General features: G+C 38.2%; 1 pseudogene; it reads right to left on the bottom strand.

Annotated features, from left to right (window-relative positions):
- Positions 1 to 21534: 21534 nt before the first annotated feature.
- Positions 21535 to 90117, bottom strand: LOC116878775 (annotated as a pseudogene).
- Positions 90118 to 113685: the final 23568 nt, after the last annotated feature.

Raw genomic sequence — 113685 nt, 5'->3', positions numbered from 1 at the left:
AACAGCTAACTGTAGATTCTCTCCACTGTCTAACACCCCCCACATCTCAGAACTTTAGGCAGATTACATCCTAATCCTTAAATTCGAAAAAATAGGTATATATTTTTAAAAGTACAGGAACATGTGAAGAGGCACATACAACCACTTCAACAGTCGTTACTCAGTTAAACTCCGTACAGTAACATACTTTCTTAAATATTCTCCCATTCCCTCCATCCCACTCCATCCGCAAATACTCTTGGGTCTTCAAAATAAATTCTAAAACTCTGGCTCACCTCTAAAAGACATTTATAAATATGTTTTCAGTTTTGATCTGGCAGGACTGATGCTCATATTGTCCTCCTTTTCCTGCACATGTCTTTTCTGGCTGGCTCTCTTGGCTTTTTGTGTATTATTTTGCCATGCCTCGGGCATTGTTCATCTTCGTGCCCTGCATTCTACCTTCAAACCCTATTTTGTGGACTTTCTTCTGTAACTGGGAGACTTCCCAGTTTCTTTCTAGGCTATTCAGTTTCTTTGGCATTCCTCGCTCATTGATCATTTCTAACCACTTTTCCACTTGTCCTGCTTGGCCCAAAGTGGAATGTGAGGCTACTGAATGATTTTGAGGAAATTACTCTGGATGCTGCTGAGCAGCACGTCTTTTCAACTGTTTCTCATTGTCTCAGTGTCCTCACAGCCACAGGTGCCTCTCATTCATATTGAAATCCTACAGTTTTTGGGTTTGCCCTGAATTACCACTGCTTTGGATAAAAGGGAGGCTGCATATCACGTTGTGAGTTTTGTCCTGTCCTCCCTTTGGAGGGACTTCATACTTACACTAGAATCGCCCCTTCAGATGAACATTAAGATGAACATACTTTTTGCATTTACTGCCCAAAGTATGAAGTACACACAGAGAAGTTAATTCCCGGTAAAACTGCTTTAGGGCTGTGAACTCAGGCTCTCTGAACCAAATTTAGGTGTGTCAATCTCCTTCCTTTGAAGTGTCATTCCTCCGGCAAGAATTTGTCTCCTATAAAATGTAATAAGCATTTTAGGCAAATAAAAATTAAGCCCTAGAGTATTTGTTTCTTTCCTAGTCCCCCAGTTCTCTACTGAGTTTCAGGGCTTTGATTTATTTGGAAACTAGAGTAATATTACAAAGCTCCTGAAGTAAATATTGCTTGACAGTCAACCACTTAAATTGTGTGGTGTAATTCTCAAGTGACCCTCCTTATATCACTCAAACATCCGCTCTCTTTGTTTCAGGGTCATGCATACATTTCACACTCCCCATCATTCCATCTACACATCTCCCCCAGCCCTAATCCAACACCTCTGGTCCAGCTATCCTTTCTTCTTTTAGCCTAAGCATCAGTTGGTTCATAACCCTAGGAGCTTCCTGAGTGAAATATGAAACTGTCCCCTAGTACCCAGAGGGCAAGAACGGACCAGAGAAAGAGGCAGTCCACTCCAGATTGGACAGTGGTAGGTTGGCTATGCAAGGGAACTTACATATGAGGCTTCTCTTGGGTGGCCACAAGACCAGGACATCTCCACACCCACCAACTAATCTTAAAAGTTTATATAGAGGACTTAACTCAGTTCTATCATGTTATACCATCCAGATGGTCTCAACAACACATTGTTCTCTGAAGGCTATGTCCTTGAAAACATCTCCCACTATGGGAACAGTGGGGAGAGTGTACATGCCAAGCACAGGGGAGGGGGTGAGGAAACTCTGATTGCCCGTGTCCAGTGTCTAGTTCTTGGGTGAACTGGCAGTCATAATCTCTCAATTATCTCCCCCCCAAAACTCCACCAACTCATGACTGACTCTTACTAGTCTTATATACTCTCCTCTTCCATGATGTGCCCTGAATAGTCAGCAGGTTTCACCAACATGGAGGTAACTTTTTTGGTGGCTATCTTGTTGCACTGGAGGCAGATACCACAACATCAACAGAGGCACATATGAGAGAAAACACAGATTGTAATAAAGATTCTAAAATCTAGTAATAGTTTATTTTTTTTTCCCCACCAAGAGTCCCATGATCCAAACCATTGATTGCTAAACCCCCTAGGTTATGGGTTGGATCACTCAGGGAGTTCACTTGTGTCCTCATGTGATTTAATAAAGATAAAACATCAGCAGACTCATCAGATATGAACAGACAATACTCTGTTTGGACAGTGGCACATGTGCCTAATTGCAAGGTATTAATCATGTCCAAGGCCATTCTATTTTGGAAGACATCTTTTGTCATTAAAGACATTGCAGTGTTCAGTTAAGGACAGGCTTTGTTGGCTATCATTTAAGATTTGCTTGGAGAATTTGCTAAGGGCTTCTGTATGTGCTATAATGTCCTCCAGGCCAACGGAGGAAACAAAGATGGTGCCTAAATGATTGTATTGGTGGGAAACAGGAGTTCGTGGTTTGCTGGACTTTAGAAGTCCTATGTGGATTCACATGGTTTGTAGTTGTGGTAGCATCATTACTGAGTTAAGACAGTAGTTGATTTCTTGACATTTTTGGTATGTTATACTTTTGGAGTTAGTCTATCCATGACTAGCTGACTTTCAGATGCAGGTTGCTGATAATATTTGGATGACATGCAGAAGTGTATTCACAAGGGGAGTTATTGTGTATCTGCTGAACAGGATTAAAACCTATTCAGTTTTAATGGCTACTTGTTACCATGGTTACAGAGCAATCACTTTAGAAAAAGATTTTGGAAACTTTCTAAATTCTCCATTCTCCTTTTTGTTTCTCATTCAACCAGGGCTGTAGAGGAGATAATCAAAGATTTTTCCAGATCTTATCACAGATGTTGATTCTCTTTATAAATATGATTTGTAGAGGTCAGATTTTTAGATGGAGCCTCAGTTGGTGTGATATTATCCCGTGTTTATCTGGAAACATTTAGGTCATTTGTCAAGACAGTGATTATGCAGAAGTATTTAAGACTCTGGACAGCAGATATCAGATACTTGTGAGACAAGTAAATATAAATAGAAGTATTTAAGAAGTTATCAGAAGATTCTCTAGAACGAGGCCTGATTAAGTAAACAATTCCAAACAATTTTATATGATCGTCTTAAATAGCTAGACTGCCTTTTTTTTTCAAATGTCATTCCAGTAGAGTTGACATACAGTCTTTTATTAGTTTTAGGTATACAGTATAGTGATTCAACAATTCTATACATTACTTAGTGCTCATTATGGTAGGTGCACTCTTAATCTCCTTCACCTATTTCCCCCATCCCCCCACCTACCACCCCTCTGGTAACCATCAGTTTGTTCTCTATAGTTAAGAGTTTGTTTTTTTGGATTGTCTCCTTTTTTCCTTTGTTTTGTTTCTTAAATTCCGGATATGAGTGAAGTCATATGGTTTTTGTCTTTCTCTAAGTGGTTTATTTCACTTAGCTTTATATTCTCTAGATCCATCCACACTGTTGCAAATGGCAAGATTTCATTCTTTTTATAGCTGAGTAATATTCTAGGGGGTGTGTGTGAGAGAGAGAGAAAGAGAAAGAGAGACATAGAAGCACATCTTCTTTATCCACTCGTCTACTGATGGACACTTTGAGCTGCTTCCTTCATTTGGCTATTATAAATAATGCTGCCCTAAACAAAGGGGCTCATGTATCCCTTTGAATTAATGTTTTTGTATTCTTTGGGTATATACCTATTAGCGTGATTTGTGAATCATAAGGTAGTTCTATTTTTAACTTTTTGAAGAATCTTCATATTGTTTTCCATAATAACCTCATCAGTCTACATTCCTACCAAAAGGGCACAAGTGTTCCTTTTGGTGAGGATGTGTTCCACATCCTCACCAAAACCTGTTGTTTCTGGTGTTGTTGATTTTAGACATTCTGACAAGTGTGAGATAATCTATCATTGTAGTTCTGATTTTGTATTTCCTCATGATGAGTGATGTTCAGCATCTTTTCATGTGTCTTTTGGCCATCTCTATGTCTTCTTTGGAAAAATGCCTGATCATATCTTGTGCCTATTTTTAAATTGGATTTTTTTGTTGTTATTGAGTTAGTTCTTCCTTTGTTTTAGAAACTAACCCTCTTTATTGAATATATAGTTAGAAACTAACCCTCTTTATTGAATATATCATTTGCAAATATCTTTTCCCATTCAGTAGGTTGTCTTTTAGTGTTGTTGACTATCTCCTTTGCTATGCAGAACCTTTCTATTTTGTTGTGGTCCCTGTAATTTATTTTTGCTTTTGTTTCCCTTGCCTCAGGAGACATATCTAGAAAAAAAGTTGCTATAGCTGATGTTGAAGAATTTACTTCCTTTATTCTCATTTAGGATTTTTATGGATTCAGGTCTCACATTTAGATCTTTATTACATTTTGAATATATTTTTGTGTATGAGGTAAGAAAGTGGTCCAGTTTTTTTGTATGTTGTTGTCCAGTTTTTCCAACACCATTAGTTGAAGATACAGTTCTTTTCCCATTGTATATTCTTTCCTGCTTTATCAAAGATTAAGTGACCATATAGTGTGGGTTTATATCTAGTTTTTCTTTTCTGTTCCTTTGATCTATGTGTCCGTTTTTGTGCCAGTACTATTCTGTTTTGATGACTACACTTATGTAGTATAAATTGTGATGCCTCCAGCTTTGTTTTGCTTTTTCAGGATTGCTTTGGCTATTCAGGGTCTTTTGTGGTTCCATATAAATTTTAGGGTAGTTTGTTCTAGGTCTGTGAAAACTGCTGTTGGTATTTTGATAGGGATTATTTTAAATGTGTGGATGGATTATATAGTTTAGACATTTTGACAATATTTGTTCTTCCAATCCATGAACAAGGAATGTCTACTATTTCTTTATATCATCTTTATTTTCTTTCAAGAGTGTTTTATAGTTTTCAGAGTACAGATCTTTCACCTCTTTGGTTAGGTTTATTCCAAGGTATCTTATTTTTAGTGCAATTATATATGGGACTGTTTTCTTAATTTCTCCTTCTGCTTAATTGTTGGTACATGTAAATGCAACAGATTTCTGTACTTTGATTTTGTATTCTGCAACTTTACTGAATTCATTTATAAGTTATAGCAATTTTGGGGGGAGTCTTTGAGGTTTTTTATATGCAGTAACATGTCATCTGCAAATAGTGGAAGTTTACTACTTCTTTACTGATTTAGATGCCTTTATTTCTTTTTGTTGTCTGATTGTGGTTGCTAGGACTTCCAATGCTGTGTTGAATAACAGTGGTGAGAGTAGACATTCTTGCCCTGTTCCTGACCTTAAGGGAAAAGCTCTCGGTTTTTTTGTTCCCATTAAGGAAGATATTAGCTGTGGGTTTTTCACATATACCCTTTATAATGTTGAAGTATGCTCCCTTGAAACTTATTTTGTTGAGTATTTTTATCATAAATGGATGTTGTACTTTGTCAAATGCTTTTTCTGTATCTATTGAAGTGATCATATGGTTCTTATCTTTCTACTATATATGTGATGTATTGTGTTGATTGATTTGTGAATATAGAACCATGCTTGCATACTAGGAATAAATCCCATGTGATCATGTTGAATAATCTTATTAATATATTGTTGTGTGTAGTTGGCTAATATTTTCCTGAGGTTTTCTGCACCTATATTCAACAGAGATATTGGCCTGTAGTTCTCCTTTTTTGTGTCTTTACCGGGTTTTGTATCAGGGTTATGCTGGCCTCATAAAATGAATTTGGAAGTTTTCCCTCCTCTTCTATTTTTTGGAATAGTTTGAGAAGAATAGGTATCAATTCTTCTTTAAATGTTTGGTAGAATTCACCTGTTAAGCCATCTGGTCCTGAAGTTTTGTTTGTTGGGAGGTTTTTTTTTAAATTACTGATTCACTTTCCTTGGCAGTAATTGGTCTGTTTAAATTTTCTATTTCTTCCTGCTTCAGTTCTGGAAGGTTTTATGTTCCTAGGAATTAATCCATTTCTTCTAGCTTAACTAATTTGCTGGCATATAATTTTTCATAATATTCTCTCATTATCCTTTGTATTTCTGTGGTATTTGTTGTCATTTCTCCTCTTTTTATTGGTGTCTTTGTTTATCTGAGTTCTCTCCCTCTCTCTCTCTCCCTTTTTTTTTTTTTTCCTTCTTTCTGAGGAGTCTGTCTGAAGTTTTATCAGTTTTGTTGATCTTGTCGAAGAACCAGGTCCTGGTTTCATTGATCTGTACTGTTGGGTTTTTTTCTTCTTCTTTCTTTCTTTTTCTTTTTTCTTTTTTTTTTTAAGTTTCTATATCATTTATTTCTGCTCTAATCCTTATTATTTCCTTCCATCTACAGGTTTTGTATGTTGTTTGTTGGTCTTTTTCTAGCTCCTTTAGGTGTAAAGTTAGGTTGTTTGAGATTTTTCTTGCTTCTTGAAGTAGGCCTGTATTCCTATAAACATCCCTCTTAGAACCACTTCTGCTGTATCCCAACAATCTTGGACAAGTGTGTTTTCATTTTCACTTGTCTCCATGTATTTTTTTGCTTTCCTCTTTGATTTCTTGGTAGATGCATACATTATTTAGTAGCATGTTATTTCACCTCCATGTATTTGTGCTCTTTCCAGATTTTTTTCTTGTGATTGACTTCTAGTTTCATAGTGTGGTGTTCAGAAAAGATGCATGGTGTGACTTCAGTTTTTTTTAATTTGTTGAAACCTGTTTTGTGACTTAACTCATGATCCGTTCTGGAGAATGTTCTATGTGCACTAGAAAAGAATATATTCTGTTTTAGGTTGGAATGTTCTGAATGTATCTGTTAGATGCATTGGTCCAATGTGTCATTCAAAGCCATTGATTCCTTATCAATTTTCTGTTTGGATGATCTGTCTATTGATGTAAGTAGGGCATTAAAGTCCCTGATCATTATTGTATGATCAATTTGTTCCTTTATGTTTGTTATTAACTGTTTTACGCATTTGGATGCTCCCATGTTGGGTGCATGAATATTTACAATTGTTATATCTTCATGTTGATTGTCGCCCTTTGTGATTATATAGTATCCTTCTTTGTCTCTTGTTACAGTCTTTTTTATAAGGTCCATTTTGTCAGATACAAATGTTGCCACCCCAGCTTTATGTTCACATCCATTTGCAAGACAGATATATCTCCATCCCCTCACTTTTAATCTGCAGGTGTCTTAGGTCTGAAATGAGTCTCTTGTTGTTTTTATGGTTTTTTTGTGTGTGTGTTTCAAATTTTTATTTAAATTCTAATTAGTTAGTGTATGGTGTAATATTGATTTCAGGAGTGGAATTTAGTGATTCATCACGTACATACCACACCCAGTATTCGACAAACTAGTGCCCTCCTTAATGCCCATCACTCATTTAACCCACCCCCTGCTCACCCTCTCTCCATCAACCCTCAGTTTGTTCTCTGTAGGTAAGAGTCTCTTATGGTTTGCTTCCCTCTCTTTTATCCCTTCCCCCATGTTCTTCTGTTTTCTTTCTTAAAGTCCACATGAGTGAAATCTTATGGTTTTTGTGTTTCTCTGACTTACTTCACTTAGCATAATACATTCTAACTCCATCCATATCATTGCAAATGGCAAGATTTCATTTTTTTTGTTGTTGTGTAATATTCCATGTTTGTCCATTCATCAATTGATGGACATTTGGGCTTTTTCCATAATTTGGCTGTTGTTAATCATGCTGCTATAAACATTGGGGTGCCTTTGTCCTTCTGAATCAGTATTTTTGTATACTTTGGATAAATACCTAGTAGTGTAGTTGCTGGGTCATGGAGTAACTCTGTTTTTAACTTTTTGAGGAACCTCCATATTGTTTTCCAGAGTGGCTAAACCAGCTTGCATTCCCACCAACAGTGTAAGAGGGATCCCATTTCTTCACATCTCCACCAACATCTGTTTCTTCTTGTGTTGTTAATATTAGACATTCTGGTAGGTCTGAGGTGGTATCTCATCATGGTTTTGATTTGTATTTCCCTGATGATGACTGATGTTGAGCATCTTTTCATGTGTCTGTTGGGCATCTGGTTGTCTTCTTTGGAAAAATGTCTATTCATTTCTTCTGCCCATTTCTTAACTAGATTATTTGGTTTTGGGGTGTTCAGTTTGATAAGTTCTTTATAGATTTTGGATACTAACTCTTTATCAGATATATCATTTGCAAATATCTTCTCCCATTCTTTAGGCTGCCTTTTAGTTTTCTTGATTATTTCCTTTGATGTGCAGAAGTTTTTATCTTGGAAGTCCCAATAGTTCATTTTTGCTTTTGTTTCCTTTGCCTTTGGTGGTGCGTAGAAAGAAGTTGTTATGCCCAAGTTGAAAGAGGTTGCTGCCTGTTTTCTTCTCTAGAATTTTGGTGGGTTCCTGTTTCACATTTAGTTCTTTCATCCATTTTAAATTTATTTTTGCATATGGTTTAAGAAAGTAGTCCAGTTTCATTCTTCTGTATGTTACTGTCCTGTTTTCCCACTACCAATTGTTGAAGAGACTATCTTTTTTCCATTGGATATTCTTTCCTGCTTTGTCAAGGATTAGTTGTCCATAGAGTTATAGGTCCATTTCTGGGTTTTCTGTTCTATTCCATTCAATCATATGTCCATTTTTGTGCCAGTACCATACTTTCTTGTTGATTACAGCTTTGTAATATAGCTTGACATCTGGAATTGTGATGTCTCCAGGTTTGTTTTTCTTTTTCAAGATTGTTTTGGTTATTCAGGGTCTTTTGTGGTTCCACGAAAATTGTAGGATTGTTTGTTTTAGCTCTGTGAAAAAGCTCGTGGTATTTTTTTTTTTATAGTTTGTATTTATTTATTTGACAGTGAGAGAGAGAGAGAGAGGTCACAAGTAGGCAGAGAAGCAGAGGGGGAGAGTGGAAGCAGGCTATCAGGCTATCATTTGTCCCTCAACTGTTTTTGGAAGATTTTATTTATTTATTTGATAGAGAGCACAAGTAGGCAGAGAGGCAGGTGGGGGGTGGGGGGAAGCAGGCTCCCTGCTGAGCAGAGAGCCCAATGCGGGGCTCAATCCCAGAACCCTGGCATCATGACCTGAGCCAAAGACAGAGGCTCCACCCACTGAGCCACACAGGTGCCCCGGGTGGTATTTTGATAGGGATTGCTTTAAGTGTGTAGATTGCTTTGGGTAGTATAGACACTTTAACAGTATTTCTTTTTCTAATCCAATGGCATAGAATTTTTTTCCATTTCTTTGTGTCTTCTTCAGTTTCTTTCATAAGTGTTCTCTAGTTTTCAGAATACAGGTCTTTTACTTCATTGATTAGGTTTATTCCTAGGTATCTTATGGGGTTCTCCCCTTATGTAACTGTTATCTTTTGTTGCTTTTAAAATTCAATCTTTATCAGTACATTTTGCCAGTTAATTCCTGTGTGTCTTGGTGTGGACCTCCTTGGGTTGATTTTGTTGGGGTCTCTTTGTGCCTCCTGGATCTGATTCCTTCCCCAGATTTGGGGAGTTTTCAGCTATTATTTTTTCCAATAGATTTTCTGTCCCCTTTTCCCTATTTTCTCCTTCCAGGATCCTTGTAATGCAAATGTTATTATACTTGATGGAATTGCTGGGTTCCCTAAGTCTGTTCTCATTTTGCATATTTTTTTCTCTCTCTCCTGCTCAGCTTGATCACTTTCCATTACTTTGTCTTCCAGTTTGCTGGTGCATTCTTCTGCTGCCTCTAGTCTGCTATTTATTCCATCTGGTATGCTTTTAATTTCATTTATTATATTCTTCCTCTCTGACAGATTTTTTTTTATCTCTTTGTTAAGGGTCTCACTGATATCCCCCACTTTTTTTCAACCCCAGTGAGTGTATTTATGATCATTACTTAAATTCTCTATCATATCAGGTATATTACTTATCTTTGTTTCACTTAGGTCTCTTGCTGTGGTTTTATCCTATTCTTTCATTTGGGACACAGTCCTCTGTCTCCTCATTTTGTCTAACTCTGTCTCTTCATGTGTATTATGAAAGTCAGCCACTTCTGCTCTTGAAAGTAGTGGCCTTGTGAAGAAGAGGTCCTGTAGTGGCCTTGCAATGGAGTGTCTTCTATTAGAAGCCAACACTTAGGGGTATCTCCTGTGTGTGTTTTTGCACACAGCTTTTGTAGCTAATCCACTTTTTCCTTTAGTCTAGTCGTCTGTAATGGCTCTCTTATCCTGATCTGGGTATTGCTTGTTCCCTGTAGTGTTAGTAGACCAGTCTGGGGCCACCTTGGGCTTAAGCTGAGTCAGACCAGGCATTTGCCAGAGATGCGGTAGCCCAAAACTACAAGGTGCTTTCCCTGTGTTGTCCCCTGAAAAACTTTCATTGGTGGGCCTGGCCTATAATCAGATGAACTGTGTGTTCCCAGTACACTGCTGGGGCCACAGTCTGACTGATGTGTGTGGTTGTCTTTCCTTCTCCTTAGGATAGGAGTCACTTTGGAGTGACTGTCAAGAATGCTTGCATACTGCCAGGCTTGTGGCCCTGGTTTGAATGGGCTCTGGGCAAGACTGTATTGGAGGATGCCGATCTGCAAAGAACACAAGGATGGGGTGCATAGTTTTAGCAAGGTTTGTGTGCTGGTCCAACATGAGAGGGGATCTACCACTGCCAATGCCAGGACAAAGGTTCCACCAAGTGTGCTGGTCAGGAGACACTGTTGGCACAGTTTGTGCTGGTCTTCTGTGGGGAGGGGACCCACAGCACCAAGACTGAGTCAGGCCTGGCTAAAGGAGACAGATCTGCCAAAGCCAGATGGAGCAGGGGCTAAGCAAGTTAGGTGGTGAAGGTATGCACAATGCTAATTTGTTTAGACTGAGGGATGGGAGAGGGAAATGGTACCTACTAGCTCCTTTGTTTCAGGAGAAGTCTCCCAGAGATCTCTGTTCCTCCAGGACATATTCTGAGATTATTAAATAACTCTCCCTCCTTGTGCCTTTAGTTCTTTTTCAAACTGCTGCTTTTGTGCTCTATCTCCAGGGACTATTATTTGTTCTATCATTTTAATGGTGGGGACTCAGTTTCCTCTTGCCCTCCTGCTGAGATCCAACCATGCTGATTTTTTAAATTATAGGCCTTAAGTCCCACGGTTGTAGGAACTCATGGAATTTGGCCCTTCTGGTTTTCAAAGCCAAACGTTATGAGGATGTGTCTTCCCTGTGTGGGCTTCCCAGTGTGATAGTCTGTTTCTCTCCCTTCTCCACATCCAAAAGTCCCTCCCTCCCACTGATAGCCCCATGATCCATTTAGCCCTCGCCATTTTTTTGTCATTTCTGCCACTTGATGTGGTCTTCAACCATTTGATGTGGTCTTCTCTCTAATAATGAGGTTTATTCTGCCAGTTTTCAGGTCATTTTCTGTGTTATTTACATCGATCTGAATGTTATCTAGTTGTATCCTTGGGACAAGCTGAGCTTGGGGTACTCCTACTCCACCATCTTCCCAGCAATCCACCAGGTTGCCTTTTATTTTAGCTAAGATATTGATTGTTTTACCTTACCATAAAGTTAATTCAGTGAACTATGAAGTGTTAGCCATGGTCATGTTCTTCTCTGGCTGGCCAAAAGGAAGTGTGTGTGTGCGTGTATAAGCACACATGTGCACATGTGTGTGTAATCTCTGTTTTTATTTGCAAGGTTCTATACGTGTTCATTTCATTAAGCTGTTATATAAATCTTTTTAGCCTTGGAAATTGTTCATCTATTTGGATTTTCAATTACTGAAATTTATTAAAATCTACTATGTAGTTACCTCTTTTTTTGTATTTCATATATTCATGTGTAATTTGTATCTTCTTTCTCATAATGTTTCATCTTTAAAGTCTGTTTTGCCTAGTATTAATATAATTATGGCAGGATAGTTTTTATTATTACTTTCCTGTTCTATTTTTACATTCTTTTAATTTTAAATGCTTTATGTTTTTATATTTCTGATGGGTTTTAGGTATGGCTAGATTTTAAGTCTACTCTGAAAACCTCTGTCTTCTAATTAATGAATTTAACTCATTTATATTCAGTGTTATAGCTGATATTTTCAATTTTGGCCATTTTATTTTGTGCTGTCTACTTACCTTTTTTTTATTATGCTTTCTCTTTCTTACTTTCTTGATTGTTATTGAATTGAAAACATTTTGGTTATTCCTTTGTCCCTGCCTACTGGAACAAAAGACAAAATATACTCCATTACTGTTCCATTAATGGTGAATCTCAATGTTTTAACATTAGCCTAAATTTAATGAATATCTCTACTGTTGTCCCGAACAACTTAATTCTAAATACCACTCTACTAGTTTACATGCTTTTGTGAGGTAAGTTTCATCTTGTTTTATACTCTTAATATGATGATTGATTACTTACATATAGTCACCCAATTATAAATAGTTACTTTTCCTTCTGGAGCATCATTGGTATTTTTCCTATGTATATAGTCCATTTTTATGAAGTACCTCCTTTTTTCAGTGAGTGGTGATTCTTACTGAAAATATCTTCAGTTTTCTGTCATTCTTGAATGATGGTTTAGCTGTGTATAGGTTTTAGATTTACAGTGGTTTTCTATGGACTTTTGGAGATGTTATTTGGATTCTTTTGGTGGTGGTAGAAAGTCTGCTGTCAGTCTGCCATTCCTTTGTAGGTAATCTGTCTTTTCTTTCTTGGCTGTTTTTCCTTTTTAGCTATCTCAGTTTCATTAAGATAAATCTAGTGATTATTCTTCCTTTTTAAAAAAATTTTCCTCTGAACTTAAACTGCTTTCTGAATATGATGATTTCTATACTTGATCAATTCTAGAAAATTGTCAGCTATTATCTTTTTAAATATTACTTCTCTTTCATCCATTTTCTAGACTCTCCTAAAATCCTATTAGACCAATTCTACCAATTTTCAACCCTATATTTTCTTATGCAATTTTTAAAATCTTTTCATCACTTCAGTTGATTAGGTAATTAGGTAAATAATTTATCTCTGTATTCCAGACACTATTTCTCCCTTCAGCTGTTGAATTTGCTATTTAATATTAGCTAGTGAATTTTTAATTTAAATTATTATACTTTCAGGTTTAATTTTAGATGTTTTACTAGTTCTCTCTTCAAATTTTCCTAGCCATTTTTAATAAGATATTGATCTTTTCTCATATTTTAATTATTTAATTTTTAAAAATATTTCTAAGCAATTTAAGCATATTTTGTTAGTTCTATCAATAATTTCTTATCTGAAGATTATAAAGACCTATACCTCTTATTTTTTCTATCACATGAAATTTGCTTTTATATTGTTTTGTTATGTATTGCAATTTTGGGTTGTGAACTCATTTTTTATTTAGAGGCAGAGATAGAGAGCATGCAAGCATGGGGGGAGGTAGAGAGAGAGGGAAAAAGAGAATCTTAACCAACGTGGGGCTTGATTTTGTGAGATTATGGCCTGAGCCAAAATCAAGAGTGGGATGCTTAACCACCTGAGCCACCTAAGCATACCATGAAGTCATTTTTAATGCAATAGTGTCTTATAGAAATCTACTGTTATCTGACTTTCATGGGTCTCACTCTAGACATACTTTGTGGCTACTTCTGCCAGTTTTTCCAGCCCTGTCAAGATGAGGTCTTGGGAAGATGCATATTGAAGAATTCAAACTGAAACCCGAGATATACATTTTAAAAGAAAAATGCCATATTTTATGCTATAATTTTTGATTATTATGTAGGTTTTGTTTTTATTTTATAGGCATATCTCAGATGTATTGTGGCTTCAGTTCCAGATAACACAAAAAGGTAAATATTACAAGAAAGTGAGTCAAGTGAATTTTTGGTTTCCCAGTGAGTATGAAAGTTATGTTTACACTATACTGTGTCTATTATGTGTTCAATAATATTATGTCTCAAAAATGTCCATATCTTAATTTAAAAACACTTTATTGCTAAAAATGCTAACCATCATCTGAGCTTTTAGTGAATTGTCTTCTTTCTGGTGAAGGGTCTTACCTCAGTGTTAATGGTTGCTGACTAATCAAAGTGGTGGTTGCTGAAGGTTGGGGTGACCATGGCAGTTTCTTAAAATAAGACAACCTTGAAGTTTGCTGTGTCAATTGACTCTTCCTTTCATGAAAAATATCTCTGTAGCATGTAATGTTGTTTAATAAGATTTTATCCACAGTGAAGTTCTTTCAAATTTGGAAACCACTTTCTTTACACATCTATAAAAAGCAATTACTCATCCACTAAAGTTTTGTCATGATTGCAGGAATTTCAGTGACATCTTCAAGCTCCATTTCTAATTCCAGAATCTTTGCCATTTCTACCACCTCTGCAGTTATTCCTCTACTAAAGTCTTGAACTTTCAACTTGTTAAAAAAAAAAAAAAGGAATATATATTAAGTACAGTAAAATGAAGCTAAGTGAGGTGTGCCTGTATTTGGTTTTCCCATATCACCAAAAGTGGAAATACTTTATTTTTTTTACCAAGAGTCAAATTAATCTTTTCATGAAATATAAGTCTAGTCCTAGAAATCCCCAGCTTAAAACTCTACAGTGGTTTTATTTTTCTTTTCTAAGAATAGAATAAGATCTAAGATCATTAACATGTTCTTCAAGGCCCAAGTTAATTTGACCCATGACAATTTTGCCAGTCTTGTCTTAGTCGCTTTCCCCAACTTACTGCTCTTTGTCTGTTCCTCAAGAGTATCATGTTCCTTCCTAACTCTGAGCCTTTGCACATATTATTCCTTCTGCCAGAAAACCTCTTCTCTGTCTAAGCCTCATTTAGAAAATGCCCACTTGTCTTTTTGTCTCAGCTTGAATGTCTCTTCCTCAGAAAACTTTCTCTGAATGCCCTAGTCTCATAACCAGTGAAGGTTATACTCCCATATTACTTACTTTCAGAGTACTCTGAGGATTTTCTTTAAGTATAATTAAATAATTTCTTTTTAATTCAATGGCTGTCCTCTCCACCTGAATAAGCTTTGTGTACATGAGATTGAGTCAGTAAGTTGTTCTGTTCATTCCTAAAAGTTAGTACATTGCCTATGTTGCAGATGAAAATAAACAAAGCTTAGCATTGTGTTTTATGTTTTGAAACTGATAACCACATTTTCTATTTAATATAAATTTCTACAAAGAGCTGTATCAGGAAATCAAATTGATGTCCCAAATATATTGAATTGCAAAACTTTCAGCATGTGGAAAATAAAAAGTATAATTGTAGGCAGGAAAATAACTGTTTAAATTTTTTAAGTAATGTATGTTAAATTTCATTGTTTCTGAACCAGTAAGTCATAAATATAACAAACTATTACTGTTACAGTAGCTATTGTTACTGCTTTTTATTACTGTTCATGTTTCTCAAATCTTGATATCCATAAAGAAATAAGAAACACATTTTTTCAAAGACAAGCTGTAATAATGATAATACCATCTAATAAAATAAGTCCCCTTTTCTTTATTTTCAGTGGCAGGAAACTTAAAGAAGTATGTTGCTTATATGAAAGCACAGACTAGGGGTGCCTGGGTGGTTCAGTGGGTTAGGGCCTCTGTCTTTAGCTCAGGTTGTGATCCCGGGGTCCTGGGATCGAGCCCCTAATTGGGGTCTCTGCTCAGTAGGCAGCCTGCTTCCTCCTCTCTCTCTGCCTACTTGTGATCTCTGTGTGTCAAATAGATAAATAATATCTTTAAAAAAAAGAAAAAAAAAAAAAAAAAGAAAGCACAGACCAGTCAAATTTTGTTAACTAACCGAATTTAACCTCCTTAATACAGAGACATTTTTTAAAAAGGTATCTGAATTAAACAAATACTGTTTAGTTCAAATAATTATTTTCATTGTCCCACTTTTTTTTCTCATTGTCTTACTTTACTTAAAGTTGATTTGGTACTTAAAGGAAGATGAATGTTTCTGCTTTTGTATTTTTTTCTTTCTCAAAGAAGGAGCTTATATCATTCTCAGCATGTGCCACATTATAGGTAGCAATAAATATATGCTGAATAAAATGATCAGTTAACAACCTGAATGCCATTTAATAATGATTTATTGAACTTTATTTTTTTAATGTGAACTATTGACTTTATTTTTTTTATTCTGTTCATTTGGCCAACATATAGTATATCATTAGTTTTTGATATAGTGTTCAATGAATCATTAGTTCCAGGGCTTGGATATGGATAGAAGCAAGATGTCAGAGACAGACTTCAGGGTAGCAATTATGAAGTCAATAGCTAGGCTTGAGAAAAGCATTAGTGACAATATAGAATCTCTAAGAGCAGAAATGAGATCTAATCAGGATGAACTTAAAAATGCTATAAATGAGATGCAGTCTAAACTGGATACTCTAACAGCCAGGGTAAATGAGGTAGAAGAATGAATTAGTGATCTAGGAGAGTCATTGAACTTTAAACTTTTTAAAGATATATTTTATACTCACAAGAGGCCATTAAAATGATTCTTCTTGGATTTTCCTTCCAGCAAAAAAAAATTATATATATATATGTGTGTGTGTGTGTGTGTGTATACATATATATATATATATACATATATATACACACAATGTACAAATATATACATTGCTTCTCTCTCTCTCTCTGTGTATGTATATATCCTTCTTACAAAAAAAAAATTCCCAAGGCATTTTTTAACACTGATTTGTATCTCTGACCTGAATTATTGTGAGAGCATCCCAGCCATATTTCTTACTTATCTCTCTTTTCTTCAACCACACCACCATGCCAATGTATCATATACCTTTCCAACATTTCTTTATTCAGAATTAATTAAATGAGTATTTACTGAGCATCTGTATGCCTGGTATTGCTCTAGATTTTAAGGACTCAGGAGTAAACAAAACTAGTGCTTGCCTTTTCTCGTAGAACTTTCTTTCCCCAGGGTAGAGAGAAAACAAACGAACAATAAACACAAGTTCTATTGGTAGTTAGATAAACTGCTATAAAAACAAAGGAGAGTGAGAGAACAGAGTGTAATTTTATTTCGGCTGGGATTTTCCAAAAGACCTTTCTAAGGAGGCAGTGATATTTTGGCAAAAATTTAAATGAGGTGAGGGCATGAGGCATGAAAATATCTACAAAAGAGGGTTAGAAGCTGAGGATCAGCAAGTACAAGGACAGAGGTGAGTGCACACTTGCTTTTTAAGAATAGTAAAGAGGCCAGTGTGGATGGAACATGAAGAGCTTGGAGATACTGGAAATGATGTTGGGGAAATAGCCTAGAACCTGGTCATTTATAGCCTAATAGATCATCAGAGGACTTCCCGTTTTATTCTAAGTGTGAAATGCAGCCAATGGAAGGTCAAAACAGGAAAATTACATGATTTGGTTTATATGATAGAATTCTAGCCTCTAAGTAAGGGAGTTGAAAGAGAACTGAAGCTATCCAAATGAGGAATAACAGTGGCATGGACTAGGATTGAGATAATAGTGGCAATAGGAAATGGTCATCTTTGAGGACTACTTTGAATTTAGCTTCTACATCTACTGATGAACTAGGAGTCCAGGATTACTACTTTTAATTTTATTTAAGTGCCGTGAGGTGCTCTGAGGTGCTATGACATCACTTCGATGTGTTATTAGTTTGGGATGCCTATTAGACATTCAGGTAGGGATATTACTCAGGGCATTCAGTACAGGAGTTTGGAGTTCAGGGGAGAGTTAAAGCTCAATATATAAATTTGGAAATCAGCAACATAAGTAGTATTGAAAAGCATACAATTAAGTGAGATATTTCAGGATAGTGTTTTCCAACCTTTTTTCATGTCATTGCCCACCCCCCAAAATATAATATCTGTACACTTGAAAAGGCAGACAAAGCTGCCTGAAGCTAGAGGTGATGAGTAAGAACCTGAGGGATCACATCTTGGAAACATTTATAACCTGTGTGTTCACACTAGCTAGAACAATAATCAAAAAGGATGCCATGGTCACTCAAACATTTTTAGAGATCACAAAGTAGGAGAAGATTTAGCAAGAGACTAAGAAAAACTTGCTGGTGGAAAAACCAGAAGCAGGTGGCATCCCAGAGCCGAGAAAAGAAAGTGATTCAACAAGGAAGGAGAATCAACTACACAGCTGCTGCAGTAAGGTTGAATAAAATGAGGATCAAGAATTGTATATTACCTGTTTTAGAGATAAATGAACTAAGTCTCAGAGAGTTTTCTCAAGGTCAGGCATGGGCCCGAGAGTCTACATTTTAAATATGATTCCAGGAAATGCAGATCCTGATGGTTCATTGATCACATTGAGTATCAAGGCTCTACTGGTTTTTTTCATATAAATATTCTTTTCATTTTTAAATTTAATTCAATTAATTAGTATATAATATTGGTTTCTGAGGTAGAGGTCAGTGATTCTCAGTCTTATATAATACCAATCAGTGCTCATTATGTCACGTACCCTTCTTAATGTCTGTCACCCAGTTACCCCATCCCCCACCCACCTCCCCTCCAGCAACCCTGCTTGTTTCCTATGATTAAGGGTCTCTTATGGTTTATCTCCCTCTCTGATTTCATCTTGTTTCATTTTTTTCCTCTCTTTCCTATGGTTCTGTTTTGCTTTTTTAAATTCCACATATAAGTGAGATCATATGATAGTTGTCTTTTTCTGATTGGTTTATCTTCCTTAGCATAATACCACCTAGTCCCATCCGCATCATTGCAAACTGCAAGATTTCTTTCTTTTTTTTTTTTTTTTTGATGGCTGAGTAGTAATCCTGTGTGTGTGTGTGTGTGTGTGTGTGTATACACAACATCATCTTTATCCATTCATCTGTCAATGTACATCTGGGCTCTTTCCATAGTTTGGCTCTTGTGGACATTGCTGCTATAAACACTGGGGTGCAGGTGCCCTTTTGGGTCACTACATTTGTATCTTTGGGGTAAATACCCAGTAGTGCAGTTGCTGGGGCATACAGTAGCTCTCTTTTCAATTTTTTGAGGAACCTCCATACTGTTTTCCAGAGTGGTTGCACCAGCTTGCATTCCTACTAGCAGTGTAGGAGGGTTCCCCTTTTTCCACATCCTTGCCAAATGTGTTGTTTCCTGACTTGTAAAATTTTAACCATTCTGACTGGTGTGAGGTGGTATCTCATTGAGGTTTTGATTTCTATTTCCCTGATGCCAAATGAGGTTGAGCATTTTTTCATGTGCCTGTTGGTCATTTCTATGTTAGACATTTCTTTGGAAAAATGTCTGTTCATGTCTTCTGCCCATTTCTTGATTGGATTATTTGTTCTCTGGTTGTTGAGTTTTATCAATTCTTTATAGATTTTGGATAGTAGCTCCTTATCTGCTATGTCATTTGCAAATATCTTCTACTCTGTCAGTTGTCTTTTGGTTTTGTTAACTGTTTCCTTTGTTGTGCAAAAGGTTTCTATCTTGATGAAGTTACAATAATCATTTTTGTCTTTGTCTTCCTTGCCTTTATCAGATGTTGCTACAGCCGAGAAGAGAGAGGTTGTTGCCTGTGTCCTCTAGGATTTTGATGGATTCTTGTCTCACATTTAGGTCTTTCATCCATTTTTAGTCTATTTTGGTATATGGTTTAAGGAAATGGCCCAGTTTCATTCTTCTACATGTGGCTGTCCCAACACCATTTGTTGAAGAGACTGTCTTTTTTCCTTTGGATTGTCTTTCCTGCTTTGTCCAATATTAGTTGATCATAGAGTTGAGAGTCCATTTCTGGGTTCTCTGTTTCTATTCTTTTGATCCATGTGTCTGGTTTTGTGCCAGTACCATACTGCTCTTCCAGACCAAACTCCCCTGCCTAATTTTTTCTTTAATTTTTAAATAGTAAATATGTTTTTAAAATTAAATGGATTATTAGATTGGGCAAAATTGAGATTCATGGGAATATTAACAATTATTATTTTAGTCCAGTCATGAAAATGAAAACCTTATTGGAATGGGTTCAAAAGAATATAGAAGACGAAGAGAGAGCAACAGTGCATTTAAGGAAATCTCTTGAGGAGTTTTACTATAAAGGGGAGCAGAGTAATAGAATATTATCTGAACAGGGTTGTGTGAGGGTTTTTGTTTTCTAAAGAAGCTATTATAACATGCTCATAGACTGAAAAATAATCTATTAAAAGGAAAATGTGATATTTCAGGAGAAAGAAGGGATAATTGTTAGGAGGTAAGTCCCAGAGTAGGTGAGAAAATCTTCATCTGCACAATTGGGTTACTTGGGCCCATGTACAACCAGTTTACTCGGCTTTATATAGGGAAATGGAAAATTAATCTTTGAACAGGCAGAATGGCAAAGACTATGAGAACAGACATAAACTGGTTAGCAGATTTTTCAGCAGGAAAATATTAGGAGGATAAGGGACAATAAAGTATCCGCCAGACTGAAAAGGTACTTTAAGGCCAAAAAATGAAGAAAGCCACCTCATACCATTGATACAGAGTTTTATTCAGGGTAACTCACTGATGAGGGTTGGATGGATGATAGTCCATGTCACTCTGCAGCTATTCTCCACAGTCTGGACCTTAATCCTCAGCTTTCATAGAGTGAGGGACATTGTGGTGGGGTCAAAAGATAGTTACTTAAAGTAGCACCTTCTACAAATACACAACAACAAAAAAGAGAACTATAGGCCAATATCTCATGAACATAGATACAAACATCCTCGAATATTAGCAAAGTACATACAACAAAATATTAAAAAGATCATTCACCACAACCAGGTGGGATTTATTCCAGGGATGCAAGAATGGTTCAATATTTGCAAATCAATGTCATATATTACATCAACAAAACAAACAATAAGAATCATATGATCATTACAATAGATGCAGAAAACCCATTTAACAACATTCAACATTCAGTCATGATAAAAACTCTCAACAAAGTGGGGTTAGAGAGAACATTCTTTGACGTAATAAAGTCATATACGAAAAGTCCACAGCTAACATCAAACTCAGTAGTGAAAAACTGAGAGCTTTTCCCCTAAGGTCAAGGACAAGACAATGATGTCCACTCCCGCCACTTGCATTCAACAAAATACTGGAAGTTCTAGCTATAGCAGTTAGACAAGAAAAAGAAGTAACATGTGTCCATACTGATAAAAAGTTAAACTGCTACTATTTACAGATAGCATGATACTATACATTAAAAAATCCTGAAACTTTACCAAAAAACTACTAGAAATAATAAATTAAGTAGCAGGATACAAAATTGACACCCAGAAATTAGAAGGGTTTTTTGGTGTGTGTGTGTGCCTACGTGTGTGTTTTTTTATTACATAAACAACGGATTCATTAACAGAACACTCAGGAGACACAGAAAAGGATGAAAAAGAGATAAGAACCTAATAATGCCACCAGTCAGGTCCATCTGTGCTGATCCTACAATGCTTTTCTCTCATGGGAGCAATACACACTCGTCATAACCTAGAAACATATACATTCCTCCATTCCCTGACTTATTTGCTCAGTACCACACATTTCTTCCTGGATGATGAATTGTTCTTAACTCTGTTGTTAATGGGCCAGGGGTGGTCTAGAACCAGAACCAGCCTGGCCATCTCTTGGCTGAGAGACAGGCACTAAGTTGCGCCCAGTCCTTGGGGTCACAAACAATCATCTCCACAGCAAAGAGCTCACAGATCAACTGTTCCCTTTGCTTTGAATTTCTTGGCAGATCGCTAACTTGACAGAAGCTGGAATTTGCTCTATAAATGTTGGAAATGAAGCTATCGATGTCCATTGTGTACACACAGTTTAGCTTGGGAACAACCTTTAGGCGGTCTTTGGTGAGGATTTTGAAAACGTGCTTTGTTTCCTGTAGAAGGATTCCTGTAATACCCACATAGGAAGCGCATTTGGATTTTGTGACTGAAACAAGAGCCGGGTGAAGATCTGCCTTTAAGTGCTTGCCTGAATCATCTATGGCTGCATGTCTGGGTTGAGACCACTACACAGGTCCTGGTGGTACTGTTTCCAGAGTTCTCTTAGAGGGAGAGAAGACCATATCTCTGCTGCTCTGGCTCAATGTCAAAAAGGTGCAGCTCCCTCCTCTGCCTGGCAGAACGGTCTTTGGATTTTTTTTTCCCCCTTCTCTTTTCTCTTCCAGTGAGTGGAGTACTCCAAGACCACAGTCTTGCGTTGCAGTTAGTCCTCGCAGGTTTACTGGCTCATGTGGGGCATGCTGCGCTTCAGGAAGGTCCTCATGGAGGCCTCCGCCTGCTGAGCTCCCGGAAGATGAGCATCAAACTCTGGCCATTTTCTGAGAAAATGCATGATGGATCACACGCTTCAGTATCAGGCCGCTTCCAGTGCGTTCTGATGACGTTTCCTGGGGGCGACCCTCACTCTTTACCTTTCTTCACTTTTCTCTGCAGCCTTGGCCATCAAAACTTCTCTCATCAAAGTCCCGCATGGAAGGACATCTCATGCCTGAGCCCAGGGGGCTGCACCAAGTCGCCAGACTGAGATCCTCCAGCTCTCAGCTAGGGTCACAGATACGCGGGCCCCAGTAGTGTTTCAGTACACTAAGCAAAGTGACAAAAAGCTCCATTTACAATTGCGTCAAAAAGGTTAAAACACCTAGGAGTAAAGTTAATCAAAGAGGTAAAAGACTGTACTTCCAAAACTATAAAACACTGATGAAAGAAATTGAAGATGATACAAACAAATGGTGATACAGTTCATGCTTTTGGATTATTAAAGTTATTATTGTCAAAATGTCCTTATTAACCAAAACAATCTACAGACACTGCAGTTCTTATCATAACACAAACAGCATCTTTCACAAAACTAGAACAAATAATACTAAAATTTATATTGAACCACAGAAGACCCTGCATAGGCAAAGCAATTTTGAGAAAAAAGAACAAAGCTGGAAGTATCACAATACCAGATTTCAAGATATACTACAAAGCTTTAGTAATAAAAACAGTATGGTATTGGCACAAAAATGGGCACAGACCATCAATAAAACAGAATAGAGACCCTAGAAATAAACCCATGATTACATGGTTAATTAATTAATGACAAAAGAAGCAAAAATATACAATAGAGAAAAAACAGTGTTTTCAACAAATGATGCTGGGAAAACTGGAAAGCTACATGTGAAAAATGAAACTGGAGCACTACTGGGTATTTAACAAAAAAAAAAAAGAAGAAGAAGAAGAGGAGGGGGAGGAGGAGGAGGAAGAAGAAGAAAGAAGAAGAAGAAAACACTAAGAAAAGATACATGCACCCCTGTGTTTATTGCATTATTTACGATAACCAGGATATGGAAGCAACCTAAGTGTCCATCAGCAAATGAATAGATAAGGAAAATTTGATACATATATGTATGTATACACAATGGAATAGTATGCAGCCATAAGAAAGAAAGAGATTGTGCCATTAGAGACAATATGGATGGACCCAGAGGGTATTATGCTAAGGGAGATAGGTCAGACTGAAAAAGAAAAATACCATATGACTCCACATATAAATAGAATCTAAGAATGAATAAACAAAAAGCAGAACAAGAACTCTAAGTATAGAAAATAAACTCAATGTTGCCAGAAGGGAGGGTGTGGGATGTTAGGTAAAATGGATGAAGGGGAGAGGAAGATACAGGCCTCCACTTATGGATCAATGAATTCAAAACCCCCATGGAATCAAAGAATTGTTAAATTCAGAGTGTTTGAGGAACTGAGTTAAAATATAGGAGGTGTGGTACTCTATAGAGAGCTGCATGCTTGCTATTAGGGGTGTTATGGACTGAATGTGTCCTCTCCCCAAATTCATATGGGGTGATGTCAGGTGACGTGGCCTCTGAGAGGTAATCAGGTCTTAAGAGTGCTGTCCTCATGAATGGCATAAGTGTAACTGAAAAGAGACTCAAGAGAGATGGTTTTTCTCTCAGCCAGGTGTAATGACAGAATGTCTACAAACCAGGAAGTTGGGCAGGGAGCCTGACGTGGGGCTCCATCCCAGGATCCTGGGATCATGACTTGAGCTGAAGGTAGAAGCTTAACCAACTGAGTCTTCCAGGTGCCCTGAAACTTGCCCATATTCTTACCCAGTGAGGATTCATCTCTCCACATGCTTCTATAATTGCCTAATATAATCTGCCAGTTATCTATTTATTTATGTATAATTACTTCTCCCCCATAGATTATGAGCTCTTGAACTGCAAATATGGGGTGGCTCGTAATTTCCAGAGTACCTAGAACTGTTGTCAAAGTTAATTTCACAAAGTTACTTTGTTTACCAATTCTAAACACACACACACCCCCACACACACATGCTTATAAAAGCTAATTTTTGTTTATATAATTAAAACTACTTAAGGATATTTTAAATCAATTATATCTCCTTTTATTACAATAGGTGATAAATAGGTATTATTCTGTTATAATGTAATAGTATGCATATAATATTAAATGTACTATGAGTGAAAATATGATTTCACAGTTTTACAAGTTTTTCCCTACATAAGCATATTTTACTGTTTTAACTTTGCTGAAAAGATTTATTTTAAGATGTACCCATTTTATTTTTAAATGTGCCCTTGTATTTCATGTTTCTTTTTCTGCTTAGTGATACTTAATCTTCTTATTATAAACCTTTTATGTGATTTGTATGCATATTACTTCTTTTCAAAGTTGATGAGCTGTTCTCACATTCTTTCAAACAAACATAATAGATTGATTTTCAAATTCCCAAATGTTATAAATAATTATTTCTAAAGAATTCTATGTGAAATTAAGGTTTTTCTCTGGAAAACAGATGAATTTTAGCTTACTTACGGTTCTCAAAACTTGTCAACTAATTTCTGTGAATACTGTAATAGAGTATAACAAAGACTTTGAGGGTGGCACTAAGAGTCAGTGTACCCAGGTTATTTTATAGGTTCTGGGGTAAGAATTAAGTTACAGTTAAAATTCATTGCTTTTAAAGTCGTACACAAGTCGAGACTGTATGGCCATTCAGTGTGGTCTCTGGAGTCAGGCTGCCTGGGTTCAAATACTAGCTTTACCATTTAAAAGAAATGTGACCTTGAGTGAGTTATTTAAGCTGTCTATGGCAGAAACTATTGTTCCTTAAACAAAAACATTCTCTACCTATTCTCCTCTGCCTTTTTCTCTTGACAGGGCCTTCACACCCCTACAGAAGTCTAGAATACCAACTATTCTCCTGGCTACCCTTGAAGTTAGATATTGGCCTGTGATCCAATCCTGTCCAATGGGATGTGAAGAAAGTCTGCCAGAAATATTCTAGGACAGGTTTTCCTTCCTTTTAAATAGAGAATGGGAGGCAATGCAATTCTTTTTTGGCAAATATTGTTCTGTTTCTCTGTGGCAGCCAATTTGTGAACTATATGAAAAGACAAGCCCAAGAGCCAACCTGAGAGGGACAAAGCAGAAAGAGCTCGGGTCCTTGATGACAAGCCACTGGGAAAATCCAGGAAGTTTTTATCAGAGCTCCTGTTATGTTAGGAAAATTTCATTATTTAATCCATATCTAATTGTATATTCTGTTACTTGCTCATAAAAGTATCTTAATATACTCTCCAATTCAATGTGGGATAGATACAATGAAAGCAGATAACCTGCTCTTGTTTTTTATTTCAAGAGAAAGTTTTCAGCACTGCACCACTATGCATGATGACATTTATGTTTTTTAGAAACTTTTTATCAGTAAATCATTTCTAGTTTATTACTAGTGTTGTTTAAATTATCATGGAGGTTGAGTTTGTCTGCATTTACTGAAATTATCATATGATTTTTCTCCTTTATTTTGTTAATGTGACATAATTTATTTGCAAATTGTATCTAACCTAGAATTCCTAGGACCCCAACTTGTTTGTGATGTAATTAATCTGTTACCATTTTGGATATTGTTGAATTTGGCTTGCTATGTTCCCTCATGTTTTAAATAAGATTGACCTTTAATTTTCCTTTCTCAGATGCCCTTGTCAGATTTTGGACTGAAGATATGTGGGATTGTTAAAACGATTTTGCAAATGTCTTTTTCAATTTTCTGGAAGAGGTATGTTTGTAAGAGGAGGATTATTTCTTCTTTAAATATATTTTAGAACTTGATAGTTAAACCATGTGAGCCTGGAGATTTCTTTGTAAGAAAATATTTAATTACAAATTTTTTTAAATAACTGTAAGAATATTGAGATTTTCAATTTCTTTTTATATCAATATTGGACCAAATATGTTTTTCCAAGAATGTATTTCAATAATTTTTTTAATATATTGGTGTAAAATCACTTATAACCTTATTTTACTACCTTTTTTAGTATCTCCATGGTTTATAAAAATGCAATGTTTTTTATTCTTAATGTATTGTTTATGTCTTGCATATTTTTTCTCTTAATCTCTTTTTATTATATTAATTTCTGCTTTTATATTCATTATTTTCCACTATTTACTTTCTTAAGGTTAATTTTGCTATTCTTTTAACCTCTCGAGCTGCTTAGATATTTGATTTCAGTTTTTTTCCAAGTATTTGCATTTAAGGCTGCATATTTTCTAAGGTTCTTATATCTTTACATTTCTGTAATGTCTAAATTGTTATGTTGTGCTGTTTAAATCTTCTGTATCCTTGTGTTTTTTATGTTTGGTTTGCCTTTTCATAACAGTTACTCAGTATAATTGTGGCTTTGTATTTCTTTCCTTGTAGTTCTGTGAATTTCATTCTTTCTTAAGTAACATTATTAAATCTATACACAGTTAAAATTGTTTTATCTACCTGCAAAATGAGCCCTTTCCATCCTTTTACCTTCAGCTTTTCTGAATATGTAGCATACATGCTCTGTGTGTATCTCTTATAAACATATAAAGTTAGAGATTTTAATCCAGTCTGATACTCTGCTTTTTAATTGGAATAGTTAATCTATTAATATTTAATGTAAATATTGATTTACTTGATTTAAAATACATCATTTTAATCAGCTTTTTGTTTGTCTCATGTATTTTATGTTCCTTTTTTTCTCCTTTCTTCCCTTCTTTTAACTCACTGAACCACCCGGGTGCCCCTCTTCCCTTCTTTTAGATCAATTATTTTTCTATTTCATATTTTTCCTCAGTCAGCTTGGAAATTAGTTATATGCTCTTTTATTATTCTTTAGTGAGATTTCCATATGTAGACTTTAATTTATCAAAGTAATCTTAGTTGATGCTTTTACTCTCTTCTGAGGCAATGAAAAGACCTTGGAATACATTTATGCTGTTAACTCTCTTCCCAACTTATATGCTATTATTGTCATATATTTCAAGTCCTCGATATTTTTTAACTACGTAAGTCAGGGTGTCTGGGTAGCTCAGCTTGTTGGGCCTCTAACTCTTGATTTCCACTCAGGTCATGATCTCAGTGTTATAGGATTGGATCCCCACATCAGTCTCTGTACTCAGTAGGGAGTTGAGTTGGGATTCTCCTTCCACCTCATCCTCTGCCCCTTCCCCTGCTCATGTGCACACACACTCCTTCTCTCTAAAATAAATAAATCCTTTTTTAAAAAACCTGCATAAGTCATAATAATTATTGTTTTATTGATTTATATTTACCCAAATTTTTACTATTCATCTTTCCATTCTTATATTCTGAATCTCTATTTGGTATCATTTTCCTTCTTCCTAAAAAATATGTTTCAGGTTTCATTTACTTTGGATGTTCTGAAAATAAATTCTCTCCATTTTTGTTTATTCTGGAAGGATATTTCGATTAGGTAAAGAATTCTAGATTGGTGCACCTGATATTTCATACTATAGTCTTTGGCTTTCATTGTTTCTATTGACACAGCAGCTCTCAGACCTATTTCTTTAATGTAATCTCTTTTTTTCCTGAATGTTTTTCCTCTTCTTAGTTGTTGTTCTTCAGTTTTACTATGATGTATTCAGATGTGGATATCATATTAATCCTGAATCCATTTACATAGTTTCTTAAACTATGTAAACCTATGATTAAACCTATGATTTGTTGTCTTTCAGCAATTTTTGAAAAAAGGCATCCTTCATCTCTTTGAAAATTGATATCTTTCCATTTCTCTATTAAGTCTTCCTGGCATTCTAATTAAATGTAGGTTAGACTCTTACATTCTTTCCTCTGTGTTTTTCATCTTTCTCTTTCTTATCACATTTTGTGTTATATCTCCATCTGAATTTTAAATATTTTGTTCCAAGCTCTCTCAATTCACTAATTCTTTCTTCATTTGTATTTAATTTTCTGTTAATCCACCCACTAATTTCTTAACTTTTATTAAGATTATAAGATTTATACTCTGACAAGGATTTTTTTGGAGAAGTCAATTGCGTCATGTCATTTTCTGTAGTTTCTAGCTCTCAACTAAATTTACTTTATTTTTTATCTCCTTGAACTTGGCATCCAAGATATTTTAAACCAGCATTTTATTAATTTAATATCCAGTGGTCTTAGGGTTCTGTTTTTATAGTCTGTTGTTTCTACTGATTGTCTTTATACTAACTAGTCTCCTGATATGCTATGTTATTGACTGACCACATATTATATATAGAAATTCGTGAAATCATTTCAGCCCTAGGATAATGTTGTCTTTCTCTAGAGAGGATTTTTCATTTTATTTTGTCAGGTACCTGGGGATATTATGAATTCAGAATACCTTTATTTAATTTTAAGAATTGAGATTTTCTAGGGTACTTTGATATGTGAGCTAAATTATATGTAGTTCACCTTTAATAGTAAAATTTAGCCCTTCAGGGTCCCAAGCCAAAGTGTTTACTTGAGCTCCCAACTCCAAAAGGTCTTGGACTCCAACTTTTGTGGCCCTCACTCTATAAATCTAAAGTGCCCCACTCAGCCATCTTTTGAAAACCTTCAAGTTCCAGCAGAGAAAACGTTCCCATCTTCCTATGTACCCTTTCTTCAAATACTAAGCTCACATTTATTTATTTTTGTAATCTTCTGGTTTGAGGGCTACACTACCTCATCAGCAGTCCAGTACCTTCAAGCAAACTTTTTTGGGGGTTCCCCTTTGACTTTTCTAGTTGCCTATGATAAGTCTAAATTGTCTTATCTTCCATTTTCTAAAGCCACTGATATACTCTCTAAGCTTTGATCTCAACTGGAAAGTGAGAATAATAATTACATTTCTATCTTACAGGTGAAAGAATTAAATAAAACTAATATAAGTAAAGTATTTAGCAAAGTGCTCACATGTCATAAGTGCTTAGTAAGTGTTGGCAACAATAATAAATGATAATACCATTCTGATTATTATGATATTTGAGAAATATTTCTTTCTTAGCATGAATAGTTCATAACCAAACTATTAAGGCAAAGAAAACTTAAAAGAAATGCTTTGTACTAACCAAACCAGATATAAACACCAATCCGTAACATGTTTCCCTAATGTCCGGCAACATTTGGTTTAAAGTTTTGATGCTAATAATCCCATATATTTTCCAATCAAATCTATGATTTTATCATAGGCCATAGGGAGAATTTATCCAAATCATAAATATTTACAGATTAAAATAGATACTTAGCTATCAGAAACACATATCTAAAAAGAAAATTGCTGTGTGTAAAAATTCCAGTTGGGTTAAGCTGTCTCTCTTTTTTCTTCTTGTGATTTTTTTTTTTAATAGTTTAAGTTTCTGCTAATCATATCAAACTATCCTTTTTCCCTGCCTTAACTTTTCCCCATAATTGAGTCAGGGTATACCCATTACAATTATTTTAATTGTGTATAACAGAGAAATCTAACATGGCTCAGGACTAGAATGACATCTCCACAAAGTTACTGAAGACTCAGGATCCTTCCAGTTCATAGCTCTCCTACTTATAGGATGTAGTTCCAATCCCCAAAGTCCATATAGCTGCTAGAGCTCCAACATCATATCTGTATTCCAGGCAGATTTCCTGGAGGACCCACACAATACTTTTGTTTACAATTTATTGGTTAGACCACAGTCATATCAGCACACCAAACCCTGGGAAGGCTGAGAAATGTAGTCCATTATCTGTGCAAAATGTGTGTTCATTCATGAAAGAGAAACGGGTGAATCAATATTACTGAGGAGAGTACTGAGGAGTTCATGGATAGCCTCTACCTCAAAGGACTGTGGACTGAGAAATAGAGAATTGTAGTGAATTTATGAGAAAGACTAAATTAAATTGTGAAAATGTAATATTTTCCGGGTTATTTATCCCTAAGGCAACCAATAGCAAGGAGGGCATCATGAGGAAAGAAATCAAGGCTTGAGAAAAAAAAGTTTGGGCAATAAAAGGGATAAAAATCTATACGCAAAAATAGGTGAAGAGTGACTTTCTGGGCAGCTCAATACAGTTCAGAAAAGTTGTAAATTAAATGCCAAGCTCCTATTTTTCAGATGCGATATTTTTGTCCTGTGCAAGAATGAAAACCAGAACACCTTTAAAGGTATGCATGTCACCTTTTGAATGCTTTTAGAAAAGATGAGTGCTTTTAGAAAAGATCCTCAAACACCTGTATCTACCTCTTAATTAAACAAAATAATTTCTCACGCATGAAATATTTTCTCTGGGCCACGTGCAGAATAGCACCTTGGCTGGCCAGGTATGTGAGGAATTCTGCATGGCACCTGCCTATGCTGAATTCCAGGGGAGTCCGGAGGATTTTATACAGTGAAGTCAAAGGGTAACACAGGGTGTTGTGCAAAGCAGGTTAATATAAATCTTACCAAATAATTATTTGCTTTGGAGACTATCTACTCACTTAAAATATTTTCCAAAGATTCTCATATTTAGTAAACTCCTCCTGAGCCTCAAATCAGCATACATATTTATACTGTTAATTTTCCAGTGACTCCTCTAAAATATGTCACTCTTGATCGATGGATCTAAATTCTAAGTGCTGTCATGTTTTAAAATGCAAATCTGTATTGTACAATGTCCCTAGCCTTCTTTTTCTTTCAGGGCATCCTTACCTCTGGCCTGTGCTTTAAAAAATACTATAGCTTATAATAATCTGCCTTTGATGCTAGAAACCAAAGTTTAAAAAATCCTTTTAATTCAACAAGAACAACAAATTCTCGGAGGAAAAAGAACATACTTTTTTTCCTTGGTTTATTCAAAACCAAATGAAAGTTCAGCTTTAAGGAGGGAAGAGAGATAGGTCAGACTGTCTTTTGCCCGCTTGCCAGATGATGCTAACAAGTCATTGTCTTTCCTCACTCAGGCATGAATGCCTGGGAACTCCTTTTTTTTCTGCTTACCATTGCCTTAACTAGTAATACTCTTCTCAGACAGCAAGATACCTGAATGTCTAAACATTTATCTGCACTAATACAGGCTCATTCCATGTGAATGCCTGCCAGGCAGGAACTAGGCTGTCAGCTTCATCCCATCAAAAAGACTTTCAGTCCCAAGGACTGATGGCAGTTTCCAATTGTTAAGTCATTCTTGCTTGAACTGAATTTTAAAGTCAGGCTCCTACTGTTAAAGAATGGAGCTCAAAGAGGGTCTTTAGCCAGAAAGGTTGCAATTCTAAATAAAATACTCTTGGCTATGGATTTTGTTCTTGTTGTCATTATTTTTTAAATTTGGGTACTGAGTGAAACTTGAGGGCAGCAAATATTGTGTAAGGGCAACCAATACTGCATAATAGTTCTTGTTTTGGTACATTTGCTTTGTAGTGATTTATTAAGGGAGACTGAAAAAGCCTGATTAAAATGCATAAACAGTGCTGAACAGTAAACAACCATGTCTAAGGATGAAAAAATGGGACCCACATGCTGTGCATGGAAATTGCCCTTAACAACATAGCCTATTGTTGAACAGATAGGAAGCCAAAGGTTGCTTGTAATCAAATTTGAAGTTTCCCATCACTTATAAAAGCAACACTTCCTTGTGCAAACGTTTCAATTTGTTGTCGTTAAAAACTGCTTCCTGACTTAATCCTTACAGAAACCAGGAGTTCTTCTGATTGTCAGGTGGATAGAAAAATTTAGACAGAGAGCCCACTAGACTCAAAAAGACAAAATAAAACCAAGTTTATGTGTTGAGGAAAAAAATTACATCTAAAGAATTAGCAGCAGCAAATTAAAACAGCCATAGAGCTCAAGATTTTTTTTTTCTTTTTTAATATTTTATTTAAACAGGGATAAAAGGAGTTCAGTAGGTTGGCTAGGTACTCACATCGTTTCTTTTTTCTCATTCAAGAATAAATTTTAAAGAAAATAAAAAACAAAACAAAAATAAAACTGGCTCATTACAGCCTGAATCCAGTGTATGTGAAAAGACTCAAAGAAAAAAATCTTTGACGATATGACAAGACTGATCTGATGGGCTGAATTATATAAGTATCCATTATGGTATAATAATTCCTAAAATTTATGGTTTGAAGAATATTGATTGTTAATTAAAAAGACACTAAAACTGTGCTCGCTTCGGCAGCACATATACTAAAAAAGACACAAAAATTAACTGTAAACTTTTTTTTTTAAAGATTTTATTTGACAGACAGATATCACAAGTAGGCAGAGAGGCAAGCAGAGAGAGAGAGGAGGAAGCAGGCTCCCCACTGAGCAGAGAGCCCTATGCGGGGCTCCATCCCAGGACCCTGGGATCATGACCCGAGCTGAAGGCAGAGGCTTTAACCCACTGAGCTACCCAGGCACCCCTAACTGTAAACTTTTAAGCCATGTTTATTCTTCCACTGTATGGATAGTAGAGTATAAAGAAAAATAAGAAAGAAATTTTAAATAATTTCTTTTAAAATACTATTTGTATTATCATATAGTGTCTTAATAACATGGAGAACACTTTTAAACTGCTTTAATATCTTTCTCAAAGAAATTTAAAGAATGAACAAAAGTCATCTTCCATCCTCCTAACCAATTACCCTTGTAGCAGCAATTAAAGCATAATTCACAAATCTCTTATTCTTAAGTATTTAGGTCTTTTTCATTTTCCAATAATAATATTGTAGTGAACATACTTATACCATAATCTTTTATAACTTTCTAATTATTTATATGGCACAAATTTCCTCACATATAATTTCTGGATCATGGGGCATGGAAATTTCACTTACCGAAAATTGGTCTTCCAGAAAAGTCTTACCAGTTTTCATCCTAGTAGTAGTACATGAAACTATATTGAAACCAGCACTTGAAGTTATTTCTTCTTTTTTTTTTTAATTTTATTTTTTATAAACCTATATTTTTATCCCCAGGGGTACAGGTCTGTGAATCGCCAGGTTTACACACTTCACAGCACTCACCATAGCACATACCCTCCCCAGTGTCCATAACGCCACCCCCCTCCCATATTTCTTCTTAATATGTAGCAAGTTAATAAGTAAAAATGACATCTTTTAAAAATAATTTGCATGTCTTTGAGATACCTTTTAGAATTTTAATAATTCTCATGATATTTTCATTGTTCTTTCTATATGAATTATCTCTTAATAACATATTTATCCATTCACAGGATAGTGGGTAGGTTAAATGAGATAATTCATATAAATTAATGCAGTGACTAGAAAATATGTAGTGTTTAATAATAGTTAATGACTTTTAGTTACCATTATGGGTATTGATTTGTTTTATCTCTTATTACAGATATAAATAAAGGTGGTCAGTGGAGAAATTCAAACTAAGAGAATTAAGCATCTAAATGAAGATACATGCTTAACAGCAAAAATAAAATTATCTTTTCCATAAAGAACATGAAATTACAAATCTATGGAGGGAAGAAATTCTTGATAAGTAATTTAATTCATGCTCTTCCCAATCCCTATAAGCAGCATAAGCACTTCCCTTTATATTAGGATCAGAGTGGTGAGTCCAAGTTTTCAGTCCAGAGAAGTTTAGGGATATTTGTTATCCCAAGAATTGTTCTATGTACCACTTGGATATGCAGGGGGATACAAAACTGCTAACTATGGGGAGGAAAATGGCAGGTCTGGGCCCCATAGGATGTCAGAGGCCAAGATCAACAACGGAAGGGGCATTAAAGGGGCTCTTACTTCACTTCAACACAGAAAGTAGGCTTTTCAGTACATTAAAGAGAAAGTGGCTAATTTTTCCTAAAATCATGAGTATAATTCCCCCATTTGCCCATAATTGCCTTTATCCTCCTAAGCTAAAACTCCCTGTCTCTGAACTCTTGCCTCACCCATCCATCATTTTGTTGCTACAGATGTGTCATCCTAATCACAGGGTGGATTTATGCTCTTCTCATCTCAGAACAATTTAAGCTCGAAAAGAAAAGAAAAAAAACAAAACAACAGCAACAAAAAACCAGAACCCTTTCGGCTCTTCCTTCACCTCCATACCTTTGCCCATGAAAGTAAGTCTTAACAATTAGCATAACATCTGAGACTATCCTCCACTCAGCCCTAACCTAGCATTTTCAGCATCAACTCCACCTCATTTCTCTGTACATTCCGTGCCCCTGCTACTAGTCTACTCACTGCTTCTCAAACATGGACCTTGAGCATTTATCCCTCCCGTATTTTGCTCATGTTTACTGTTCCCTGAGCCTGGAACACCATTTCTCCATTCTCTGTTGACAGAGATGCTGCATATTCTTTGAAGTTCTATCCAGATTCTTTCCATCATACTTAATCACTCCTTCTGTAGTCTTTTTTTTTTTCCTTCTGTAGTCTTAATACACAATCTATTTGGCACATTTCCTTCTGCCTTGTATTATTGATGGTTATTTACACAAATGCTTTTCCCTTTAGGTCGTAAACGTGGAAGAAAGAGTGATGGTATTTTAATCATGTTTGATTTCCCCACAGCCTAGCACAATAGTTCACAAAATGGAAGTGCCTGCCCAGTAATTGTTTTGTGATTCAAACTGAATATTCAGTTCCCAGTTTTAGTTGCTTTCTATATAAATATGAAGAGTACATGTATGAAAAAGACACTTCTCATTAGTTCCAAAGTAGAGTTGCCAGATAAAATACAGAACATATAGTTAAATTTCAATTTGACTTTGAAATTCAAATTCAACTGGATGCCCCATATTTTTATTTGCTAAATCTGGCAACCTTAGTCTAAAGATACACCAATTTCACCACTATCAGGTTTAAAACTTCAGGGCAACAGTGAATTAGTGTGGGTGTACATCCGTCCCCATCCAGTTCTGCTGTAGTGAAGTGTACATAGCCACCACGAATCCTCTTCATGTAAGAGGAAGGTAATACTTTTCTTTAAAAAGGGCAGAAGAACAGAAGCAGTCATTTATTATAACTGATCCTTACTTTCTCACAAATATAGTGGATATTTGAGGAACTCAGGAGAATAGTTCCAGGTATTAATACAAATTCTTCAAATAGCTGCTTGTTCTGATCAACAAGAGAGCAAGGTAAACCTTTGAGGTCCCTGAGGCATTCTGTGTTTGTATCATCATCCAGGACATTTCTTCACACTGCCCTTGGTCTCTTTTATAATCTCTCTAGTATCCCAACCACAATGGGGTCATTGTGTTGGCTCTTCTTATGCCAACCTTCCATGTTCAGCTCTAAGGATCCATGTCTACCTCAGGTTATTTGATAACATCCTCTAACTTTACTGCTCACCTGCACTTACCTCTCACCCCCACCACTTTCCTGGTTTCCTAGGGAACAGTTTGTTGGTCTAATAATAAGCCAATGCTTGCCATTGTACAATGAGAGATCAATAGAACCCACAGGATTCTCCTTTGCTCCTAGATCCTAGATAACATCTGCAGTTTAACCTTCTGGGGACAATTCCTGGCTCTCCCTAAATTGTCTGATTAAGAAGGTTGGAATTTCCTGTAGGAGTGGGTGATATACTCTGTGAGGGAATTATTTTTTGGAAAGAGAAACCTTGCAGTAACCTTCAAATCAAATTATGTGAGCAGCTGTCTGTTGATGAGTTAAGCAGAATCTCTTACTTTAGGACACATAACTAGTACGTTCAGACCTCACCATTTTGACTGCAAAGTAATTTTCTGTTTATTCTAGTGACACCTAAGTTGAGCTCCTATTTGCCCATAAGGAACTTTGTAGCTCCTCAGAAGGGAACTCTCATTGTCTCCTCTGAGGCTGAGGCTGTTAAAGAAGACATCCCTTACAGTCTTTAAGCCTGGCCTCCTCATACTCTTCTACTTCTGCAGACAAAAGCTCCCAGGAGTCCATGGCTTCATTGGAAAAATACTCCCACAGAACCACAGACACACTTAAAGTAACAAAATGGATTAATTGCAGAAAATTCATTTCTGGCCATGCAACATATTGAAAAAACAACTGTCAGAAGGATAAAGCTAATGTCCTTGGCCACTTCAGCAACTGTAGTGGGTCAGCCACACAAACTACTAACATATGTGAAGGATCCTGTAGGGAAACTGCCTGCTGAATTAAGCAGAGCAGAGCTGTGCTTGGGTATTGAGAATGCCTTCTGATGGGAGAGTGAACAGCCTTCCATCTGCCAGCATATTGTTCCACACGCTGAAGTTGTGAAGGCCAATGTGTATGTAATATGTATGTTAGCTCTATGGCTCCTGGTATTTGAAACCAATTGCAGATAACTTTCAAAAAACAGAAGGAAAAATGTATCACAAGGACATAACGATTCAAGGAATTGCAGAGCAATTCAAGAGAATTCTCAGACTTCAAGGAAAGAAGACACTAATTGTTCCTGAAAATAAGAATGTCCAGAAAATTCATAATCCTTCCTCTCCACTCACCTTGTCTGTTTTTCTTTCCTTTTTTTACCTTCTGCCCTCAGTTTCCTCTGCTCCCAAATCTTCATGGAGATTTGACCCATCACATTGTGGTCAGTACCATAAGTACAATAAAAGTTGTCCTGGAAGTGTGGAGTTCTCTTTCCCAGATTTCTCAGGGGCCCAGCCTCAATAGGACAGGAGGGTTCCATCATGGGGTCATTGCAACCTGGGCAAACATTACAAAAGCTGTTGACTGCTAGCAGTCACATCTACCATTTCTCTAGTTTTTGCCCAACTAAGATACACCTGGAAGAGGAAATAGTGGAGATGCCAGATATCTGGTTATATGCTGATGTTAAAATTATGCAAAGCAAATAGTCATAAAGCATATTTTAAAAAGGGTAACTCAAAAATGGAATATATTACATATAATATAATTAATATAATATAATATAATATAATATAATATAATATATCAGAAACTCCTATCCCATGAACCCTAACAGTGCCTTTATCTGTCTTCCTTAATTGCTAAGCAGAACATCTCTTAGAAATAAAACTTAGTTTAACTGATTTAAAATAACATCATTCCATTTGGGCTCATAGCTTTTTTGTGTTTCTGTTTTGTTTTTCTTTTTAATCTAAAATTACTTCTAGTTTACCACTGGGAGAGGTTGGACCTCCTGCCTGAGTAAATTTCCTTAGTGCAATCAGATTTTATTCAAATACTCTCAAAAGAAGTGAAAACTCATCTTATAAAAAATAACTTTTGGATGCCATTCAGCTCTGTGATGGGGAGCTAATACATATGAATGAAACCTTACTCAGTGTTTCTCTTCATTTTTAGTCTTTTCTTTTGTGTCCCTTTCACGAACAGTTATACTTTCTAGTTATCTCTTACAGTCATTTCCAAGGCATTTTTGTGCACCCTTGCCATTAAAAAAAATCAGTATATTCCTCCAATTTATGTTTATTTGTTTACTAAGTGTATGTATTACAAAGTGAATAAATAATAAAAACTTTACAAGATTTATAATAAATATAATTAGAAGTTCTAATATTTTCTTTCTCTGCCCCAACAATCATGGCATGTGCTGGTCTGTTGTCACAGGACAGTCAGTCCATCTAAGCTGGGTTGTTGTCAGTATGTTACCTTTCACATCCTAATGGATAGTTGTGAACTTTAGGCACAATGTATTCTTGGTTCGGGTTCACCTTAAAATGAATCCTCCAAGGCTAAACTTTTCATTGTGTAAGTTCCATGAATATTTGTTGACAGTACCAAAACCACTGAATGGATGTAAAAGTCACTATCTTACCAGCAAAGTAAATTTTCTGAAAAAAAAAAAAATTGGGAAAATTAGACATGAGGGTATGGCTGGGTTTTGACAGCAATAATGATGCTCTCCAGTGACCCAAGTGCCCTTGCTTTTTTTTTTTTTTTTTTTTTTTTTTTTGCCCTTGCTTTTTCTTTACATTTTTTCCTTCTGTCCACTCCCAGACACTGAGACCCTGAGGTGATGCTGGCTCTGCCAGCATTTCAGACCAAAGGGAATTCACAAGAGATAGTAACACATAAACCAGCACTCCTTCTTTTAATAAAGCCCTTATCACAGAACGAATGACTAAAATTTAACAACAGACAAAAAATGATATTTATTAAATGAATGGCAGGCAAAGGATTAATATCTCTGATCTAAAATAAGTACATACAAATTAATGAGAACAATAAGTCTTGCTCCTAAGTAAATCAACAGAGACCAGTCACAAAAGAAATGATTGATTAGCAAATGTGTGGGAAAATGTTCAGTTTTCATTTTTTTTAAAAAGTCATAAGTTAAAACAAGATATTCTCTTTCCTCTATCAAATTAGCAAAGATTTTAGGCTGTCATAAAGGTAGTGGCCAGGGCAGTGAAATGAGCAGCTGAATTCATCACAGGTAGAAGCATATATTAACCTGATGCTTTGGAAATCAGTATTTCCATAGAGATTGACAGTGGTAAGATGTATATTTTCTTCCACATAATAACTCTTCTTGTACTAATTTATCTTAGAAAAATCAAAAAGATTTAGAGACCAATATGTTTACTGACACATTATGTATAAAGCACTTAAAAAAAGTTAATTGATTATTTTATGATATGAAAATAGGTAAACTATGATATAGCTACACAATACATCATCATTCAGCTTTTACAATTTATGTTTATTAGGAGATCTTGGTAGCATGATGGATGCTTCCATTAAAGTCATTACTGAAAAAAGTAAGATATGCAGTTGGCCTACAGTAATAACAACGAAGAAACAAAATATATAGAAGGCTCTAGGTAGAAGTAGCCAAAAATTTTGGGTAATTTTTCTTGGTTGGTGGATCTATGAATGATTTTAGTTTCTTCTTTCTATGTTGTAGTTTCTATTTTTTACAAGCCTTTTCAAATTTATATTCATGTAACATCTTTATTGAGGTTATATCTACCATGTTCCAGACACTATCCTAAGTGCTTAGAATAAAACAATGACAAAAACAAAATTTCCACTCTCAGTAGTGCTGCCAGATTTAGCATAAAAATATAGGCATCTAGTTAAATTAGAATTTCAGATAAACAATGAATAATTCTTTAGTATATGTATAGTATTTTACTTGGCACTCCTGTCAGAGAATTTAATTTAGTGGAATTTCTGTGATGAGCTTGATTAAATTTTTTAAATTTATTTTTTATTGGAGGAAAATACACCTAACATACAATTTACCATTTTAACCCTAATATGGTATACCAGGCAGTGGTATTAAGTCCGTTCATAATGCTGTCTAGTTCTGGAACTTGTTTGTCACGTTGAATGGAGAACTCTGTGTGTATTAGGCATTTACTCCTCATTTCCCATTCTCCCCCAGTGCCTGACAATCACTAGTTTGCTTTTCGTCACCACAGCTTTGCCCAAATGGAATCACACAAGATGTGGCCTGCTGTGCCTGGCATCTTTCAGCTGATGTTTTTAAGGTTGGTCCATGCTGTAGCATGTATCAGAATGCCGTTCGGTATTGTGGCTGGATAATCTTCTATTGTGTGTATATACCGCATCTTGTTTATCCATTTGTCTCTTGATGGACATTTGGATGGTTGCCACCATTTGGCTATTGTGAGGTATGTGTTAGTTTTATAATTAAAAAAATAGGTTGGAGTTAAACTATTAAAAGGCCCAAGGGACAATGAAAATCTTTCTCAGAGCCTCCTCTCTCTCAGTGTTATTTGTTTAAATAACTGAGTAAAGTAGAGGGCCAGGCAGTATTCAATCAAGACAAAATAATGTTTTCAGCAAAATAAAACGTGGCAGATAGGGGCGCCTGGGTGGCTCAGTGGGTTAAGCCGCTGCCTTTGGCTCAGGTCATGATCTCGGAGTCCTGGAATCGAGCCCCGCATCGGGCTCTCTGCTCGGCGGGGAGCCTGCTTCCTCCTCTCTCTCTGCCTGCCTCTCTTCCTGCTTGTGATCTCTCTATCAAATAAATAAATAAAATCTTTAAAAAAAAAAAACATGGCAGATATAAAGAAGTATAAAATACAGAGTTTGCCATCAAGAAGCTTATACCAAATTCTGGGAAAGTCAAAAGTCCAGCATGTAATCACAGTAAGGCTACCCTACCTTTGTGAAAAACAGCTGAATTTAGATGACCAGTTCAGGGCTGCCACTGGAACAGTAAGTAGGGCACATCACATCTTCAGGATTAAAAAGCTTACCAAAAAAATTGTGCTTAAAAAAAAAAGCAAGACCCTTATCCAAAGATAGGTCATATTTTCCAATCCTTAAAGCTACAAAAGTTCAGAAGTATTGGAGTCCCTCTTCTAGCACCTCCTCACAGCCCATGTGAGAGGACTTATTCCTGCCTTCCCATTTTTAGAGAATGTTCTTTTGTTTTAGGTCCTCTGAGGTTTTCAGACTTACATCAGTAAATTCTTTCTCCAACAGCTGGGGGAAGCTGGCTTGCAAAACCTTGTATTGGCATCATCTCAGAGCATTATGAAGCATAGGAGGTAGAAGCAACATGCGGGGCACCTTCACACTTCTTCCTTTGGCAGGAATCCAAACAACCAGCGCCCAACTCAAAGCCAAAGGAGACAAAAAAGGAGCAATGAGGAGTAAGTTGGGGTGCTGAAGAGTGGAATCAGAGACTCCAGAGTCCTCAAATGTCTTCTGTGGCTCAGTTGGCTCATTCCCTCTTCCAGAATTTGTCAAATTTCTCTTCCTTTGCCTTTGCTCAAGTTACCTGCCTTACCTTTCCTCCTCCTACTCACTGATGAGAATTTTATGCATTTTTTTCCTTCAGGTTTCTTTAGGGTTCAGTGTAAACCTTACCTTCTTCAAAGAGGCTTTGCCAGTCTTGTTCTTTTTTGGAAGTGTTTGGAAAGTCTTCCAAAGAGGTTTTGCTGATATCTATTCCTTCCTTCCAAAGAAGGAAGATGTGATTTCTTCCTTCTTTGGACTTTATCTCCCCATATGTATCATAATTGCTGAATATTCTACTTATTTATTTTTTTAAAGATTTTATTTATTTATTTGACAGAGATCACATGTAGGCAGAGAGGCAGGCAGATAGAGAGGGGAGGTAGGCTCCTTGCTTCTCTCTCCTATTAGAGAGCCCGATGAAGGGCTCCATCCCAGGACCCTGAGATCACGACCTGAGCCAAAGGCAGAGGCTTTAACCCACCTGATCCACACAGGTGCCCCATTCTGCTTATTTACATTTGTGTTTTTATGTTAGCACTTATTCCCACTTGCCCTACTGTCAATGGACAGACATAATACAGCCCCAAAACTTTGTCTCCTTGTGGTAGCAGCTACACTCCACTTGTTTCTAAAGCTTCCACATCCTTTCATTGATTCTGCCAACACCCATGACAGGTTGACCGGTGTCAGACACAGGTTTGATGTTCAGAAGAAAGCATTTAATGGATGAGTCATTGACTTTTTTAGAGTCAAGTTTCAGAGGCAAAGAAGTTTCTTCAAATACAAAATGCCTGAATAATAGGGTAGTGGTGTTTACATGCTTGGTGCAGGCTGGAAGCATTTGATTCTCTACATTATCTGATAGATGGGGCATCTCTTCTCTCCTTTTGTTCCTAAAAGAATTTGTCTTTGAGGGTGTAAAAGGGAGAATTTAGCTCTCTTCTTTGTGGATATATCCCAAAGAGTATCCTTCCTTCATTTTCATTTTTTTCTTTAACCATTATTTTTCTACACTTAATTTCTCAACTTTTTTTTTAAGATTTTATTTATTTATTCGACAGACAGAGATCACAAGCAGGCAGAGAAACAGGCAGAGAGAGAGAGAGGAGGAAGCAGGTACCCTGCTGAGCAGAGAGCCCAATTTGGGGCTCGATCCCAGGACTCTGGGATCATGACCTGAGCTGAAGGCAGAGGCTTTAACCCACTGAGCCACCCAGGTGCCCCAATTTCTTAACTTCTTACACCAAGTCATATAAATTTTTATCCTGTTACTGTTTTAAGAATTTTTTTCCAGGGGCGCCTGGGTGGCTCAGTGGGTTGGGCCTCTGCTTTCAGCTCAGGTCATGATCTCAGAGTCCTGGGATCGAGCCCCACCTCAGGCTCTCTGCTCAGCGGGGTGCCTGCTTCCCCCTCTCTCTCTGCCTGCCTTTCTGCCTACTTGTGGTCTCTGTCTGTCGAATAAATAACTAAAATCTTAAAAAAAAAAAAAGAATTTTTTCTGTAGTATTAACCCAAATGATCATACACTAGACTAATTGCCATATTTATGTGAAAAGTGTGAAAACAGCACTCTCAAATGGAGAAAATAACCAAAGAGTTAATGTCCTTAACCCAAAACACCTGGGGATATTGTTCTTGTAATGAATCATGCTGCTGACCTTCCATATCGTTCCAATTGCAGTATAGTTGTCAACATTTGGTTTTATTAACTTATCCATCCCTTCAACAAATACTTTTGACTATGATGTCTGAGATGCTGAACTAAGTACTACCATGTGACACACTGGTTCATGTTCCTCCTAACTCTGTTCTTGTTCTCTTTTACCTGCACAGACTTTCCCACTGTCCCTAAAGGACTGGTGTTCTCCAGGGGTTGGATCTTGAGTCCCTTTTTTTTCTTACTGGGAATGTCTAATGTCTGACACAGATGCAACCATTTCCTTCCCTGGAGCCAGTGGTGGATATAATCATGATTCACGTTGCTCTTTCCCACTCTGCCTGAAAGGGGCCTTAAATTCTTTCTCAACAGGACATCTCAGAAAGCTCGCTGTCATTGGGAGGTGATATGCAACAGGAAATCTGCTTCCCCTGAACCTCTCTCCTTGCGTGATTTCAGCTATGGTTTCCCTATTCATTTCTGGTAAGGTGATTCCCGAACTCTACCTGACATGTTCCCTGAGTTCTAGATTTGTATTTCCAATAACCTGAAGTACTTCCCCAGTGGGTGTCTCAGACTCAGTGTGTCCAGAACCAAACTTACCATGTTCTCCATGAACCTGCTCTTAGGAATTTCTATTTACAATCACCCAGTTTGGAGACTTTTTAGGCTTATCTCTTTCTCTTATCTCTCACTTCTTATCTACATATGCAGTTGGTCATTAAGTTATATTAATTCTTCATACATGTCTCCTAAATATATTATTTCTTATCCTTTTTGCGTGTCCTTAGTTTAGACCTTTCGGATTGCCTTCACGGATTCTTGTAATCACTTCTATCATTCTCTGCGAACAAATTACTCCCTCTCCTGACTAGCCTCCACCTGGCCATCAATTATCTTCCTAGAGCAATGATCTGACTGTATTAGTGGTTTCTTTCATTTCCTTCCATGGATCCTTGAAATCCTTCAGTGTCACCAAGAGAAATATCAAATTCCTTCTTGGCAGGATATCCAGAGCTAGCACTTCCTGACCTTCCCAAGCACATTTCTTATCACTTCCCCAACTCCTGGCTTCCTGCCTCAGGTGTGCAGTTAAAGCTACTCCCTAAATACACCAGGAATTTTTACACCTGTTTGTCTTTCCTCATGCTATGCAATCTGCATAGAATGTCTGTCCCCCATTAATGACCTAGGAAAGTTCTCCTCCTTCAAAGTGTATTCTTCCCCTCTTCTTCTTTCCCCTCACACTCCACTCCTGTCCCAGCCTCTGTTAATGGTACATGTTTCTATGTTGTATGGTGGTTAGTTGAATCTGCTCCACCAACCTGTTTATTCCTAGCATAGTCTTTTCCAATTTTGTATCTACCATATGAATAGCAGAGTTCCCAACACAGTAAAAGATGAGTGAATGTTCTTGGCATTTGTCCAGCTGAAGCATTTCCTATGTTCTAAATCTCTTTTCTCTTTAAAGAGTAGCTGGTTAGGTTAAGAAAAAAAAGGTTGGTAAATTTGGCTTATATTTGAGTCTTATCATGTGGTCTCAAGTTGGAAATTATTGAATTGCCAATATTTCCCCAAGCCGCCAATAAAATTTTTTAGAAAATTATGCAGTGAGGTGATTCATCCAGACTTTGTAAAACAAAATTTTCCCTTCGTTTTCTTGTTCTAGAAACAAAAATAAAACCATCAATGCTTGACTGGCATAAGCAGAAAAATCCTTTTGTTTTGTGTAATCCAGTGTTTTCATTAAGTAATTTGCAGAGTATGAAGACGAAAAGAGTCTTTGTAGGGGGTTCCAGAGGCATTCTTCCCCAAAAATATGATTAATTTGAATAGTAGAGTTGGAATCTCCAACTGTACCTCATAAAAGCCATCCCTAGGGAAAAGGACTTCACAGTAACAAACGGCTTCTACTTCTGGATAGAAATCCCATTATCCCACTTCATGCTGCCTACAAGCTCCTGGAAGAAAATGTTTCATGACACTCTCAGACTAAAATCTGTTTTAAAAAAGGAAACCTGCTTATGGTGGTGGTCGGGCATAGTAATACGATATGATCAAATTTTGGTCTATGTAATGAATGACATAACTCTTTATTATAAAATTTTAAATATGAGAAGTTGTATCAGAGAGTTAATGCACACTAGACTTTAAAATAAGGCTAAAATAACAGTGTTGGTGGCAGGTGCCCCAAGCCAATCTAATAATATTTACCTGCATTATAAAACTGTATTTAATAAAGTAAATAGGATTGGTGAATTATAGTGTAGTTTATGAGGGAATAAGGGCCTGCTGTCCAGATACTGCTCCCAGCACTTCCTATTGGAAGTGTTTCATGAACTGTGGAAATTGGTTTAAATTATGCAACCCAAATTTTAGGTGGAATCTTTAAGAAATGGGTCAAGACATAGAAAGGGAGAAAAAAAAAATCCCAGTAAGTCAGAATACCAGTAAGTGAATCTTTCCTACAAAGAAAAAGATGCCAGATTACAAATGAGCACTCTCTTTAGTTAGCGGGCTGAATCAGTGGCAGGCCTGGATAAAGGGAACAATGGACACCTTCTGACACCAGGCTGTGTGTCTGGTGAGCATCCCTCAGTGGAAATGTTAGTACTGTGTGAGTATTTATTGTGTTTCTATAAAGTCCTAATGAGCTCCTTGGGTGAGAGTGAAACCCTTTGCTTTTTCACACTGTGCTCAAGACCCCTAAACTTCATGGGGTCAAATCTAAAGAAAGGGTAATGGACCATGAGGTCCAGCTTAATAGACCTGATATTAACACAGCAGCAAGAATGTCACCAAATGCAAAGTTTAGGGCAAGCAATGAATGAAGTATTTGTTACACTTAAATAATATACAAAGGTTATAACAGAGTAGTGGCACTATATCAATGTCATCATTGCAGGACTTTGAAAATCTGCCATGTATGAAATAACCCTGTAACACACAACTTTAGGTTCCAATAGACAAATTTGCTTTTCAAATAATATATTAGAATAGAAAGTTATGCCACTACAGTGACTACCTATAGTTATTTTTAGATATTAAAAATATCTTGTCCATAGAAATAATCAGGATACTTTCAGCATCTATTATTCATGTAACAGAAAGACACTGCCCTCTACATTGATGATACAGTTCATATACTTAAGTGTACATTTTTTCTAAATGAAGTAGATTTTTCTCCTTGAGTGATCTGGTTTCTTTAGGTCAGGACACATGTCCCTTGACATAGCCACATCGAGTATGATGTCATGAAGCAGAACCATGTATATAAATACAGGACTTTTTTACTAGACTCCTTCGTCCAGGTACTTGTTGGCTCATCCCAATAAGCCTGGTCTGTTACAGCGAACTTCAGTTCAGATGATGCAACGTTCGCCTCGGACTTGGGATCTGAGAGCACTGCCCTCTGTGGTTTTGACACATCATCACTCTCTCACATGGGTAAGAATGGGACGATCTGAGGGTTTTGTGTGCTTGTTCACCTTCAGGTTTTTATTTTCTGCTGGGTTAAATACTTTTCTTTGGAATCAACTCAAGTCGGTTGTAAATTATTTGAGGACAAGGACTGTATTTCTACCTCTGCTGTTTTATGTTTCTATTCCCAACACCAAAGACAAAGCCATGGTATTGTCTACACACTCCACACCTCCTGCATATCTATAGAAAGAAATGTTCATCATTACTTACAACTACCTCTTTGTTTCCAAGACTTGATGATCACAAAAGTGGAAAATTGCATTTGTGCAGGAAATTCGGGCGGTATACTGTCAAATTAATTAACTAACATATGCTGTCAAGAACTTTCAGCAACTTACTATTTGCTAAGTCTCCATTTCATTTTGCATTAGCTTGATTTCAAGGAGTCAGCCCCATCTACCAATTGTCAGAGGTTACTAGAAAGTCACTTTCATATTTGTAAAATGAGACCAGGTTCAAAGAGATGAAACACCTCACAGGTTTCAGAAAAACTAGTTTCAGTGTTTCAGTACATAAAGCAAGGATATTTAGAAACAAACAAAAATGCTTCTGGATTCTTTAAATTCCTTGGTTAACTGTTGTCATTTCTCTTTGTTCTCTTAGGACTAATAGGGATGGAAAGAATGGCATGACCATTTTACTCTTACTTGTTCTTTTTAAAGGAAATACAGAGAAATTCAAAAGTGGAAACCAAATTAATTTTTATTAATAAAGGAAAAGACAAAAGCACTCATCTGTTGATGATGTTGACCCTAAAAGGGGGAGACTAGGAGCCAGCCGAATGTGTGTGATACATGAACATCAAAATTCTGACCTACCTCAAAATATCACTTCCACCAACCTGCCAGCACACCTAGAATTTCTGTCATTGGAGTCTTTACTGTGTATTAGAACATCATTTACAGATAGTCCATTAAAATGTAGACACAGTGTACTTACCCAATAATATCCATTCCCTCTGTGGTTCGTATTAGCCAAGGGCAGGCTATAGTCCAGAGCAGATGCCTGAACCAAAAGAGAGTAAAGACTTGAGTAAAATAGGATGTGAGGGGAATTCTGGAGACTCAGGGTGTCCCAAGCCACTGGACATGGGTATCAAGAAGGCCCCACCTGAGAGAGTGGGGTGATACTGAAGACTGCCCTATTCAAAAGTGGGCATGAAGCCTAGTTATGCTTCTTAGTGAACTGTTTCTAAAGGTTTCCCTAAGATTAAGAATTTAAAGATACAAAAGCATAATTTTTACAAAAAAAATAGTGTAGAATTCATTTCTTCTGATAAAATTTGATCAGTGAGTGCAACAAATACGTTAAAAACGAGGTACTTCTGCTTCCAGGAAGATAGAGTCAAACAGACAAGATTCATCTTTCCACTGTATTATATACATCCATAAATTAGAAAAAGTTATTTTTAAGACGGTGAACATTAGGGAGTGAAAGACAGTGATACCCAAATGATGATTTTTTTTAAATAAACTGTTTTTTAAGAGTAACTTTAGAGTCACACCAAAATTGAGCAGAAAGTATAGAGAGCTCCCACATATTCTCTTCTTCCCCTGACACACAGCCTTCCCAAGTATCAACATCCCACACCAGAGTCGTACACTCATTACAATTAATGAACCTACGTCGCTACAGCCTCATCTCCTGAAATTCATAGTTTACATAAGGCTCACTCTTGGTGTACATTTTGCAGGTTTTAACAAGTATAAAATGACATGTATCTACTATTATAGTATCATACAAAATAGTTTCACTACCCTTAAAATCAGAGGGGGGAGAGGAACCATGAGAGACTGTGGACTCTGGGAATCAAACAGGGTTTTAAAGGAGAGTGGGTTGGGGGACGTGGGTGGGCCTGGTGATGGGTATTAAGGAGGGCACGGATTGCATGGAGCACTGGGTGTTATATGCAAACAATGAGTCATGGAACACTACATTGAAAACTAATGATGTACTATACGGTGACTAACATAACATAATAAAAAAAATTTTTTTAAATAAAAATCTGATCTGTGGGGGGGAAAATCTACTATGTTCTGCCTATTTGTCCCTCCCTCCCCGTTAAACCCTGGAAACCACTGATCTTTTTACTGTCTTTACAGTTTGCATTTTCCAGAATGTCATGTAGTTAGAATCATACAGGATGTGGCCTTTTCAGATTGGCTTCTTTCACTTAGTGATGTACATTTGAGATTCCTCCATGTCTTTTCATAGCTTGATATTCATTACCTTTTAGCTTGTAATGATATTCTATCGTCAGGCCCTACTACATTTTATTTATCCGTTCACCTACTGAAGGACATCTTGGTTGCTTCCAAGTTTTGGCAATTATGAATAAAGCTGCTATAAACATCCATGTGCACATTTTTGTGTGGACATAAGCTTTCAGCTCTTTTGGGTAAATAACAAGGAATGTAATTTCTGGATCAGATGGTAAGAGTATTTTTAGTTTTGTCAGAAACTGCCAAACTGTCTTCCAAAGTGGCTGTATTATTTTGCATTCCTGCCAGCAATGAATGAGAGCTCCTGTTGCTCCACATCCTCTCCAGCATTTATTGTTGTTAGTGTTTTAGATTTTAGCCATTCTAATAGATATGTAGCATTACCTCATTGTTATTTTAATTTGTATTTTCCCTAATGACATATGATGTTGAGCATCTTTTCATGTGGTTGTTTGCCATCTTTTTATCTTCTTTGATGAAGTGTCTATTCAGATCTTTTGCCTATTTTTTAAATTGGGTTGTTTGTTATTGTTGAGTTTTAAGAGTTCTTTGTATATTTTGGATAACAATCCTTTATCTGATATGCCTTTCGCAAACATTTTCTCTCAGTTTGTGGATTGACTTCTCATTCTCTTGGCAGCGTTTTTCATAAAGCAGAAGATTTTAAATATAATCAAGTCCAGCTTATCAAGTGTTTCTTTCATGGATCATGCCTGTGGTGTTGTATCTAAAAAGCCATTAATTTGCCCCAGGTTATCTATATTTTCTATGTTATCTTCTAGGAGTTTCATTGTTTTGTGCTTTGTATTTAAGTCTATGATCAGTTTTGGTTTAGTATTTGTGAAGTGTGTCAGGTCTGTGTCTAGATTCATTTTATGTATGTGAGTGGATGTCCAATCATTTTAGTGTCATTTCTTGAAAAGACTTTTTCTCCATTGTATTGTTTTTGTTAAATATCAATCAACTATATGTATATGAGTCTATTTCTGAGTTCTTTATTCTCTTCCATTGATCTTTTTTGCCCATTATTTTGTCAATACCACACTCTCTTGATTATTGTGATTAATAGTAAATCTTGAAGTCTGGTAGCGTCAGTCCTCCAACTTTGTTATTCTCCTTCAATATTTTGTTGCTATTCTGGGTCTTTTGCTTCTGTATAAAGTTAAAATCAGTTTGTCAATATTCTCAAAATAACTTGCTGGGATTTTTATTGCTATTACATTGAATCTATAGATTAAGTTGGGAAGAACTAATCTCTTAACAATATTGAGTCTTCCTATCCATGAACATGGATACCTAAGGTGGTGGATTTTTTAAATATTTTGCTATAAATAGATAGATAAGAGATGTTTTAATTGGGAGAATTACTGATATGTTATTTAAAAACAATAATAAAGTCAGTGTTTTCTTTAAAAGAACACTTTTGAAGACTTTAATTATAAAAATTAAATATCCCCAAATTTCCTAACAAATGGTAAATAGTTCATTTATTCAAGAAGCCAAACCCTACACAAGATGATGAGAATACAAAAGCATAGAAGACTTCTACAAGCTCACAGTTTGGAAGGGAATGAGAAATAGGGGATTGCATCATTGTGCCATAAGGATTACTGATAGATGTAAAAACTACAGGGTTCTCTGGGGTCAACTAGGAGCATAACTTACCTTGAAGGGTCAGAGAAGGCTTACTGAAGAGGGTGATATTTAAACTGAGGTGACACCTTCTCTTCCCAACTTTTAAATATTGAAGGACTCCATCCTCTTCCCTATCTACCTTTAGTCCGTAGATGATTGCAACCATTTCAAGACTAAACAACTTTAGCTCTTGGGTCCCAGTACTGATTCAAGCATTCCTAACTTCTCTCTTGAACTCTGAGATATCTAAATGCCTCCTAGACATCTACATTTGGATGTCGAAGAAGTGCCTCAAATTTAATTTAAGACAATAGTCTTGACTTTCTTCTTCAAATTCAATTTCTCCCCAGTCTTCCCACCTTAGCAAACCTGTTGCATCATCTGAAGACCTTGGAGTCACCCATGACTTCCATCTTTCTCTCTCATTCCACAGTAGATTCATCTGCAAGTCCTGTTGGCTAATTTCAAAATAAATCCCAACTTCAGTGACCTCCCCTGCTGTCCCCCTAGCTCACACACATCATCTCCTGCCTGAAGGATTGTGATAAATTACTGGCTTTCCTAATTCCAGCATTGTTCTTCAGAGCAGTCTAAGTGATATATTTTTTTTAATATTTGTGGTATCAGCTCTCAGTTTTCAAAAGACTTCCAACAGCACTTAGACTAAAATCCAAATTTCATACAATGACATACCTAGATTGTTTGGCTCCTGCTTACCTCTCCTTGGTTTCCTACTGATCCACTCTTGGCTTACCTCCCTCTTGCTACAGCTGGCCTATGTGCTGATCCTCACAGGGGCCATTCTCATTTTCATATTAAAGCCTTTGTATTTGCTCTTCCCTCAGCCCAGAACTTTCTTTCCTCCAGTCTTGGCAGGGCTCTAGACCCATCTCTCACATTGCTAGAGCCCAGGGCAAAAGTAAAATTAGAGTTTCTGCATCTTGTGTTTACAATGATAAGACAACAAACTGCCAAGTAAAATAGATTATATTCTCTTGCCTTGACAAATAGACTTTCATGGTGACAATTTTATTTCAGTGTAAAACTATGGTTATTTTATGATAGAGTAGACAAAATATTAAAGATTACTAACTTTAATAATTTTTATAGTGGCAATCAAAATTTTAATTAAATTGATTAAGTAAAGATTAACTTGTACTTCTTTTTGGAAAAGGTACGTAGACTGTAATAAATATTTTTGTACATATGAAATGATCCACAAGTCTAGTGTTCAGTGTCCTGATAATTTCAATGTAAAAACTCAAATTAATTTCTATCTCCAAAACTACAAATCAGAGCATGAGGAGAAGGAAGGAGTGGACATTTAGCACACTAATGGGAAATAATTTGTCATTATGCAAGAATCCGTTCTTTCCTGAGAAGAATCTGACAAGTCAATTAACATGTCTTTTACCGTGCACTGCTGTTCCTCCTGCCCTCTCCAGTATGAACAGCAGTACAACTCAGCTACCCTTAACAGCACTGGGACGTTGTGGCATTTTCTTTTGAGGTCACGGCACAAGAGATTTTTTGACAAGAGTTTCTCTGGCGCCTGAGCGAGTTTATTCCCAAAAAGAGACATTTAGGGTCACTCATTGTGCTGTGCTAGCGCTCAGTGCCAAGCCCTGAGAAAGAGAAGCACGCGTGTATTCTTTGACAAATGTGTTTGTGTTTGTGATATGTGCGTCCCTCTAATGAGCAGAGCCTGGGGAAGCTGCCCTCTTGCCTGCATCTTGGGGGGGTATTACAAAGCTCATGCCTAGGATTCTTGCAGGCTTTGATTCAAACACCACCTAATTAGCTACTCCCAACACACATAAATGCAGACACACATGCGCGCGCGCCCTATAATTCTCTAGTCCCTCTTCCGGATTTCATTTTTTTCAGAGTACGTATTCCTACCTGACACCTGCTATGTGTTAATTTTTTTCTTGTTTATGTCCCCAACTCAAATATAAGCTCTGTAAATAAATACTCCCTTCCTCTTTCCTCTCTAGGTCACTGCTGGGCAGTGCATGTGTATGTTCAGGGGAGTGGGGACAGGAGCATCAGCTAGAAAGAAGGTAACACAAGGAATGCAGGACAGTTACCCAAGTCACTTGTGCTCAGGTATACTTCTGACAAATACCATAAGATACTACTGTTTTCCAGATTTCTGTGTTTACAATGGAAACTAAGGAAACCTTCTGCTAGAAGTTTAATTCGGGAGTTGAGAAATGAAGGTGACTTGCTGACATTCGTTCCCTTTCAGTTTTCTGCTGTGAGAACTTGAGGGCATCCTCTGAGTCCTTTCTCACACTCTGTGGCCCCCTTAGCTTGTGTCCTTGAATAAGGTCATAAACACATTACCAAAATCAGACCCTCCCTCTTACAAATATGTCTACATGATTGTATCGTTTATGAAGTAAAAAAATCTAAAGTGAGAAAGCTAAGGGTAGTGTCTTGCCCAATAAAACTAGTGGAAGAGCCATTGGCAAGACAAATGCAATCTAAATGCAAATAAAAAATAAAATATTCTTTTTTTTTTAAGATTTTATTTATTTGACAGATGGAGATCACAAGTAGGCAGAGAGAGAGGAGGAAGCAGACTCCTGCTGAGCAGAAAGCCTGATCTGGGGCTCGATCCCAGGACTCTGGGATCATGACCTGAGCTGAAAGCAGAGGCTTTAACCCACTGAGCCACCCAGGCGCCCCTAAAATATTCTTTTTTTAAAATATTTTATTTATTTGAGAGAGAGTGAGAGAGAGAGAGAGAAAGAGAGAGAGCACAAATAGGGGAAGAAGCAGAGGGAGAAGCAGGCTCCCTGCTGAGCAAGGAGACTGATTCGGGACTTGATTCCAGGACCCTGGGATCATGACCTGAGCCAAAGGCAGAGGCTTAACTGCCTGAGCCACACAGGTGCTCCCAAAATAACTATTCTCATAAATAGAAGACTGGTGTATTTCCTGAGCTTTTTCTTTTCTTTCTTTCCTTCTTTTTTATTTTTTTGTTTTTTTTTTTCCATTCTCTCAAACCATCAGTCCTAGATTATACCAGTAAAAAGTACATAAAGGAAATCATTGTAAAAATAAAGTTAATATATCATGACTGAAGCCAAAAATATATAGTTTCTTTATAATGGCAGTGAAGGAAAAAAATGTAGAACTCATCCCATTAAAAGGGTTATTAATAACACTTCACTAATAACATAGACTTCACTGGGTCCGCAGTTTAGCTGAAACAGTCCCAGACAGCAAGCAACCTCATCAGAGTTTGGTTCATTTTTTTCTTTTGAAACATTTCTTCATGAAATTGTTTCTGGTGTGCCTGTGTCAATGGCTTCAAAGCATTTCTTTTTTTTCTTTTCTTTTCTTTTTTTTTTTTTTATTTTAAGCTTTAAAATGTATGCTCTCCCCACAGAATTTTCACGTAGTCTTCTAAGCTGTTGGAAATTGAATCTTTTCATGGCAGTAATGATGATCAGTTAGCTGATGTAAACATTCGGGAGCTATCCAAAACGTCTGCATCAAATGCTAAGTGAAAATAGGAGACTTCATGTTTCATTCTAAAGACTTAGATAGACTCTTTTATAAATAGATGTCAAGAGTAAATAGTGATTTGTGCTTTCCTTGGAAAATTCTGCCACCTACAATTTATATATAAGAGTCTACAGTTAGAAAAATGAGGTAGGTCTCATAGTTTTAGGGAGAAGACATGCTGTACGATTCTATATACAGTTACCTGGGGGAAAAGGGAGAAAGAAGGAAAGGAGATCTTAGTTATAGATTCTCAGTGTTTTGGGACAAGAGTTCTCAAATTAACTCTACTTCAGGTGTGAGTAATTCTCCAGGTACAAATTGCATGTGGTTAGTAATCATGGCTCTAGACCTTCCTTAGATAAAACCTCCAGGTATCTGTCAAAGAGTATGTTTTATTAATGAGCCTTTATTAAATTACTATGTGCCAGGAAGTGTGCTATCCACTAAAAATGTGAGATTTAGTTCACATTCCAGTGAGGAAGAGCTACATACTAACACACACACACACACACACACACACACACACACACACACTCAATACCCAAAAGAATTGAAAGCAGGGTCTTGAAGAGACCATTGGACACCCCTGTTCACTGCAGCATTACACACAATAGCTAAAACTTGGAAGCAAACCAGATGTCCCTGGAGAGATGGATGGATAAACAAAATGTGATATATATGTACAATGGAATATCATTGAGCCTCAAAAAGGAAGGAAATTCTGGCACATGCTGCATCATGGATGACCCTCGAGGACATTATGCTAAATGAACTAAGGCAATGCATACAAACTAACACCGTGTGATTCCACTTATATGAGGTACCTATTATATTTAAAATCATAGGCACAGAAGTAAAACAGTGATTGCCAGGGACTGGGGGAAGGGACAATGGAGAGTTATTGTTTAATGGGTACATAGTTTTGGAGATGGATGGTGGTGATGGTTGTCTAACAATGTGAATGTAATTAATGCCACCAAACTGTACCAGTAAAAATGGTAAATTTAGGCTATGTGTATTTTATCACAACAAAAAATTTTAAAAAACACAGCCACATTTAAGAATGATAAGTATGCACTAGAAACATAGCATACTATAGGGTCACTGAAGAGGAGGCCCTTCCCTCTGTGTCAGGTGGAGACACAACTAGAGAAGGCTTGCAGTGGAGGGGATAGCCGAGGGCTCCGAGGACACAGAACACATTAGCACTTGCTCAGTCACCTTCATCTAACACCAGGTTACCCAACCCTCCTAACCCCTCTACACACCTACTGTCTGGAAACCATGGCTCCCGATTCCTGACTGGAGAACCTGCCCTCCGGGGTACCCCAGACTCCCCGTCTCGCTCATGACTTGTGTGCTTTTCAAGTCAGAGGTGTTGATTCCTCGGAGTCTATGCCAGTTGTATCAACTAGTGTCATTACTCAAACTAAATGTTATGTGAATCAATTCGGGTTCCGCGTGAAAACAGAGAATTCTGGGTCTATGAAAACAAATGCTTTGGAAGGACTCCCTAAATTGAAAAAATGAAAATCTGAAATAAAAATTGAAGATGTTTTTGCATTGGGGAGGTCAGACACCTAAAAATAACTGGAAGACAACGGTAGACGTCTCGATGGATCTTGCACTCATTACTTTGCGAGTGCATTTCAACTTCTCTCTTCAGTGAAATGAAAGCTAGAAATTATGGAACCATGCAAAAAGGACAAAAATAATTCAAGATCAATGTGGAGGAATTTCAATCAGCAGACTTCTTCTCAAAGAAAAAGCCTGGACCCTACCATTGATCTTTGACCGCTTAAATGAGACATTTGTATTTTAATTTTAAACAGTTCAATAAATACAGATAGATAATCTTTTATCAACTCCCTTTCTCTACCACAGTATCAATTACAGGTGTGAGTTCCTTGGGTATGAAGACATAGTGGTGTAGAGCATAGACTCTGAAACCAGATTGCCTGGGTTGGATTATGGCTGTACCGCTTAGGAGCTATCTGACTTGGAGCAAATTAATCTCTTTGCACTTTAATTTTATCATCTATTTAATGGGGCTAATAATAGTACCTATCTAAGACATTTAGTGTATGCAAAGCCTTAGAAAAGTGCCTGTCACAATTAATGCCATATAAGTGTTAGCTATTCCCAGTGCAAGTAACAGTACTGGTACTATTACTACTAACTGTATTCTGCCAGGGAGTGAAGGAAGCAGGGAAGCAAAGAGGAGTGGATATTTGGAAAAGGGAACTGTCTGCAAACTACAGAGTTGTGATCATGCCAACTGGAGATGTAGTACCTGTGGGAAAGATGAATGATGAGATCGTCCCCTGTCTAGACGGGGAAGGTGCTCTTCTGCCACCACACCGCTGACCCGCCCGGTATTTCTAATCCTCTCTGCTCTCTAGGTCACTGGTATGCCTGGTTGTGAGATCCTAATGAACATGGAGTTTGAGTGGTCTCAAACGCTAAGGAATTTATTGAGTGGTCTCAAACGCTAAGGAATTTACAATTTAGAAAAAGATTCTCACACATAAATAATACAAGAGAATACATGTTGTTAAGAATATCTTATATATTCTGTATTTTAAGTAAAAATGTGTTACAGCTGCAAAGAAGAAGGTACAACAAACTGACCTGAGAGAAAGTGATAGAAAGTGTGCATTGAGCTGGATGAATAAGCATTTATCCATAAATGGTCGCATAAAATAATAAGCATCCAAATGTATAATTGCTGTGGCTAGAATTAATAGAAGAGGTCATCAGAGTGCCCTTTGCAAGTTGAGCAACAAAGAAACCTTCTGCCCTACACTAAAGGATTTGGAAAATATAACATCTGTATCACAAGGTCATGGGTATTTTCAGTTCGACTTCTCTCTGATGAAACTCTGAAATATGTCACTGAGCCAAACCACCTATCTATGATTAAGTCATATGACTTCTGAAATATTTCTTTCTTCCATCTTCCTATTTTTTAACTCTCTAGCTTAGACAACTGGCAAGATAAAAATGAACATGAAATGTTGAGAACAACCAAGAAAAAGCTATAACCATTGTTCACTGTCTTTCCCTTCAATACAACACAATAAAAGGAGATTCCATAAAATCATTCCACTTTGGTGTCATACTTTATGGGCAGTGTCATTCTGGCATCATTATTCTGTGTCTTATCTTAACATTCTAGAAATGGAGATGGGAACATTTTCCTGAGTGCTCACTAAAGATTGGAAATGGACAATGAGGAGATCAAGTACTCAGCAATGGAATTTGCTACAGAAAAGCAGGTACTGATTCCTACCCTAAAATTTATTCACTGTGTGATAATGGAAAAGCTACAGAATGTCTGTAAAATGCAGGCACTAATTCTTATCCTCTTGCCATCCTTTTCCATTTCTGGAAAATTAAGAAAAATAATTAAGATAAACTACTTGGGGGACGCCTGGGTGGCTCAGTTGGTTAAGCGGCTGCCTTCGGCTCAGGTCATGATCTCAGCATCCTGGGATCGAGTCCCACATCAGGCTCCTTGCTCGGCAGGGAGCCTGCTTCTCCCTCTGCCTCTGCCTGCCTCTCTGTCTGCCTGTGCTCGCTCACTCTCTCTCCCTCTGTCTCTGACAAAAAAAAAAAAAAAAAAAGATAAACTACTTGGCACATTACAGATACTTGGTAAATGTTTCTTGAATGAATAAACTTACACAATGCAGTTCTTTTTATTCTTTACCTTTTTCAAAAATATTTTATTGGTTTTTAATTTCAAGAGTGATTGTATTTGTTTGCTAGGGCTGCCAACACAAAGGACTGGAAATCAGGAGGCTTACACAACAGAATTTTTTTGTCTCACAGTTCTGGAGGCTGGAAATCCAAGAGCAAAGTGTTGACAGCAAGGTGGGTTCCTTCCAGGGTCTGTGAGGGAAGGCAGTGGCTGCTCCAGGCCTCTCCCCTCAGCTGTAGATAGCCATCATTTGGTCTTCCCATTGTCTTCCCTGATTCTGTGTCTAAGTTTCCCCTTTATAAGGGCATATGGGTGGCTCAGTTAGTTAAGCGTCTATCTTTGTCTCAGGTCATGATCTCTAGGTCCTGGAATCAAGTCCCACATCAGGCTCCCTGCTAAGTGGGGAGTCTGCTTCTCTCTCTCACTCTGCTCCTCCCTGCCGCTCCTTCCCACTGTCTCTCAAGTAAATAAAATCTCATATCTATATCTATATCTATATATATATAAAGTTATATATATATATATTTCCCCTTTTTATAAGGACACCAGTCATAAGGACAACCACTCCAGTATGATCTCATTTTAGCTTAGCAAATTACACCTACAGCTAATTTCAAATAAGGTCACATTCTGAGGTACTGGGCGGTTAGGACTTCAATATATGAATTTGAGGGGGGACATAATTCAATTCGTAAGAGTAATGAAGGCTTTGTGCAGTAATTCAAGCAATAAAGAGATATAAAAATTAATGCTCTCCTCCTCCAATCTAGTCCCATTCTTCAGCTTCCAACATTTTGGAATGTATCCTTCCATAAGTCTGTCTATGACTGCCCCCCCCCCCACACCCCAGGTGTTACATAGTCTTAGACACGCAACCAGGTATATAGTCTTTTTGTAAAAAATAAAATGTATTACATCTATTTTTAGCACTTGCTTTTTTCACTTCACCATATATCACGGATATTTTTCTAAATCAGTGAGTGTAGACCTATGTAAATATTTGAATAATATTCAGTCTTATTGGTGGTAAATAATAATCAGTTTTATTGGTGAATGTTCAGGGTACATTCCAGGGCTTTGGAGAGTTCATTCCTTAAATGCAGCAATATGCAATTTCACTCAGCCTTTTCCTTAAAACTAGCACTTTTATTTATGTAAGTTAGATTCCTAGAAGTGGCATTTCTAGGTCAAAGATATGCACATTTAAATTTCATATCACCAGGTGACTTTCAAAAATGTTGTTAACAATTTACAATTCGCCAATAGTGCCTAAGAGGTATGTTTTCTCCACATTTTGCCAAAGTAAATTTGATCCATTTTTTAAAAATTCTCGTCTTTCTGATACATGAAAACTCTCTATTTCTTTAGGATACATATCTCTGACCAACACTGTAGTTTAGCATCTTTTTAAAATGTTTAATGGCTATTTGTATCCCTCATTAGATAATTGCTAGATCATCTTGTGTACTCATTTTTCTGTTATATGTTTTTTTTAAAGATTTTATTTATTTATCTGACAGACAGAGATCACAAGTAGGCAGAGAGGCAGGCAGAGAGAGAGGAGGAAGCAGGCTCCCCACTGAGCAGAGAGCCTGATGGGGCTCGATCCCAGGACCCTGGGATCATGAGCTGAGCCAAAGGCAGAGGCTTTAACCCACTGAGCCACCCAGGCACCCCATCCCTCAACTTTTTAATGGTGCCTTTGACATGAAGTTCGGTTTCTTTGTAGTCACGTCAATCCATTTTTAAAATTTTTTGTGGATTTTTCTCTTTTAAAGATTTTATTTGTGAGAGAGAGAGGAAGAGAGAGTGAATGCACCAGCTGGGGGAGGGAGAAACAGACTGCCCACTGAGCAGGGAGCCTGACATGGGGCTCAATCCCCAGACCCTGGGATCATACGTGAGCTGAAGGCAGATGCTTACTGGACGGAGCCACCCAGGCACCCCCAATTTGTGGATTTTTCTGTCTAACATATGAATGTCCCTTCCCTACCCTCAAGTTTCATAATCTTCATTATATCCTAATATTCTCTTTGTATTTACTCAAGTTACAAATCTATCTATCTTTCTTTCTTCCTTCCTTTCCTTTCAGGGGAATATTTCATTACTTTAATGCTCTATATGAGGTAATTGTTGCTTTTCTCAATAATTTGAAATATAAGCATCACCATATACAAAGTTCATATTTTAACGAAAACTTGAATCTGTTTCTGCGCTCTCTGTTCTGATCCATTGATCACTGTGTTCATTCCTGAGCTAATATTCATATTATTTTGGTTGTAGCAGCCATGCTGGAAAGTTTAATATCCGGTATGGCAAGTTCCCCTTCATTGTTTGTTTTCTTTCAAAACTTTCTTGACAATACTGACACACTTTTTCTTCCATGTATGAACTTCAGAATTATTTTGACCAGTATTAAAACCAACAATAATAACAATAGTGGGACTCTGACCCAAATTGCTTCAAATGTACGTATTTGAGAATATTAATGATTTTCCCTATACAGAAATCACACTTATCAACTATATGAGCTCAACAGGAAAGCTGTGGCTTAGAAAGGTCGTGTTCCTTGCCCAAGGCCACACAGCTGGCAAGAGACAGAAACTGCCTTGCCTTTCTCTCTGGCACAAACTCCACAATATTAATCACCTCCTTCATTCATATCAGAGAAGGAAAGTGATAAACTAATCTTCTGAGATTCTCCTAACTAAGCTACATAGCAGCTTAACTATTTACAAAGCTGTCAGAGGCAAGCAGAACGTTACCAAGCGTGGCACCAGTTTATAAGCAAATAGTTAGCTTTTATCCCAATACATTGCTTCTTATCCTTCAAGAGACCGAGATAGAATGAGAATAAACTTCCACTCATTAAGTACCTGGAAGATTCTGTTTCAAATACGTCCTTACTGATACAAAATTGGTCATCATCACTTTGCTTTTTTAGTTTAAGCACATATTCTTCCGAAATGTAAATATTCTTATACAAATTACAGCATATATTGGTATGAATTGGTTTAATTGCTACTCTTCTAACAACCAGCTAGTGGAATCTCTATTCATAAATGTTTGCTCTAGGGTGTGGGACATGGAAAGGGGAATGGATTTGGAAAGGGAGACATGACCTCAGAGCAGCCAGGGTTAGAATGCTGGAGGCTAGAAGAAGCCCGAGTAGGTAGACAGACAGACCAACAGACAGCGGTAAGGGGCCAAGGGGGTGCGGAGGTGGGGCCAGGTAGGAGGCAAGTTACTTCACACTTGCTTTGGAGCTCCTCCCTTCTGCCCAGCCACTAGGTGACAAATGAAGCAAATCCTCTCTAAGAAATGGAGGGCTGCCCTGCCTTCTTCCACTGACAAGACTGATAGCTCGCCTATTCCCAGAACAACTACATTTCTTCAAGGGAAGGTCTGGCCATGGTTTGCCATCTCTCCTGTTCAAAAATGAAGCCCTTTCCAAAACATTTCAGAAAATAAAATAACAGCAAGAAGGTCGGTGTCAAGCAAAGAGCCTAGCCTAAAGCTGGGAACTAATTATTAACAGATGGACCCATCAGGCAGCAAATAGGAAAACCAGCAAGGACTAAACCAGGCAAATCAAGAACTAACCAAAGTCAGTTAACTGACCTATCAGTACTATTGAGCACCAGCTATGTGCAAAGTGCTGGTTAAATCGAGTTTTTAAAAATTCGTCAGTGTAACAGACTGATGTGGGCTACCTGTCACCTCAGGGCTCACAGTTTTGCATGTCTCCACCCCCTTTTTGTTCTGGGCAGAACAAAATTAGATTCTGCCCCTCACATGGAATCAAAGTGGGGATGTCGGGCATAAATTTTCTACTCATGCTGCTTGTGCGCAATGCGTATTTCTTCAAATTACTGGGTCAGAGTCATGTTTATGATATTTCCTCAGAAAAAGCATTGTGTACAGCATAAAGTGATGAGCAAATAATTTTCAGTGTAGGGGGATATAATATCAAGTTATTATCCCAGAATGTAGGAAGAAGTATCTGTCAAATATTCGTTAACTTGGAAAAAGAGAGAGAGAAACCAAGAAATAGATTCTCAAGTGTAGAACAAACTGATGGTTACTACAGGGGAGGTGGGGGGGGTGAACTAGGTGATGGGGATTTGAGTCCACTTGTAATTAGTAGCAGGTCATGTATGGAAGTGTTGAATCTCTATATCGTACTAAGATTACACAGTATGTTAACTAACTGAAATTCAATAAGAACTTTAAAAAATATTAACTTAGTAAGAAAATGTGCATCTACCCTATGTTTGCCATATGTGGGTATAATAGGTTTGCTTATAACATTCTGAAATAGAAGGGAGGTTATTTTAAAATGTAATACAAAATGTCCATCATTTTTTAAAAGATTGATTTTATTTGACAGAGAGAGAACCCAAGCAGGAGGAGTGGGAGAGGGAGAAACAGGCTCCCCGCTGAGTAAGGAGCCCAATGTGGGACTCGATCCCAGGACTCTGGGATCATGACCTGAGCCGAAGGCTGATGCTTAACCAACTGAGCCACCCAGGCGCCCCCAAAATGTCCATCACTTAAGGGTTTAAAAGGTGTGTCTCAATTCTGTCCACTAAACCTCAGCAGTATTTTAATACAGACAGTGGCCAAACAAATACATGTTACCTGCAATAGACATATACCTCCACTAAAAAAAAAAAAAAAAAAAAAAAAAATCAAACCACACACAACAAACAAACAAACAAATGCCTTTGTAGGAATGGGGTGGGAGGAACTGGTGCTGGGTTAGAGGTCAAGGGCTCTCTACCAGGCTGTGTGGGTTCTGCGGGGGTGGGGGGGAGTAATGGTGTTTGCCCACAGCTGGGGGAATATGCAGATCAGAGGAGATCCATCAATGGGCTCCTTTGCAAAGTGCAAACACCTGCCAAATGCAAAACGTCCTACTTTCATGTGAAAACCAGGGTGCTTTACTCTGGTGTGCCAGAGTAAAAATTGTAATATTTGTAAATGCTGTAAAATTGTAAATGCGGATTTCAAAATTTGTATTCTGTAGCTCACTACTTGAAGAATTTTGCAGGTTTTTCATAATGTAAACCATACCATCCCTCAATCAATGTGTTTTTGTGAACTTAATATATTTGGTTTTCCTAAAATGAGGTTGCTTTACTGGACATCTATGACGGTTGCATGTTTGTTCATCTAATTGATTCCAATCATTCTGTACTCAAAGGTCCCCCGAAGTGTGCTGTTCGGTAGTGAACACTTTCATTTCCAACCACAGAGAGCAAAGGCAGTGCTGCCACCACCAGGAGCCCCAGCATCTCCACGGAAACTCAGTGCTCCAGGTTCCCTACTTAGAACTGTTGTTAAAGAAACCAAAGCATGGTATGGGCCACAGGGAAGAAATGGGAAGAGCTCCTTAGTTGCATGAAACTTAAATTTAAAACTGAAAATCCCGTCTTGTAACAGCAACAGTGACAACAAAAGGCATTGCAGAAAAATAGACTCAAAGGCAAAGGTTTTGGAGTAGGGTGCAGTACGGACCTCCTTGATAGTGATCCATCTCACTATCAACATATTCAACATTTAATAAGGAGTTCCCATGAAAATATTCTTCATGAAAATATTCTTCCTTATCTACATGACTAACATACAAAGAATAAAAGTCAAAGAAAATATTAGCATGCATTTAATAAGGAATGTGGTTGGCATAATGTGTTTTCATGACTGCACTTTTGTATGAGTATAGCTGTATAATTTACGCCCCACTTGCTGCAAACTTAGGCTTTTATTGCAAAAATAAAGGTTCATGCTATACAAGCATTATTTAAGGGACCAGAAAAAGTGAAATACTAACATTTAAAAAGTATACAAGATGATTTTTCTTAAAACCTAAATATTCATATAGTTATAATTTATAATTATTAACTTATTTATATTACGATAATATTTTATTATAGGATATAATTATTAACTTATAATTATTAATTTATTTTATTTATATTGATTTATATTATAAACTTGTGTATTAAAATTTGGACACAATTGGGGGCGCCTGGGTGGCTCAGTGGGTTGAGCCTCTGCCTTCGGCCCAGGTCATGATCTCAGGGTCCTGGGATCGAGCCCTGCATCGGGCTCTCTGCTCAGCGGGGAGCCTGTTTCCCCCTCTCTCTCTGCCTGCCTCTCTGCCTGCTTGTGATCTCGCTCTCTGTGTCGAATGAATAATAAAAATCTTTTTAAAAAATTTCAATAAAATTTGGACACAATTGAAAGTGAGATGTATATATCCATATAAGGCTTTCTAATTCTTACACTCAAAGGGTCTCAAGGTCCTTGATCTAGAAACATCTTTGTGAGCATTGTGGGAAATTAGAAAATGTTCTTTTTGTAGTCACAACCATGAGAAGAAAATTGTGGGTTGCCATTAAGCCCCAGCTCCTCCCATCCATTTTTAAACTACTCAACCCTTCTCATTTTAAACAGCTCAAAATTACAAAAGACCAAATTCCTCATTCAGTTTCACCCACACAATTCCCATTGCCTTTTTTTGCGAATTGTATTAAACACATCTGAAGCTACATTTATCCAAAATGAATATAGTATTTGTTTATTTGACTTCCAATTTATATTTGTTTGGTGTTAAGGAAATTTCTTAGAATTTTCATGAAAATCATCAGAGGTCTTAGAAAATCTATTTTAGTCCGTGTGTGTTTAATTCTTGACTTTCAACCACCTATTAAGCGCTGACGGTATGGTGGCCCCTGTCTCAGGTAGCAAGTGTGGGAAAATGAACAGAATATAGTCTTCTCAATTCTAAAACTAAAAATTAATAAAGGAATAATTTTATAAGTCTAACCAATGTATATATTTATTTGCAGATACTCCATTTGAATTCAAATAAAATAAATATGAGACGATAAAATTGCAATTATTGGTGAAATTTCACAGCTGATATTTTCCTACCTTGTTTCATCCATTTCTTAAGTACTCTCTGTTGGTATCAGCATTTCCGTGTAAATAATGTTGCTTTTTCCTTCTATCAAATGACATATTAGACTACACTACTATGAGTGTGTAATTCTTTAAAAATAAAGATGACTTATTTAACACTCCTTAAAAGGGCAGAGAGCACAGATGGGTTCCAAATTCTTCCACCCCCACTTCTTCTTTCCTAGCAACCTCTCTAGCCAGAGCAGACAGCTGTAGGATGTTGGTGATTCAAGCTGTGGCCCCGCATCTTTGCCTCCAGACTTACCACATGCCAATCCATTCTCTATACACTTGATCATTTTATGTCTACTTAAAACCCTTCAGTGTTGTTTTAAAACCATCAGTTTAAAATCCACGCTTCTTGGAATGGCATTTGAGAACTTTCATGATCTGGCCCCATCTTAGGTGCAGCTCTGTCAGCTGATTGCAGTCCCCAAAATATACCCTGCTCTACTTCAGCTCCTGACCTTTCTCTACTTTAGCCCCTAGAATTCCTATCTTCCCTCTGTTCCCTTCCCCCATTAAACCTTTATGTGTCCTTCAGTGCTCAGCTTAGCCATCTTCTTCCCCCAAACCTTCCCTGATGAGCAAAGAGATCAAGTGACTGTCATAGAGTAGGTGCCTGTCAAAATTGTCCTATAGAGGGGCACCTGGGGGGTTCAGTCGTTTAAGCGTCTACCTTCAGCTCAGGACATGATCCCAGGGTCCTGGGTTGGAGCCCTGTGTGCTCTCTTTCCCTGTGTCAAATAAATAAATAAAATCTTTAAGAAAAAATTGTCCCATAGAACCTTGTGCTTACCCCATTCTTAGTGCCTATCATCTTTTGGTGAATATCTGTTTAATTACCTATTTCCCCAATTATAAAAACAGTCAGCCTTATTCACCTTTGAATCTTCAATCCATGACATATAGTAGGTGCTCAATAAAAACACCCTGCAGCATTGAGTAGTAAATCTGCTTTCCCTAAAATGAAACCTATGAGTTTGCTCACCTTAATATGAGGTTCTAATCTGCCAAGCTAAGTACCCATGGAGGGTGAATAACTCACAGAAGATCCTCTCACTATAAGTTATGCAAATGAGAATCTATATGAGAATAACCATTCAAAACACATTCATTCGGCCGACATTAAGAATCGACTTACATCTAAGCTGGTGCAACCACGCTGGAAAACAGCATGGATGTTCCTTAAAAAGTTGAAAATAGAGCTACCCTATGATCCAGCAATCACACTACTGGGTATTTGCCCTAAAGATACAAACGTAGGGATCCGAAGGGGCACGTGCACCCGAATATTTATAGCAGCAATGTCCACAATAGCCAAACTATGTAAAGAACCTAGATGTCCATCAACAGATGAGTGGATAAAGAAGATGTGGTATATATACACAATGGAATACTATGCAGCCATCAAAAGAAATGAAATCTTACCATTTGCAATGACGTGGATGGAACTAGAGGGTATTATGCTTAGCGAAATAAGTCAATTGGAGAAAGACAACTATCATATGATCTCCTGATATGAGGAATTTGAGAGGCAACGTGGGGGGTTTAGGTGGTAGGGAAGGAAAAAAATGAAACAAGATGGGATCTGGAGGGAGACAAACCATAAGAGACTCTTAATGTCACAAAGCAAACTGAGGGTTGCTGGGTGGAAAGGGGGAGGGAGAGGGTGGTGGGGTTATGGACATTGGGGAGGGTGTGTGTTATGATGAGTGCTATGAAGTGTGTAAACCTGGCGATTCACAGACCTGTACCCCTGGAGCTAATAATACATTATATGTTTATAAAAAAAATTTAAAAATTAAAAAAATAAAAGAATCTACTTGCATCTAGTTTTTAATATGCTGATGAGCAAGACAATACATCACACGAGAAAAGGGATGGAGAGCTCAGTACGGATTGCGGAGTCAGTCATAAGCCACATCTATTTGTCCCAAAGAGCCGCTCACTGAAGGTTGATTAACAGGCAACAATCAGTCTAATCACCTTCACACTTTGTCAAATGGCCAGCTGTCCTGCCCAGATGACACATTTGTCACCTCCCAACTATAACACATGCCTACACATGAGTATCCAGAATTAGACTCATGACTCACAGAGTAAAAGACAGATCAATACAGGCTGACTGAAGACCCAGTCAGGAAAGTCAGCCTGGTCAACACCTACTACCATGGCTGCCCCCGACACCAGATTTTCTTCATCACCCAGATACCTGCCCTCAGACCATGTAATCCCCTCCCCCAGCACAGCAGTCTAGGATTTCATTCTCATTCTTGGCACTTCTGGGTTGTTATGAGTTAGTTTTTTTTTGTTGTTGTTGTTGGTTTTTTTTTTACCCCTCATATATGTGTTGCTATTGCTTTTAGTTAGTATAACTTCTTGAACTTTAAAAGGAAACCACATGCAGTGAATGTCAAGAATTACTTGGCACTGAAGATTACTAGCCAGGTGGAGAAAACCACTTCTGCTGCTGGTATCATGTCTCCTCTTCACTTGTGAGGGCAAATTCCTCTAGCGATCTAGGATTTTCACTTTAAATGCTGAAAATGAAGCTGGGGGGTGGGGGAGAGATGAAAATTTTAAAAAAAGAAGTGTTAAAGTAAACAGTACACAAAATTTCATACTAAGGGTAATGCTTACTACTCAAATAAGCAGTATAGATATCTTGGTAACATCTTTTTTGTTCTTAGGTCTAAGAAAAATGTCTATATAAAATAACTTTATCTTATTAGGTTACATGGTGTCACTGGTAAAAACAATATATTGGAGTTTACTACAGGGAGAGTCTTACTCTGCCAGCATCGGATTAACATTTTTTGACGGCTACTTCCCTTAGCTACAGGATGATAAATGGCATACATAAAAGTTAGCCTAAAGCATTGTAAGATTGTGTGACTTGTGATCATCAAACAGTAATTAAATAATGGTTAGTCCTGTTCTGAGATTTAAGTGTGTTTTATGGTATTTGGTAGCTGCAGAGAAATAAAAGGTACTGAGCTCTGAGTCTTAGTCTGACATGTGTGCCTCTAGGTTTGTGGTTTGGGGGTAGGTCCCTTCATCATCCCTGTCTGTCTTCCTTCCTTTACTCACTGGACAAGGCAGTGGAAATACAAAGACAATTTAGCCAAGGTCCTATGAGGAGTCTCTGATTCTCAGTTCTCTTCTCTATAAAATGGGGCTTCTTCATGAGGTTTAAGTGAAACAAAATATGTGGAAAGACTTTGTAAATGGTTCAGAGGCATGCATGTATTGAGTGTTATTTATTTAATAACTAAAAATAATGACGAGAATGTTTAATGCATAGAGGATCTCATTAAAATATTTGTTTCACTTCTTAAAAGTTTTGCTACTTGGAAATAAATTCGAATTTATGGAAAACTTGTACAAATAAGAATAGCGCAGGGGGCCCTGGCTGGCTCAGTCAGACTGGGGTGCAACTCTTGATCTCAGGGTTGTAAATTCAAGTCCCACGTTGGGTATAGAGATTACTTAAAATTAAAATTTAAAGGGACGCCTGGGTGGCTCAGTGGGTTAAGCCTCTGCCTTCGGCTCAGGTCATGATCTCGGGGTCCTGGGATCGAGTCCCGCATCGGGCTCTCTGCTCAGCGGGGAGCCTGCTTCCCTTCCTCTCTCTGCCTGCCTCTCTGCCTACTTGTGATCTCTGTCTGTCAAATAAATAAATAAAATCTTTAAAAAAAAAAAATTAAAATTTAAAAAAATAGCACAAGGAATACCTATTTACCTTTTGTCCAGATCATCTACTTATATCATTTTACCCTACCTGCTCACTTTCTCTTTGACTCTATCTCTCTCTTTATATATTTTTCCCTGAACCATTTAGAGATAAGTTACATGCATCATGGTCCACCACTCCTAAATAGGGGTATTTGCCTACAGAACCATAGTATAGTTTTCAACTCTAGTAAGCTTAGCATTGACATAGTACTTTTCCCTCATTTGCCATCCATATTCCAATTCTGTCTATTGACCAATAATGTTTTATGGCATTGTTTTGTCTCCTCTAGTAGGGGATGCAGCATAGATCAGAGATCACATATATTCATCCTATCCCTTTAGCCTCCTTTAATCTGGAACATTTCTGTAACCTTTCTTTGTCTTCTATGTTGACAATTTTAAAATATAGTCCTCCTCTTAAAGAAAAATAGAACATTTCTCATTCTTCAGTTGTTTCACTTTTTCAATGATGATTATTTTACATTCATCCATTGAAGATATTCCTGCCGCTGGGAACCCAGAAGCCATCCCTGCACGTAAAGATATCATGTACACATGGTGTCTGACTTGCCATGGGTGATAACGTGGCGTCAATCCCATGGTCATCCTCTCCTGCCCTATTTCTTCCCCCTCATTTTTCTACTGATCCTTGGACTGTCACATCCAACTTACTCACCCTTCCTGTTATCTGGGCAAAACGGATGGTGGACAGAAGATCATATCTGTTCCCATCATTCCCAAAAGGGGAAGAGGGGGACCAGGAAGAGCTGCTGGTTATGACTGCCCCCACAGAAGGCATCATCAGGTTTTGCTTCTGCTTCTAAATCATCCTTGATTCTTCTACCGTATCCCCTATCTTTCTAAGCTCTTTAGCTTCTTCCTATTAAATGATGGGTTCCCATCAGAGTTGCTCTTCCAAGTTTTCAGTATGTTACCTTGAATCTCATTTCACTTGAACCTTCAACCAAATGCATTCAGCAGAATAGGTTATCACTGTTTTACAGATAAGAAGACATAGGCTCAGACACATTAAGTGATTTTCCCTGCAATCATGTGCTTGGAGGATGAGAGGTTCAGGCTGAAATCCAAGGCTTCCCCACTGTATTTTTATGCCTTTTGATGTATTTTGATACAGTAAAATTACTGTAGGATCCTGTGCAATCCCCTGGCATGGCCCAAGGCACAGTACACTAGGGTTAATTTGCCTTTTCTTTTATGGAAAATGGCAGAGAGGTTTTTAGGTGGCATATTTAGGGCATATGGTGCTTAAACTCACTTAAACTTAAAATTTGGCAAAAATGAGAAATACACATGTAACGTACATTTAACAAATTTGAAAGAAACTTATAGCTCTGAGAAATTTTCCAAGAGTAGTCATCAAAATTAATCTGAGATCTTAAGAGTAATTGTTTTAAATGAAGAACTCATATTGCAAGGAAACTAATTTGCAAGTAAACAGAATGGCAAAAAAATATCAAACAAGGTACAAGGAAGGAATCTAAGAGATCCTACCCAAAGTCCTTATTAATAGTATAAACAGACTGATTAGAGAAAATGTAAGAATATATACAGTTCAAAAAGGGAGAGACACTAACTACCTGACAAATGTGGAAACTCAGAGAGATCAAATCTTGTCCTGTCCGTGGCCACACTGGTTTTTTGTAACAGACCTGGGATTGGACCTTCCATTTCCTGGCTGGTCTTCCAGTGCACTTGTCTACATCTTATGAGTTTTTTTAATGACCTATAAATTAAAAAAAGAAAATCCAATTCTTTCATACAGAACACAAGTATACACCGCCCTACGTTACATAGAACCAAGATATACTTTTAGAAAAATTAAACATCAAATTGAGCAAATACTTTTTTTAAAAGAAAGAAAATTCATCATATGCAGCCTCTCCTGAGAAAAATGCAGGTGAGGTATGTTTAGCCTCAGGGGAGTAGGAGAGAATAAGATGTCCTAGAGCCGTTTTGTTTCTCCAAGGAGGTCCTTAAACTGGCCATTCAGCTGAGACTTATGGGATTTGTGATAATGGCATCCATTTCCAGTTAATGTTCGTTTATGCTGTCAGCTAAGAGTTGAGGTTCATTTTTTGTATCTGGTTGTCCAATTGTCCCAGCACCATTCACTTGGTGTTCTGACTTAGTAAGATACGAGATTGACTCCTGAGGAACTACACATCAAGACTAGATATAGGTGACATATATATCATACTGCAGAGGCAAGCTCTCTTCCTTTTTAAGTAGACTGCCCCCAGAAATAGGATTAATATTTTAAAAGTTTCCTCAGAGGTAATGAGAAACTTGTTTTCTCTCGAGAGGTAGGAAGATGAGAAGCAAGCCTCCATGTTACTGTAGTTCATAAATGCTTTGCTTGGGAATTTTCTTAAATCACAAGTAGGAGTTAAAGAGAATATTTCGGGGTGCCTGGGTGGCTCAGTGGGTTAAGCCGCTGCCTTCGGCTCAGGTCATGATCTCAGAGTCCTGGGATCGAATCCCGCATCGGGCTCTCTGCTCAGCAGGGAGCCTGCTTCCCTCTCTCCCTCTCTCTGCCTGCCTCTCCATCTACTTGTGATCTCTCTCTGTCAAATAAATAAATAAAATCTTTAAAAAAAAAGAGAGAATAATATTTCAAGAAGCATAAGGGAAGCAGTTGTTAGAATTCATCAAACATCCTAGGTAGAAAATGCAGAGTGTGAAATCTGCCATTCCATAAACCAACTGACCACAAATGGTTTATGAGTTGGGTTGTTCAAAAACTGTCCACTTGGTGGCACCATAGCGCTGCGACAAGACTGAGCCCGTTGTTTTGGGTAAAAGTTCAGTTAAGGGACCGACTTCTTAATGTAGGGTTTCGTGATTCTTAAACATGTGGTCATACCACAATACGTGCCAACCACAGACAAATGCCCTAGTCATTTGCACAAGGAAAGAAAAAGAAAAAAAGCATTGTAGGTTGTTCAAGCAAAGACAGAAGGGGCAGGATTTAAGAGGACTTGTAGAGCAGGTTGAACTAGTGGATAGATGAAAGCCAACCCGACCTGTCTTTTATCCACATTCTTAGACAGAAATGCCTCTACTGGGTTTTTTTTCTTCCCCTTATAACTTGATTCTGAGCAGAAAAAGTGACACTAATGACATCAGCCCAAATGAAAGCTGCATTATAAATATTTATTGAGCACCTGCTGTGCCTTCATTCTTTGGCACCATAAGTCACACAGTAGAAGGCTAAACACACTTCTTACCCTTGATGTCCTCGCAGTCTACCAGAGAAGACAAGATATATGCGTGAAACTGTAATTGCTGAATTGTGTGCTGAAGAGAGCCAACTGGAAGCCATAATTAGGAAAGCTTTCCCGGAGCACGTGGGACTTTAGCTGGTCTTAAAGAACAGTTTCATTGTGGCACCCAGCCTGTTGCTACACAGCTGGGTGGAAACAGTGCAGGAGAGAGCAGGGCTCCCATGGGCAGTCTTCCTAGTGGCTGGCTAGGGAAGAGAGAGGTCAGAAACTTCAGCTCTGCAACAGTCAGTTAGAGAAGCAGCCATCCCAGCTGTATTTCCCTGCCTCTCCATCCAACTGATCCATTACTGAAAGGATCCATTGACTCTTTCACCAATTTTTGAAATTATGTGGACATTTTTCTTCCAGATGTTGGGATAAACAAAATCTATTGATTTATTTCATTTATATTTTATTTATTTGAGCTAGAAATCCAAACACCAAATGTGTGGGATGTCTATGAAATCATTTGGTAAGTAACAAACCTAGAGACTAAAGTCCATACTTCTTAGAAGAGCGTTGGCAACATTGAACAGCTTGCCCTCAGTCCATATTGAAATATGCAGGGGTGAAGTGATAAGAAGCTGGGGGTAGAACTTAACATATTTCAGCAAAGAAAAAAACAATACATATGGCAGTGCTGTATAATTTTTTTAAGATTTTATTTATTTATTTGAGAGAGAGAGAGCATAAGAGGGGAGAGGGTCAGAGGGAGAAGCTGACTCCCTGCCGAGCAGGGAGCCCAAGGTGGGACTCGATCCCGAGACTCCAGGATCATGATGCAAGCCAGGCACCCAGTGTTGTGTAATTTTGATAATTCTTGATTCTGGGTGATGGGTACATTGGGATTTATTGTGCTATTCTATTTTGTGGGTATGTGAAATGTTTCCTATAATACCTTTTCTCCTTAAAGATTAGTTGATAGTTTGAAAAGATAATTCTGGGAATGGGCAAGACTGAGCCGGGAGTTGAAGGAAGTAGATCCAGGTGAGGGGGGAGAGAATGAGAAAATGGAGAAGTTGGCAGGGAGACCTCCAGCTGGGAAAAGCACTAGTCACCATTTATTCCACCCAGGGCATGATGGAAATGATGTCTGTCTTCCCTGGGAGATTTCCCAGTTAAAAAAGAATGTTTAGGAAATGGAATGCTGCTTCTTGCTTCAACCCACTTGCCCACATGTGACAAGTGGGAGTTAAAGAGGTGATCAGTTGAATGTGGGTTATCAGGGACTAGGTACTGGGAAGACAATTGCACCTGTTAAGCAAGGAATGTGTATGCACTGAACTATTAAAGTACTTTTATACAAATTCTCTCAAACATAGATAAGAAGCCATTCTGTCCTCTGTTCTCCAGAGCTTCTCTGGCATTCTCCTCTCTCATCTGCAGGCTAAAGAGAAAGAGGCTAGCGAACCAAGAAACGTTGAAAAAGGCAAAGATTTTTAAACAAGCCATTGTGTTAAAACGAAAGAGCACGGGACTGAAAGGTGAGAAAACGTAGCTTAGAATTCTGGTTCTCCCACTTTGGAATTACAGGACTAAGGACAGCCATTTACCTTTTCAAAAACTCAGTTTATGCCTCTATGACACAGAGGGGCTGATAACTTCACAAGTCAGCTTGTAAGGAACAGACAGTATAACGAAGTGACTTTTGAAGAGTTTACTTGTGGCCATTATTTGCAAACACTCTCCTCTGCCTTCCCCTGTATTCACCGCACAAGTCTTCAAGTCTGCAGCAGATACGGAAAAATACACAAGATTACAAATTATAGGTTCAGTAGAGACTCAACCGGGTATGAGATGAAAGCCATCTGAGAATGACAGGAAAACAGGGAACCTGTTTAATCTCCCCCAAGAGGAAGACAAGCTATAAGAGCAAGCAAGAGGGTTAGAGAGGGAGTAAGGGAAGTGTGGGGGGCAGCCTTCAAACGGAGAACGTTACAGGGACACCCGGATGGCTCAGTCAGTTAAGTGTCTGCCTTTGGCTCAGGTCATGATCTTGGGGTCCTCGAATGGAGTCCTGCATCGGGCTCTTCACTCAACATGGAGCCTGCTGCTCCCCCTGCTTGTGTGCTTTCTTGATCTCTGTCTCTCTCTCTCTCTCTGACAAATAAATAAATAAAATCTTTTAAAAAGACAGAGAGAGAGAGAGAGAATGGTACAAGGAAAAGCACTTCTCACTCCCAGCATTTCTTTCCCTGTGGAGGGAATGTTTTTCCAAAGTGAGAGTCCTAGCCCTTCTTTTTTTTGCCTTCTCGCTTCACTCCCTGTGGAAGTGGAGGAGTGCATTGGACTGGTGAGTGTCGCATGAGACACAGGACAAACAGAAGCCAGCTCCTTGCTCCTCCTTCTGCTCACGGCATCTGCCTGCCTGTCTGAATTCTCAACTGCCTTCTCACTGAGAGAGCTGCTGTCACTATAGTGTGGTACGTGGCAAAAGGGGCTTTCTCATACTGAAATCCAGCGTTAGATGGAATTATCCACATATTCCATTGATGCTAGAAAATTGCCAGCCTACCCCACATAGGGCAAGTCCCCACTTACAGCTAAGGTTATCGGAGGGCCCACCCAACCCGCCATGAAGTATATTGAGAAGGGACAGATGGCGTCATGTATTGCATGTTTGTGTCCACTCCTACCCCCACTGATATACTGAAATTCTAACCCCCAATGTGATGCTATTAGGAAGGGGGGGGCATCAGGAAGGCCATCTGCCCTCATGAATGGGATTAGTGTCCTTAGAAAGGGACCCAGAGCCTCATCACTCTGTTCTCTGCCATGTGAGGACATGATGAGAAGCTGACCATCTCAAAACCAGGAAGTGGGTCCTCGCCAGACACCAGATTGGCTGGCACTTTGATCTCGTACTTTCCAGCTTCCAGAACCGTAACAAACACATTTTTTTTTTAAGATTTTATTTATTTATTTGACAGAGAGAGATCACAAGTAGGTGGAGAGGCAGGCAGAGAGAGAGAGAGAGGGAAGCAGGCTCCCCGCTGAGCAGAGAGCCCGATGTGGGACTCGATCCCAGGACCCTGAGATCATGACCTGAGCCGAAGGCAGCGGCTTAACCCACTGAGCCACCCAGGCGCCCCGACAAACACATTTCTGTCGGTTACGTTTAAGGTACTTTGTCATAGCAGTCCAAGCTAACTAAAACAGAGTGATCTTTAAAAAACACATCAGTTGTCATTCCTCTGCTTAAAACCTCCACGGCTTCCCACTTCTCCTGGAATAACAGACAAACTTTTTGCTGCGGTCTCCTAGGCCCTACGGGATCTCTCTGCCTCTGCTACCCTCCTGTCTCATCTAGGAGACTGTCCCCCCACCATGCTGGCCCTTTAACAGGTTCCTAAAAAGTGAAGACATTTGTACTCCTCTCTGTCCAGAACTTCCATCCTAGACCTTCACAGGACCACCTTCTGGTGCTGTAAACCTCCACTCCAGTATCACCTGCTCAGAAAGTCGTTACCTAATCACCTGTGTAACTTCCGAGTGCAACATCCCGGTTTGTTCCCCAACATCCATAATAAGGAATAATTACTTCAGATAGCTGTGTACCTACTTGATTATTTGTTTTCTTCCTTCTTTACTGAGATGTAATCCACAGGGTACATTGTGCAAGTGTAAGGCATACAATGTGTTTATTTAATACACTTATATGTTGTGGAAGGATTACCAAGGTAAGGTTAGTAAACATTTCCATCACCTGATATAATTATCATTTCCTTTTGCCATTAAAACACTGCAGATCTATTCCTCTAGCAGCTAGCCAGTGTCTAGTACAGTACTGTTGACCAAAATCACCATCCTCTACATTAGTTTCCAGAATGTAATCATCTTATAACTCTAAGTCTGTATCCTTTGACCAACGTCTTCTCATTTCCCCCTGCACTCCCCAACCCTATTTCCATCATTCTATTCTCTGTTTCTATGAATTTGGCTTTTTTAGATTCTACATATAAGTGACAGATTATTATAGGTTATTTGTTTTCCTCTTACTTATCTCACTGAGCATAATGTCCCCAAGGTCCATTCATATTGCTGCAAGAGGCAGGGTTTCCTTGTTTCTCATGCCTCAATAATATTCCATTGTATGTATGTTATACATATATACATATCTGTCTGTATATATATATTATATATGTGTGTATATATTATGTATTATCTATAATTATATGTGTTTATATGTGTATATATTTACATATAATTCTATTATATACATATATATTTGTGTGTATATATATCTTATATATGTAATTATATTATATTTAGTCATCTATCTTTGGTTTTCTTTGTGGTCATCTATGTGTTTTCTTTGGTACGTCCAGTGTCTAGCACAATGCCTAGCTTTATAAATACTTGTTGGTTGACAAAAGGAATGAAAGATTATTGAGTCAGAGTTTGTCTAAATTGTAAAGGGAAATTTACAGGGAATCTTGGGTTCAAGTGAACTCTTAAAGTTCTTTAAAGGGATAAGGGAACTCAAGGTTGGGAGAATGCTGGAGTTCTTGGTACCTCTAGCCTAGATAATGGTCTGTCCCTCCCAGTATGCTTCATTGGGATAGTAGAACGTCTGTTAATATTTATTTCTATTTTATCCTTTTCTGGCAAGGAACCTCCACCAGAGAGAATAAAGAAGTCACACATGGGACTTAAGGCTAGGAAAGCAGCAGGTATGTCCATGAGAATCTTATATGTTTGTAAGACATATAAGTCTTAACCTCTCTCTATAAGGAGTTTCGACTGTGTAATTTAGGCCATGAGAAGCTACTAAAAATTGGGATTTTTGCTTTTTTCTGAGAGAATGCCTACTCTTGATGTTAGTGACTTTTAAAAAATTCTCTTTTTTAAAAACTTAAATGAAATATTTTAAAGATATTATAAAAACAACTGTCTTTGCCATCCAAATGTAATAAACATTAACATTTTGCTGTATTTATAAGTCCTTTTTCAAAGAACTAAAACATGACAGATAACTGTAAAGCCTATGTCCTTTGCTTTCTAATTTAACTCCCTCTCTCCCTCAACAATGTACACATAAACAACATACTGCCTTTTTTCACTTATCTTTTCAATCTTTCTTTACTGATAACTGCTTCATAGTGTCCTGCTGTATGAATAAACCCTATTCCTTCTGAATTCCTCCACTAATGAACATTTGGATTGTTTCAAATTTTTTGCCATTACTAGTAGGGTTTTGGTATACATCCTTCATTGGATTTAAGAAGATTCCTTATATTTATAATCTGACAGGACTTTTTTTTAATAACAAATGAATCTTAAACTTTATCAGATATTTTTATTATGATTATCTGCTAAGATGCTTATGTAATTTTACTTTCTCAATTAATGTATTAAATTACTTGAGTAGATTTTCCAGTATTAAACTGTGCTAAATTTGTGAGTTAAAATCAATGTTGTTCAGAATTACAGTTTTAAAATAGTGCTATCTGAGTGCACCTGGGTGGCTCAGTGGGTTAAGCCTCTGCCTTTGGCTCCGGTCATGATCTCAGGGTCCTGGCATTGAGCCCCGCATCGGGCTCCCTGCTCAGCAGGGAGCCTGCTTCCTCCTGTCTCTCTGCCTGCCTCTCTGTCTACTTGTCATCTCTGTCTATCAAGTAAATAAATAAAATCTTCAAAAAATAAAATAAAATAAAATAGTGTTACCTGGATTTAATTTGCTAATAATTTATTTCATTATTTTGCATCTGTGACAATAAATGATATTTGTCAATAAGCTTATTGCTTAGTTTTAGCATACAGGGTATATGCTAGGCATGTACAAGTCAATTGTTTTGCTCTTTTTTCCTCTTGTTTGAAATGTTTATCTGTTTCTTGAAATTTCATGCAACTCATCTTTTGTTACCTAAAATATATTCTTTGGAAGAATAGATCTGAGAAAACTGGTCCAATTTAGCAATTATTCACTTATTTTGGCTTTTCTGTTTCTTCTGAGTTTGTTTTAGTATTTGTATTTTCCTAGGAAACCGTCCATATTATTTATATTTTTCAATGGTTAGTCTCTATAAATATACATATACTTTATATATATATATTTACAATATTTGTGGTTATGTCCCTATGTTCCTATTGTAATTCATTATTGATGCTTGCTTTTCATTTTTTAATTTTTTGATAAGTTTTCTTAAGGATATATATTTTTTATCAGCCTTTTCACAAAATCAATTTTGAGTTTGTTAATTATTACTATTGGTGATTTTTTGCTTGTTTTCTCTATTCATTTCTGCTCTCATTGTGATTAACTTCTTATATTGTTTTGTAAGTTTACTGCTTTATGTTTACAGTATCTTAAGTGATGAGATCGTTTACTGAAAATGATTTTTATTGTTTTTAAGTAAATACATTAAAATAGAAATTCCTTCTAAATATTATAACTGCATAATATAAATTTTGAAATGTAGTGGGGGTGTTTTTGTTGTTTGGCCTTAAATATTTTATCATTTCCTGTGTGGTTTTCTCTTTAGCCCATGAATTGTTTGAGAGTTTCAGGGTTTGTTTGTTTGTTTGTTTAAGATTTTATTTATTTATTTGATAGACAGAGATCACAAGTAGGCAGAGAGAGGAGGAAGCAGGCTCCCTACTGAGCAGAGAACCCAATGTGGGGCTCGATCCCAAGACCCTGAGACCATGACCTGAGCTGAAGGCAGAGGCTTTAACCCACTGAGCCACCCAGGCACCCCAAGAGAGAGTTTCAGGGTTTTTTAAAACTATCACATTACTATTGCTTTCTAACTTAATTACATTAAAGAATATGGTTTGTGTGACAGCACATCTTTGGAAACTGTTGGAACATTCTGTTACCTAATACATGTTCAATTTTTGTAAATGCTCTGTGCTTGAAAAGAATGTTTATGCTTTATATATTGGGCCAAATGTTTTGTGTGTACATGTTTATGTACAATAAACTCAATTTAGCAGACCAAATATTATTTATCCTTACTAATTTTATTTTGTCTCTTTTATCTCTGTTCTTGATCAAGGTTTTTAAAATTATTCAACCATGATTGTAGGTGTTTCCATTCCTTCCAAAACATTGTGTTTTGTAGTTTGAGGCTATGTTGTCAAGTTTATACATGCTCATGATTATTATGCTCTTCTTGTAGATTATTCTTTTATAGTTGTGTATGTCTGCCTCAATCCTATTAATGCATTTGACGTAAATTTTCTTCTGTTTGACTAACATTGCCACAGCAGGTTTTGTTTTGATTATGATACCAGTGTATTTTATTCTATGGTTTTATTTTATGGGTTTGTCTATAAGCCATAAATAGCTTGATTTTTATGAAATCTTTTATTGATATTTTAATAGTTAAGTTTAATCCATTTATACCTATTTTAATTATTGAAACATTTAGAGTTATTACATCATACTGTGTGTTTTATGTTTACCATGCTTTTTCTTTCCTACCCACCGTTTCTTTCCTTTAGTTGATTTGATAAAGTTATTGTAATAAAAATTTAAAGGTTTCAGTATCTCGTTCCTTATAATACAGCTATAATTCTTTATACATTGAGATTTTCTTTCTGATTTATAAGCATCACTTAATTAACTTAGAAATGTGTTCCCCAATTCGGCATCATACTTCCTCTCTACAGATTTTTTGTTGTTAGAGTAAATCTTTGTAAAAAAAAAACTCCTTAATCAAGGGCATCTGGACAGAAAACTATGTTTGTGTATCTGAATAATGTCTATATATATTTTTTTTTAAAGATTTTATTTATTAATTTGACAGAGATCATAAGCAGGCAGAGAGGCATGCAGGGAGGGGGGACAGGAGCAGACCCCCTGCCGAACAGAGAGCACGACACAGGGCTCCATCCCAGCACCCTGAGATCATGACCCGTAATGTCTATATTTTAAACTCAATTTTAAATAATAGTTTAGCTGGGAATAAAATTATATTTTGTGCTGCCAGCAAAACTCCAAGAAATTGGGGCAAACAAGTCCTTCTTCGAAGGAGAATCTGGGTAGTTCTTCACACTGTCCACCACAATTCTCCTTCTGTCCTGACATGATTTGAGGGACGTCACAAATTGAGTCCCCATGAAAGCAGCGTGGCTCACATTCTGTTGCTCAACTGTTTCATCCTCCCTTACCATCCCACATAGACTACTTTATGTAAATTATGAAGCTCTGGCAGGAGTCACAGCCCATTTTTAGCTTACCTTTACAGTCTGGGGGATCTACCATTGTCCCTGTTTCCTTTTACACAATTAGTCCGGCATAAGTTTCCAATGATATATGGAGCAAATGTTGTCAGATCTTGGTTGTTGTCGTTGTTGGTGGTTGTCATTTGATCTGAGAGGATCTGAACTTTTGTCAGTTCAACTCATTTATATTTATTTTGATTTGTGCTTGCTAGAACACACTTTTGCTGTCTAATTTTATATTTTCTACTTACTATATTTGATTCTGATTTTCTATCTTCCACTTGATAGATAAAATTTTGTCTGATGTGAAAGTTATACATTCTATTTTTCTTCTTGTGAGTATTCATCCTTATATTTATTTTTCTATATATTTCTTAACCATACGAATGTTCTATTTTTCCCTGAATAAGACAAATACTTATGCTCTCTTTCCTTTGATCTCCTCTTCTACCCTGCCTTAATCCTGAAGTGTGACAATATTACCATCTTGACTTTTCTACTTCATTAAGGGTTGTTAGACACATTTTAAAAATCTGGTTTTATAGGCAAAAGGTTTACTTTAATAAATTATTGAATCATTATTACTCAAATATTTCTGTATTAAGATAAATGAATGCGGTAAGAATTATATATCATGTGTTTGAATTTAAATTTGATACAGACTCTTTTGTAATTTGCTTGCCTGTCTTTAAGAACTGAACTAGGGATCTGGGGTATCAAAATTAGGGAAGATTTTATAGAAAGTTCTGAGCATGCAGGTTAAAAAGGCATACCACAAGCCAGACAAAATTAAACCATGAACTATTCTGGAAAATTTCTTGAACTTCAAGGGTAATGAAAAATTTCTATGACTTTTCAGGCAAAAAATTTTGTGCCTACAAAGAAGGAAAATTAGCCTTACCTCCAACTTTTCTTGTGTAACATTAATGCCAGAAGACCATGAAACAAAGATCACAAATTATAAAGGGGAAATTGTGAAACGCAAGCATGTGATAACCTGATGAATTGTTGACTGTTTACCTAAGCTACAGATAAGAACTTAAAATGCATTCTGTCCTGGAGATAAAATAATCAAAACTTAGAATGGGAAATATGGGATATAAAAAAGGGGGTTGAAAATATAAAAATTAAGCAGAATTTATTGTAAATAATCATTGGAAATACAGTTACAGGATCAAACATGTATAGTAAAATCAATTCAAAAGAGAAAATCTGAAAGATTATAATTTAATAAATGTAATCTGGACCCCAGATTATAGCAACAAATTGGGAACTAGCTACCTGGATACAGAGGGAGAGAGAGACCTATGCATATGGGACTGGTTCTTCCTTCCCTGGAGGTGAAATTTCAGGCCAGTTTCATGACTCCTCATTACCCTCTGGTAGTAATTAGTATGTCAAACGATAATCACAATTTAAACTCTATTCAAAGATTATCCCCTTTCCCAACTCAGGCCTTTTTACAAACAAATTCTCTGTGAGAAAAGTGTTATTTGTTGGCTTCTCTTTCCTGGCACTGTTATTGCTCCTACCCCTCTTCTAAGCTGGTTTTTGGACTCAATTATGTTGGAACCTAGAGACAGAGAAAAGTAAATCGGCAAGAGAAAGAGCTAACCTCATGAATAAATTTGGAGGAGTACCAGTAAATTAAAGTTGCCCAGTGATTACGTTCCATGGGTCATACTTGTTCAATATATGTAAGTCTCACAATTATATCCTTTGTTTTGTCTCCTGTCCTATCTCCAGCATCATGGATTGCCTGGCACATCACAGGAATTCAGCAAATATTTGTGATGAATGAGTGGATAAATAAGGAAGCGTATGATACACAGAAGAGATGCCCTAAAACAAAATGGCAAAGGTTTAAAAAACAAGAATGAGCCAAGGTTTTCCAGTCAAGTGTAAATTAAAATAAAATAGAGGAAGGAGGATAAGTTGTATAAAATAGAATCCAAGTCAGAAAGAAACAGTATAGGGGAGCCTGCGTGGCTCAGTCAGTTAAGTGTCTGCCTTCGGCTCAGTTCATGATCCCAGGGTCCTGGGATCAAGTCCTGCCTCGGGCTCCCTGCTCAGCGGGGAGTCTGCTTCTCACTCTGCCCCTCCCCCTGCTCATGCTCGCTATCTGTCTTTATCTCTCTCTCTTGCAAAAATAAATACATAAAATCTTTAAAAAAAGCATAAAAGGCATTAGTCCATAATAGGAACATATCAATGACCTTTAAGCACTAAATGAAATAGTTTTAAAATATAGAAAGTATGATTGTTAAAAATCAAAGCAGAAAGAAAAACATGTATATTCTAGAAGACTTTATAGACCATTTTTAGCCTTTGACAGGTCAAGTATACAAAAAATAACAATAACATAAGGAATTTGAAATTTAGGGGAAAAAGAACCCTATAAAAATATATAATTCCTATGTCTTGGGTATATTTACAAAAAGGGATACTGTGAGAGGTTCACTATGTTGGCCTGCCCAATATCATTCTAAACTTGATTCTCTATAAAATAGGTACATTTTCAGTTTTCTTTCTCTAACTGTAGGCTCTTTTGTGGCTGGGGGTGCCCATGGGCTTTAGTTCTGACCAAAGACACATCAGCGAGGAACAGTTAGTACTGCCTCTTGGCCTTCCTCCTCTTGCTGCCTACAATATCCACCAAATGCAGCCCCTCTCTGCATATCAGCAGGATAGGAAAAGGGAAACAACCCTGTTCCTTCATGGCAGTCCTGGACTTCTTACTGTGGACTCTTTGAGGACAAGAATTGGCCCCTTACTCACGCAAGCCCCTTACCAGGTCTTCTGGCACTACCTGTTAGGCCCAGTGCTAACTTACATGGTCACAAAATACATCAATAAGTACACTAACACAGAGCCTGTCTAAGCCACGTCCTCTAACCAACAATTCAACAAAACTGGAAATAAGTAATAAGAGTTTTAAAGTCAGTTATAAAATTTAAGGTGCTCTCAGTAAGTACTGGCAAAGAAGGAAATAAGAATGCAAACATAGGGGCACCTGGGTGGCTCAGTGGGTTAAAGCCTCTGCCTTCGGCTCAGGTCATGGTCCCAGAGTCCTGGGATCGAGCCCCGCATCAGGCTCTCTGCTCAGCGGGGAGCCTGCTTCCTCTCTCTCTGCCTACTTCTGATCTCTGTCAAATAAATAAATAAAATCTTTAAAAAAAAAAGAATGCAAATATATACTAGTTGGACAAAAATAAGGTGTTAAATTAAGAATTCTCAAGATATAATAACCTAATTGCGAATTCTATACATACCCCCTTAGGATTTTTTTAAGGATTGATTGATTGATTTGTCAGAGAGAGAGGAAGCACAAGTGAGTGAGAGAGAGTGAGAGCACGAGTGGAGAGTAGGGGACACAGAGGGAAAAGCAGGCTCCTCGCTGAGCAAGGAGCCTGATGTGGGGCTTGATCCCAGGACCCCAGGATCATGACCTGAGCTGAAGGCAGATGCTTAATGACTGAACCACCCAAGCGTAACCCCATTTAGGATTTCTTATCAACTGTTTCTCATTTATTTTTTTTTCCCTAAAATGTATCACTTTCTCATATACCACATAAACAACTTTATCCTTTTCACTTTCCTCTATCAGTGTGAGCTCTATGAAGTCAGGGATTTATGTTTGCTCTGTGCGCTGATCCTCAGTAGACATTCAATAAAATTGTGAAATGAGTGACTAATTCCACTGAAGGCAGAATACATAATCTTAATTTTTATTATTAAAACTAAATATGAAAATAAATAATCCAACTCAAGTTGAAAGAGATAAACATCAATCATCTAATAAATAAAATACCTAAGTAAAGCAGAGAGAAAAGTAATAAAGATAAACCGAAATGAATTTCGAAAAGTAAGGTTTTATATTAAATGAAACACTTCTTGATGAGAAAAATACAACAGATAAACCTTTGGTAAATCCAATCAAGAAAAGTGGAAAATCCGTAACAAAAATAGGGACAAAAAAAGCTATTATAACAGATAGAAAGGAGAATAATTAATGATGGTAGAGAACTATTTATAATTCCCTGCTTATAATATTTAGCCTTGGAAAATAGAGAGCTTTCTGTGAAAATAGGAATTTTATAAAATTGTCTTAAGATGGTCAACAAAATCGGGACAGATCAATAATCATCAGTAACCTAGAAATGGAAGGTTATTAAATCATCATTTAAGAAATAAAAGACTTTCAGGAGGATTTTTTTCCAGTGGTTCAAACTGTCGAGAAGATAAAACCTCTGTGCCATAGCAGCTGCTGAAGAGCACAGCAAAATGTGAAATTGGGGATGAAGTTTATCAAGTGGCTTTTCACTATCCATTGGTGGTATTTTCTTCCTGAGCCTATTGATCTGATTTATAGTCTTAATAAAAATCCTAGTAGTAAGTCGCTGCTGCATTGTCGTGTGGAGAACTCTTTTCCTGCACTATTGAATTCAGTCTGCTGGTCCAACCACACCACAGAATATTAAACAGCCAATTAAAGGGGAGGTTCTGAGGACGTTTTTATGACATGAGAAAACACTGATGAAATAATAGTGTTTTCTTTATTCCATTTTATTCCCTCTGGTGAGGTGAAAATTTTGCATCGCTCTTGCCTATGGCCTCTCTCAACTTTAAATTCCAGCTCGTCTGGAATTCCACTGCCTCCTTGGTTTTTGGGGTTTCTTCCAGTGTGCTGTATTGATAACCGGTGGTCTCCAGGGGGCCAGCAAATGGTCTGCCAGTCGTTTGATAATTTTAAAGGAAAAGGTAATGCATTTCCACAACTTGAAATATTAGATTAGTAATGATTTTCATAGAAATCCCATCCCCTGTGATTTCAAAGATTATCTATGAACTGAAAAGGCATGTCATTTCATCTCAAGGAATACTAAGTCAAGAGCATGAAGTTCTTCTCAGTTCACTTATTTTCACATGATTTGCATATTTGCACATTTCCATTAATTAAAGAACTATATTCAAAGGTGCTGGACAAGTTAGACCTCTTCTCTCCCCTACACTGAGTAGCTGGTAACGAGTCCATTTGCCTCCAGATTAAAGTTGTGACAACTTCTGCCTGTGTTCTACTTGTGGAAAATTAGCATTTTTTCACATTATTCACATATTTGCATTATTTGAATGTTGTTTACATTTGATATGTTTGCATTTTACCTTTTATGTTGTAACTCAAGTCAACAAAATGGATGGGTGGGTCGAAAGTGTTATATTAAACAGTAAGCAGAGTCATTGGCAAGCTGATTTGAAGATGTATATGGAAATCAAAAGGATCTAGAAGAGTCAAAACTATCTTTAAAAAGGATGGGATTTATTTTATGAATTTTAAAAACTATTTTTTATGACTTCGAATGGCTTATGTGGTGTACATATTAGCTTGGATAGCCTGAATCTGTCACTTAAGGACTGAAATGCATAAAATAATCAGAATATTTAATAAGACAAAGCAACTAGTACAATGGTAGAGCAGTTGACCCTTTCCCATTACTTGATCATTTTCTTCCCTTGTTTGAAAAGAGATTGACAATACTGGGCCTGTTTAAAAAAAAAAAAAAATTGGGCACCTGCCTGGCTCAGTCAGAAGAACATGTGACTCTTTTTTTTTTTTTTTTAAAGATTTTATTCATTTACTTGACACAGAGAGATCACAAGTAGGCAGAGAGGCAGGCAGAGAGAGAGGAGGAGGAAACAAGCTCCTCACCGAGCAGAGAGCCCGATGCGGGGCTCGATCCTGTGACCCTGGGATCATGACCTGAGCTGAAGGTAGAGGCTTTAACCCACTGAGCCACCCAGGCACCCCAAACATGTGACTCTTGATCTCAGGGTTGTAAGTTTGAGCCCCAAGTAGGGTGGAGAGATTAATTAAAAATAAAATCTTTAAAAATAATAATAAAATAAATAAATAAATCACATCCAAATGTTGGAACTCTCTGCATCCTCTGATTGGAAGAGGGGTCCAATTTCCAGCATGGCAGAGTGTACTGGTGGCTGGTCCATTGGAATTGGGAGGTCCCTGTCCTTTTTGGTTCTTGCATCTGACTGAGCATTACCCACGGCAGAACACCTGCTACTAACCTCTGTTAGGATTTATGCTAGAAAAATATGCCAAAGTCTCTTTTTCCGTTTCCTCTTTCCTGCCCTTACTTGTTAGAAAGTTCCAGATGACTCCTGACCCTTTCTCCAGATCCACAGTTCAGGCTAGACTAGCACCAAGAATTTCATACACTCTATTTAAGAAAGGTTGTCACAAGTTTAATTAGCTAGGTTGCTACCAGCTGTTCGGTATAGGGAGCGTAAAGGTGTCCAGATTCACCAGATATAATTAATTATCCTGATGATGACCCCAAACATCCAGCCCCTTCATGCTCTTTGTATCAGCTTATCTGAGCTGGAGCGTCTGAACTTCCTGGTAAAGGATCCTTCCCTGTGTGTGTTGTTCCATGGTTTTTATTCTTTGGTTTTCTGTCCCAGCAGAGAAGGAAACAGCAGAATGGAGGGGATTGACAATAATTGAGGGAAGAAATAATTGACAGAGTAAGTTTCCTGAGGGTCTGGAAAGACAGAATTGAGAACACAGGTAGAACAGAAACAGCAACGCTTTTTGTTAAATGGGGAGAAGACAGGAAAGCAGGTAAAAAGGATGGCCTTGGAGAAATTATCACGGTGTTTTGTGTGCAATAGTGACTCAAATACTTGCTGAATTCAATGGTATTAACTAGTGACACAAACTACCGGCTCTTAATGAATAAGAAAACGTGTCACTGAAATATTATACCCAGCTATCAGCCATGTGGAAATTTAACAGAGATATTTACAGCAAAGTCCTGGTCTGGGTTCACCATGTGGTTGACCTAACAGAGTAAATGGTAAATTCAGTAGTCACCTATTCTTCTAATTATAATGATTACCAAATGCACCTTGTTAGTCATACCAGGACTAACCTGCAGCAGCAGCAGAAATCCTCTCCCAGCTAACAAGGATTGAGCTCTTAAGTATCAGGCTCTGCGCCAAATGCCTAAATACATTGTAGTTTCATTTAATTTCCCACAACAACACAGCGAAAGAAAGTGACTCAGAGAAATTAAGTACTTTGCCAAAGGCAGAGGTCTAGAGAGCAGAGCTGAGATTCAAACTCAGATCTGCCTTGCTTGAAAGCCCACTCCACGTAATTAAAATGAATTAATTTTAAAGATCGACCTTCAGTAAACTAATTTCATGCTAGAAAGATACTGTTGAGTTACCTAACAGAGACAACGTCCCACAGAAAAACGCCACCAACTTAACCCGACTCTGTGGTATAGCTCTATAAAGTATCATAGATTTGTGGGTATTTTCAGGAAACTGACAACTAGTGGACAGAACATAACTGTGTGTTCATTTCTAGCCTTCCTGTATTCCGGTGAGAAAGCAATTTTAAAATGCCTCCTATTTCTCTCCCTCTGAATTTGAGGTCCTCTATTATTTTCTGTTGTCAAAACTCAGACAAACCTTATTATTTTATTAGGTCATTGGATATGATTTATTCGTCTCCCAGGAGGAGTGACTGTAGGAAGGGAGAGTGACAGGACTTATCAGGCCCCAAGTGGACTGAGCTCACCCATTAAGTTAGCCTGTCTGCCCTGTTCTTGACAGTTATTAATGCTTCTGTCTCCTGCTGCTTGCACTACCTCCTCTTCAGGAGTACCAATTCCAGATGTCATTGTTATGTTGTGACAGTACTCACAGTCCAAACAGGCCAGTGGTTTCCATGTCTTGGGCACAGTCCTTCTGTAACAGTGCCTTGGTTGGCCACCTTCCCATACATCCTCCTGGAAGCCCAAAACAACCACCCTGAGCCAGTCACAGCCTCTGAAACAACACCCACATCCTTGCTCAGGCCAGTTTCAAGTTGAAATTGTTTCTCAGCAAGGAAACATTGCCCGTGGCTAATTCCCCATTAACCTGGCACTCTCGATTTGATCTCCATCAGCCTTCATTGTGTTACCACCTTACATGGTTGGTGAGACCTACAAGCCTACTGTTTGGCCACAATAACAGCTGTTCCTCCCAGAGGTTGGGTGAATAGGAACAGTGAGAGATACAATTTCCTTGTATCAGTCAGATGTGCTAGGTTATGCTGTGGTAACAAATGACTCCAAAGTCTCAGTGGCAAACAGCAACAAAGGTCTATTTCTCATTCATATTCATTGTCCATTGTCGCTTGACCCTCAGCTCTGACTGACACCAGCTTTACTCCAGGATGAAACTAAAGAGCAAACCTCTCCGGGAGCATTAAGATTGTGGTAGAGGAAAATGAAGCACGATAAAACTCAAGCTCGTTCTTAAATCTCCTTTCCCCACTTCATCCACAGAGCAAGTCATATATATGGCCACTCCTGATACGAACAGAGAATGTGAAATCCTCCTTCAGGAGCAGCGCCGCATGGAGTGGCAAAACCATTTGAGCTGGAATATAATCTAACACCCTCACTTTGGACACCTGTCACAATGTCACCAAATTGTCTTAGAAGGAGCACCATCCGTGGACCTCAAGTCTCAAGAATTCACAAGATGCTGCCAGAGCAGCAGAGTCCTGATTGCTTTCTCAGCCATGCCGGCCATATTGAGTTGAGCTCCTCCAACACTGACAGATGGCACTGGTGTCCTAGAGACTTCCTGAGGTGAGTCAAGGTGTTGCTCCTGGTCTAATTCCTAGGCCCTGTGATCCTGACACCTTAAGAGGCAGACCTCAACCCTTGCCCAGCCCCTGGGGCTAAGTACATAGAGAAGTTCCTCCACCAGAGGCCACATTTGTGTCAGTGAGGGACGCTCTGCACTGAGCCACTTCTTTTTACCGCCTGTCAGAGACCAAATTAGATCACTTTGAAGGAATACATTATGACCCATCTGTCCATTCACATAAATCACTGACCTTCCTTTTTTTTGCCCTAGCAGAAGGGTGTTCAAAACAGTTGTCTCTGTGATAAATCTTGACCAGTTTAGTGGTATAAATGTTGTTGTGCTTGATGTTTTATGCTATGATTGTTGCTTTATTGAAATGTATAGGACTTAAATAAGATAATGCTGTCCTCAGCAACATGAGGTACATATGAAATAAAGATGATTTGAATTTTATTAATATACAGAAAAAAGAAAGTTCTTCTTCTAAATATAGTTATTCAAAGCCCAATTGAAAATCATTTCAAAAGTGTTAATAATATAATTTTAAATACACCATATTGGAGCTGCATACACACATACACATACACATACACACACACACACACTATATATATATATATATATATATACACACATATATATTATATACATATATAATATATATAATTGTGATTTATTATAAGAAATATATATAGTCTTCATCCCCATTTCTGGCTCACAGATCTCAAAAACCTTAGAATTTCCTAAGTATTGAAAGTGATAAAGGTACCTTCTGTTATGCTAATGAGGTGGTTGCCAGTGGAATCAACTACTTGTTTAGAGGGTTGGAACTTTCTGTCCCACCTCAGACCTCCAGAGAAGAGGGGCTGGAGGTTGAATAGTCAAGAATGCCCAGTGATTTAATCAGTCATGCCTATATAAAGAACGTCCACAAAAAGCCAAAAGGATGGGGTTTGGAGAGGTTCCAGGTTGATGCACACATGGAGATTTGGGGAGAATAACCTACTCTGAGAGAGCATGGAGGTGTTGAGCCCTTCCCACATATCATACCTTGCTCTATGCATCTATTCCCTCTGGCTGTTCCTGAGTTGTATCCTTTGGTAATAAACCAGTGATCTAGTAAGTAAAATGATTGAGTTCTGGGAGCTGCTAGCAAAGTAATTGAACCTGGGAGGAGGTCCTGGGAACCACTGAATTCTAACTAGATGGTCAGAAGCACAGATGACAACCTAGACTTAAAATTGGCACGGGGGAGTGAGGGTGCAGTCTTAAAGGACTGAACCCTTTTGAGTTGACCTGTAGGATACCCCACTAGTGTTTGAAAATTGCTTGGTATTATGTAGGAAAACCTCCCCAGCATACATATGCACATACACATGGAAATTGGGTCCAGGAACCTAAATATATATAATTCAAATAATTTTAATCAAGTATCAAGCATTTATACTCCTATAAATCAGGGAGACAAAGAGAACCAATGTAAAAGTATCTCTCATGGTAACATTTTATAAATAGCCTATAACTATTATTATAACTGTTATTCCGTTGTAGTCGAGCCTTTAAACTTATGTTAAAACAACTGGTATTTCTTCATCTAAGAAATATTTATTGAGCGGTGCCTGGGTGGCTCAGTGGGTTAAAGCCTCTGCCTTTCGCTTAGGTCATGACCCAGGGTCCTGGGATCAAACCCAGCATTGGGCTCTCTGCTCAGCGAGGAGCCTGCTTCCCTTCCTTTCTCTCTGCCTATTTCTCTGCCTACTTGTGATCTCTGTCTATCAAATAAATAAATAAAATCTTAAAAAAAAAGAAAGAAAGAAATATTTATTGAGCACCAACCATGAGCCAAGCACTGTTCTACGCACAGACAAAAATCTACGCAGGCAAAAATCCCAGTCCTCTTGGAACTTGGGTTCCAGCTGAGGAGAAAGACAGGAGATAAAATATAGTGGTGATCCTCTGTATGCTCTATGCTCTTCCTGACATACCTTCCAGCCTTCTCCACAGACTGCATCAACAAGCTCACTTGCCCTCTCCTCTCCAGTGGGATTTGGCCAGTTGGAGGGACTGGGAGCTCAAGAGGAGAAAGAAGTTGTGGACTTTGTTCATCATGGAAGGGCCATATCCTTCTTCCAATGGTGTCTTCCAAGTTGTTATCCTTTCTAGATTTTTCTCTCACCTCTAATAATTGCTCTTTCACTTTTCCCTTACAGGCCTGGAGGTGTCCATGGCCCCCCATCCCTACTGCCACTGTTGTCAGCCCCACAGCCTTACATGAGCCCTCACTGGTTTCCCTGAACCTGGCCCGCATCTTTGTCACTATTTCTTTGATTATACTGTGTTCCAATCACCCAGTTCAAGGATAATGTGTCTTGTTATAATCCTGACTGATACACAAAATAAGGAAATAAGTTATATAGTAACATAGATATTGGTAAGAGCTATTGAGAAACACAAAGCAGCGCAAAGGGTTAAAGCTGTCGGCTCGGGGCAGGTAGGTGCTTTCTAAACAGCCTGGTCAGTGAAGGCTTCTTCATAGAAGTATGCAATGCTACAAGTGTGCCTATCTCCCAGCAGAAGTTTCCTCTCAAAGGAAAGCAAAAGTGGGAAAGGAGCTCCAAAATTTAAAACCTGGAATTGAGGAACATCGCTGGTTGCAGTAGAGGCAAGAGTAGGGGTGAAGGCTCAGAGCACTTTCGTGTGGCCTTGTCCTCCTCACTGCCCCCACAGTGACAGCCTTCACCCGCCTCAGCCTTGGTTTCTGTGGCTCTCAGTTGATTGGCCCTGGACTCTGAGACCTTCAGAACCAAGGGGGATACAAAATACTCTGTTCTTAACACTCCCCAAGCTTTATACCACATCCCTCCAGAGAAACACGGAACCCCTCATCCTACCTTCAGGAATAGTTTTCATGGAATTGCGTCTTAACGTTCTGTCCTCATCTTTCACCCACAGCTGGAAAAAAAATGTTTCACGTGTATTTGTCTTTTCATCTCTATTTGTAAAATTGACGTTAAGTTTCTTGTTCTCATTTTTCTCAGTGTCTTCTTTACAAAGCTATCGGATAAATTACCTCAGATGTCAGGAGGAGGAGGGTGTTCTCTCTCTGGATGAACCTGGATGCTTCCTTCTCCTGGACAATGAGAAGTAGGTACCCCTTCGTGTTTTCCTCTTGGCATTGGCTGACAGGAAACTTAAAGCTAAGTGTCATGCTAGATTGCTATGACTTTTCTCAAAGACATTTTCTTAATGTAATGTTTTTTCTAGTTTCTTTTCTATGGTTTTTGTTTTATATGTTTTCTTTTATCGTATTTGATTTTCTTATAGAACTAGGTAGGCTATAAATAAATATTCTAATGCGATCTAATTAAAACATCTTATTTTGATTTGGTTGACAATTTTTCCTGGACCTTATCTACATCATAATAATCCATGAATTATGAATACGAAAACTTTAGCCAATTAAAATGACTGGTCTCTATGCTAACAAAAACAAGCAATTTGACTGATTTTTCCCACTCAAGAGACTGCGTTTCTTCATTCATGAAAAGAAAAAACAATAGTTCTAGGTAATTTATTATTGTCAGGATCGGTGCTCAGTACCGAGGGCTCAAAGCTGACTATGGCACAGACCTTATCCTCAAGGAATTTACTGTCTAGAATTAAGTTTATTTACTCTTTCAAACTTCTCATTCAGAACCAGTATTTATTTGTAGCTAAAAACTAATTTGCAGAAGGATACATTTTTTTAAAGCAAAATTAGCCTTCCCACTTAGTTCTGTTCTCTCATGCCAACAGAGATGAAAGAAAGAAAAATTCTAAACATTCTGCAGCAGTAGCTTGCTCCCAAATGAACACGAGGTTGGTTGTAAAATACTTCCCACCATAAGCACTTAAGAAGGCCCTACAGCTTCTGAAAAGCCGCCGGAGTCTGGGACACTTTTGCTCCCTCTCCACCCTGCTCCCTTAAAACATTTCAAATCAATTATCTGCCCTCGAAAGATTGAAATGTAGCCACCTAATAGGTCAAGCCATCTTTTCATATCAATCATAATTCCTAGAAAGTTTTGTAATTTTCCAGGTTTAATAAATCCCTGTGTGCCGTTGATCTAGGCTAAAACTAGCCACCGAAGTATTTTAAGACCTCCCAGTTCCAGTTTGCCTAGCCCCGGTGAATCTCCTACTTCTCTAACATTCATACCTTTGACACATATTCATTAAGCACCAGAGTGTTCCAGGCTCGATACTATGTGTGCGGGGATTTAAAAGGTGAACAAGACAGACATGTTCTCTGCCCCCGTGGAGCTGTGTCGAACAGAGAATGCAAGGAGGAAACATGTCACTGTGAGGAGGACAGAGAATCGTGTCTGTTGCCTTCACTGCTGTGTTTCTCAAGAGGGTAACGATGCCAGGCTCAGGAAGTATTTTCTGGAAGAGTAGTATGAAGGAGGGAAGCACAGAGTCTACAAGGGCGTTCACCGGGGGACCTCAGCAGGTCTGGGAAGCTGAAGGGGGTCAGCCTAAAGAAATGGCATTTCCTCTGCTACTTGAACGAAGAGTTGAAGAGGAGAGGCAAGAGGGACACACGTGGAAGGAAAACTTGGCTCAGAAGCCCAGGGGTAAAGGAACTGAAGTTTTATTTATGCAATCATACAGACAAACATACCCAGAATGGCTGGCATGGAGAGGATAGAGCAGAGTGATGACAAGAGATGGGACTGAAATTCTTGATATAAGCACCAGCTTAGACAATCTTACCAAGCAAGTAAGGATTTGATACTTTATCCTACAGGCAATGGGAAACCATTGATGTGTTTCAAGTGCATGGGGGATGTGATCAGATTTGTATTTTTAAAAGATTCTTCATGGGATAGAGAAAAGTCCTTGTAGCTAAATTAGTTAAAGGATGCCTTGATTCTCCTAATCTTCCTGTTGCTCTACACTTATTAGTCCCCTTTTGCCTGCTCTGTAGTGTTCTATTTATAAAGCATCTTTGTCAAAATCCCATATCCCTCCTGTGAGCCCAGGCTTTCCCCTGAGAGGGCAGCATCATTGTCTCTTATCAGAGACTTTGTTCCTTCATCCATGTTTTTTTAATCCCATGTACCCTTCCAATCATAAACACACCATACCTTGATTTGCAATACCATAGACATGTACTTATACCTCAAGATTCTTCTCTCCTCTGTAATGACTCAATGCACTTAATACCCCAAAAAACAAATTCAAACCCCTCTGCCTCAGGAAATGCAAAGCTCTGCACGATTCCAAGAATACCCAGACAATGTTCTCATTCCTCTGGTACGGTTTGCTCTCTCGTTCCAATCTGCTGCTCCCTAATCATTTCTGGGGAACTCATCATCACTTTTATATGCCGCCCCAACAGTCTGCAGGTGTACCTTGCCCCCAATCACAGACCTCCCTTCAGCCCCGAAGCACAATTGAGGGCTTAAGAACAGGGGAGAATTTCAGAGAAGAAAAACACAACCAAACCTATCAGCTCTCACTGTTATCACATCCTTTAAGTGGAGGTCCTGGGTTGGTCGGTAGTTTCCTCTAGAGCCCTCAGCCTGCTGCTCTGTTTTCAGAACCAGTGTCAGTTCAAATGAGAGTCTGGTTCTTGCTCAACCTCCCTCCCTGTGAGTAGAGCCCAAACATTCCTTTTCCCTTAACCCCAGCCAGAGGGGCTAAAACAGGCTGTCCCATAATAATCTGCAAGGGTTGTCAACCTGTGCAGAATGATGACAGCTGTTTACACTCCTCTGTGTTTCAACATTTCCCTTCCAGACTAGCTGTGGGATTTACTTAACTTGGAAAACCAAAAGGCCTGTTACAATGTCTTCTTCCACACTAAAAAGGAATCTTCCTTTGAAAAGCAATTCTGCAACATCTCCCTAGAACACAGACATGGAGCCGTTTTTTAAGTAACATTTTTTTATTCGCTTTATAGATGTACAGATATGTTTAATGGGGGGGAAATTATACACACACCCACACAGCGGTTCTCAAATTTTCCAAACTAATTACTCCTAGCAACTGAGAATTCCAAGAGGAGTGGAGCATGTTTTCTCAAAGCAGACATTGGCAAACATATTATTTCCTTGGAGTCTTGTATTTTATCTTCTAAATTTCACGTACATTTTTGCATCTGCAGCATAATATGTCCATTTATTTCAATACATAACAATAAAATGAAATACACTTAAACCCAGCCATAGTGCTCTAAGTGGGATCCACAAATTTCTATCATATAAAATACAGAATTGAATTATTCCAAGATTATTGAAATGACCTTGGCAAGCCTACAGAGGTGGGAGTTCTGGGAGGCCCCCAACTTATCTATATGTTTGCCATTATCCTAAGTCTCACTGATATTCTGATACTTTTTGAGAAGAACTATAGCATGTGACTTATACCAAAAAAGCTTGGTGAGGAATGAATATAGACTACTGAAGCTTCACCATAACACACTACTTTGGCACTTGTCAGGGTTCAGTCACTAGGTAAGTGACTTAATCCTACCCACCAACTTTGATGAGAAAATGTAACTCAACTTCTTGCCTCAAAGAAATTAGAAATTATCACGTAAAATGAAATCTTGATGCCACTTTCAAAGTGTTGAAACTTTAAATGTTTTCTTCACCATTGGCTCTTAGAAAAGAGCCTAAAGCAAGGATTAAGATGCCAACATTTTACCTGAGAAGAGGAAGGCTGGAGCAATCAAGGTGATGGGAAAAAGTGCAAAGCATTGTTTTCAGAGCAGTTTGCTTATCTCAGGATCAAGATGACAACCCTAAGGGAGGCTCCTTGAATTGATTCACTCAGTACATGCAAACGTTCTGGAAGAGTAATGTGGAGAAACCACGCTTTAGAGAAGCCCACGAGACAGAGAAAACAGGAAGAATTGATGTGCCTCCTGTTTTCCAGGCTTATTTCAAGAACATCGAATTCCCCCACACTCCATTCTCTGGAGCACCTGGTCACGATGGCAGAGTCCTCACTCTACAGTGAGGGGTTTCATAAGTCCAAAAGGGGAGACGACCCCATGCAGGTGGAGAGCTGAACAAGAACAAGAAGGAAGTTGTCAAGAGCCTCTGAGAAAGTTCACAAGGTTTGTGTCTCCCAAACAAGCAAGTTACACACAAAGGACAAAAAATTCTTTCCTATTCAATGCCTAGCAGATGTCCAACAAAAAAAGATGATCGTCTTAACCCAAAGATGAACAAACTTCACATAAAGTCTACAACATTGTCCCTCTGATTTGAAGTCTCCAATCTACAAAAATGTTGCAGCAGCTTCTAGTCTGTTATCCCCAAACTAGTATTTAAAATGCCTTCTTGTACAGTTTTCTAAGCATGTGTGTAATACTTGCCCCCTCCCATCATATTCTTGGTTGCTCTAAATCAGGAACAAAAATAATAGAGCATAATAGTTAAGAACATTGATGTTGGACAATTTACTAACCATTGGAATTCTATTTCTTAATAAACTCAATCTTTTATAAGAAATAAGCACTCTAATGCATAAGAAACACTTTGTAACTCCCTGGCACCTGGTACTTAAATATTTTACATTGCTACTATCATTATTATTATTATTCATACCACAAATCAATTAATAAAGTCTGGAACATACCATAAATGTTCAGTCAAATGTTTTGTTCCATGACTGATCCATGTAGGCTATGCTTTTTAAAATACCCCTCTATGTAGGAAGGAATAAAACGCTTTCCGGGTCCTTTCGATTTATTTGTCAAATGAGGGGATTTACCTAAATGATCTCCAAACGCCACCAATGTACTGGTTATTTCTTAAAGTTATTTTTCTTTCTTGAAACATCTACTTGCAATCTCTTCTAGTTACTATCCAAGGTAAGTCTAACAACAGATGCTATTATGGAGAAATTATGAAAATGAGCCCTGGCTGTGTGAGATATGATTCACAGTGATGATGCAGATGAGTTCCACTTGCATATCTCACTGATTTACCAAATATGAGCAGATACAAAACTAGACTCATCATCTCCTGCTGTAAAATTTCTCTTTTTCTCTCTGTCCCAATGAGTAGTTTGTCCATCCACACAAGAGCTCACGGCAAAGACTAAGGTAGCATTTCCTTTAAGCTCAACATGTCTTGTTATTTGCATCTACATCATATACATGTGAATCCTTCCAGGGCAACCCAGGAGCACCACCTCGTTCCAGCCACCATCATCTGTCTCTTCATTATAGCACAACAATTGCCTTGTTTTTCTACAGTTATTCCCGAATCCTCTAATCCATTCTCCACATCCCCAAATACGCCCATTTTAAAATCAAACCTATCTTCCTGGGTTATAATCCCTCTGTGTCTTCTGTGGTAGATTAGGTTATTATAGAAAAAAACACTCTCCCACCTGCCTCCTTCTGTGCCCCAGTGATGTTGTGCATGGCCATGCGACTTCCTCAGGCCAGTGGATTTTAGTCCATGTGACGCAAGCAGAAGCCATGCCTGTCATTTGCTGTCAGTCTTGTTTTTTTGAGCTTTTGCTGTGACCATGAGAAAGAGCTTCCTTTGGCAGCTACTGGCCGTTGGGCCAACGCCACAGAGTGATACGTGTGGAGTGGAGCCTCTTTCATTGACCCTCAGATATGTGGCCTCTTACAGGCAAGCTGACCCAGTCGACTTGTGTAAGCAAAAAACAAATGCCTACTCTCTTATGCCCCTCAGGGGCCATGGTCGTTTGTCCCGCAGCAATCACTAACTGCTACAGCTTCACATAAAATCCACTTAGAAGGTCCTGAGATCAAGACCTGCATCGGGCTCTCTGCTCAGCGGGGAGCCTGCTTCCCCCTCTCTCTCCCTACCTGCCTTTCTGCCTACTTGTGATCTCTCTCTATGTGTCAAATAAATAAATAAAATCTTTTAAAATAAAATAAGAAAGAAAGAAAGAAAGACTTCAGACAACCTAAAAGCACCATTATGGGTTTCTTCAGCCTCAGCCTGTAGCATGCTCCCTCTTCTTCCTCCCCACACTATACTCCGACCTCCCTCTCAGTCCTTCAGATGTGCCAAAGGCCTTGCCCAGCACGGAGTCTCTACATGGAGTCTGGGTGCTATTTCTCTGTCCTCTCGGTTAAGCCAAATTCCACTCACATTCACTCTATCTGTCCATGTTCCTGCCATGGAAAAACAGCTTTAAACCTCCTCCTCACCAAATACCAGGCTGGGAATCATCCCCCTGTTACATATTTCCTCCTCACTCTGTGCATTTCCTTCATTGCACTCAAAAGAATTGTGATTTATTGGCTTGGGGAAATCGTTAATGTCTCTTACACTAAATAGTGAGCTCTGTCATATCAAGGATGACGTCGGTCTTATTTACCTCTGTACCATCATGACTAGCTTGAATAAACAGTTTGATCACTCATACTTCCTTGTTTGGAGCCGATTGAAATAGTATTTATATACTGTTTATCTTATATCAAATGATGTCAATAAAACTAATATATGTTAGAGCCCTTCAAGTGTGGGTTGATTCAACTGAGCAGATAATTTTCTTGTCTTTCTAGGATCCGGTCTAGTTCTCATATTCTTGTCACTATGATACATCTAGGTATGTCACAGATCCAAAATGATAGCTAACAATCTGTCTTTTCTTGTTTTATGGCTAGCAATGTCTTTTGGCAAATTCAATGACGATACTCCATTTGTAAACAAAAATTGTAAAAGAAATTAGAACTTCTTGTTTAATGTTAAGGAAATTTTAAATTAAACTGTTGCCAAGGGAGAAGGGTGAAATGAAAATATCTTGAGTCCAGAAGTGTAATGGAGGAAGGGGCAAACCAGGTAACAGTGGGGGAAAAAAACAAACCTGTTAGCCCATATATGCAAGAAATTGTAATTGGCAAGAAAAGAAAAAGAGAGCGAGGGAGGGAGGTAGAGGGAAAGAAGAGAGGAAGAGAGGAGGGAGGGAAGGAGGAAGAGAAGAGAAGGGAGGAAAAAAGACTTTCTGTGTCAGCAACCCCAGTGTTTGAAACTGAATTGGAACATAAGCTCCTGTCTATGAAATCATATCCCTCCTCAGGCTTCACAAATAGCTGTGAAGGGGTTAACCCACAGTCTGAAGGCTGGAACTTTGCCTGGGCCACTCTCTGCCAAAGCAGCTGTGTAAGCAACAGACTCTGTAACCTTCAGAGCAGCTGTTAGGAGCAGCAGAGAATGAGGGTCAGCCCATATGGGAAAAATAGGTCAAATCAGCATTTTTACACAGAAAACCTCAAGGTAAACCTTCTTGCTGTGTTTTTTGATAGGCCCTTCTATAGTATCGAAAAATCTGTTCTTCCATCTCTATAAACCATTAGCAAGCAAGACCAAGAGGGCTAGATTTTATCAGGCTTCTCTTCAAGAATGACCCACAGAGATGGGCTCCAAAGCACCTGTGTTTCTCTACCTGGGGACAAAACAATTTGATGATAAGCTGAGCTGAATCTTAAGGGTTGTTTGCATGCTGTGGCTGGATTCTCTTAAGTGATACGTGTAAGGTACTTAACATTACACCCATGTAGTGAATGTTTATGGTCTGATCCACCCCCAAATAAGCTCTGTTCCCGTGTTGGGTTACTGCTTCTACTTAGCCAGAGGATTAAAGGAAAATTGCCATCTTCTTACACATCCCAGCGAGTCACCACCACTGACTGACCCAGGGATGTCTATCCAACAGAAACTGGATTAATAAGAGTATCCCACATCCCCGACACAGTTTATTGGCCTGGGATAGGGAACAGGTATCCTTGGCTTTTCTAAAGTTCTCCTTATGCCACTTTGCTTTTAGGAAAAGACCTACATTAGTACCTGATTTCACTAATCAAAAGAAACTTGAAGAGGATTTTTGGTTTTAAGAAAAAAGAAGAGTGAAAATAGCACTCATACTTCATTTTCAGTGGTCGTTCATGGAGGTAGCCCCCACAGTGGCGCCCCCAAGCTCTTTCCCTGGGAACTACACTCAGCATCTCCACATCAAGCTACCAGAGCTTTGAACTATGTCTGTGAGTCTCTGTGCTGTATCTTGATTTTTTTTTTTTTTTTTTTTTTTTGGTGCATCTGTTAGCAAGACATGCTAAGGTATCAGAAAAGCACAAGAGAGGTAATTTGGATGGGGTCTTGGAACGCTCAAAAAAATTTTCCACATAAATTGATGTTGATTGCTTCTTCAATTTACACCATTCTAGGTTTTCATAGGAACTCTCTACTTTCAGAGAGTGGGGGACACCTGTACCAGACTTCTGTTGAGGTAACTTAAACTCTTCCTTGGGCTCATTTTGTTGGTTGGTTTGTTGTTTATTAACTTGGGACAAGAGAGAGGCAGAGAATTTGGATTCCTCAGTGGTGCAGTTGGGAAGGAATGAGGGGAAAAGCTGCTGGCATCTGTTTCTTGCTGGGTAGCAAAAGCCAGTGTGAGAGAATAAAAGCAGAAAGGAATAGAGAGAAGAGAAAAAGACCAACCTAGCAGCCGTCAAGTCACCTCTAAAACCAGTCAGAGTCCTGCTTTCTTTCACGTGCAACCCAGAGTTCTGATTAATATCCACTGATCTCTAGTAACAATTCAGTAAGTGATAAATAATACTGTTGACTCTATAACCATATTTTAGAGACCCCCCAAATCAAGATTCTTGGTCTGAAAAAGCATCTCTCACATGTGTGATTTTTCTAAAGCCAAGTCTTACAAATGCGTAAATGCCCACTGATACTTTGTCAAATAGGTAACACATCATCTTTTTAAAAGGAATAGAATTCCATGATGTTAGGAAAATCCTCAAATAGGCAGTAACATGGGGGCCCTAATCTGGAGTGCTGAAAGCAATAGATATCAAATGGGAAGACACAGAGTCGATCTACTTCTCTGTAAAGGAAAACAATTCTAAATTGAAAAAAATGGGTTCAACCACAGTGCCTAAAATCTATATTAATATTGTTATTATACTCCTAAGGGTGCCAGAACAAATACATGTTATCTCATTGTTCCTTGGAGAATTTCATAGAAAGAACTGTGAAGAAAGAATATATATGTGTATGTATGTATGTATGTGTGTGTGTGTGTGTATGATATTAAAAATATATATGTATGATATTAAAATTAATCGAAATGCTCTCAAGCCCTGAGCAAAATGGCTCTAATAGTTAAGAGTCCAAGATTGTTGCTCCACCCAGGCTGGACCTTATCAAAAGTGTGAAAGAGGCAAGACCTGTTTTCAGTTTTTCTCATGATATGTGCATCTCTCAAATCTAACTGTAAACACATTTCTTAGGACTGTCCTGCAAAATTAATTGCTCCCTGTCCCAAACTCCTATAAGATTGTGCTTCTTGTTAAATCTCCCATCCTATATGGTAATTCTACTTTTCCTGCAACAATATGAGCTTTTCAAGGGCAAAGTTTGTTTTGAAAAATAATGTGTTAACCAAATTGATGTTCTCTCCTCAAAGAAGTGAATTGAAGAAATGAGTTAAGCTTCAACAGCTAAAAAATCGCATTAAGATAAGCTCCTTGTGTTTCAATTCCCTGAGGACAAAAGCAATGACTGTTTTTGACCATGACCCAAAATAACAAACACATTTTACTTTGTAACACAGTACATAGATATATAAATGTACATAGATATATAAAACCAAAACAGAGATTTCACAAAAACAATATTTATTTTTAAAACATGGGACAAGTTCTGACATCTAGTTCATTTTTTTTTCAATAATAATAGTTGTGATTCATTAAGGCAATTTTATGACTCCTAATGAGTCATGACCCATAGGTTGAAAATATTGCTCTAATGAGAACATACAGTTTGGTGCATGTTTATCAGAGAAAGTGATAAAATTGAGTGAAATCCTCAAACCAGGTAAAGTCTCAAAATGGCAAGGATGTCTATAGCTATCTTAACTTCTAGGTCACAGAATTATGAATTCCTATTAATATTAGCCCAGGAGCAAAATTTAAGACTCTCCTACTCTCAATATATTTTTAATCTATATATTACAAGATGTATGTAAGATAAGCAAAGTCTTGGAGGATATATTCTTTCCTTCAACAGTTTATTGGGCACTGTGCTTTAGGTGCTGGAGCTGTAGGGGTGAATAAAATGTCCAAAATCCCTGACCTCATAGAGTTTACATTCTAGTGAGGAAGACCGAGAAGAAACACAGGCATGTTTAATACAATTTCAGGTAGTCATAAATGTTATGAAAGAAAACAAATTATGGCAAGAGTCTAGAAGATGGTGGAAAGGGGAAAGGGATATTCTAGACAGGATGGTCTGGAAAGGCTTCCCTGTGAAGGTGATACCTGAACAGAGTCTGATTGAGCCAGCTGAATGTCTAAAGAGATGTACCAAGCAGAGTAGAAAGTGTCATAAATATGTTTGTGCTCCAGTAAGGGGCTGCTGGGCAGGTGACAGACATGTAGACATAGCAATCACATCCATAGTATAGATGGACCCCACCACAGCCCCTTCTGAGAGAAACCACCTGGAACATAATCATTGGCCATCTGGCAGAGGTAGGCAGTCATGGCAGTAACATGTTCTCCCCTCTTCGTCCAGCATGTCTGTCACGAGGTTTGGCCACTTGAGCCAAGATTCCTAGACTTGGAATTGGTTTCAATAACCTGACAGATAATAAGGATTACTTCCTGTTATGGGTTGAATTGTGTCCCACTCCAAATTTCATATGTTGAAGTCCTAGCCCCTAATACCTCAGGGCGTGGAAAGAGGGCAATTGAAGAGGTAATTCATGAAGATGAGGTCCTACTAGAGTAGAGTGGTCCCTAATCCAATATAACTGATGTGTACTCACAAAAGGGGGGGGGGATTTGGACATAGATATGCCCACGAGGAGGCCACCGTGTGAATATGGAGATGGTCATCTACAAACCAAGGAGAGAGGCCTGGAACAGCCCCTTCCCTAACCCTACCGATACCTTGCCATTGGCCTTCCAGCCTCCTGGACTGCAAGACAATAAATGCTGGTGGTTGAAGCCTCCCAGCTTGCAGAAGTTTGTTATAACAGCCCTCGCAAACCATGTACCTCCCTTGGGGGTGCGGGGGCATTGAGTGGATTCTGTGTGTAGTAAGATGGTTAATATATGGATGAATTGTGGCCCATGCGGCAGACTATGATTCTATAGTATGACTATCTCCACTTTTTAGCTGAGCCAACTGCATTTCCCACCCTTCAGGGTGGTTATGTGTGACCAGATCTCGGAGCTCTGGCCAATGAACTGTGATCAGATGTATCTTGTGGCCGCTTCCAGCAGCCTTCCTTAGAAACAGCTGGCAGCGTTTTTCTTTTTCTGTATCCCTTCTTCCTTCCTGGTGGCTGGAATGTAGACCTGCTGGTGGTATTTAAACCATGAGTGACACTGGGAGTGAAAGCCGTGAAGGATGAAGAAGCAGAACGAAAGGAAGATGGATGGTTAAAAGCTGTGTGGAACAGAATCTTCATCACACCAGCACCGAGTTGCCCTCATCTGGACTTTGACAGGAGAAAGAAACAGTCTTTTATCTGGTCTACACCATTGTTTGGGGAGGGAGGTTAACTATTACTTGCCATGGAATCTAATCTGAACGGATGCAAGCATGCGAAGTGAAAACAGGAGGAAAACAGAACCCAAGGGAGGATGTTAGCCATGGAGGAAGGAAAATCAGATTAAGAAGGAAGAATCAAAGCGATATGAGGAAAACCAGGAAGAAATTATATCTGGAAAGCTAAAAAGAAGGGAGAAATAAAGCATTAGATATTACTGAACGGATACAAGGACCAGGAAATGTCTCCTGTCTTCTCCAACTTGGTGTGCATGAGAATCATTCTTAGTCTCACTAACATGCCCAATAAGATTCAGGAGGTCGGTGTGGAAGTTCTAAAATGTTCCCAGATGATGTTGGTGTCAATACTCCCGGTACACTTGGAAGGGCAAAGATTGAGGCCAGAGTGGGTCTCAAAGACGGTTCTTGAAGTGGCAACATCAGCATCGCCAGGAACCTGTCAGAAATGCACATTCTTGTCTGTACCCCAGACCCACTGAATGGGGGGGGCGGGGCAGGAGGCAGAGGTGGGGCAGTGGCAGTCTGTTTTACCCATCAGGTGATTCTGTTCACCCATCAGGTGATTCTGATGTCTACTGAAGGTTGACAGCCACTAGTGAGAGCAGTAATAGTAATAACAATGACTCCCACAGACGTCGACCACCAGCTATGGCCCAGCCCACGTAAACACCTTTCTTATATCATCTTATTAGCTCCTCACAACGATCTATTTAATCAGTGAGGAAAATACGACTGAGAGAGGTTATGTACTTGGCCAAGGTCACACAACTCACAAAGGGTGGATCCAAGAAACCATGTCTGTCTGGCCCCCAGTCTTGTGTCAGCTGTCCTTCAGGGTCAGCAGTGTTATCACTAGAAATGATCTCAGCGAGTCTGAAGTCAGGAGCCACACTGCAGCGGCTTTGAAAGGGAGGGAGTGGAAAAGTGGGTGGAGAACTCTTTTTTAAGAACTTCAACTTTGAAGGAGAAAAGAGAAACCAAGTAAGAACTGGAAGGTAATGGAATGCATGTACTGTTTCTTGCTTGATCGTCTGTTTTTAAGAAGAGGAATGCTCAGAACTTAAAGTGGAAAAGAGAATCTCAAGTTTCAGGGATGTGTTAGAGATTTCAAAAGATCAAACCTGAGCACAATCGGGGAAGATGAATGAGGAAGGAAAGACAATTGATGGTGTCAGGAGTGCTCGGAGGAAATGGGATATTTATCCAGCAAAGGGGAGAGGCTGAGGCAGAACATAATCGTGAACTCTGAATATCTAGTGAGCTATTATATGGAGGGGGAACAAATCTTATTTTTATAGCTCTAGAGAGTGGACCAAGGGATGGAAGTTACAGGGGACAGATTTCACCTTAAAATGAGAAAGAACTGTCTAATGATTTAAGTTATTTGGAAACAGAATGACTTGCCCTTTGAGATGGTGATTTTCTTACAGCTGAAAGCACTTAGGGAAAAGCTATTTGACATCCACCAGGCAAGGTGTATAAAGGATTATTCCCGTGAATTCACCAGGGGTTTTAACTATGTTAAAATTTTATGCTATGTCCCTGCACTGCCTGTTCCTTTAGTAAACCGCTGAAGTATAGTTACTGCTTATGGTAAGAAGGATTTTCTTTGTTTGTGTAGTTTATATCTTGAAGCCTTCTTGCTCTAATTTACAAGTGATGGAGATTACCTGCCTCTCTGACATTATTAAAATGTATTTGAAATAATCTAAGTCACCATTTAGACTTAAAATCTGTGCTTCTGAAGTCTCACTTTTAAAAATGGATCCTGTTTCTAAGTTTCCACTCATTTTTTTCTTTTCCTAGATTTTTTTAAAAGATTTTTTTTTTTTTTTTTTTTTTTTTTTTTGAGAGAGAGAGAGGACATGCATGCATAAGCAGGAGGAATGGCAGAGGAAGAGGGAGAGGGAGAAGCAGGCTCACCACTGAACAGGGATCCTGATGCGGGGCTAGATCAGAGGACCCTGGGATCATGACCTGAGCTGAAGGCAGACGCTTAACCTACTGAGTCACCGGGGCATCCCTACATGATTTTGACTATACAACCAGTGACTGGATTTTCTTATTACACTAAACTGGAGTCCATTCACAGATGTTGTTCAGACATTCAGCAGACATCACAGTGACTTAACAGATTGTCTCTTCTCCCATAAGATTCCATTATTTTCCAAAGAGAGAAAAATCATCTTTCAGTGAATTTATGAAAAGAAAACACCCCAAATTAGCACATCTCAACAAATCCCAAATTCACCCTATGGAGGTTTCATCTGTTCTTTTTTCTCATAGCCTCAAGACCTCGGTGTAACCTGAGAACTTTCTGGTCTCTCCACTGTGGGCCACCAGGTCACTGGAAAGGAAGCCCAAATGAAAGCCCTCTGCCTTTCAAGAAAATATGCACAACTTACCAGAGTAAGTGGTGGCTTGTTTGGCCCATTGGTGAAAGGGCAGAACACATGCCATGGGGGAGCGCTGGGGAGCAACACCATCTGTTGCATCTGTTGTGCAGAACAGTTGGTCCAAGGACCATATTGTGGACTGCAACCAAGAGCTGGCATTTACAGAATTGCCCTTTCCTCTTGGGTTCAAATTCACTGCTGCAGCAAGTGCTTTGTGAAACTTAATTTAAATTTTTGCAAGGCGACCAGAACCTTCTCTCTCCTGGAGTAAACTGGAACACTTGGGCACCAACCGTTTTTCTTGGCTCATGAACTTGGAAAGATAACTTCTAAGGTTATAGTTAAGTTTTTAACGTGAATCACAATATGTGGGTATGCTTTTGAGTAGAATGTCTTTCTCTTTGCATATCTTTGTAATATTTTGTAGAATATGGTGATTAATCTATAAGTATGTATATGCATATATATATGTTTGAGTATATATACATATATGTGAATACAACATACATATGAAATTTTGGACATTGGCTTCTCAAGCTTCAGATTGAAAGTAACAATTCTACTTGATATACTGTCCCGTGATATTTGCATATACACATATTATTAGGCACATGTCAGAGCATGAAAAGAACATATACCAACCAATTCCATTCTTTCGTTGAAATAGCTTAAAGAGAAACGTTTCACATGGCAATGTTAGACTGCTAATATTTGAGTCCTTCTCACATATTTGAAGGTTAATAAAATTTACAAACAATATTGCCCAGAAAGGCAGCATTCTAACATTCTAAGATGACCCTTGAAAATAATTTGCTGGTGGCACATACTACCATGTTTTAGTGTGTTTCAGAAACTGCTATACTTATTTTTCTCACCTTTGAAAGTACCAAATAATCCTCAAATGGGCCTTTTAAATTTATTCGTAATACAATCATGACATTTTAGTTAAATTAGAAGAATTTTTAATAAGGTCATCATTCCTCAAAATATTTGGAAGAACTAGTTGGAAAACTGGTCTAAAAAGATTTCTTTCTGATTTAACTCCTGAGTTTTTCCGTGATCAGTTAGTAGATCTGTTCTTCTATTTCTTGTCCTGAGAGAAGGAAAGAGCCTTTTCAAACTCGTGCCTTTGGAAGCAGGGCTATTAACAGCGGACCACTAGGGGGTAGCAGGGAACCGGGAATCAGGAGCCACGGGTTTGGTTCTCAGCACTAGGCTCTCCACAGTTGTCCTGTAAACCTTCCAAGCGTCAGTTTCCAAAGTAGAGCCACACGCCACAATTTTGGTATAGCTGTTGTTTTTAGAATGTGGTTAAGACCGTGACCCACTTGGAAGGTGTGATGTACAGGGGGACATGGGAACACAAGGGTAGGCCACCAAAGATCTGTTTGTGTGAGGGAAGCCAGAGGCTCCTGGGGACTCTCCATCCTAAGGCCCAGTGGCTTGGTCCACGTGCAGGAGAGGGTGGAGAGTGTCGGGAAAGGAAGAGACTTTGAGTACAGCCGGGAGTGTGTTGTTGATGCAGCTCCCTAGCTTCCTCCTACACCTAATGTGGGGTATGACCTGGTCGACTGTTAGGGCAGGGCATGCGGATGAATATCAGACTGTTCATTTGTATGAAGACATTAGCACTGAGGGATCACAGGACACTATCTCTGCAATGACAGTATTCTCTCCCTTTGGGAGACCAACGGGAAAAACCAAACAATAATCCGAAAGTTGTGGGGTGAGGACTGTTGAAGGGTTTGTGGGTAGGGTGCATCTGTCTCCCGAGGATGTGATCTCAGGCTGACCAGAACCCTTGGGGTCTGTTAGCTAAAGCTGCCTTTCCATTCTTTGGGGCACACACGGTCCACTGGTTTACCCAGCCTGGGAAAAGTGGTTTTCTATCTCAGAAAGAGCTTGACTAAATCCCTGATTCCTCCTCTGAGTTAGGGTTGTGATTCTGTGCAGTCTCCGAGTGGGAACATCACCGAGTGGTGGAGAGTCCTAGCCCCGGAGCCAGACCGCTGGGTTCCCGTGGCGCTGCTGGGGCTGGCCCCGCCGGGCACAGCGCTGCCTCTCTCTGAGACCCCGCCTTCTCCATCTCTAAAATAGGAGCAGTCATGGCATCTCTTTTCCAAAATTATTGTGAAGATTGCACGAGTTAACACATAAAGCTATTTGACAGAGTGCCTGACACATGATGAGCGCTAACATTTTAGCTATTTGGAAAAATGCACTTGCCTCTGTTCTTTGCAAATTTTTTTTTTTTTTTTTTTTTTTTTTTTTGGCTTTTTTTTTTTTTATTTTATGTTTAGTGGGTCCCTAACAGGGCGGGATTTGGAAATGGGTAGGGAATTTAAATATGGAATTTAACCATGCTGATTAGTTAGTTCACAAGGACAGTTTTGTTTTTTTTTTTTAGCAGAACTATTTTATATATACATGCTGATTAGTTCATGGGTCTAGCTAATATTTTTCACAGTAGTACTATTACTATTCTCATCATAATGAATCACAATTCTAAAATAAACCTTTTTTTCTTTTTCTATTAATGAGCATGTATTCCTTAGGCACAAAGAAAATATCTATTCCTGGTTGAAGCCTTTTTCAACCAGAGTCATGGCCTTCAAAAGGAGACAACCTATTGATCACGTCCAGAGGTGTGCCATGGAGAAAAAGAAAAAAAAAAAAAAAAGGAAGCAGAGAAACGGAGCCTTGGGGACATGTTTTGCGTGCGTTAGCTAAGTCCAATGTGAGCTTTCCACATTTGAGTGTCAAGATAGGTTGTGCAGTCTTAGGCCATTCCAGCTGTAAGGTCAGAGTCAATGAAGAAAACAAATAGTTCCAAATTACTGGGTAAAAGTTTCAAAATAAAAATAGAGGACAATTTTAAGCCACATAAATGAAACATTTTTAGCCATTCTAAGTAGATGCAATGGGATTTGCTTCTTTTGTGGTTGGTTTTGAATCATTTAATTCACGTAAAATATATTATCCCAGGCAATTTTTTAATCTCATCTTTTGAGGTTTAAGACTTAATAAGCAGCAAGCTAAAAACGTAGTTAAATGTGTAAATCATTTGTACAAATAATTGATAATAGGATTTATTAGAGAATATAATAACCAGTGTAACACTTAATCTTGAGTAAATGAATAATTTGTGAAGTACTTCATGACTTTTCAGGAAATTTATAATCGCCTGGTTAGATTTGTGCTTTGGGTAATTTCAGAATATAGATTTGTGCTTTGGGTAATTTCAGAATATAAAATAATAAAAATATTATAGGATGAATTCTTGAAATTTGGGATAAAGAGAGCATGATTGATGTTATGAAATCATTGTTTTAATTACACTTTCCTTAGCTGTTGGATTATATCCACAGCCTTTTAATGTCAGTTTCTGTGATTTAAAAAATCCCCTTCACATTCATCTCCATTTCTAGCACCGCTTCCCTGCTGGCTTACCTTTTCAGAACTGCACATGCATACCATGAGGAATACCAGGGGCAGGTCAACAGACACCGACATTAACAACAAAACCAAAAGTCGGCATTTCCTGTTTATAGTTCTCAACAAGGGTTGTATTTATGACTTGGTATAAGAACTGTACCCTCATGTGGCAAGTAATAAGAATGGGCCCAAGTTCTCAGAGAGAGATGGCCGTTGAGCACCCAGAGGCAATGCCCACGGTGACAGTGTCTTCAGTGGGTCTCCAGGGACCATGGATGGCTTGGTTCTCAGCTGAGTAAAAACACAATTCAGTCCATGTATCTGGATAATCAGCCTCTTGGAGACTCACATTAACCGAATCATCTCTGGTCGATGCATAAATCAGAATCCCAATTAATTAGGTTGCAGTGAAAAATATGTACTCTTTCCTGTTACCATAATATCTGAGCTGGCCAGGGATGGTGTGCCATTTTGCTCTCTACTGTGACCAAGGTGCCTAACACAGCATTTTGCAAATAACAACCATTCAGTAGGTATTAACTAAATTTAAAGGACAGAGAGAAAGAGAGGGACACAGAGAGAGAGAGAGAGAGAGAAAAAGAGACACCCAGGAAAGGATACAGCCAAGTAAAATGTCATCCAAATCTTAAAAGCTTAGTGTTCCATCCCACTCCTCAGGCAACATAGGTGTGTGATACACTAGTTAATGCTAGTTCATACTAGTTCTTCAGATTCCATGGTTTTTGCTTGAGGGGGAAAAAAAAGAATTGAATTCTTTCAACCTCTTTCATTTTCAGCCTTTTTCATTCTCTTTATAATTCAGTCTTTCTGCAGAGAGATTACATTATATCTCGTAAAATGTTAACTTTTCCAGGTAAACTTTTCCAGCCCTACCTCTCAGGGACTCAATAATGGTCAGCTTGCTTGAACTTCCCAAACCTCCCCAGACACATATTAGTAGACAGTCTCTTTGTTCTTTGAGAGACAGTCCTCCAAAATGGGGATCCCCTTCTTCACCTTTATGTACCATCTACTTAGAATATCCGAAAGAAGAGTGCTTCTTTATTAGAAAATATATTTCAACACCTCTCCCCACCACACCCCCAAAAGATAGAGGCAATTCCATGTCAGTACTCACCCACCCACCCCCAGCAACACAAAGACAAAAGAAAAAGAACCTTCTATCCAATTTGTAAATTCCTATACTTGAAACCGATTGCTACTTGTTACTTCAGAATTATGCATATGTATTGACAATACAGATTTCATCCTCTCTGACATTTTGGGGCCCAGGTTTGTGCAACAGTTTTCTATGTTAAAAAGTTAAATAATAATTCCCTCATTCTAATTCTTGGCCCAAATCAGACGTCTGCATGTGTCAAAGAAAGAATTGCTGAGTTGACAGCTTGCGGCATTCATGGCTGATCAATTACCTGAATTACCTGCAAAGCTCTGAATCCTGCTTAGAAAACATGCAGGAAGCCTAGGACCAGACATGATGCCAACGAGTGCTGTGAGCCTTCTCCTGTCCTGGGTCACAGCCTCAAATACAACACTGAACATGCCCAGAATTCAGACTTCCATTCTCAGCCTTCTTTGGCAGCAAATGTCTAGGGAAATTTTCCCTGTTAAGGCTATTACTATTATCTTCATTATTCATGCTCAAAATAATAAAGATAATATTGAGAATTACAGTCATTGTGATGATGCTAATAATGACTAATATTAATCAAAAGTCTCTTCCGGCCAAGTCTCTTCCTAGTATTTCACAGATATTGTCTCATTTCGTCTTCAGAACAACTCTATGAAGTTTTATCTTTTTCATTATACAGATGAGGAAATTGAGGGCTAGAAGATTAAAAAAAAACACTTAAGATTAAGCAATCATGCAGCAGTTAAATGGCATAACCAGTACTGGACCTCTGGACTGTTTGACACCTCTTTCTTTTTTTTTTTTTAAGATTTTATTTATTTGTTTGAGAGAGATGGCAGGAGCTGGGGGAGCTGCAGAGAGAGAAGGAGAAGCATGCTCCCCACTGAGCAGGGACCCCAGGACCCTGGGATCATGACCTGAGCTGAAGGCCAAAGCTTAACCAACTGAGCCACCCAGGCGCCCCATGTCTGACTCCTCATTTCTTAACTAGTACTTTTGGCCTCTCCTATCTTAAATCCCAGTAGAGAAATTAGTTGCATGACACATGCCAACAAGAGAATCTCAGATTTCTTTTTTTTTTTAATGCTCAGTTAGCCAACGTATTGTACACCATTAATTTAATGTCGTGTTCAATAATTCATTGGTTTTGTATAATACCCAGTGCTCATCACCACAAGTGCCCTCCTTAATACCCATCACCCAGTTACCCCTTCTCCCTACTCCCTTCCCTTCTGAAACCCTCAGTTTGTTTCCCAGAGTCCAGAGTCTCTCATGGTGTGTCTCCTTCTCTGATTTCCTCCCATTCAGTTTTCCCTCCCTTCTCCTATGGTCCTCTGTGCTATTCCTTATGTTCCACATATGGAACTGGAGGGGATTTTGCTAAGTGAAATAAGTCAAGCAAAGAAAAAGAATCTCAAATTAAAATCTCATTAGACTTCTTTTTACATTTACCTTTTGGTCAATTTTGACTTTTTGTGGGGGACAAATGTGGATAGCTAGCCCTCTAGTTTCACCTACCTTTATGCTCTGTGAACTTTTTATCACTTTGGGATTTATGTCACACCCTGTCAGAAGGGAAGGAGGGAAACAAAGAGGTAGAAGATAGAACAGTTAATTGTGTTACCATAACAGCTTTGGGTACAGCTGAGAGACTTTGAAACTAATGTATAAAATTAAGCTTTGGGATTATCTACTTCTTTAGTACTTCATTCATCTGGATATAATGAGATGAGTCAGCCAGTAGCCAAATCCCACTTAGAATTGTGATGTAAGTATTAGGAGAAAAAGCTTCATATATTATACTTCTGCCATTGTTGCCCTAAGAACACTTGCTTTATGTTTTCTTTGTATAGGTGGAATTCTGTAAATGTAACTTATGAATAACATTTAAACACTCTGAAACCATAATATTTCAATTTCCTAGCATTGACCCAGCTCTTGACATGTTTATAAAAGCAAGCTAATGGGCACCTGGGTGGCTCAGTGGATTAAGCCTCTGCCTTCAGCTCAGGTCATGATCTTGGGGTCCTGGGATGGAGCCCTGCATCAGGCTCTCTGCTCAGCAGGAAGCCTGCTTCCCTTTCTTTCTGCCTGACTCTCTGCCTACTTGTGATCTTTCTCTCTCTGTCAAATAAATAAATAAAATCTTAAAAAAAAAAAGGGCAAGCTAATGCATCAATTGCTTTTATATTTGTTTGTCCAATTATTTTGCTTTTCTAAGATTTTTTTAGAAATTAGGAATATTAATAGCAGAACAGTATACAGACAAATGAAAGTCTATCCTATGTTTAATGGCATCTAGAGAAGACAACCACAGTTTCCCTCGATATTTCTTTCCAGAGTTTTTCAGTGTTCATTGAAGGAATTACTCTCTAACATCCAAATCTTATTCCTGTGAGTGAGTTGCATTTCCTACTGCTCCATCCCCATGGAGATGGACAATAGTTTGTCCCAGGAACAGGCAAGGGTTAACTTACATGCTATGAAAAGTTCTGATTTTATATATATGGAGAAGACCCAGGAATTAAATTTTAATAGGCCTCCAGATTTGGGCAGCAATCGAAAGATTTTCTCTATAGCAACAATTACACGCACCACTGATCTGAGATCAAATATTTATGTCTTCCCCTAGATGCTAGAGGACTAGCATTTTGCTAGTTACTGTTATTACCAGGGCAATTCAATAGAGGGCAAAAGAGACTAAAGATGTCATTTCACAGTGGAAACTGTAAGAGAAAGCAATAACGAGCCTGGAAAAGATTAAGCACAATTGGAAATGAGTCTAAACTGAAATAAAATACTGTATTTGAGTAGATTTTTTTTTTAGGGCTGTAATTTTAACTTCTACTAAAGGACTGTCGTTTCGCCTATCACTGAAACACACACAAAAGAAGACAAAGAAGTCGGATGCCAGCAGGAAACAAAAGCTCTTCCCCATTTCCTAAAAAGTTTTTTCTTTTGTAGAGCTATATTGTTTGAAGAAGAAGACTCTTCCATTATGCGTTAGGGAAAATGTAGCCATTTTGAAAAATGAAACACAAATTATACTTTCCTTTGGAAAAACTTTGTGTCCTTTGGCATTGCTAACACAGAAAGCAGTAAGAGAGTCAATTCTACTCATGCAGGACCCCATCAAACAATGCCAATGTCTCATTCGCCTTAACAGACTTGAGCTTTCTTCACATGGCCATCATTATCGCCACCACCATGATCACCACATGACCAACAGCTCTAATGTTTTATCTTTAGGGGTGCAGTGTGGCCATAAATTCCCCCAAACCAGGTACTTTCCAGGTGCTGTAACAGAGCTGCCCTTGAAGCATTTATGATTTAAGAACTTACATTAAAGTATTATACTGCCATTGTTTCATGGCTTTATTTCTTTTCTGTTCACATTTCTGGTGATTTTATTTGGTTCCAGGGAGGCTGTGAAATTCTGTACTTTCTTCCCATTTGGCTCCAAGTGTAGAACCTAATGGGCTTCCCTAGGACCTCTTCAGTCTCCTCTGGGGCCTCTAAAGTGGGAATGGTTCCAATGAGTATACAGTCCCTGGGCAAAGTGCTGTATGATCCAGATGGACAGACAAGACCAGAGACAAGAGAAGATAATTAGTAATAGAAGGAAGTTCTACGTAGTGAAATAACATGCCTGGCCAGAGTTCAGGAGGAGAGAACACTAGGTCTCCTGGAGTTAAGAGATTCCATGTGGCCAAGACTAAAGGAAAGTTGCTCTCCAAATGAGGGGACTATCCAATGTGAAGACTCGGAGAATGGAAGGGGTAGGGATGGTCATGGGGCTGTAAATACCTCTCTCACCTCTGATATGGTGTTTATGAAGGCAAGAAGCAGGAGATAAGATTGAAGAAGGAGCTTGTGACAGGCCTGAGTGAATGGCAGGCTTAGAGATTTGAACTTTATCCTCCACTCATGTTGGAGTTGAAGATTTCTGGAAAAGGGAAGTGACAGAAGGAAGGGGATATTTTAAGAAGATTCATGTGGGAGCAAAGTGCAGGACAGGTGCGAGAGGAATGGAAATTCCCTCCCTAAAACGAGAAGACACATTAGGAATTCCTACAAAATGCCAGGCATCATTCATTCATTAGCAGACATTTATTGTTTATGATGAGCTAGGTACCATTCTGGGCCCCAGGAATATAGCTATTAACAAAGGTGGGTCCGGGGTTTTGTGGGGCCCAAAGTTTAAACAATTTAAAGAATGTCTTTAAGAAAAAGAATGCCAAATTACAAATACAAAATTAAATATAGGGTTTTTGAAGAGGTACACGCAAGTGAGGGTCCCTGAGAATAAGCCTCATGAGCCT

Source organism: Lontra canadensis, unplaced genomic scaffold (genome assembly GCF_010015895.1).
Source record: "Lontra canadensis isolate GAN:19392208 unplaced genomic scaffold, GSC_riverotter_1.0 scaffold59, whole genome shotgun sequence".
Classification (NCBI taxonomy): Eukaryota; Metazoa; Chordata; class Mammalia; order Carnivora; family Mustelidae; genus Lontra; species Lontra canadensis.
This window is presented reverse-complemented; position numbering and strand designations above follow the sequence as displayed.